General features: G+C 40.8%; 1 protein-coding gene and 1 pseudogene across 3 annotated transcripts; one reads left to right on the forward strand and one right to left on the reverse strand.

Moving 5' to 3' along the window:
• The first annotated feature begins 36,424 nt into the window (after positions 1 to 36,424).
• On the forward strand, positions 36,425 to 96,797 carry brinp3a.1 (bone morphogenetic protein/retinoic acid inducible neural-specific 3a, tandem duplicate 1). Of its 3 annotated transcripts, none has more exons than XM_047587762.1 (8): positions 36,425 to 37,094; positions 37,360 to 37,670; positions 58,948 to 59,138; positions 61,821 to 62,005; positions 80,708 to 80,813; positions 81,288 to 81,524; positions 86,757 to 86,979; positions 94,820 to 96,797. In XM_047587762.1, exons 2-8 carry the CDS (start codon positions 37,417 to 37,419, stop codon positions 95,934 to 95,936), a joined length of 2,313 nt encoding a protein of 770 aa, XP_047443718.1. In that variant the 5' UTR covers positions 36,425 to 37,094; positions 37,360 to 37,416; the 3' UTR covers positions 95,937 to 96,797. The 3 variants fall into 3 exon arrangements, with proteins under 3 accessions (XP_047443718.1, XP_047443719.1, XP_047443720.1); XM_047587763.1 differs by having other exon boundaries at positions 37,363 to 37,670; XM_047587764.1 differs by lacking the exons at positions 36,425 to 37,094; positions 37,360 to 37,670 and adding an exon at positions 58,283 to 58,511.
• Positions 60,893 to 60,995, reverse strand: LOC125010042 (annotated as a pseudogene).
• Positions 96,798 to 144,179: the final 47,382 nt, after the last annotated feature.

Raw genomic sequence — 144,179 nt, forward strand, 5'->3', positions numbered from 1 at the left:
AATAATTATCGTATTTGTACGATAACAACAGCCTCTTTGGCATCATTTCTGTACGTACCGTGTGTTGTTTTGTAGTTTGTTTAAAACTTTCCAAGCTGTTTCTGGAGGATGTAAAAAAAACTGTATGAGTAAAATGAATGAAGTGCAGACAGTGTAAACTGGGATAATATATTTACATTGTATGGCAGAGGTAAAATGGATAGTAAATAATAATACATAACGGTTGCAAAAAAAAGAGAGAGAGAGAGAGAAAAAGTGCTTATAAAGGTCCTACTCATTAGAGATATACGACAATTATTGAAGTCAGAAAAGAATAGACTGACTCTGACATGATAATTTTAATTTTAACAGGATGTGCCAACCTTTTATTACATACCTTGAACGGTTATGAGGTTTTACCCTACATGTCTCTTATATATTGTCATTTTTTTTTTTGCTGTAAACAATATGATTGATGCATATGATTCTATTAAATTTTAATTATTTATTCTATTTGCTTGCCCCCTGGGGTGAGAGGTGGGATAGGTAGAAAAAAAGTTGTTCTTGTATTTCTGTATATAAGCTGGTACATTTAGTGAAAACCAATAAATAAAATGGGGGAAAAAAGGTCCATCTCGAAGCTCAGCCACATAAAGTACATAGTCTTTCATAAGGCGTTGAACTTGTAGAGTTTTCCTATTTAAACCTCAACTTCCCACCAGTCTCTCAGAACTGAAGAAGCTACTCTACACTTCTACAAGTCCAGTTGCTTTTATCCAAAGCCTTTTGGATTATCATGACCTGGATGACTGGGAACCTGCACAGACATATTCTAGTACATTGCTACTTTTGCCTGGAGAACAAACTTGCATCCTGTTGTCTTTTGATAATGCAACTGGTCAATCACAGTCCTAAACAAGGCCTTCAGGATCGGTGCTTTTAGATGTACGACCTGTGGTTGATATTCTGTTGTTGTTGGTGTCTGTGTGGTCACCATCTGTTAACCTTAAAGTCCTTGAGAAATCAAATTGACTGTTAAAGTGTTTTTATATGATACGTCTAGCACTTTATGTCAAATATGCGTGACTCGCTGGCTGAGCAAGGACAAAAAAAAAAAAAATAGTTTTAAGTAAAGTCATTTTAGCGTTTGGCATTTCTTGGGAAACTATTTAAAATGTTTACGAGTCATCATGCACTCAGGACATTTCTACATAAACCATCTCATTTTGCATCCAGTGGAATGCTTCCTTGAGTTTTCTTAAACCTGTTTGGAAACCGCTGGAGCTGATCAGTCAGAGCAGACTGGGCTTTTCAGGGTTGTGTGCGGAAGAAAACAGAACTCTGCAGGGCATTCAGTGGAAATTTTAGAGATTAACCAAAGAGCTTTTTCTTTTTTTCTTTTTCTTTTTACCTACTTTAGAATTCACAAGGTGTTTACCGGCTGTTCTCAAGCAGTTTCTGCATGAACTTATAACTATAGTGCTTTCAGCTGGTAAAGCATCCTACAGAAGTGCTGCTCCAGCCCTGAGAGGATGAACAGCGACAGTGTCGACCTTCACAGTGCTTAATGTGCCCTATAAGGTGTGTGTGTGATATGGCATAAGTTAAGTCTGTTAATGTCAGTTGCATCCCACAACAAACCAGTGACTACACTTTCAGCTATGCAGGACTGAACGTTAAAGAGATGTTTTATTGCGCTCACATACTTCCGCCGCCTCGCATTCCATTTATGTTTTTTTACAGGACACCTAACAGATTCTGTATTTCTCAGTAGACCTCTGCAACACTTTTATTTTCCTTCCCGAAGCCTTTGAGAGATCATTCTTACTGAAAGGGGGTTGGTGTAACTAAAGGATGTTTTTTTCACAATAAGGCATGGCGCATTACCATAGGCGGCCTCGGTTTACAGCTCGCAGAATAAATATTTCCCTCAATAAAGTAGCAAGTGAATAAGGGACGCTGGGACAATTTAGAGTGTGGGAGGAACGTGGGGGAGTCCTGACTATTGCGGTGAGCGTTTTCACCCTTGCATTTGTCTCGTTAACTGTTCATTAATAACAAACAGGGCCTGGGAAGTAGTTTGTCAGCCCCTCTCTCCCCCCACACTTTTAGTTTTCTTGCACCATCATTCCGTAGTGCAGTGCCTGCCCTCCTCGATGACCCATAACTCCCGACTAAATCAACCTCACGTTGAAAGCGCGACCGGCACATGAATCACCGCGAGGCGTCGGCGGGATTTATCCTCCTCGCGAGGGGATATACAGCGAACAGACGCCACGGCAACATATTAATTCTGTGAATTATTAATTTTCAAGAACACGCGCCACAGCCGTACATATGAAAAACCGCAATATCTGTTATGGCTTTTCAGAGCTCTGATTTATAAAGCACAGGCCCTGCCAGGATTATTGCTTCAGTGTGTTCAGCACTGCAGGGACTTCTAAAAATAAATGAGGAAGCAGAGTGTTGGAAGTGTCGTTGGGTGGTTATTTAATCAGCATTCCTGTATTGTGATACCATAGGTTTCTGCGTATCCGTTATTGCCGTATAAACATGATTGACACCGTGATGTCCCTTCAGGTAAACGCAGGCTTTGTAGCTGCTGGCATTTATAACGTGATATTGCCTCATGTCTTTGTTAGTGCGGGGATGGAGACGAAAAAGCTGCTGATGACCGATTCGGTGCCAATATTTAATCTGATGCTTTTTTAATTTTTTTCATTAAATTTTATTATTGGCGAGCCAAATGAAGAAAAATGAAGCATTGTTTTTCTTCAACTGCTTTACCTGGCACAGCTAAGAAGACTGTGAGTAATTACAGGGAAACAGATTTCAACAAACATCATCAACAATAATAAAAAAAATTAAATGAAAAAAGAACAATTTAAAGAGGGGCAAGGACAACGTACAGGGCGAGGAGAACATGAAGGACTAGACAAAGCTGAGAAGGAGAAAGAAGCAGGCAAAATAAAACGGGAAGGACAGAGGAGGAAGAGGAGAAAAAGGGAAAAGAACACGGAACAATGGCAGAAGAAGAGGTGGAAGGCGAAGACGAAGCAGAAGGAGGATGAGGAGGGGAAGAGGATAAAGGGAGACAAAAGTGAAGAAGAAAAACTCAGAAGGACGAGCATTGGAAAGGACGACGAGGAAAAAAAAGGGTGAAATAGAAGATGCTGTAGAAGAAGGAGAAAAAGAAGAAGGCAAAGCCGGACAAGGAGAAGTAGGGGTCAGGATGAAGGATGGAAGACAAAGAAGTAAATGAGGAGAATGAAGGAACAAGTAGAAGGAGAAGATAAAAAACACAACATGAAGCAAAGAAAGAACAATCATTCAAAGGAAGGAGGAAGAAGTCGCATTCTGGGATTCAAATCCAATGTTGTGCACACTCTGTTTCACCTTTCAAATCCGACAAAAATCCATACACTGTAATTGCAAATATTTTTTTCTGCCTAACTGTATGCCTTGTATGCATGTGTATGCGTGTGTCAGTGCATACTATGGCATTAAATAGCCCTTTAGAAATCTCTTGTTCCAAATCCTTTCATCTCTAGTAATCCCTTTCTCTTTGGTGGTGCGGCTTACGTCCAGTGTACGGCGTCTTCATCCATATGGAAACATGATAAACTCTCACTCACACTTTCCCAATTTCCCAGCACCCCGACGTGTCCATCACGCATGTGCCTGCATAGGAGCGCATGTTTATCTTGTTCTGTCAGTGTGAGACAGACAGGGCCATTACATATGCTGCTGCCATCCCTGCCAGCAGCTCGCCAGCACAGCCGAGCGCCACTGATTTCCATGGAGGTAATCTGCAATGGCAGAGGCAGGCGAGATTATGGATAGCAGATGAGACTGAGGGGCTGGCCAGGGGCAACCCCCCGAGCTTTTGTCTGTCACGCCGTTGCGCCGAGGCACGGGGGCACCTCTTTGGGGGATGAAAGGATCTATCTGTCTGTAACTGAGCTTGCAGGGGGGATGAAATGGATTTGGCTAAGGAACGAGGCGAGGGCGGGGCCGGTGAAACATTTAAGCATCTTGACTAGACTCGTGTCGGAAAGCTGATGCACAGAGCACGGCTGTTAACAGGTGTCCAAAAGCAATCGATGGGGATCGAATGAAGGAAAGAGGCCCTGAGCTACTGATGCAGAAATCTTGGGAGTGGTGACAATGCAGCTTGCATACAGAAAAGTCAAAAAGATGAAGTAACGTTCATTTAAATTCTGTCGTTTGACCCTTAAGCGTGTTTGTAGCTCTGTGGGACATAGATGGTGTAACTACGCACACAGCTTACACCTACGGCCAATACAGAATCACCAGTTAACCCAATGAGCATTTATTTGGACAGTGGGAGGAAGTCGGAGTGGTGACATGCAGATCGGTACTGAAATATCTATATTTCTGATACCAGGTCTTTATGCTCTAAAATTGATTCTCATATCAAAATATCGATGCTTTTTATACTTCAGTCTTTCAAGGTAATGTAGGAACACAGTGGAAAGTAACTAAATTATTGAGTTGTGGCAACACAACAAACCTTGTGAAACACCTCAGGTTAAACCACAACACAGAATATGAAGCATTTATGATGAGGAGGACAGAAGAGGAGAGAACTGAGTCAGAATTCAGGTGCAAGTTATGATTTTATTGTAGTTAAACATTCATTTATGTTAATGGTGTTATATTTAACTTTTTTTATATTTTTAAGTGTTTGAAACAGAATTTTCACATATTTTGTATGATTGTGTCTCTGTTTGGTTTTTCTGTTGTTGTATTAGCTCGGCTACATAGTAAATGAGGCCACTACTTAAAATAAATTCAGTCTCCCCCTGGATAAGGGATGCGCTGATGAACCTTGAAAAAATTATGTGCACGCAACGTGGGTCTGAAAAGAAATTTTATAATGCATGGAAGCCCTTTATATTACTGGATCAGTGAGTATTCCAGGCAGGGCTATTGACATTCCGGGTGCTGACCATGGTGCTACTTCTTGGCTTCTTGACCACTTTACTATTTATGTTAATATAACCTGACGTCATTGCTGGACAATCATAACTGATACTACGGCCCCAGTTCTTTTGAAGGCCCCACTTGGCTGATGGATTCGACCTTCTTGCTGTGAGGGCATCAGTGCTAACCACAACATTATGCCGCCCTGATCAAAAAGTGTCAAGGTTCTATGTCTGTCTTTTATTTTGTGATATAGTTTTGACGTTTCCTGTTATGTTTTGTCATGTTTCCTAGTTTCCTGTCCATCGTGTTTCCTTGCGGTTTTGTCATGTCTGTCCATGTCATGTTGTGTTTCCTGTTTTATTTTGTTAAGTTGTGGATTTCCTGTCTTGTGCCTCCTTGTCTCTTGATTGTTTATTGGTCTCACCTGTGTTGATTGTCCTCATGTGTCTCACCTGTGTCAGTCCTCATGTGTATATATAGCCCTGCCTTTCCCTTTGTTCCTTGTCGCGTCATTCATGTTAGTTTAATGTCTCCATGCTATGTTCCATGTTTCCTCGTCCTTGTATCATATCTTGTTCCATGTTACCTTGCTGAGTTTGATGATTCCTTTGTATTTTTGTTTTTCCTGCTGTGCGCAGCGCTTTTAGTTAATTTTTAAATACCTTTTTGTTTTGGAGATCCTGCCTCATCAATAGTCCTGCATCTGGGTCCTCATCCACAACCTTCCCCTACCTGACAAAAAGAACCAATCGAAAATTTGTGGACACGGAGAAGCAGCCGGCAAAGCTAAAGCAGAAACACACTGCTACCAAATGGACCAATCACAGCTGTTACCTGCGTCAACGTGACGCAGTTACATTTACATTTCTGGGATGATGCACATCAGGCTGCATCAGAAGTATAAACTGTGCACAACTTCCTTCCACTTACAGATTTTTCTTGCAGCACACACTGCATATACCCCGCCAACTGACCTCGTATACGTTACATCCTGTGTCAAAGCTGCCTCTCCCCTTTTCACAGATTCTCTTCAGACCTACATGAGCATGAAATTCTCCATTCTTTGCATTCTGCGAAGCGTGTTATGAATTTTGACTTTATAGACTGCAGAGGGTTTTCTTTCCTTTAAATGCACTGAGTCATCGTCATTGAATTCATATACTTTTAAAACGTCAAACTACTAAACAAATGGAAACTGGGAAAAGACACTGTTTTGTTTTTTTTTTTCCATCAAGGCATAAATCCAATGGAGCTGCTCGTGAAAGCTGAGAATAAAAAAAGAAAATATGAGATGAATAAATGCAGCTGAGATACACTTTTATTTACTCTGGAAGACCAAAAGTTTACAAAGTAATGACTGCGGCAAAAGACATGACATTTTGATTTCATTTTTTCAAGTGAAGAGAAACGACAGCAAAGGGAAGCACTGGCCAAATAAAATGCATTGTTTGACAATGGGGAAAAATCCAATAAAAAAAGAAGGGGAGGAATGGGGGGAGGGAAACTCGCCAGTATATAATTTCATTGAATGTTCAGTAAAGAAGATTACTGTTTCATCAAGCTGCACTTCATGAGGTGTATATAATGGAAAAAACGGTGTCTGTATTTCATGAAGTGAGGGTCGAATGCAGCACCTGAAGACGGCGTGACTCGAGACGGAAGGCAATGTTTGCCGACCTATCTATTTCTGCAGTCTTATATAGGTCTAGTGCGGAAGATGTCAAACCACTGGAGGATAACGTGTCGGAGGTGCGGTGTGAACTTGACAGGATCTCGCCTGCGGGGTGGAGACGCACAAGGTCGGGAAAACACGTTTGTGTTGAAGCAAATAGTTTGGTGACGTGGTGGAGAGTTTTACAAATAAAGAGTTGTGCAATATCTTTGGACTCCGGTAGTTTAATCTACTTTTTGTGTTGTGTTTTATTGATGTCAAGTGTGGGCGGCAGCAGAAGCTCTTTGTGTCAACAGAGGAGGTTTCAGGTTAAAAAGCCCCTGAAGTCCCAATACTGCAAATCACTGCATACAGAGGGTATGCATGTGACTTCACAGCAAGCAAAGTCTCCACAGTTAGGGCCACTGAGTGGCAAAAAGTGACAGTTGGGCATGGAAAATAGCAGCATTACTTTGAATCATAGGCTTTAATCTAAAAAAAAAAAAAGACCAAGAGCTGTTGTGTGATTGACTGAACCAATGGATTTGAAAAGCAGTCAGGGATATATTTTTACAGATATCTGCCAAAGAACAGAAAAGTAAATGTATCGCTGCATTACAAAGAACCAACTGGAATCCAGGCACAGAAACCTGGTGTTGTGGTTCACATTTAGTGTCAAGTAATATTCATTTATGCTGTATTTTTTTTTGATGAAGTCAAACCTTAAGTTACTCCTTAACTTATGTTCTGGAGGGCTGTCAGAAAAGTTTGTGGATATTATCGTTTTGGAGTAGTTATAGTCGACTATCATCCTTTTAACGCTACGGTATTGGCTAACGTTACTAACATTACTTCTCAGTAAAACTCTTAGCATAAGCGTCTTTTATTTAGCTACATTTATCATAATGAACTAAAACTAACTTAAATTTAATGAAACTGAGGCTAATCTATTATGTCAACGACACTGACATAATAGATCTAATTAATTTTACCACTCTCAACAGCAAAATAAAAAATGGGGAAATAAAGATAAAACAATGGTACCTTCACTTGAAGACGTTTCACCCAAGTGGCGTCTACAGCTCCAAACAGACGTTTAACCAGAGAAGAAAAGATGGTCTGAGAAAGGAGCCATCCATGCAAAATTAGAAACCTCTCCTCCAATTGGTGGACTGAGCCACAATTTATCAGCCACCTCCAACACATTCTTAACATCTCTCCCCAAAAAGGTTTCACACCTCAAGTCGCAAGTGATTCCGGCTGTTAATGGGGTCGTTAGAGAGCCACTGATTGTGGAGGGGATACGGTCCAGGTTAAGCTGAACACCATTCTTTTAATTGCAGCTGAGAACTGGGTCATTTAAAGGTTGTAGTCGTGTGAGTTTCAGGTTCAGTTCTGTGTTAAAGAAAAACCTGAACTCCCCGCCAGTCAGAGCTGAGGGAGAATCTTGGCTGACTGGTGAAACATCTCCATGAAACCTCCAACCTGTTTTTAGGTACAAAGCTAAATGGTGAAATTAGAATCTTGACAGACAAATGTGCAAAACCCTGTTCTAACAGTGGATGAATTTGTTTCATTTTATTTGATCAATTTAAGAAAATGCGAAATGCAGGTTGTTACAATACTAAAATCCATCAGGATGACGCAATAAAGTCACATGATTTAAGTCCATTACAATCCATGAGGTTTAGGCTAGTAGGCAGGCAGGAATGAAAAGTATATGACATGTACGTGCTACTGATATTTCATGTTTTAAAATAATAAAAAAAAGAACATCAAAAGAATACATTAAACACACAATTTAATAAACCCAGACAAGACACATTCTGGTCTAAAAGAAGTTACTCAGCATCCATTTCTTTCAGGTTCACTTTAAAACCGAGCAGAGAAACAGCAGATTTAATTTCATTTGGGATTTTGTTCCACTTCTCTCCTCCAGTGTCAAGGAATATACTTTTAATATCGGGTTGTTTCAAGTTGAATACACTGGATCTTGTATTCGAGCCATGAGTCTCATGAAGAAATTAAAAATACCTCATAAAATAATTTGACCGTGGAAGAATTTTTAAAATCACAAGCAAAGAATTTAAAATTAGCTACAGCCACAACCAGCAAACGGTGACTACAGCTCATCCCCAGACCTGCAACTAATTTGCAAGCAAATTAATTTCACCAAGCTGCTTTCCAGGTTGACCACATCACGATGATGCATTTACACCATGTTGTTATGGTGTGAAATGGAAACAACCCTCCTTATATTCTAGGATGGAAATGTTACCATGAGTGTGTGAAGAGAACTAGATGGACGCCCATTTATTCCAATTAAAATCTGGAGTGAATGGGCAGTGTAGTATTTTTTTTTTCTCTTTTACTTTGTATGTTACTAAACTCTGCAACCATGTCTTTAAAGGAGCATACTGCCACCTACTGTATCGGAGTATGCAACCTGGACTTTACATCCTACTTTACATCTCCTAAATTCTATTACAGTGGGGGAAATAAGTATTTGATCCCCTGCTGAATTTGTAAGTTTGCCCACTTCCATAGAAATGATCAGACTCTGGTTTTTATGGTTGTTTACTGGTTATGGGTATAGACAGAATATCAATCGAAAATGCATAAAAAACACACAATCTAAAAGTTATAAATTGTTATGTATTTTATTAAGGGAAATAAGTATTTGATCCCCAACAATTCACTTAGAATTCAGGCTCCTACAGATTGGCTGGTGCGCATGTGGCACACAGCTGTGCTCAGTCAACTAATTACCAATACTCCTGATCTTAACTCGTCATGTATACAAAGCACACCTGCTCTAAGAATCAGTTTCTTACATTCCAACTTCTACAGCACCATGGGCAAGACCAAAGAGCTGTCAAAAGATGTCAGGGACAAGATTGTAGACCTGCACAAGGCTGGTGTAGGTTACAAAACCATCAGCAAAAGGCTTGGTGAGAAGGTGACAACTATTGGTGCCATTATTCGCAAGTGGAAGACCCATAAAAGGACCATCAACTGTCCTCGGTCTGGAGCTCCCCGCAAAATCTCGCCTCATGGAGTGAGGATGATGATGAGAAAGGTGAGGGAGCAGCCTAAAACAACACGGCAGGAGCTTGTTAATGATCTGGAAGCAGTTGGGACCTCCGTCACCAAGAAAACAGTTGGCAACACACTGCGCCGTTATGGATTGAACTCTTGCAGTGCCCGCAAGGTCCCCCTGCTCAAGAAGGCACATGTACAGGCCCGCCATAAGTTTGCAAGTGAACATCTAAATGACTCAGAGAAGGCTTGGGAGAAAGTGCTGTGGTCTGACGAAACCAAAGTTGAGCTATTTGGCATTAACTCAACCCGCCGTGTTTGGAGGATGAAAAAACGTGAGTATGACCCAAAGAACACCATACCCACGGTTAAGCATGGAGGTGGAAACATCATGTTTTGGGGCTGTTTTTCAGCAAAGGGTACAGGGCAACTTCACCGCATTATGGGGCCAATGAATGCAGCCATGTACTGTAACATCTTGGACAAAAACCTTCTTTCCTCAGCAAGAACACTGAAGATGCCTCGTGGGTGGGTTTTCCAACATGACAATGACCCAAAACATACTGCCAGGACAACAAAGGAGTGGCTCAAGAAGAAGCATATTAAGGTCATGGAGTGGCCTAGTCAGTCTCCAGACCTTAACCCGATCGAAAACCTGTGGAGGGAGCTGAAGCTCCGAGTTTCCAAGAGGCAGCCAAGAAACTTGAAGGATTTAGAGACTGTCTGTAAAGATGAATGGGCCAAAATCCCTCCTGCGCTGTGTGCAAACCTGGTGACCAACTACAAGAAACGTCTCATCGCTGAGCTTGCCAACAAAGGTTTCTCTACAAAGTACTGACTTGTGTTGTGCTTGGGGATCAAATACTTATTTCCCTTAATAAAATACATAACAATTTATAACTTTTAGATTGTGTGTTTTTTATGCATTTTCGATTGATATTCTGTCTATACCCATAACCAGTAAACAACCATAAAAACCAGAGTCTGATCATTTCTATGGAAGTGGGCAAACTTACAAATTCAGCAGGGGATCAAATACTTATTTCCCCCACTGTATATAATTCTGTATCTTTCAAATATCCTACAGTAGCTCTCTGTGCACCTTTTACCTCCTCTCCTACAGTTCCTAATATATTCACATGTGCCTCATTACTCCACTTGTATTTAGCCTCTTTGTTCCCTTCCTGTTTCTCCATGACAGAAATGCACCGGCCTATTTCATGTGTACTTAGTTATTTTGTTCTGCTTCTTGTGATTTCGTCTTTTGCCTGTTCTCCGAGCCATTCAATGCCTTGAGTTGTGAAAGTGAGCTCTCCTTACTTCCACTTTTTTGGGTTCGTGCAGCACATCCAGAGTCCTTCTGATCTTGTGCCACCTTCGCAAACCCACAAATTAAATGAAAGACTGTAAGGATAAGGGGATTATTGTAATCATTCTTTGTGTTCATGCTTTGTTGCAATATGATCGTCATCTTCCGCTTGGGTATTGCTGACTACATTAGATATTTTTATCTCTGTGCATCTATGTAGTAATTTGCAAACAAAAAGGTCCGTTGTGACAAAGATGACTTCAGACTGAGTGAAAAAATAAATCCATATGATAAGTTTCTTTATGTTTTCCCCCCTGTGGTCCTAATTTACCCGGTATTATTTTACCACTACGCCACCAGCATCAAGCGATAACGGCAAATAACAGAATAAATAATGAGCCAGCTTTATTTAGAAAAACCAACACGGCTCATTTTCCTGGGGGGATTTTGAAGCGTGCATTTGATAATATGTACAACTGAGGATTAAAAAAAAACAAAAGTAGAACCAGTTTCTCTCGCAGTGCTTTGTAAACTTTGAGGAAAATAATAATAGCGAAAACAAGGTGCATTTTTTTGCAGGAGTTGAAAATTGAGTAAGACAAAGGTCTCATTAAGCCGTGGCTGTTCCTCCGATGTCAAATCTAATGGTGAAAACACCTGGGCGAAACATATCGCGGTGACGGGGAACAGAAGGAACAAGAACCTATTTATTTATTGTCACAGGAAAGGTCTTGTTTCTCTTTATGCGTCTCTCTAAGGTACGTTCACTTTATAAACTTAACCATGTCGATGTGTTGCTATAACAGGAACTCGACTCTCTGAAGTCTCAAAGCATCAGTCACTCATTTGAAAACATGAAATGGCTTCTACGTAGATAATGCAATAGGAAAAACAAAACATACAGTATAAACTAATGACTAGCAGAAAAGAAAAGACTTAATAATCTTCATCCCATTACATACAAACACACATGCATGCATGCATGCCCCACCCCATCTTGCGTAAGATTGTGCACTGTGCTCCAGCCCTCACATCAGGAAGCTGTAATTGTCTGTGGCATATGCTGTGAAAATGACTGCAACATTATGCAGGGCTTTAACTCAGTCCACCATAACGAGAGGTGCACAGTTTCCTCCTCCTACCTTCGCTCTCCGAGAGCCTTGGGAGGCGACAGAAGTGTTGGCACGCCACCCGTCAGCCAGGCGGGGAGGATTCTTTTGATGGGAATGCTGATAGAAACCTTGTGGTGGTGTTGGCTGTTAGCCTGTTGTGCTCTGCTGGACAGTCATTTTCTCACCAATTTGACATGCGTGGCATTTTGTTATCTAGCGAGGGCGCCCTGTTCAGGCAGAGTAGATTATTCACCGAATGTCAAGGGGGGATATTGTCTCTTCTCCTTTCTTAAGGGATCCTGAAAGCTCAGTGACAACAAACCCTTCTCTCTCCCACGGATTTTTAGCAAAATAACACTTAAAGGTAATGGCATTACAGTCAAATGCAAATGTCTCCACACGGGTAAAGCTGGATTAGAAATGAATAAGAGGTGCAGACAGAGGATGATGAGAAGGACTTAGAGGAAATCTTCCCTCTCAAAATTGGAGAAATGATACATAAAACATGTGACAACATTAACTTATGTAAAACCAGCGAGAAGGGGGACGAAATATGACTAATGAAATCCGCGACGGAGCAAATTTCATTATTTCATGGTCAGATCAGATCCAGTATTTTAGCTCATGCCACAATAAACCTGTCAGAGCCACAGAACTTTTCAGGAAGGGAGAGCGACTTCATTACCCTATCATCACCTCAATTAGAAATAATGTCTGACAAAGCTAAATAAAAGTGTACTACCTGAGAGAAAAAAATCAGTCAAAAAGAGTCTGTAAAACACATAGTAAAAGATATATCATAAACTATGATAAAATATCACCAGCTCTGTACTTAGGGCCTGATCTACTAAAGCTTTGGTGTATAAAAATTCATTGCAGGCACAAAATAACATACAAACTGATTGCATCTTTCTAAAGTTGGCATCCTCAATAATTATGTAATATTAGGCATCTACACGCAATTTTGTGTGTTCTGGAAGTAGAAAATGCAAATACATTAATTTAGCACAAGCAAAGTGATTTATCAACCCTGAAAGCAATTTTGCTCATAGAAATTGCATCTATATTTAACCTCCTGAGACCTGAGCTTTTGTTTGCTATGCATTTTTAATTTCTCCAAGGTATTTGAAATCAGTAGGACCTAAGACGTATAAAAACTAAGCATCTTTCAAAAGGAAGTAGCAGTTCTTGAAAAAAAAAACAATATCCCCATATGTGGACACTGTGATTATTTCATTATTTATATTATAATAAAGGCAAGGAGTGTGTGACAACATGTAAAACTGTTTATATTAATACCTGAAACATGGTTGAGCAAAACCAGTATTGCAACCAGTGGAGTCCCAACATCCCCAAACAAGTATTTGCTAATTAGCAACGTTGTAGCTCTTTGCTATTGATAAAATTAGTTAAATTTCACGTTAATATCAAACTAGAAACGCTAATAAGAATAAATAAATAAGTTTTAACCGTAGAATTTGATGGGGTTTTGTTTCTTGTCCACTTTTGCCCTGTGATCGTCTGTAGAATGAACCCGATGAAATGCCCACTACCATGTTTTCACCGACTAGTATATTGACCCTTTGCTACCACTAGATGGCAGACTAAAGCGTCCACTAACGAGGACAACGGGTTGAAATAAGGAAAATAAGCTGCAATAAAACCTAAAACATAATGTCCCCATATGAGGACGCAGGGTCTCTGCTAACGGTTTGTCCTACGCATAATTAAACACATTCATTCTGTAAATATCAGATCAGATCAGATGTATCCAATAAATAATTTGCGTGTTTCATATGATTATTCCGTTGTGTGGGCCTCTTTTGGGCCATGTCTTATAATTATATTCAGATGTTTTTTGCTCTAACTCTGTAATGTATTTATTTGTGTCTTCAGGACACGCCTTCCATGTAATGGCACCAAATCTTCTCATCTTGCGCTTGCCGTCTCAACGTTGAACATCAACAGCCCAAAAGCCTCATTTACACACGGCTGTTTGCACATCGCTGTCATTTGCAGAATCAGTCTTAGTAAATCACCCGCAAAACCACAGTTCCACACAAAATTCTGATTTGCGTACAAAAGTTAATGCTCGCAAATTGGGATCTTAGTAGATCCAGTCCTTAGTGAGATATTTAGTCAAAGCTAATTTGTTTTATCATGTACTTGTCATTGCATGGGAAATACCTACAGTGTAACAAGGTGTTAGATTTTAATTAGAGTTTATGAAGTTTGTTCCTCATTCTTTGCAGCACTGAACATGCTAATGGTTATTTACCAGGCTTTAAAAAAAAAAAAAAACACAACTGTAAAATGTTGTTTCTGCTGGTGTAACTCCCTCATGCCATAATTAGAAGACTAGTTTTCTCTTTGACTTCAGTGCGCAAAATGACGTTCCTGAGCTAGAGTTAGAGTCGTGGGAGGACACATACAAGAAGAGAAGAGAGCAGCTAATATGGTGGTCAAACAAAACCATTGATGACTTCTTGGGCAGAACTGTGAACTGTAGTTTCTGGAGTCAGAGTCAGTCACCCCAACCTCCTCTCAGCATCGCCAGAATATACTGTAGCTGATGGTTTCCAGCATAAAAGCTGTTCAAAAACCACCAAATATCCCACAAAAGCACTCAAAATGTCCCATCCATATTTTGTTTTGACTCACTAGAGTAGCCAAACTATCAAAGAAAGATATGCAGTGAAAGCATATAAATCCTCCTGCAACAACTTGCAGCAGCCAGAAACAACAAATACTGACAAGTAGCTGCTACAAAGCCATTTGATTAATTCTTGTACTCCACTGATCGGCCAATGGAGCACTTCTCCACTCTTAAGAAAGTACCTGTACCGAACATTGCTTGTGACGTGACGATAGACAATGGACATCAGGTCCGGCCCCAGACATTTCAGTGCCCTAGGTAAAACAGCGTGGGACCCCCCTATCAGTAAGCCACTGCACAAAATATATTGATGAAATCTCAGTATATTATACATCATGTAGCATTGTTCTACAGCATAATACAACTTCATGCAACAAAATACCAAAAAATAAAAACAGTATTAACCATTTAACATCCTGCTGGGTCGTATGTGGAACAGCAGCAGCTTTTTGAACCAATCAGAGCCCTGCACACGAGTTGTGTTTGAGTAAATGGTGCATGATGTAATATGTAACTTTCTTCTGATTTCATTGATACAAGTCACTTTAACTGTGTGCCAACATTGATTCCTCAAGAACAATACCACTTAGAGAGATTCTGACTTTTAAGAAACTGCTCCCTCCTAAGTACAAGACAAATAGACTCAGGAACGTCTTTGTTCCTCAAGCCATCAGGCTCTACAACTCCTCACTCGGACAGAGGAGGAAGTAGGCCACAGAGGACAGAAAGGAAAGAGTAGCGGTAGTCAGACACCCACACACTGTGCAATATATATATTTTTTATACATATATTTTGATGCTTGATATCTGTTATTTTTAATCTAATCAATTAAGAGTCTACTGTATATTGTACATTGTCTACTTAATCGGTTAAGAGTTTATTGGATATTGTACAATCTCTATTCTATTTCTTATTTCTTTTGTACAAAGCTGCATGAAATATAATTTCCCGGAGGGAGACACCCCGAGGGGATCAACAAAGTCAAATCTAAGTCTAAGAAACTTCAGAGTCTTGGCTTTCAAAAGAGACCAAGATCATGCATGCACTCCAGAATATTCATGAACAACATTCAATTTACTTTGGAAGAAGGTTGAAATAATGAGAGGTTAAAAAAAAACAAGTGACACAGTTCAATTTCAATCCAGCTTCACTTTGTTTCACTTAGATATCAAACAATAAAACTAATATATAATGGACATCTTCCTCTATGTGTTAGTTGAGTACAAGCAGGCGAAGGTACCCTCCATAGACACACACACAGTCTTGGAAGGAGTCAACACTTTGGTTTTCTTTCAAATCAGTATTAAAAATTTATAAAACAACCCAAACCAGCCCAAATTTTGTTTTCCCATCCGACTCTGTTTTTACCTGCAAACTAATATTGAAAGCCGCAAGACATCCTTCTCTTCAGCATCACACTACAAACTTTATTACCCTGTGAAACAAAGAAAACATTTTACTTTTACAGGAACAAAAGTATACTTACGTAGATGGATAGATGGATGGATGGATATTTCAGGCTGATCAATAAAGCTGTCTATAAATGAAACCCCAAGCAGATGCAAACACAGGGTAAAAGGCAAAGAAAATAAATCTGTCAATCGTGCATGGCAGAATTTCCATGTGGGGGCGCACCTGCAGGTTGAGCCGTCACCCCTCCACTCCACCCCACCCCCCTTTTTCAGGCTTTTTGTATTTGGAGTGGCAACTTTGGAAGCAGAAATCTTTACAGGTACTGAGCTGTTGTGGGCTGAACAAATGATCGTGTACTGGCATCAGTCAGAGCTCAGAATGCAATGACATTTTAAAGACCTTCCGGAAAGTGAAGCAACAGCTTGAGCCAGGACGTACAACAGAAATAACCCTTCAGCCACGAGACAACCTAATAATATTAAAGAGATTTAAGGCTTTAGAGACTTTGACAATATACTCAGTTATAATGTCAGATCTGATGCAGCGTTATTTAGTACCAGGACCATAAATTGTGTACACTGTAATAAAAGTAAAAGAAATCAAAAGGCGCTCGATATGTCATACAAAATTGTAGATCGGGGTATTAATGGCGGAGCCGCTATTGATGCCAAACAAATCTACCTCATGATGACTGTGAGTGTCCACTTTAATCTAAATATGCTGTGGTTCTGGGGGTAACTTATTTTATCTGGAAATTAATCACTGAATAAACTTCATGGTGGGCTGCCAGACTTATTATAGAGGGTATGCACGTGACATCACAGTAAGCAAAGTCTCCGTGGTTACGGCCACTGAGTGGCAAAAAGTGACAGTTGAGCATGGAGATTAGCAGCATTAGTTTGAATAATATGCCTTCATAGTGTCTAATTTGTAAAATTCATTTAAAAAAGGTGAAGAGCTCTTGTGTGATTGGTTGAACCAACAGATTTGAAAACCAGTCAATATTTTGAGATATTTGCAAAAAAAAAGAGAAGTAAATGGATCCCTGCATTAGAAGAAACAACTGGAATCCAGACACAGAAACTGGGTGTTGTGGTTCACATTTAGCTACTTTTATTAAAAAACAACTTTAACTGAAACTGGGGTTAATCCACTTTTCCAAATCCACGCTAGTTCGTATGGATCACCGTTGAGTCCAATTGTCTATGTATATATATATATACAGTATATATACCCGATAACGAGAATCGAACCTGAGTGAACTGCTTGAGATGGAGCTATACTCACCATTTAACTGCTATAGTATGCTGGCAAATATTACACTTTGCTTTACCGTTTGTGTCATCACAAAAGTGCATCTGGATCCTGCTGTGATTTGTTTTTGTTTTGTTTTTTTTTAAAAGGTGCCCATCATCCAAAGAGCCGTTCAAAAGATTCGGTTCGTTCGCGAATGTCACATCTCTAATTATAGATTGTGTTGTTGCTTAAGAAGCAAATGTTGCAGATATTTTCACATTCCGATCGACATCTGAATCACAAAAAGACAGAGCTCCAGAAATCCAGCTTGAGGTGCAACAAGAGGGCAAATTAAAAATACTGACTGCATACAGTACATATACATACAGTCAACCTTAGGCAACTTGGTAAATACAAACTGGTAATGAAGAAAAATAAGTCATTCACAATAAACAATGTAAATTCTAGATAGAGTTTATTTAAATAAGAGTTTAACTCAGCAAGTGAAGTCAGTCATATTAATTTCCTAATGGGTGAACTGCTTTCGTTCCCATTTGTTTACACAACTCAAACTACTGGTGGTTTGAATTATTTCTGGCTGCACAATTGTTCAGCAGTTTCATCCACCATATAGCGAAGTCTCATGCACTGAACCAGAGTGTGTGTGTGTGTGTGTGCGTGTCTGTGTGTAACTGTGTAATCCACAAGATTTTCGTCTCCTGGCCAGTCACCTAGCCAACTAACTTTGCAGTCTGCTCACACCCGCACAGCTCTCTCCTTTGGACAAACACAGCAGTCTCCTCTGTGATGGATGTGAAGTCTAAGTGCCACCACTGTTTTTAGCCTTCTAAATATTTCTGCTCTTGCACAAACGCCTCCATGTGCTCGACACTGGCTTCTCTGTTCGGCCTCTTTGTGTGCAATATTTGCACCTGTTCCATCCGTCTCTGCGCTCAGCCCAGCGCTGCTGCTTTTTTTTTTCTCCTGTTTTGTTTCTTCTCTGAGTCTCAGGACAATCCACTGCAAAACTTCCTGTGGAAGCTATGCTAATTATCCTGGCAGAAGTGTGGGTGAGGAGGACATATTGCCGGTTATAGAGGAAAATATGTGCGTACGCGACACCACGCATTTGCTCATGTGTTGGAATGCGTTATATTTATGTAAATGTGTTCTGAATGCTAAGCCAAGATCAGCTACCATTGAGCTTATTAAGGCTCGCATGATGCTGCATTACTGGAGGACCACTGTGCCTGCGGTGCCAGACATTGTGCACTCAGCAGCCCCATTTTTTATTTTAGGTTTGTTGGAATAAAGACTGAAAGGGGGCAAAGGTGGCTCACAAGCTTGCAGACAGAAAGGGATAGAGGCTACTTTTAAAAAAGAAAATACCAAGGTTTTATGAGGCTGATGAGTCTGTCAACTATTATTATATTTAAGATCTTAAATTCTGTGCAACCAAATGTGCACGTTTTCTGCAAGAAACCAGTAATTCATAAAATCTAATGTTTTCAATACTGCAGTTCATAAAATAGTGGGGCTACTTTTGAGGTGCTTCAGTATTAGAATTGTATTAGTACTGACTCAAAAACACAGCTGTACCATTAATTCCAGTGAAACCGCCGTGTCTTGTCACATAGTTTTTACTTTTCAAGGACCAGATTTTTCAAGGAAAAGGCCTGGTACATGGCAACATAAAAAAAAGAAAAAAAAATAATAAACAATAATCACTCCAGGGTCAAAAACATCAAATTTAAAAAAAAAAAAAAAAAAAAGTGAAACAGAAACAAAATTAAGAATCAGTTTTATTCTATCATTCACCTTGAGACAGATTCGTGTGTGTCACTAGACCTTGCTCTGAACATGAAGGTGGACAAAGTTTGTGATGATGGTGCGAGCAGTGGTGTAGTGGATAGTGTTGCAGCAATTGCCCTAACCCTAACCGTTAACCCCAACAAAATTAAGAATCAGTTTTATTCTATTGTCACTAGACCTTGTTCTGAACACGAAGGACCCGTCCCTCTTCCAATGACATCCGGGTTAGGCTCCGAAAGATGGTTGTGGTTCTCATGGACTGCGTTAACATGGGTACTGATATTCTGAATAATAGAAGTTATAGTCTATAGGCATTTTTATTCTATCAAAACTCACTGCCCTGACTGGAGGAAATTATCAGTCGTGTTGTGAGTATTTAGAAAATCTGTTCAATAGGAAAATATTGGCATCAAATAATGATGTAAATGCTTGATTTGCTGGTTTCTCTCTGACTGGATTTAATATATTCCTTTTTGTGTGTGAAAAGAAGAATGAAGCCGGAATTGATGTGGGCAGCTCGGTGGAAAAACAAGGTTCATCTTGTTCTTCTCTGGAATGAATTCAGAGTTGTCAATAAAGTTAGGGGAAGAAAACTTTATCTTCTTCTAATGCTATATTTTCAGCAGATCCAGTGCTCCTCAGTGAACGGAATCATTTTGCGCATAGCAAAGAAAGATGTTCTAGCACGATTGATGTTTTTTGCCGTGTACAGATATCATATAATATATGCACATACATCAATCTGGTGCATCTCAATAAAACATGGCCTGCGTAGGCCGATACTGAAATATCAATACTTCCGATACCAGATTTTTATGCTCTAAAATTTATTCTCCAATCAAAATATCGATACTTTCGATACTTCAGTCATTCGAGGTAACGTAGTAACACAGTGGAAAGTAACTACAAGGCATTTATGTCAGAATTAAAATGCAAGTTTTTATTTTCTTTATTTTAATGGTTATTATTATTTTACCCATTTCTTTTTTAAATATTTGAAACAGCATTTTTGTGTATTTTGTATGATTGTTGTTGCTGTTTGGTTTTTCTGTTGTTGTATTAGCTAGGCTATATAGTAAATGAGGCAGCTACCGCAATATACTTCTGAGTAGGGATGTCCGATAATATCGACCAACCGTTAATATCGGCCAATATTATCCTATTTGTGTAATATCTGTTCATATCGTTATCAGTTTTACCACCGATAATGAAAACAGATAACATAATGCCTGGGTTGAGAGGTGCGCGAGTGTAGCTGGTGTGGTTATCAGGTTGCTTGCTACTTAAAATTAGTCTGGGTGAAAAAAAACAAGTGCCTGCATATATCGGTATACCATATCGGTTGATATTGGAATCAGAAATTAAGAATTTGGACAATATCGGCGATCGGCAAAAAGTCAATATCGGATATCCCTACTTCTAAGTTTAAAATAAATAAATTATTCAGATAGTTTCTATTCTTTATTATCTTTTCTTTATTGTTTTAGGTTTACCAGACACATTATAGTGTATTTACACAAAGTATCAGATCAGTAACGCCGATATCAGCCTGAATTTCGCTGAGTATCGGATCGGAAAGGACGTCGGTGGCATTGAACATCACAACATTAGGTCATATGTCATGTTGTTGTGCCTGATTGGTGTATATCCTATGAAGTCTTAAACAGTTAAGTTGGAATCTCTGATCAGAGTGCTTCCAGTCAGGTTGATGAGATAATGTTCTCATATATTCATTGTCTCACTTTGACATTTTTATGCATTTCTGTCGTGGTGGATTTGTAAATAAAACACTATTTTTGCATTACATCTCAATGTATGGATGATTGGTGGTGCAACTGGTGACTTAAAGTTTAGACGGGGTTGCAACAAATAAAACAGAATCAGCATTTACAAGCCATATAAAGCGTACAAGCCATGGGCAAGGCTCAAAGGCGTACTAAATCCTGGTAATAAATGTTTTTATAATGTTAAGGTGGGGCACTAAAGAGGCAAATCAAGCTGGGGCATGACAGATGCTCACGCATTTACAATCAAACAATGCTCTAAAAACTTGGTCAATTCCTTTAAGGGACCCCCCCCCCCCCACACACACACACCCCGAAACACCATTCAAAACAGGAGCTCACTGCAGCAGCCACAAACCGACCATGAAGGGAAGACATCAGCACTGAGCTGCTTGCTGCCTCTTTAGGGAGGAGAGAGTAACGCCGGGAGACAAGCTGAGAGTCAGAGATGCACTGAAGGGTGTCAATATAGTACAAAATTGAATTAAAGTGTAATTAGGGAAATCATTACCTGACACTTCTGCAGTGGGGGATTTGGTTAATTTACTGAACAATCCTCCAGCGAATGGACTGTGTCTTAGAAGATTTTTATGTCAAGGGTGACTAAGTGCCTGTGAGTGGTAGAGGATGAATTCATAATGCACTCCGTAATAATGAAGCGCAGATTCAATCAGGTCTTCTTTAAAAGTGTTTATGCAATGTAAAAAGTTGGCGAAGAGGTATCTCACCTCGGATCAAAGCATAAGCAGTAGCTGTGAGGGTTAATAATTCACTGTGTATACGATGTAGTTTAAGCCGCTTAATTGGAACATCTTGAGAACCTTTGATGCGATCGCTTGGAGTGGAACAAAACCGTATTGCACAGTATTTCAGATGTATAAACACGTATGAAATTACCAAGTGTTTTCTGAAGCAAACTTTTACAGAAGCTGTCATGTCTGTTATGTCTTACATGTCCATCTTAAACTTGTTTGCACTTGTTTGCTTGTCAGTGTCTATGTTTTTCTGAGTGTTGTGCAAGTGAGGATCAACCTTCCTTTGGTCTACAAGGAGTTAGTAATACACCTGACAGTCTTTGGTAACTGTCAAAATGCAGAAAAAAATCATTACTAATATTGATACTGATTAAGCTGCAGTGTCTCAGTCAACTGATACTCCAATTCTGTGTGTGTTCAGCACGATGTCAGGTCAAGGCAGAGGGCTAGAAGGATAGTGGGGGACGCATCACACCCTGCTCACTCCCTGTTTACATCACTCCCATCAGGTCGCAGGTTCAGGTTCATCAGGACAAAAAACCACCAGATACTACCCCCACCATTCCCTAAGGCACTCAAAACAGTAGCACACACCAATCCATTTCTGCATGTCTGTAATTATTACAATCATTGCATCTCATGTATATTTCCATTTTTTTTATATCTTTCTAAATTGTATATATTGTTTTTTCTTCTTTCTCGCTAAGTTAACTTTTATTTAATGTTGTGTTTCGCTGATACACCAGGTAAAAGTCCTGTGTACATTGTATATTTGGCCAATAAAGAGATTCTGATTCTGATTAAGATATCTCTATATCCTGGAAGCCTGCCCAAACCTTTTTGTGGGGGAAAGTTGTTCTGGGATCGCTCCACTGGGAACTGATTATGCACTGGCAAAGATCAGCCGGGAAAATCAATCAGTTTGAGTGGGTTTCATACAGTGATTGACAAAAGAGCGAGGGCAATCCCAGGGCCACCAAGAGGTGGTCTTTTGAGTGTTTTCTGTGAGCATGCTGAGACTTCCTTGGTGTTGTTGTTTCTTGATTGGCGGTGTACGCCACTTTCATTAGTTTCACTTATGTCTCATTAGCCACTCATTAGCCCAGGTGTGTTATATAATACAAAGGTTTCCAGTCCAAATCATTGTCTATGCTACCCTTGTTTTTTCCTCCTGTTCCCGTCTTAGTCCTCACCTGTTTTGTTTCTGTCTTCCTTGCAGTGCCTTAAGTTAAATTTTTTCTTAAAATGATTTTTCTTCCTGGTTCTGCCGCCTCTTGGTGTCCTTTATTCAGATCCTACCTCACCAGAAACTTGACGAAACCAAGTGTGAAGTAGTATTGTTTTATCTGTATTGGATGAAACACGCCCTATAATGAAATCCCAATGGTGCGTTACCGGACTTATATTGTGATAAGAGTTGAGTCTGGCTATGCAAGACTATCGTCAATAACAAATCAAATTGCCTCAAGCCGCTTCACAGAACTGAGAGCCTCGAACCCCAACAGCATGAAAGTGACGGTGGCAAGAAAAATCTTCCTGTTAACGGGAAGAAACCTTGAGTAAGACCCAGCGCATGTGAGGGCGGAAGAAACATGCTAATCAAATCCAATGTCTTCCTCCAACTGAATCCTGATTTAAAAAGTAGCAACTTTTCTCTAACAATGCTTGTTTTTTTTTCTTCATTTGTGTATTTATTTGGACGATCTTGGCTTCAGACTGGTTCCTGTGAGACCATATTTCCACAGTTCACTACTACTGTACGCCCACTGTGACACATAGTCTGTGAACACCAAACAAAGACATGAATGAACTGCATGTCTGGTTTATTGTCCTCACTGTCCAACTCAAGCCACTCTCCCACTGGTACAGATCAATGCTCTCTCATCTACACAGATCATTCAGTGGCTGCACTGATCAGGGAGCAGACAAATGCGACAGTCACTTGGTGTGACTAATATCTAATTGTGTGTGTGTGCAGGACTGAGATGGATCACTGGCTGAGGTGTCTATAGTTACACTATCAATTATTGTCTTGCAAATATAGAGGGTCAGTTAAAGAGGCATAAACATGGCCAGCTGAATGGCAGCAGCAACAACAACAACAACATCATTTGGACAGTTGATGTAGAGAGTTCAAGTTTAATTTGCTTGCACAAATGGGGCCACTTTATTCGTTCTTCAGTCCTAAATTGTTGGAAGAGCTGTCAAAAAGTTCAGATAACTTGTGATTGAGGACAGGAGGTAAAACGCAGAAAGACCAGCAGCAGATTGTATTGGTTCATGTGTACATTAGTAAAATCAAGAATGAGGCGAGAAACGGCGCCAAGGATCATTTGAGAGATCATTGAGCATTACCATATACACCCCGGTCCACACCGTTCGATGTACAGTACGATCAACGAGTAAGTAAGGCAGAAAGGATTCATGAGCTCAAAGAAAAAAAAACAGCAGGGATTAAATTTTCAGTTCAAAGAAAGGCAAAGAAAGCAGCTTTTGGAGACGCGAGTCCAAATTCGGCCTACATGGAAGATGGTGTGGAGGAAGCCAGGGGAAGAATTCCAACCAGACTGCAGCAAGACTGCATTATAGCATGGAGTCAGTGTCTGGGCACTGTGTTTCCTAGAGCAGATTAACCTCATTTCATAGATGGAATTATGAAATGTGAAGTCCATGTAGGAGCTGAACCGAAAGAAATAAGAAAGAAAAACTATTCTCAAGACAAAAGTGGGTCTTTCACATAGACTTTCCCTCCCAGAGCAGCTGAAAGCCTTATAACAAAACACTGGCTCTTATTAAAAAAAAAAAGAAAAAAAAACAACAACATTTGCTTTGTTTTTATATTATTATCTGGGAGAGATTGGATGCATTTATGCTTTCAAGATTTATTTTCAAACCACAAACAGCATGATCTCAGAAAAAAAGGGCAACTGAAAAGACCAGTGTTAACGAAGTAATGCACTCTGCTATGCTTGTATGAATAAGAAAAAATCCTCCAGCCTGGGGTGGTCCTCAAGTTTGCCTTGTCTCTTTTACGCCAAACCATGATCTCTTTTTAAACCTGACCAAGGCGTGAAAATAGAAGGAAAATAATGAAAAAGGGATTCAAGTCTGAGGACTTAACACAAGTGATTTTCTTTTACAACAAGGTGGCAGTAGTACAGGGAACTCAAAGCTTTCTCTATAGATTGGGAATAAGTAATAAATAATATAGTCATCGGCATAGAATTGGTACAATGCATTTCACAACCTTTGTGCAAAGATTATTAAAATAAATAGGGGAACAAAGAACAGTGGATGAGTTTCAGCCTAGAGGTACAAGATTACAGATTCTTCTTTTAAAAAAAATGCCTTGGCCATTAGGCTAACATAAATCAATGCATTCTGGTCTAAATATGGGAACTATGTCGATGACATTGTTGCACGCAATGCACTGATCATTTTCAGGCTAAACAACATAGCTACACACACGTTACATGACCGCAATTAGAAACAGCAGTTCCCTCCGGGACGGAGATTTACGAGCATGTGCGCCGTGTTTGTACGAGCGTGTTTGTGTTTGTGTGGGATATCGGGGAGAAAAAAAAAGTGCTGCGCCGGTGCAAAGTAGTGGGGGTTTGTGCCGTGCCGTTATTTTCACACAGGCGCTTCATTTGTTGCGCCTTCTTGAGTAATTAATTTATTCATGACGGTTAAAAATAAAAACCAGGAGAGGACCCTTGTGAGAACATAAAGGCGGCAGAGGGAGCTGGAAGGGTGTCAAAACATCTGCTGGTCCCACTGCAGAGCTTCATCCACAAACAAACTGAAAAAAAATAAAAAATAAAAAAAGAAATAATAAATTCATGGGCTCTTACTGATGGTGCTACATTTTATACTTTATATCTTTGTTTTTTATTGGTTTATTTGGCAGCATTATTCCCAAAAGATTTTTTTTCTCCTTGAAGGAAATAAATGAGAGCTGAGTCATGATGCTTGCCCAAATTGCTCTTTTTAGATTGTTGCTGTGGATGAAACCAGGACCTTCGGACATTTTTAGGGGCTGTTTCAGAGTTTAGAAGTAACACTTCTTACCCTTCCTGCAAGGCACACAGGACCTTAGTAAATAAAACCTATTGCAGGGAAGGTGAATGCGTTTAAAACGAACCTGTTCGAGGTGCATATTGTTATGCATATAACTAATGACCCAGTGCAAGGATATCTTGTTGGCAACAATGCAGCGTAAGTAAAAATATATGTGTAAAGTAAGAACTTCAATCTCTGAATAGCACAAGATAGGAACCAATAAAAGGTGTTACAGAAGTATTGCTTTTCCTATCTAAGTGTCCTTTGTGCACACACAGGCCACCATTTAAAATGATGAATGCTTTAAATCAGAGTCTTCAATGTTTTTCAAGACGAAGACCCCCAAATGGATGAGAGATTAAGTAGAGACCCTCTACTATATGTGTTCTATATTAAACTCTGCCTAAAGCTTTTTATAAATAAACAGTATTGGAATCATTTTGCATTGATATAAAGCTATTCAAATAATACACAGGTTCAAATTATAGGCTCTCTGTCTGACAGGGTCAGCGTGTAACATACAGCTTTGTGATTGGCTCAGCAGCAAAAGGGGCGGGGCTTAATGTGTGCAGGAGATTTATATTGTGGCGCTCTATGTGAAACGGTGCGCTGTTGAGACAGCTTCTGTATTGTTGAATGAGTGGAGTGCTGACCGAAAGATAACGTCTTCTGCCTCCATTTATTCCTTTACTAAAATATGTTGGATTCATGTCATTGAAATTGTGGGGGAAAGTAAAAAAATCTCAAAAATATATATAAAAAATGTCTAATCAACCAAAGATTAATTTTTAAATTAACTTCAAAAAATAGGTTCAATTTAATAAAATGACTTAAGGTGCAAATTCTTTGTATCAGAAAAATCTTCTGAGTCTGTGCTAGGCCATATTCTCTCTAACCCCTTCTCACTCACCTTTCCTTTCTTACGTCTCCATGACCCGGGTGGCAATAGCTCGGGTCCCTGCGGCCTCCACGGCGTCACTCATTCGCCAGCGACACCCTCAGATCACAACATTCCATTTATTCTGTAAGCGTTTGTGATCACATGTAATTTTCTTTTTCTTTTTTTTTTTCCTCCACTGTCCCAGTGTTGATGGCAGCTGATGAGGTCTTAGAGAGCCAAGCCTTTTATTCTCCCGAGATCGGGTCCCATAACAGCATCTGGCCATGCCTCGCAGCCAATCACACACACACACATACACACACACACACACACACACTGAATATACTATATTTAACCAGTTCAGTCCGTCTCGATGCTGCATTAGCCCTAACTGTTCGTCCATCTGCAGCCATTCCATTAAATCCCAATGCAGTCTGTTGTCTGCTGTTTAAAATCTCACTGCTGTGTGATTTCAGTATTGCAGGGACATATGGTCTCTAATAAAATGATATTATACTGTGCTATTTGAGAGGCAGAATCCAGATCAATTCATGAGTATTGATCCACGAGGATATGTCCTTCTGAACAGACACACAAAGCAAACACGCACTGTGAAAATGATTCTCATTGCATGAGAGGAGCTGGAGCAGGACGTAAGAGAAGATGTTTTTTTCATTACTAGCAGTCCTTGAGATCTTAAGACATTCCCACCATATTATCTTAAACGTAGCCTCCAGCAAACTACTGGGTAATACCCAAAATTTGTTAAGGTAATATAAAATTAGTATTTCATTTATCTACGGTGTCTGCAGTACAGGAAGGGAAAGGAAGAGAACATTCAAAGCTATTACATTATTAGTTCCAAAACTGAAAATCTTCTCAGTGGAAATGGTGCACATCATTATTATTATCATTATTATAGCGTAGCTGGTGCTGCTTCTCTCCCCTAAAACAATGGTGACCCTCAACAAGGTTATTTGAAATCTAATGTGTGCAAACAATGACCATAAAATTACTGCAAACATCTTGTGCAGCACAATCCAACTACTCAAAAGTCCAATATTTACCTCATTATATCTCTCGCGGTGCTCTCATGGCCCTTCAGCACATGGGAAACGGGCTCCTGCTGCTGCTGCTGCTGCTCTCTTTGTAGGCACATACTTCTAAACTTCAACCCTATAAACGCGAGATACTTATTAGTGAGAGATAATAAAACCCACAGACAAACTTAGCCCCTTTAGCATTTATTGTGACAGATTCCAACAGAGGCAAAGCGGCTTTGTGGGAAATAAGTGGGTTTTTTTAAATTTAATGATAGGATTCCAGCATTGAGGTGATGGTTGTTGTTTCATGAGTCAGCTGAGCAAAACAGAGATAATTATCTGAACTGTTGATCAGCATTCAAGGGTCCACAGCAAAGTTCGGGTTCACCACGTCTGTGTGGACACCCACACTTAGTTAAAACCAGTAAGATTAGATTAGCTGTATGCGCTGCAAATGTGCCAACTACGCTACAAAAGAAACGGAAAAGCTTTGACATGTTTTTTAAAATTTTTTGAGTCATTCACATGGTTGTATATTTATATCCGTAGCTGTATGTGTAAATGCTTTGCAATGCTAATCTTTATCAGTTGGAGCTAAACACAAGCTAAAGCTGGACAAATGGAATTGCTGACCTGTTGACAGGGAAGGAAGGAAAGACTTAGGATTACCAGATGGTTTGGGGAGCATGAACGCTTACAATATTTAGTTCACGCCAAAGAAATTGAGATCTTTTCTTTTGGTTACTAAGCTCTGACATGTTAACTGATGTCCAGTCAGTTTATTCTATATTTTAATAGATGTCGATTTTTAAGTCTGATATTTAGTACACGGGCAAGTAATATCAGCGTCCAAACTGGATACATGGAGGGAAGATTTAAATGCAGACATCTCAAACAATGATTGGATCACAACCTATAAGAAGGCACAGACATAAACAGCCAACACTAGCTTACAACTACTCCAATACAACTGGTTAATACAGACCTACGTAGCTCTGGTTAAACTTCATAGATACAACAATAATGGATACTGGATACATGTTTTAAATGCAACAAAGCGAAAGGAACATTTATACACTGTATTTGGGAATGTGGTGTTTGGGATGTGTTATCACACTAAACTTACCTCATATTTGCTGGTTCCTGGCCTTCATACAGGAGGCTTTATTGTTTTGTGCAATTTCTTTGTGGGTTTTTTGGCCGCTTACTGGAGAAAAACAAGTAATTTAATCACTTTTAGAAATCCTGGAAAATGATGATGAGTGTTTTCCCATTTTTTAAATGTTACGGACATTAGCATTTAGCTCTAAGCACCTCTCCGGTTCAGGTTCTCTTCTCAGAGCGGCTGGCTTTTTGTCTGACGGATGATTTGAAGATGAAAGTAAGTGTTAGCTGAGGCTGGGGTTTTATGGTTAAATCTGCATCTGACAGAAAGTCATTTTGGGCTTAGTGTTTCTTTGAAAAATTAATGGGAAAGATGTAGCCTGTGTCTCCGATTCGGTGTCATTTGTTACAAGATCACAAGTCAAATCAGAGTGGTGCCACTAAGCCGTTTGAACCGATTTGCATTCTCTGATGACAGTAACACTCACACTGGGTGAGAAATCAGGCTTGTGTACAATATGCGCGCCACATTTAGATGATCACAACACCAGCTCTCCGGTATTTCACCCGGACACTGCAGCCAGAGGACTGCAGGCCGAGGTCATTTATCAGCAGCCAGCCGCTACAAGAAAAGGCTGGGCACTGTCTAACCCTGACCTATGTTCTCCATAAACCGAGACAATGTCCTACTAACGCCGGCTTTTTATTCTGCAAAAAGTCTCTCTCTCACAGGTGAATTGTTTGTGTTTCTTTCTCCGGAGGGAATGAATCGTCCTTGCCCTCCACTCCTCTCCGGCAAATTCAGACCAGCATCAAAGAGGAAGTAAAAACGTGAAGGAGGAGGAAAACATACGGCTAAAGAGGTTTATACAATGGGTAGTGCCAACCAAGCAATCTGTTTGGTCAGATAAGCATTCTTAACATGTTTTATGAGACCCTTAACCATGTTTAGCCCAGCTGGACAAAACGGAAACTGGCTGCAAAGCTAAAAAAAAAAAAGGTGAAGTAGTGTGCTAGCTGGGGAGATAAGCAACTATTTGTACCCGTCTCTTTTGGTTATTTATATATACTCTATGCACACCACTTTAAGAGCTTCATTGACCCAAAACAAAACACACCAACAATCTTACGACGTTGTGAACCAGCATTTAATCTGCTGAACAGGAAATCGGTCGAGTCATCGTGGTTATCTGAGGATGGATTACTTTCTGTCGCCGGTTACTTAAGCCTCAGAATGATTTTTATGAATGCAAATAATTTGAACAACATTAATTCCATGATCGCTAAATCTCCACATCCATAACCCGACATTCAGACATCCATCATGAGGAAACGTTTTCAAAAGCGAGGCTGCGCCTGATGCTTTGAAAATCAATCGATTCCATAGAGGGGAATTAACAGCCAGCAGATTACATAAGGCCGATTTATGAGTCACCAAATAGAGCTGACTTGTTGCTAACTAACGCTGCAGGCAGTGGAATAATAGCACTTTTGAAAGGGAGGAATTTCTGCGTTCTACGTTCCTGCAAAGAATTAGTCATTCCATGCACCTCTCACCACTTGGTGAAGACTTTATATGTTATATATGCGGCAACACATCAGAAACCTTCTCCATGTACATTGTTTGTGGGTGATGTCAAATACGCCTATCAGAGAGAACATTATGACCACCTTTATAATATTATAATTATAGTCTCTTTTGCCTCAAACTCATCAGAGAACGGACATGGGCCTGTGTGTGTGTGTCTGTATCAGGCTGCATCCTGCTGGGAATGGCTGCTGCCATCAAGGAGTGTCATTGCTATGGGGTGGAGGATTCCGGTCTGGCCTAGTCTGGGTGGGTGCTACATGTCTAAGAAACATCCACATGAATCAATGCCAGGTCCAAAAGTTTCCCAGCAGAACACTGAATTGTCACAAGATGTTTGATGTCATTCACTTCACCTGTCAGTGGTTTTAATGTTGTGGCTGATCACTATAGGCCATAGATTACATGAGGCATGTTCAAATTACCTCGAACGTGCAGTTTAACTGTGTCAAACGAGGACCTTCAGAAACTGCAAGGCATGTTTGGAAGTCTTGGCTCAAACATATGACTGCACTGTTTCTTCTGTTTCTGTATTTTCTTTTTAGTTCATGAACAACGGTTCAAATGAAGTGAAAACCCCACAAAGGCTCATCAACAACTTGCAATAGCTCTCCCCTCACTTCTTCTTATGTCAGTGGTCATAATGTTGTGTCTGACTGACATCTATACGTCATAAAGTGAGATGGCAGGAACGTAGCGTAATTGCTTGGAGCACGTCTTTAAAGTTACACTGGAGCGTGCCATCTGCTTGTTAGGCCTGTGTTTTCCCACTCAATAAAAACGCAATAATGTTTAGTCTTTACTATGCAACACAGTATATATTTCAATCTCTGGAGTTAATGGTTTTCCAACTGAAGTGGCCACATTTGCAAATAACAATTTTGCTCCTGCAAATGAACTCAACTCCCTGATGAGGTGAAAAGTCTACCAGGCTTGACAGCAGGGAATGATTTCACACGGGCTCTTTATCATACACACACGAACGCACCGGCCGTCACCGCCGCGTTCACGACTGGATGTGTGCGTGTCAGAATCGTTCAGCGAGCGAGGCAGCGACGGGGAGAGGCCGAGCATCTGGGGAGCCCGTGGAAAGGGAGGTGGGAGCTTCTTCTCCTCCTCCTCCTCCTCCCGCGGACGAAACTGACATACTTTATTAATTCTCTCCATCTTTCCGTCTCCTTCCCTCTTTCTTTTCCAGCGACAAATACGCAATTTGCATGCGTGTCTGATATCATGGCGGATAAGAGATGACGGCATAAAGAAATGACAATGAAAAATACTTTACCGTGACAGAAGCGGGTTTGTACATGCGTGCAACTAAAATGCAACACTTGAGTACGTTACAATTTACATTACAAACACAGGGCATGTATTCATGTACTGCATGGCTGATAGTAGACATGTAGTCATATACTGAACTGATACTCTGCGACCCCTAGGGTGTCTGCAGAGGTACTGTCGGCTGGTCGCAAAATCTTTGGTTGATTAGACATTTTTTATATATAAATTTCTTTAATTTTCTTTATCTTTTAATTTCATATATATATATATATTACGTTTGAAATAAAAAAAAAATATTTGAACATATGTTTTATTTGAATAGCTTAATGCAAAATGATAATAATGTGTGTATATTTGTAAACAGCACTAGGCCACTAGGAGTTTAATAGATCACAGATAGTAGGTAGGGCATCCCTACCTCTCATCAGTTTGGGGGTCCTTATCTTAAAAAACGTTGAAGACCGTTACTTTGGACAATTGAACAATAAAGCCGTAACGAGAACGTTTGAATTGTTCTCAGGATTGTACATGTTATGCTAATCACTTAAACACCTCATACTGGAAAGAAATCCCAAGCAGAATGCGTGCACTATAGGTACATGGGAAAACAGGCTCATACAGAACAAATACTGTATCCTCAGCAACATTCACACACAAACGGTATACGCACTGTACAGCGGGGTCTGCAGGGGCTCATTAAATGGCCCTTTTCTCCCTGAGCTGGTGGCAGGTTCAGAACGGAGTCTGCAGACATCTGGTGCGCTTTCGCATATGCGGGAAGCAGAGATCCGTTCTTCACGGATAGGTCCTTCCGCACAGCTGCCACACCTGCCAGAATAACGAACTACGAAGAAAAGCGTGCACTAGTCAAACAGGAGATTGCGCTGAAATGTTTTTTGGAAAAAATGATTAATGGTTATTGTCAAATTCCCCAAAACACAGAACCATTTAACAGAAGAAAAGCCCATATGTCGATGCGCTGATGGAATGGTTGCTATCTGCAGGCATTATCTCGTATTGACTATCCCCCACTGTCCCGTGCACAATGACCAACAATGTGTCTGACAGTCGTATAATAACGCAGGACCTCACAGTGAACCCGGCACTTAATTAGAAACGGGTTATTTATTGCACTCAAACTAAAATAACTTGACTACTCGTACAGTACTGCTAGATGATGATGATACAGCCAAAAGACCCGACAAGGAGGAGGGGAGGGGCTCTTCACTTGATTAATGGTGAGTGTGGCGACCCAAATGAGCAATGAGTAATCCAGATTCTGATTAAAGCTTTGTCAGGCTATCGGCTTCTTTAATCAGCACATTACCGAGTCCCTCTGACCCCCGGTGAGTTATATTCTGTGGGCAACACTGAGTCCGGTTGCTTCTTCACAAGTCACTGGTTGCACTTTATAGGGACAGTTAACTGGACTCCTGAGTCATTCACTGCTACGAGCGAAAACAGATGCAGCTCCTTGTTCTTCAAATCTCGGATGAGGGGACTCTGTGCAGACGTGCTCATGCTCAAAAAGATAAATCCGCAGAGTGCGGCGAGATGTGCATTTCATGTAGGGAAACTTCACACTGGGAGCGTGAAGTTAAATAGGCTATTTTCCTCCCCTTCCTATAGCGCTCATGGGGAAAACACAGGTAGAGCAAACGGTGCCGTGACAAAGCTCTGACAAAGGCTGTCAGGTTTTCAGGCTAATTAAAACCTCAGCTTCCTCAGTTCCCTGATCACTTCTCACAGAGACCCTTGAGTGGCATCAATGAGCACGCTCAGGCTTAAGTGAATGTTTACCTCCCCTAATGACTATCTGTCTTGGTACTGAGTAAATGCGACTGCCTCGGTTCTTTCCGCAGTTCGTCTGTGCTACACGGGCTCATGCAGAGACGGGACCTCAGCCCGAGGTTCGCGTAGACCATTTGCAGGTGGACACAAGGGTGTTTTCTCGCCTGCTGCCCATGCACTGCAGAATAGAACAGAATGGAACAGAACAGAATATAGAAATACTTTATTCATCCCCTGGGGGAGTGTCCAGTAGCTCGTACACAAACATACACAGATATCAACGTAACAGGAAAATTCAGCATAGCAGCAGTAAGAGCAGTGCAAATGGAAGACTGGTAATATGTGTATAAGACAGTATTGACATGCATGTCTGTGCAAAAGAGCAGCAACAGTGCAAAATAAGGTGTATGCTTGTAGTAGGTGGTGAATTGGTGCAGTGCTCACAGTAAACTAAGCTGGAGAAGTCAGGTTTTACTGTGCACTGCATTTTATGTGAATGCATTTGTTTTGATTACACAGAAATGCACTAAATTCACATTATATTGTGCATGTTATGAAGATCACTGAAAACCTTTGCCTATTACTATGCATCACATTTTAGGTGCAGTTTAGCAAGCATAGTGTTGTACAGAAACAAATGAAAAGTAAAATTAGCTATGGATGTAGGTGGCAAATACCCAGAGAACAGTAAATATGCTGCATGTCTAGATGTTCAAGTACCTCATTATCATCAGTTAAAGTGTCAGGAAATCAGACATCCACACATTAGCGTGCTGGATGGCTTTTAACTCTGGTTTGGTTTCATGCCAATAAAGCTGTGGGCTGTAAAAGATGTAAAACAATGAAGGGAGAGGTGTTACAAGTTGTTTATGAGTCTTTGTCTTTGTGGGGGTTTTACTTCATTTGAACCTTTGTTCATGACCTCAACAGTGCAGCTATATGTTTGAAACTGCTCATCTAGACAGAATGCTGCTTTGAAACGCTTTAGAAATCATGAACAGCACAAAGTGTTGACCTCGCCTCCATACTGATCAACCATCTGTGGGATGATCCAAATTTTGGAGGCACAAGGGAGACCTGCATAATATATCAGTGTATGTTTGAATGCATTTAATCTGCATTACTCCTGGCTCAAAGATAATGTCTTTCAGGAGAAGTTGACCAACAGGAGAATGAAAGAAATAGGCACTTATGCATACAGAACAAAAGAGCAAAAGGAATATAGTATTTGTTCATTATTTTCCGTTTTTTAAAAGCTTATGCTGTAGAATGTTGAGCTGAGTGCAGTTCCCGGTTTTGCAAAGTTTTGGTTAGCGTGACCTCAAAGGATGACTCCTAGTTACAGGTCACCGCTCAGCCACTGTGACCTACACATCCCGCCCGGGCACCGCTCTGGAGCTTTAATGAGCGGCTTTGCTGTGACATTATCTTTGATTTCTTTTCCTTTAGTTTTCCTCTCATTGCGCTTGGTTTTCATCTGGTCCACGAAGCCAACCTCATGTTTCATCAATTGGCAATCAATTCTGCTGCCCTGCCCATCTCTCCTAAACAGAAAATAAACAAGGAGGCTTGTGTGCGGGCTACAGCAGCCTGCGCGCGTAAACATATCTACTCTACACACACGAAAAGCGCACTCAAACTGATGAATGATTTATTTGAAATTGTAAATATGAGCTGTAGGGGCTTGTTTCCACTCTGGGGGCTCTGAAACCTGAAAACAATCTTCTGAAAAAAACTACCTAAATGCTATGTGAAGCCACAGAATTAAGGAGCCATGACACGACCTCGTCTGAAATTTATATTTTACTCAGAACTTTAAAAGTTGGTCTGCAAACACAGGTTCAAATGGTCAGCCCGGATGGACACTTAGAAAAGCCCCTCTATCAAGTAACACCGGGCAATGGAGCAGCATGTTTCTGTTTTTGACTGTTCCTATTAGGTAGATGTCCTTCTCAAGTCGTCATGGCTGCAGGGCAGGGTCAGAAGAAAAGGCACCCAATCCCAAGACAGGATGATGAAACCATGACAAATCAACTCATTCTTTCGCTCCAGAATGTGCAAGTCGCTGTGCCACGGGATTTGGGCTTCTCTTTGAGTTCGGGAGCCGGCGAATCTAGCGACTCAATGGTGTTCATTTCTCTAATCCAATCCCTGTATAAAACCTCCCTTTGAACGTCTACAGAGGAGCTGAAAGGCGGCGCAGAGCCCTCCCTCCGTTCGCCTGCTCCGCTGCTTCTCTGATCCGCGCACAGTGTCCGACGCACAAGTGCGAGGATTGAGCGGGGCTGGAGCAGATCTAATTAAGTTTGCTGATGGTGAAAGTGATGATTATCCTACGGGGTAGGGGGGAGAGGGTGGGGGGAAGAGGGCAGTAAGATAAGGAGAATAACCGCGGGGTGGTGGGGATGGGGACGCTCATCTTATTCGCGATGATCGTCTTCATCGCCACCACAGTCATCATTAAAGTCATTACTGGAATAATTCGAAACTTTTTCGGGATTCATTTACACTCTGAGGATATCAGTTTTTTAACATTTAGAGGGCCGACTCTATATAGCCCCCAGAACAGAATATTAACTATAATTCTTTTTCTGGGTCATTTCTTTGCGAAACTTGCTCAAATATATTTAAAATCCAGGTTTAATTTTCTTAATAAAGAGGGATTACATTCCCCCTCTTTATTAGAGGATGGCTTTTATCATTTTTCAGCAGAATTACACGGGCAAAATAAGCCCTGGATTTATTAAAGTTGACATTTCGCCCTGTCTCGTCCTTTCTTTCCATCTTGCCTTTTTAATCCGTACTAATCTGAGCTCCAGGTGACTTTTGTCGGTCTTCTAAAAAATGAGGCATCCGACTCCAACGCACCAGAATCCTCTGACCATTCCCCTCGCATCGAGCCTGCCCCCGCTTTCTGGACACCTCCTCTTTCTCTCACTTCCTCCAGTTACGTCCCAGCCAACCGGGAGTGTGCTCGCTGCTGGAATAAATTAAATTGCGGCGGCATCGTACAGGAGGGGGAGAGAGAGAGAGAGTGAGAGATTGAGAGAAAGAGAGACCCGAATGCCATTCACACGTTCCGTGCGCGGGGAGTCCAGGGGCAGCCACAGTCAGCAGCTCTCCGTGCGCCCTCCATGCGCCCCGAGCGCGTCTCTCCAAATCAGGAGCAGAAATGAGTTAGGCGGACGACGGCAGCTGGCCACGCTTCTCGCATGCGGGTGGTCCGGGCGCGTTCGCCGCATCCAGACCGCACCAGTGCGTTAAAATAATCAACCCACCTGGAAGATTTGACCCTCCTGAAGCGCCGCGTCCGCTGCGGCTCATTCCGCTGGAGAGGACTTACATTATCTATTGCGCATCGTCGCTGGAAATACGCCGCTGTTGGAAACGAGGAGCACGCTCCGAGGAGATTGGATGTCATCCCCTGTTTCCCTCAAGTTGTGTCGCTGCCCGTGACTGTCCGTTCGTTTGCGTCTGTGGCATCCCATTACGAAAACAACAACACAAAAAGTCTTTTTTTCTTCTTCTTCCTTTTTCCAAATGCTGTCCCGTCTGTGTGCCCACCCGAACCCAACTTCACGGTTCTATCAGGGGATTTTACGGAGACTAATTCTAACCAGTCACGGACCACACTACTTACAGAATAAGGTAAAATGCGCATCTTGGCAATAAAACAAAAATATGTCAGCCGTATCAATTGGCCGTATTCTTTTCATATATATACTAACCAGACTGCAGACTGTCTCTAAAAATAGAATCAATTTGCTATGATTTCTGATCCAGCAATATTGGGTAAATGAAGCCTTCTCTGTTCACCTTTTATACCTCTCACGCCCAAACCAACAATAGAATCTACGTGTCTTGTGTCCCTGCCTCAATTCAAGCCCCCTCTTCCTCTGTCTCCTCATTCCAGCAGGATTCATCAGGAGTGCAGGGAGAATGAGGAGTCACCGGGGCCGGGGGAAGCAGCATGAGTGGCCCGTGCATCTCCATTAGACTGGCGGCCCTCATGTTTCTATGGAAGTGGTTAACACTAAGCCTGCTCCTGAGCTGGTTGTCTGTAGGGGCCAGCGCTGCCGACTCTGGAGGGGCCGGCTTCAGCGGCTCCACTGGGCCCCTGGGCTGGCTCCTGTCGGACAAGGGTCCCTTTCACAGCTCGCAGGAGTTTGTCGATTTCTCAGAGCGCTACCAGCAAGGATTCACCACCAAGTACAAGATATACAGGTGAGAGACGGTGGAAAGTGTCATGGATGACTGCGAACGCGAGATGCCAGATAGAAATGCTGTGAAATCCGAGTCCCGAAATCCACAGAGGGTGTGCTCTGATTCTCATGGCCTTGCATGAAAGGAAAACAGCCCCAAAAATCCATGCAAGAGATCACGCTTTACTTTTCTTTACGCTATAAAAGATGCAGATTTAGTAGGTGGCAAACTGTGGGATGCAGCGTTGAGAAGATTACTTAGCAGAGTTTTGCATATAAATGAAAGCCTCCCTCTGAATGCATTCTGTCTAGATGAAGCTTCGTTGGGCGCGACTGCCAGCTTCTCTTTTTGTGGGCAGCGCAGACATATGGTTCGAGTGCGATACAAACTCGCACAGCGCTGCATATCAGTGGAAACTCAAAGTGGAGATACCGCAGGAGGGCTCGGGCGAAGCGGTGGGATATAACAGATATCTGACTGAGCCAGTTGATGTGTGACGGTGGGTAGACAGGAAGGCTTCAGAAGTGTGTGGTGTGGAGTGTGGTGGGTGTGTGCCTGGGAGCAGCGGGGTATTGTTTGAAAGCTCGCTGTGATGTCTGATGTCGTTTTTCTTCAGTTTTTCTTGTGACAAGAGCGGTATCAATGAAAAGAAACAAAACACCGAACTTCAAGATGCAAGCCTCCATGTGTGCACAGGATATTAGTTGCATTTTGTTTGAATGCATTGTATAAAAGAGTGCACTGCATGCATGCACCGTATGCTGTCGTCTGTGTGGAAGTTTGCTCACAAATTGCACATTTCACATAAATTCTGCAAGATTTTAAATGTTGCATCTTAAGAGGAAGGAGGACAAGTTCGTTATATGACACATTCCACCAAATCATCATAAATGTGAACAATTAACTTAAAATATACAAGCAGCTGCCATAAAACTCAACTGTACCTAACAGGTTTCATGCGTTGGTAGTTAGTGTTGATACATGCATGGTTGGGTGTTTATCCAGGATAAATGTGCATGTGAAGCATTTAAACTCCAAACTGAAGCTGAGTCTGTTAATATACCATTAGGTAGTGGTTTAGTGTGACCTAGAGGGGAAAACCTTACGTGTGTTTGAAATTTGTAAACTAAGCATGTGCATACAGGACGATACGTGTATCACACAAACTTCATGATGTTGAGCTCCTGTAGAGACTGGGCATTTTTCCCAAGAGAAACCCTGAGCCTTGAAAAAGCTTTTTCTAATTTTATGAGACGTGGACGTACTGTACTGTTTCATAGAAAGCAAGAACAGCTATTCGCTATCTTTAGAGGGTACTGACTCGGCGCGACTCAGTGTGCAGACTTGAGTGCCCGTGTTTGTCGCTGTGTGTCCAGGTAAGTGTTTTGATACTCTGTGATGAGAGTGATGTCGGCGTGTCCACAGCCGCGCAGTGAAGCGGCTCTTGCCAGGCTGAACAGAGGGCTGACTGACAATGGCATTTAGCAGCTGACAGGGGTGACAATGCCAGGCAGCGATAGAGAATGTAGAGCTGTTGGCTTCCACACATCCATCATTTCGTCCCTGGCTGCCTATCTGCTGCCGTTTTCCCTCCGTTTCTCTGGATGTCTTCATACCTGCTCTTCCTTTCTGCTCCCTTGCTATTTCTGCACCGCACCCAAGGAGTGGAAATAGAGCATATATTTGCATACACGTGATTAACAGTCTTGCGTTTTCGCACTATTTTCATTCGCAAAACTGTAGCTCTAAGCCCTTTTTAGCATTCTGTAACCTATACCATGACTTTTATTGACCTCTATCGGCAAATATCTGGAAATTCACACTTGACAAGTCTATGTAATGTTCTTTTCCCACTGGGCAGCGGTGGCCTTTTCGGTTTTCTTTTGAAATATAAGAGTATGGTGGCTAATTAGAGCAAAAATCCGCCAGAAACTCAAGTGAAAAGGTGTAATATCATCACACTAAAAGGCGCCCAGATTGTCATTTGCTTTCCCTGCCTTGAAAAACAAGCATTTTCGGGCTTTAAATACCTCGCACTTCTGGAACTGTCACCCATCGCTGAGCAGTCGAGGATGCTGAGAGCTGAAGAGATCAGAAGTGGCTTCAAACTGAAATGGGCTGTGCAGCTGTTGTCGTGTTTTTTTCCTGTTTTTTTTTTTTTCTTTTTTTCTGGTCCACAATAGACTTGTGAATTTTAAAAGCTCAGAAAAAATTCAGTCGAAACACTCTTGGAGTCATCCGTATTGATCAACAACACTGCTCCGCTTCTCGCAGACGCTTTTGCGGCCCTTTATGGGTCAGTAAAAGACTCATTATTGCCTCTCAAATTGTCACCAATGTGCGCCGTGATTCAAGCCTCAAGTGGAGCAGAGGAGCAGCAGCCAAGATGTCCTTAATTTAGACAGTTTTCCTCAGCGCTCATGTGGACTCTGCTCCTCCTAAACAAAGGAGCGCAGCACTGCACGCAGTAAAAGCACGTCAGACACAAACAGCAGAGATTAGTCTTAATTATCCACCAGTTTATTAAAAGAAGGTTAAATGAAAGCATTGAATTCCAACCTTTGTCTGTGCCTTTATCTCCATGACTATCTCCCATTTTCTCTCGCTCCTTTCCCTCCCTCCCTCCCTCCCTCGTGGAATGATCTCAAACCAATTGCTCTCCCTCGCTCATAAATATTCTCCAGAGCTCAGTTGGCCTTTCCCGTCAGGGGCAGGGGAGAGGGAGTCGAGGACGAGGGGGAGTACCGGAGGAGTTGGAGTAGAGAAGGAGCAGCTCGAGAGGGACCACGGCTTTAACTCCCCCTGCTGGCTGCTCGCCTCCCTGGAACACAGTCATTTACAATCATAATACTTTTTTTTTAATTGAATTTTAACGGTGTATTATTCAAGAGTAGTAAAGCGTTTAATTTTTTTACACTAACAGTTGCTCGTCTCCTGTCTGATCCGTGAAGATTTAAAAGCTTAGAGGTTTACAGTTCCGTGCCGCAGCAGTTTAATGTGAGACACTTGTGAAAAAAGGTGATTTTCAGACGGCGAATCCTCGGAGCGGGAGAAGTTTTCGCTTTTCAAGGTTCGGTCTAATGCAGTAATGGAAGTGATAAATGAACGGATTCAGGGGAACAGACACAGATGCACTTTACAATATTACTTTCTCTGTGATTGCGGAGAAACGCACCTGTTATGTCGGGGAGTTTGAAAATACCTATTCTTTGAACCATTCCTTCTCCACATCTTGCATCATCTTATATCTTTTATGTTATACTGAAAGCGGCTTGTGTTAACTTGTCAAAGCACATGCTCCTCGGTGGTGGGGAGGAAAATCACAACTTAAGCAATTTTTTTATTTTTTTTTTGCTCCTTTTCTTTAGTTCAAGCTGGTAGCATGGCATTAAATTAGATCATTCTTATTTTTTTTCCGTGCAGCTCGTGCTCAGGCAAGGTTGAGATGATTGTAAAATGAACAAAAGCGTGTTTCATTTAATAATTCAGAAGCCTGCACGAATGTGAGAAGCTCGGGCTCCTTGATTTCTCGCGTGCCGTCGAGCCACATCCGACAGACAGCAGCATATTAGTCAAAATGTCACCTCCTCCCTTCTGATTTTTCTTCTTCATGGGCCATAACTTTTATATCACGCCTCATCTCCTGTCCCCCCCCACTCCCCCCAACGTCATCCCGTTGGCCACTACTGCCGACTCCATTTGATGAAGGAAGTCGTCTCTCATGATTATGGAGTTATTAGTGTTTCAATTACATGCAGACATGTTTGTGGAGAATACGGGCTGCAGAGGCGTCATGTTACAATACCTGTCAATACAAGACAATACCTTAGCTTAGCCCGCCGCGCCTCGTCTGTCTCGTATTTATGGCCCAGCTATTGTGCTCGGTAAGCTTTTGATGGAAAAACACATTTAAAAGAGATTACCAAATGGGATGGAATAAATGGGCACATGACTATTCTGGAAAAAAAGCAATGAATAGGAGAGAACAGAAGAAATGAGAGTTAAAAAAAAAGAAAAGAGGCGAGAACATTAGGTGTGTAGAACTTAATATCCTAATGTGCTGCAATACAACACAATTGGTTATGCAATACAATAGCTATGTGCACCCATGAAATCATTTGATGTATATCGACCTCCTCTACCATGGAACACATACCGTATTACTTATTTATCATGAACGTACGGCATTTTTTTTCATCAAATCAAAGGACACACGTGCAGTATGAAGGTTTGCATCATTTTCATTCATTTTTTGCAATGAATCAACTGCAGATGAGTGGTACTAGCATGCACAGCTTGTATGGAGTCATGACTGTGTGAGGGCAGTTTGCATAATCTTGCTGTTCACAAATTCAACTAATGAGCTCAGAGTTTCTACTACTTAAAAGAACAATACGAGTTTATTGGTGCCAGTGGCAGCTGCAGAAAACTGTCTGCGTGTGTGGTGGTGCTATCGTCAACCTCTCCCAGTAGCTGACACTGTACGATTTAATGCAAATATCAAACAAATGCAAATAAAAAGCAATATATTACTCATGAGTTTTTGTAATCTGCCAGTGAATGGAAAGGTTAACACATCATTATCACCCTGACAGACACATAAAAGACACGTTCAAAAAAAATACTAAATGAATATGTCATTTTGGTGATTATGAGGCTTTATATTTAAAAATGTAACCTTTATGTTACTTGAATAACCTCTCGTCATATGCAATTAAATATAATATTAATATAATAGCTACAGTGCAGAGAATATTGAGCAGAAGGTTTGACTGCTATATTAAAGGTTGAGTATTTGGTCTTTTTTTGCATCAAATGTCAGTTCATCGCTGCATGCAGTGTTAAATTAAAATGCAAAGTTTCCTTTTAATCATGACCAGGCTCTTAAGTTACAGTCCAACCTCGTGGGAGTTTGGGAGACTGACAGACAGAATTATATATGTGTCTCTTTGGACGCTTCGCTTATTTTGACCGAGTGAATTTTAATCCAAAACAGAAGCTTCTCCTAAACTTAACTAAGTGTTTCTGTTTGGTTTTTGCCTAAATCTAACTAAGGAGTGGCTGAATGAAAAGTGACACATGGGAAAACAGAACTAAAGCAAACACTGAATGAAAAGTAAGTAAAAAATAAAAAGTAAAGGTGCCACAGAGGACTAGAAGCCTGCCTCTGAGGGCCGTGTCGTGAAATAATAAGATACCAAACTGGTAAAACACTAAGGGTGCACTCACACGAGGGCCAGTTGTCTCGTACCGTACGGAACCAAGTGGGCCGCAGCATGGTTCTCTCCGACACATATGTCATCATCCAACAAAATACCATTGGTGTGTTTATATGCAATTACAGCAGCATGATGGAGAGTGAACCCGACAACAGCGTTTATCAGCGTTCTTCAAATTAGTCAGCCTTCTTCCTCTGACTAACGTGAACCCTTCATGCTTTGCCGCTGCCATTGTGGCTTTATACACCATGGTTAGGTTTCATGAAGAACAGCACAAGATGTTGACCTGATCTCCGAGGTCACTCACTAGATCCTAAACCGATCAAGTGTCTGTGGGATGACCCACAGAGGCCCACAGAGGCCCCTCCTCTCAACCCATAGGACCACTAACAAAATTGTGTTTCCAGACCCCACGGGACGCCCTCAGAAGGTCCATGTCTGTTCTCAAATGAGTCACAACTGTTTTAGAGGCACAAGGGGAGACCTACACAACATTAGGAAGGCGGTCATAATGTTACGCCTGATTAGTGTATGTGTCCACGAACACAAAATGAGGCTTTTAAAAGGCGGTCAAAACTCCTGCGACGCTAATAAATGGTGAAGCCATCATCATCGAGATGGCAAATTGGAAACCTGTCAAAGGAGACATTACGGTAACAGTGACCTCCAGCTAGAAGGGTTCCACGCTTCATCTCCCATGACCTATTTAGCCATTGTGATTGCAGAACCGCCCGGAATCGGCAAAAGTTTGCTTTCTTTTAAATGATCTGCCGAGCTGTTGGTAAGAAAAGTAACACGAACAAATACTATTTTATATATTTTGGTACCTGAGTTTTTGAGAGCGTAATGTCACAATTCCGCATTATTATCTGCACAGTGAGTGGCTCCTTGTCAGGAAATCACACAGAGGCTTTTTCTTTGACTTTTTTTTTTTTTTTTTTTGCCAATAAAAACAGATAATTGGATACAGTTGATTCATTTCACGCTTCATTTAGTGCTGTGCTGTGTTTCTTTAAATTCAGAGCTCATTCCAGCACTTCCCCTCTGCCGCTCCACTCTCCTGACATACAAATCTGACCTTGTGGCGCTCGCTGTGGAGTGCGTCTGCAGGCAGAGGCTGGTGATCCTCACTGCGACGGCCTCTGTTTGTTTTTATATCAGCGCATTTTATTGGCGTCTGCAGAAAAGCTGTAGCGCCACGATTTCCAGACGGTAGTGAATGTATCCACCGAGGTGCAGTTTTGTAAAGCTCCAATGAAATGTGCGGCGGTGACACCTCCGCCTGTCGTCCTCCAGTCGGAGGTTGAATGTGTCTCCAGGACAGAAGCAAAGCAGCCTCCTCTTCTTGATCGCCAGCGGCAATATCAGAGACATCGTTCAGCACAGAGCTTATGACTTCTGACAAGTGTGTGATGTGTAGGGGGGGTGGCAGGAGTTATCAGGGCCAGAGGTCCATGAAAGCAGCTTTTATGAGACTCCGCATGAGTGTGGGAGTTAATTTGGTATGGGTGGCCTGAGCTTTGATCGCTGGGCGTGTAAACCAGTTCCAGCAGAGTCATTGCCGGTATTTTGTTGGCTTGTTGACCTCTTCACAAAGACACCAAGGAGGAAATATTTTTTAGCATGTGTTGCCAACAAAGTCCTGTGACTATGTATGGTGCGTGTGAAGCTGCCCCTTGATGCCCCAAGCTGGAATGCAATGATTGACCAGCACTCTGTGTGTTATGATTGCGTTTTACTGAACGGCTCTTAGATCAGAAAGGTCATAAATCCGGTTTTGCTGAACCTGCCCGGAAAACAAATGCCGGAGATATTGCCTCAACCAGAAGGGCTACATTTTTCAAAGCGCCGTTTCAATTGGAAACGGCAGCTCGGCGTTTTTTCTTAAACGGCACGCGCATTTCAAACAGCTCAGATATTTTGATTCAAGTTCAAGTGGGTCGACGTACTGTAGAAACTGTAGCGTGGGGTTTTTACATATAAATGAATGTCTGCAACGTTCAAGCCCTCGCCAAACGAGTTCACAGACCCAGGGGAATCTCTTTGTGTTTCGCACTGTTCCTGCATTTCTGCACAGGTAGTGATGCATTGTCTGTCTGAAATTACCGTTTTCCAGGGCTGAGTACGACGGAGATAGAGTAGCATTTAGCAGCTATAGGAATATAATGGAGTCTATTGTGGGAAAACAACAATTAACAATTAAGATTCTATAAATTCAAGGTCTGTTGATTCTGGAAGAATAAAAAAGAATTTATGTAGTGACCTAGAAAACTTTATGATGCCCTTGGTAAAAGTAAAAGAAACTCAAGTGTTTCAGAAGAAGGACTACGCTCTAAAAAAGAAAGCGATCGATATCAAGGACAAGGACGTATTACCAGTGGTGTGGTTTCTCCTCGCTGAAGAGCTCGGTAGATTGTAGGATTGCGTCACGTGTGGAGAGTGTTTGCGTGATTACTCTCACTGCCCGAAGGGAAATTCGAAGTTTCAACTCTAGTGTTACTGAAGGGCACAAGAAGACTCTTTCATACTTTCATGGAAAGTAAAATTAAGGTCATTGAAGTTACCATTTATGGTTACTTGCCCTTAAGTGGTAAACAAATGCAAACATGTATTTAGACCATAAGAGCTGATTCAGGCACTTGCACATCATGACATCAGGCCACTTCTTCTTCTTGGTACATAATAAGTGGCTACGCTCAGCCTTCATGCAGAGGTGGACCTTGAAGACCACGTTTGACCCTGATATGACCATAGATTGTATAAATATGGAAAATGTATCGCCATTTTATTGCATTGGCCAGTCTTGCGACTTTGGAGCCAGAGTGGAGCCACACCGAGTCGTCATATTGATGACCTGAACAAACTTCCTCTGTATTCACTTGCGTTTTCATTTAATTAACATTCCACTCTGCTCCACCTCCACCATTTATGTTAGATTATACATTGTACTTATTGTCAGAATTCTCACGGTCTTCCGTGGCTGCTTTACTGAGCGGTAGGCATGGCAACTGGTAGTCGTCATTACGTTACATCCTGTTTCTGTAGCATCAAATAACTAAACTAAAACAAAACTCATCAGAAACTTGGACACTTGAACATCCATCAGCATTGTATTAACTACTTAAAATGACAGAAACCACCCTTGAACATGTGCACTAACATGGAGGGGGTGGAGCTTATGACCCATATAGGTCATAAGCCCCACCCCCTTCATGTCACCTGATATCACATCAAGCTGAAGTCTCCATGGTTACGGCCACCGAGTGGCAAAAAGTGACAGTTGAACATGGAGATTAGCAGCACTAGTTTGAATCATAGGCTTTAATAGCATCTAAATTGTAAAATTAATTAAAAATAAGGAGAGGAGCTGTTGTGTGATTGACTGAACCAACAGATTTGAAAAGCAGTCAGAGATATATTTTATATTTTTATAGATATCTGCCAAAGAAAAGAGAAGTAAATGGATCCAGACACAGAAACCTGGTGTTGTTTTGGTGTAGTTAAGGCCGACAGTAACTATTTCAGTTCCAACAGTAAATAGCTATAAAACAATAAACAGAATATTTGTGATCACTCCTCGTCATCCTTTTAACGCTACAGTATTGTATAGCTAACGTTACTTCTCAGTAAAGCTCTTAGCATTAGCATCTTTTATTTTGCTCCATACATACACTGAAGCTAATCCACTTTTCAAAATAAGGGGGTACTCTAGTACAAAGCCATTGGAGCTGTGTTGCGTAAAGTACCAGAAGCTCATACTTCAGTATTAGTATAGTATTTCCATGCATTTAAAATCAGGTCCATATAAATATTGGGATAAATGATTTCTGGCCAGATTGTCAATGTTCGTGGACCTTTTGTTATTTGGTAGTTCATATGGATCATTGTTGAGTCCAGTTGTCTTTAATTTGATCTGATAATCCATATTTTCCTCGGTCTCTCTGTATTTACTGATACATTTCACCATGTTCTTGCAACTCGGGGGGGCGTCAGTGACGTCAGTACATAACCTCTCTACTGCAACCAGTCAGCAGGGGGAGCTTTACTTGCTTTGGCTTCACCTTTGAGGAACTGTTCCGTGTCCATCTTTATATTGCCTATGGATTTAAAATGTTGCCTTGATCTTCACTGATTGGCTGGGTGAAAACATGCTGAGAAAACCCATGTCAAATACGATTCCTTCACCAATTACGGTGGGTTAAATGATTAAGAATTAGCTTCAGTTAGTGTCTGCTGATGTGTGGTTCTGTGTACAGAGCGACAGAAGATGATTTTTAAAGCCTATTAATGCATCTGGACACGGTGGCTTCTATGTGATCTGTTTCTTATTGCAGACTTCAAGGCTTTCAATACGCTGTAGCTGGATTTATTTTTTATTTTTTTAGACATAGATCAAATTGTCTCATCAGCTTGTATCACGGATTTTAGCTTCTGAGTGTGAAAGACGGCCATTTACTAAAACCCTCAGTTCTCTGTGAGACAACAAAGTCTGTGTCCACAGAGTATCCATGAGGATGTGTCCTTTTGCCCTGACTCTTTGTTATGTACACTTATGGGACGCTCTCGGGAGGGCAGCTATTTTCTGACAACGCTGCATCGCTGACCCTTCTCAGCAGCTCTGAACCAGGCTGCAGGAATGCTCTCACCGATTTCCTCCCATGCAGTGACTTCTTCCGATGTAAATGTCTGTAGAACCAAAGAGCTGTTTATTGATTTTAGATGTGACAGAGAGGCGGCCAAAGAGTTGTACTGCACATAACCTAAGCGTGGAAGCGGTCAGTTCACACAAACACGCAGGGGCTATTTTCAAACCTTTTTCAACTGCTAAGCGACGGGACAGCAGAGAATTCATGTGGGCATTTTAAACTCGTTTTTCTGTCACATCTGTCTGTTACTCTTTGCTGCTTTTATCAATCTTTTTTTTTTTTTGTATTATTGAGAGTCTCCTGCCTTCTCCTTTTATCTGCCGGTTTCACAGCCTCACAGTGGGACGAAACAGATTTTAACAATGTGATTCACGCTGTTTCTGAGATCACCAGCGTGAAACAAAGAGATGCGAATTATCTTTGTAAGCAACAAATCCATTTTCGGAAACAGCACGTATTTTGGTTTCCTTTGGACATGTCCTCAGAATTGAATTTCCTCGCTTGCCATCGGCGTGCTAGTACGTTTTTACGTGCTTGGAAACCTAACCACTGTCCTAAATAGTTCATTTGCAATCTCATTTTACTACTAAGTCCCCCCTGGGGTGCGTTTTTATCTGTCCTTTACATTGTTTAACTAGTTTATTAATATTTTATTCCACATTATTGTGTTTTGTGTGTAACAGGCTGCTACGAAACAAACTGCCGCTGTAATACGTCTGCGTGCATGGTGCGGTATTCAGGGTGGGTTTGCGGGGTAGATCCATGTAAGCACGGCGTGTATTAACGGTATGTACACGCCTCATTATGTAGACAATGTGATTCCAGGCATCCCTTGCTTTGTGTACGAGGAGCAGTCTCTTGTCAACAGTGTTGTGACAAATTGCAGCACAAACGGGATAAGGAGTCTTCATGTCAGCAAAGCCTGCTGCAAATCACCGCGCCGCTCTCTCCGAGTTGCCCTTGCTTTGTATTTATCAGAGGTGCAGTGATATTCATGGAAGTCACAAATCAATACTGCCATAGCGTTTTTTCAAACAAAACTTACCCCCCCCACACGTACCCCACCATTGAATATTATCCATTATATTTTATTCTTTTTCACATTGTGCAGCATTTCACAAGACTGGGTTTGTTCGAATTGCCTCAATAGGCTAAAATAAGGTAAAAAATAGAACTAAATAACACGTCTTCCTTTTCCTTCCAATAATCATATAAATTGTGAAGCTTTGCTTAAAAGAAACTGGACAAAGAAAACTGCATCTCTTGTATAGAAATGGCTCCTTTTAGATGATGTGTAGTGGCCGGACATGACTTTGTTGTTCAATGACAGCATGCTGTCATTCCATTTGGAGGCGTCTAAGAAACGGCGTCTGTTTTGTTTTTTATGGACGAAAAACGTTCTGCTTCTCCAAGAATCCCAGCAACAAGGATGATTTCAACGCACAAACCTTCTTACTTTATTTTTGTGCATGTGTTTATAAAGACATTCATTTCTCTGAGACTTCCTCTAACCATAAGCACTTCTTACCTCACCCCTCAGCCTTAACTTAACCACTGACCAACAGTCACTGGGGACGAGGCTTTTGCCCCCAACACTGCACTTGTAGAAATACTATTAAATAATTCTGGACACTTTAATTATAACCATATGAGTGAATACTAAAAAAAGGCAGGATTTTATTTTTTACATTGACTATAATGTCACACACCTCACATTACCATAACCTCTTGTCCTCTGGAGGGTTGTGCAGAGGTTGGAGTCTATCCCAGCTTCCAGTGGGCGAGAGGCGGTACGACCTGGACAGGTCTCCAGTCTATCTCAGGGCTAACACAGAGAGACAGACAGCACTCGCACCTACAACCAATTTAGAATCACCAGTGAACCTAACAAGCATGTTTTTGCATGGTGGGAGGCAGCCAGAGCACCCAGAGAGAACCCATGCATGCAGATGGAGAACATGCAGACTCTGCACAGAAAGGCTCTAGTTGGCCAGTGGATTGGAACCCACAACCTTCCTGCTCTGTGCTAACCACCACACACTGTGCCGACATACTGTCCCAATATAATTACTAGTTTCATTCCTTTGATGAGCTCTTAATTTATCTGGGTAGAAGAAGTAGTAGAGCTACTTGGGAGGAGATCAGGGTGGATGGATGGGAATACTCTGGATACTGCCTGGATTTTTTTTTTCTATAGTTTTTACAATCAACCCATTGAAAATGTGTCAATTTGATTCAGCAGCAAATGGTCAGTATAATTTAACAGGTTAAGCAGCATTTTCTAGCAGCACCTCTAAAACTTAATTAATGAATTACATTCTAATTCATTTCAACAGTGCAAAAAAAAAAGAGAAAGTTGTAAATTATAGGTCCAGGTTCCAGTTCAGCTCGGGCCTTTCTCCTTTTTCATGTTGTCCCTGTGTATGCGTGGGCTTTCTCTGGGTACTCCCTCCCACCCCCAAAGACATGCTCGTTAGGCTAATTGGTGACCCTAAATTGAACCTAGGTGTGAGTGTGAGTGTGAATGGTTGTTTGTGTTAGCCCTGCCATAGGCTGGAGACCTGTCCAGGGTGTACCCTGACTCTCGCTCTATTACAGCTGGGGTAGGCTCCAGCAACCCCCTCAAGCCTACTGAGGATAGAAGATGAGATTAGTTACATATAGTCCATGGTTTTTAAGGCCATTCACAGGTGAGAGAACCATGTCTCTTGAATTTTATTGTCAATTGAAGTCCACAAGGCAATCTTGACTGAGTAGACCAAGATTACTTGAGTATCCTTTCCTTTACCATTCCAGAATGGTACTGAGCATAGACATTAAATCAAACTAAAGAAGACACAGTTCCTGTCTTGTGTCATGTTTGGTTTCATTCCGACCCGTCTTTTGCCACTATACCTCTTTCCAAATGTCTTCTGACTTTCCTGACGGTTCCACCCAACTCCCCACACCCACTCGATTTCCTGTGTCACATTCCCTAATCATCCAGACGTGGCTCCTGCACCCACCTCACCCCACAGTTTCCCACTCTCCCTCTCAGCTCTTGTCGTGTGTACCTGCCGTCTTTCCTTTGCCGTTCGTCAGATTGCTGTGTCATTCTTCGTACTTATGTTTGGTAACTTGCTTGTTCCTGTTCTTTGCTCCTGTATTGGGCTGTCTACCTTTATTTTCAATCTAATGAAAGCACTGAACTGTTCCTGCCAGCCTGGTTTGTATCTGCTCTGGGGTCCTCCTTCCCTTTTTTTTCCTCCACTTACATTATTTTCATCGTGACAGAATCAGAATAACTTTGATAATCCCTGCAGGGACATTTCTTTGTAACGGTTGCGCAAATATGTTGACGATGTAAAAACTATACAAGGAATACAATACTAGAATAAAATAAAAAGCTCAGGGGGCGCAGAGTTTGGCGTCTCGCAGTAACAGAGTGGATGAGGTCACACTTGATTGCCGTCTGAAAGGCGCTGATGGCAACAATGGGATTCTTAATCATTCCTGTAGACATGTCTCTGAAATACACGAATCTACACTAACAGAAGTCTCCTCAATCCATCACTGGGTAGTTTAGAGAGTTCAGAGAGGCGACACGGCTTATAAGTTCTGTCCTCCATCTGTCCGACTTGTGATTTCTGCAGGGATATCTATTGTAGTTTTTGGGTCGGCATACCGTCTGTTGAGTGAAAGATGCAAGAACGTGCCAAAAAACAAACAAACAAACAAAGCAAAGCAGAAGTCTTTTAATTTGCATGTCCACAAGTGACATAGCTCCAATGTGTCACCAGCCATGTTCAAAAGAAGTGGGGAAAAAACAAAATTTCAATTAGTTGCACTTCCTGTATAAAGTTAGTTTAGACACTTTTTTTGTTCCAACTTTCTTTACTTTTATGTTCAAGATGAAAAATCAATAAACAGGTAGAGATACAGACACCATACACAATTACACATACATGTTTATATTTCAGTTACACTAACTAATATCTATATCGATTTTGAATGTCTTAATATCGATTATTTGGATTAATATTGTTTTTTGACACAATTTGTCCAATTAAGTATCACTGTCACTGATGTACACATATGCAATGTGTATTTTAAGCTACATTTGAAATTTCTCAGTGAAGTACGCAGAATATCGCAATGTATCGCAATATCAGAATATCGCCATAATGCATCGTATCGTGATAAGTATTGTATCGTGAAGTTCTCGGCAATACCCACCCCAACTAACTAAAGTATCTTAAAATACAAAAAAAAGACAGATGACGGGATAAAAAAAAAGCTTAAACAAATATAGGAATAAAATTAAATAAATAAAAAAATAAATAAAAGTTATTTTCTTCTATTGGGGTTTAAGTGCTCATCTAACACTTGCCATTGGACCATTTGGTGAGGTTAAAAACAGTTGCCAGATACTGTGGAACTTTCGTTCCAGGTTTTTCAGTAAAATTCTGATTTTCTCCAGCTCTAAATGTCTCATAACATCTGTCATAAGATTTGAATAAGTTGGTGCTGTCTTTTGTTTCCAACTGAGTAATATCAATCTTCGTGCAAGCAGGCTGACTGAAACCAAACCAGACCATGTTCCAAGTTGTTTTTTCGTCATACTCGAATCAATAATTCCTAGAACCGCCACCAATGGATCTACATTTATAGGTCTGAAAGATTTTAGTAAGAAAGTTGAAACATACAGTACCTCAACCTCCCACGACTGGTCTAAGTTGCTTTCCTTTGCATCATATTGCAATCCAATTCATTTCAATCCTCTGCAGTAGTCCATGACAGTGGCCACATTTTTGTTTTTCTGTTTTTTTTTTTTGGTGGCAGGGTTTGGAACACCTAGTCGCATTAAAAGCATGGAAACATCCAAACAAGCTGAAAACGGTGCTTCGCATTATCTTCAGGACCTCTCAGCAGGTTTAATAGGATTTCCACAAATTAATGGTCTGATGTTTGTTTGATGGTGGTGGATAAACTGTCTGTGGCAATTCTGTCGAGCCTTCCCCACCCCGGGCTTTCAACTACATCGCTACACTATCTTTCTCCGCCTTGATCTTGCTTCCGTTCCCAGTTTGCCTCTGTGGTGGGTCTGAAAAACAGAGAGAGTCTTATTCTCTCCCATTTTACTCTCACTTCAGTCTCTCGTTAAGTCGGGAACATCGTTAACTCAATCAACAAAGCTGATTTGCGCCACAACGAAGGTGCCTTTCAGGTCGAGGCCTCGTGGTGCAACTCTGCCGAACTATTTCCGCCGTCACTCCAAAGAAAAGCCTCTTTTCCCTGTAATTCTTAAGTTCTAAAATCATTTCCCCATTGTTGTTGCCACATGCATATTGAGAAGAATCAATGTCAAATCGGATTAAATGAGGAGGAAAAAGCAAACTGCAGCAAAGTTAAAAGAACAAAAAAAAATCAAACGTGTAGCAGGAAAAACTGCAGAGCCGTTGCAGGTTTGCGGTTCGCAAGGTCTTCTAAATAAATGCAATTTGGTTTATCTAACTGAATGAAGCATGAAGGACTCACTTTGCACTATTCTCTTTGGGGAGGTCCTTGAAATAACTTTGAGTCTACATCAACCAACTGTTTTACACGGCGGGTTATTTTGGTATCTGGGGTAACCCAGCTACACAACACAACAATGTGTTCTCACGTAGCCCCTATTGATGATAAGCCAATGTTTGTCTATCAGGAAAGGTAAATGCTCCTTGTTTGTGATTTGTTTGGCCCACAGAAGAGAAATCTAAACCAGTACCACTGATAAACACATTTTTAATTTAATGCAATCCTCGAAAGACCTAAAAATACATTTAAAACATGTTTAGGCCTTGGGGGCTAATGTTGCTGTTTTCTAGGTCAAAAGCATCTTATTTAATACTTGAATAAAACAGAAAATAAATCAGTCAGTCATTACATTAAAACCACTGACAGGAGAAGTAAATAACATTGACCATATTGTGACAATATGGTATTTACAATGACACTCCTTGATGGCTGCAGTCATCCCCAGTAAGATGCAGCCTGACACAGACACACACAAAAAGGTATTTTAGAAACAACTCCGAGACTCAAACTCAAACATTTGCCTCAGCCACTAAGTCTCATTATAATGTCTTTCATGGAGGCGTTTCAGTTCTCTTAGCACTAGACGAAGCTTAGGGTTAGTAAGACTGACCTGAAGAATGAAACCGGGCAAATAGGCTCTACCACTGAGGAAATAGTATTTCTGGCTTTACTTCACCTACTATCACAGTGCATGGAGGCGGGGGCAAAGAAACATTAAAAAAAAAAAAAACACACTGCAAACAAAGTACGAGCATAAAGCATTAAGTTGTAAAACAACCAATCCATGAAATATTTTCCAAGCCTTTTCAGAAGAGCTTTCACTGTTTAAACATAATCACAAAAACGTGAAACCTGGTGTTGAGTGGCGAACGCTTTGAACAGTTGCTTTGCTTGGAATATTTTTACCGATGAACCAGATCTAACCAGCAAACTAAAATAAATTCAACAAACGTCCATGCACATCAGCTTATCTCCGGGGAGAAAAAGTAGTTTTTAGAGCACTCAGTATGAACTCTTATGCATAATGCCTTGCAGATATGTAATTTAAATAAAAGGCTTAATACCACATGAAGTCAGAGGTTAAATTAGACTTTTCTGAGGCAATCAAACAAAAGAAGGCATTAATTAATGTCTTCCCCTTTATACTATTGACATGACTCCAAATGCACGTTAATTACTTTATATAATAGGAAGAAAAAAATCTTCCCCGATTGCAATCTACCATTTCCCCAGTGGGTAAATAGTGCATTTTTTTAACGCGTAGACCAGTGATGTGGACATACTTGCTGTAAAGTCATTATACACTATCTGACAACAACAGCCAGGGAGATGTGAGAAAACTCAGCTCGCTGCTGGAAACACTGCCTGAATGCAAATGTTCAGAACACCTGCGAAGTCAAATCGTTATTTTTTTTTATTATTTATTTATTTATTTTGCTTTCGTTCCTTCTTTTCTTTCTCTGTGACGTTCAGATGTTCTTTGAATTGGAATGAAAATGCACAGTGGCTCACGATTTGCATGAAAGAGATACGAGAAGAACCTGGGGGCTGTGACGGAGCCCTGATTCACGCCGGGCTAATTCAAAATAAATTAAATTATTATTGTTATTTATTTATTTTTTTTTAAAGAAGTAATATAGTTACCGTTTTGGAAAATGTGTGCACATTTAAAGGGAGGATAATTTGTTAAGAGCCAACAGATGACCACAGTTACATGAGGTTGTCACTGCGTGTCACATGTCTGACAAGTGAGATGTTGAGACTAAAGATCCAAACACATGCATATACATATGTAACAGATATCCCCTTTGAAGTCATTTCAAATTGAACATATGTGATAGGAGACGTAATGAAGCCGTCACAGTATATACTGCAGCGCGTGTGCCTTTCATTCTACAGGGATTTCAAACTTTTGCCCGAAGGTCTGACTTTATAGATGCTCCCGTAGGTATTAGTCACGGAGAATGACATTGAGGCTGATATTTAAACAATAGTCGGGCCAAAGCCGCTGGAACAGCTCGTGTTATTACACAATGTGCATAAAATTCATTTAAAACCTACAGAAATGCACGTAAAGAAAAAAAAAATGAAATGATGCTGCTGGAGACGATATTAGTTTAAAATGCAGACGTTAAACCTACATCAAAAAATGTTTGTAATTAAAAGCGCCTTTTTCCAGACTCCCGTTATAAACCGTTTGAAACACTCAGTTTTCAATAATTTCCACCTTAACAGGCCTTCAGAAGATCAGAAGGAGCCGGGCCCCTGAGCCGTCTCAGTCGGCGGCGTGCCGAACCGACTGAAGTCTGCATTGCTATGCTCGGTAGCACGTTTTAACTGCATCAGCGGGTTATTCACCGGGTTGGTTTCCTGATTTGTTAGGTTGGGCGCTGAGAAACGGCCTCCGGCAGCTTGTGATGGATCTGAGACACCTGCACCGTGATGGACGGGGTAGCAGGGAGCGGCTCCTCGGCTCTGATCGCGGGCCCCCGTGGCTGCGCCGGCTCTTCACCTGCTGGTGCCGCGGCGCTCTAGCTCGCTCAGACGGTGGGGGTGTTTGGGAGGGGGGGCACTGACAGGTAGATGTGTGAGGAGCTCCCCTGCTGCACGGAGCTGCGGGTGATATAAACCGCCAGTGTGTTTGCATGTGTGTGTATGTGAGTGGTAGACTATTCCACTCATTCAGTATCTCACTGAGAGGAGTTAGGGGTGAAATGGACTGGCAATCCTCCACGAAGTGTGAGAACTTGAATGCATACCGAATGCAGAAGGTTGACACGAAGCCTCGGACAACTGATCCATATGTGCTGTACTCTGCAGCTTACCATGTGGCAACATCCAGAGACGACACAAGGCAGTGTGTCCATCACGGTTAAGCTCTACCTCGGTCTGCCCTGTTCTTCAGCCGTCCCCAGCGGACGGGAAGAAACGCAGAGGAACGACGACGTGAAACGGGGCTCAAAGAGCTGTTTTCTGTTTCGTATTTTTCTCGGGAGGGGTTTGGGGTCATTGTTATCAGTGGGAAACTGATTGGCAGCAGGCCCGTACCCGTGGGGGCTGTGTGATATTCTGGGTGACGGCGAAGTTGTTGCAGGAAGGGCAGCTTTGTTTAGAGTGTGCAGCTGCAGGGGTGCATGAGTCTTTGCATGAGAGAGCGTCTGTAACTCGTAGGTAGGCAGTACGTCAGAAAGCAAAGGACGCCTCCTTTTTACAGATAATTCAAGCAGCGAAGCAGAGTTTAAGGAATTGTTCTCCTAAGTAACCATATAAGCTAGTGATGAGAATTATGGCTCTTTTTAGGGAACCGGTTCTTTTGGTTCGACTCACTAAAAATAAATGGCTCTTTCAGCTCCCAACTGGCTCCCCTGTTTTTTTTGTTGCCTAAATTATATGTATGCTGTAAAAGGAATTACTAATTATGTTACATTATGACTTAATAATGTTTTATAAAATACAAAAGCAAAGATAGAAAGTTCATGTGCAAGTTATCTGTGGAGCATTCTGGTTATGAAATTTTAACTTTACACAGTCTACGCTCTACCTTTGCACTATCACGCACATTAAAATACGTCCAGACTTTACTCTGGACGGTTCCTTTCACTCATGTTCCTTATCCTTTATAATGCAGGTAGTTTCTGTCTCCGTGCCTCCTGTCCATGTGCTACTGTGCTCTGTGTGAAACACGAAGGAAAAAAAATAAATAATTGGTTCCCACCGATGTGAACCGGCTCCGGTCGTTCACTTCAAAGAGCTGACGCTTCGCGACCGACGCATCACTAATATAAGCTCCACTTCCAGGCGTGCAGTTGTCAGGTTGTCAGCAGGCTGTTCTGCAGAAATTGTGCAGAGGCCACGCTGTCACTTTGTCATATCCTGTGCCCTAAGACGATATCTTATATAGGAGTGTGTGCCCAAATGAAAAACCTGAGGTGTAACAAGAAAAAAAAAAAGTTTGATAATCAACCCACAGAGAATTATTACCTAACCAAACTCAGCAGACATTTTTTTAGCATCTTTTAGCAAGTTATTTTATTTTTTTGGCACATTCACACCATTGTTCTGTCTCAGTTCCCTCATCAACCTTGCTAAGCAGCAGTGAACCACCTTTGATAAAAACAGACTAATTTAGCGTTCACAGTTTAAAAATGCCAGATATTTCACCTGCAGTTGGTGGAGACCAAATCAGAGACAAAAATATAAAGAATATTGGACATTAGCTTGTCAACTGCACAGAAACGTGATTCTTATGTAGATATTTCCCCATATCTGAGGGATTTAAAAGTATCGCTTCCCAACAGATTAGATTATTTGTCTTTGTAGGAGTTTGTCACGAGGGTCAGCATGAGCATCCACAAACACCGTCAGGGGTACGTCTTAGGGGGAATTTTGTGCCTTAATTATAGATTCAAAAGTAGACAGACGACAGTAAATGAGAGGGCAGAGATGGAGCGTTACATGCCGTAAAGCTCCTCTGCTTGAGGGGATTCAACCGTGGGCGTGACGGTCAGCACTTCAGCAGGTTTTTTTTTTTTATTTTATGCTATAAAGCAGAGTATAGCAGTGATGAGGATTTTTATATTCACTCCCCAGACAACTATAATCAAATCAAAACTAAGTAACGCATTTTGTTTTTCTGGTCACTGGAAGTGTCTCAAGTGCTGCGGGACTGTCTGAGCGATGCCTGCTGATTGTTTTTACATCCTAGATTTTTCATTTTTCTCTATGTTGTTTTGGCAGCTATGCAGGAATTCCAATAGGAGCCAACACAGATTCCCTATGGCTAAGTTTTAAAATGAAAATACTACTTTTTCTTTTTTTTTTATCAAAAACAAGGCCAAAAGCAGTAGGATTGTAGCTCATCCTCTTGTGAACTGCTTTAGTTGTGTTCGTCTTATTGTCAGGTTTGTAACTCTCATATCTGAAGCTAAACATCCTTTACAATGATTTCCCAACACAAGAAATGTATTTGGGGAGAAATTATGTCTTGCAGCCACTCCTTGATATAGTTCTTTGCAAAGCGAGAACACATTTATATAAACGCTTGTGAGATTCTGTTTCCTAAAACACAAGAGTCAACAACCAAAAATCCTCTGAAAGATCTTCGATTTCTCCCCTGCTAGGTGCAAGGAGCACCGTGTTTATTAGCAGTATTTGAATGGCGCTAATCTAAACATCAAGTGGCGGCACTCAGTCTGCTCTTGGTAGATAAAGGCAGCTGGCATGCTCCAAGGCCGGGATGAATATCAAACGACTACAGATGAGGCCTGTTCTCTGCAGAAGAGGCCCTGAAAGCAGCAAGACTCCCGTCCACGATTACAGCCCGTCCAACTGCGGTGCCTCAAAAAGTGACTGGAGATGAGAAAAGATTGTGCCATTATTTAAAATCGACGGCAAAACACAATGTTTTTCGCCACGGTGCAAAGCAATTCTCCGAGCCGGAGGTAGAAACAGCATGAGCGCATTCATCTTTTAAGAGTGGCACATGAGATTCACTTAGAGGTCATGCATACATCATATTTTCCGCCTGGCGTGGTAGGGTTTTGAATGTGGGGCCTCATCGTGAGGGGCAAGCTGTGTCCTTTCTGCTTTAAAATTTCAACAATGGGTCCCATTTTCCTTCCTTTCAAGAAGAAGAAAAATACAGATCAATGTGATGGATTTAGTATTTGCATTTTGTCTGTGACGGAAAATGTCTCGGTGGAGCTCCCGGATTCCTGTCATGTTTTGACAGCGATTGAAAGGCTCCACAAACGAAGACCTAATTGTGCAGTAGTCTGTGTAGCGTTCTCTTGAACCATCCTCATTTGTGCATGCACGCGGAATTCATGTGTTGTACGCCTTTGCTAACGCCGAGCATGTGTTTGTGTGACATTGCAGGGAGTTTGGCCGATGGAAGGTGAACAGCTTGGCCCTGGAGAGACAGGAGAACAATGGCTTTTCCTTGCCGTTGGACCCAGAGTTCCTCCAGACCATTAGGCAGCTGGGCAGGAGGCCCAGTCTTAGCGCCATCACTGACAACATTATCAGGAAATACGGAACCCACTTCCTGCTCTCTGCTACACTGGGAGGTAAATAAAGTCCACGGGCTGAGGCTCTCTTTGCTTTTATTGACCTACCTTAACGCGAGGGAAAAGGAAGGTGTTAGAAGTTTGAGGTTTGGGTAATCCAGCTGGCCTCGACTTAGGACAAATATACTGTGAAGCCCATTTCCCCAACAGAAGAGATTGTTAAGACCTCAGACGAGTTCCAGCTTGAAGAAGAAATTTAAACCTACAAATAATATACAAATTGTTCCTAACACTAGTAGATTTCTATTCTATCAGAGTAAAGAGCATTTTCTTTTCCACCTCTAAATTCCCTCTGTTCAAGCTCAATTTGAATATAACAGTCATGCAGCAGTAAATTGCAAATAGACTTTTTCTTAAAAAAAAAAAAAAAAACATAAGAAAAGACTAAAGGGATTTTTCTTTCCTGGTTTAATTTGCAGATTTGCTCTTTTTCGTTGTCCCGAGTTGAGAGCTTGTCATCACCGCCAAATGCTTGAGAAATTTAAGCTTATATTCCCAGACTCAACTTGTAAAATATGTCCTTATGGTTGTTTGACAAAAAAACAAATAAATAAATGTCAGGGTATCCTCCATTTCCTGTAACAATAGATCTAAGTTTGCCCGAGCACTGACATGTGCAGTAAAGCTCTCACGGCTATCTGCTGCACAATCTCCTCCCAGCTCCTCTGCTGGCACTTTTCATCTTTTGTCTCTTGTGCACAGACTCTCAGAGCCACGATGAATACTAACGCTGTTTAAATAGATAGCAAAGACAATCTTTGCACATTATCTATTCCGAAACAAAAGGAATCAAGTTCAGTGGCTGAAGTGTCCCTAACATTACCTATAGTACCTGGTGTACACCACGGCATCAGTGACTGAGACTCTTCACAGGTGTACATCTATATGACAATAGGATTCCAAAAATACTCTAAGAACACTATGAAATATTGGGTACAAAGGGTTGCATTAGGTTGCAACTGCAATATAATAATATTCCTGTCACTTAATAAGTATTGGAAACACATCTGCCAGATGTAATTTTATTCTGATTTGTAATCCAATTAAATGTTATTTATATAGCATCAATAACAAACAGACTCAAGATGCTTTATAAAATTCAGTCTGAATTTCAACCCCAGAGCTTGCTGCTAATGTTCTATGCTACTACACACAACAGTAGCACACAATCACTAGACTAGTAATAGATAAGAAATTAGAGGACAAGATCTTAGTGCATCATCCTCCAGGAGTTAACATACCACACAGTAATAGCACACAACTGCATGACAAGTAGTAGAGAAGAAATTTAGAGGACAAGAGCTCGGTGTTCAATGCATCGTCTCCCTGCAGCCTAGGACCATTGCAGCATAACTAAGTGATGGTTCAGTGCAGCCTAACCATAAGTTTAATGGAAAGATGGAAATACTTTTTTTATTTTTTGCATTGTGATCTAAAATAATGTATCTGTTAAACTTTACCCATACTCAACGGTAATTTAGTATTAGTCCTAGTATCTCCCCAAATTGAATCTACATCAGAATCAGAATCGGCTTTTTGGCCAAGCATGTGTGCACATTTGAGTCACAAGGAATTTGAGTCTGGTCACTTTGCTCAATGGTACAAGACAAAGCACTTAAATAAGCATAAAAAAAGGAAAAACTGTACAACGTAAATTAGACTTTCAGAATAAAACAATTTATAGAAAGAAATCAAGGGTATAAGCAGATATATACATGAACTTGAACTGTAAGTATATACAATTAATGAAGAGTGAGTTACTCTGTGACCACTCAAAAGAAAAACTCCTGTTTCCCTCTTCATGGAAATATTTTGTAAAAGGCGAAAGATTCATACAGTCTGAAGAGAAACAAGAATGCATTCCTTAACCGCCTGAGACCCAAGCTTTGCTATGCATTTATGTATTTTTAATTTCTCCACGGTATTTGGGATTAGTAGGACCTAAGACGTATAAAAACTAAGCATCATCTTTGAACAGGAAGTAGTTATTTTTGAAAAAAAGGAAACATGTCCTCCTATGTGGACGCTGGTATTATTTCATTATTTATATGATAAAGAAGTAACCAATGTTGTGACAAAATATGAAACTGTATATTTTAATACCTGCACATAGGAGAAAAGAAAGAACAATGAAGTCCCAACGTCCTCAAACGAGTACTTGCTAATTAGCGACATTGTAGCTTGTTGCTGTTGGCAAATTTTGTTAAATTTGTGAGTTGTATCAAACTAGAAACGTTAATAAATAAGTACGGATAATCAAAATAAGTTTTAATATTTGCTACCACTAGATGACAGACTAATGAGGACAATGGTTTAAATGAAGCAGAAAAAACTACAACAAAACCTCAAACTTCATGTCCCCATACGAGGACACAGTGTCTCAGTAGGTTAAAGGTAAAAAAAATAAATAAATCTAATCCCTTGAGAAAAGATTTTCCAGATGATGGTACACTCGTTCCTTAAACTGTCAAAGCATCTCCTCTGAAAGCTTTGCCTCTTTTTTATTGACTTGTTGGCGAGAAAGTTAGCTGAAGCTCTTGGGTTTCTCCACGCTGGCAGATGTTGTTGTTCATGGGTTAATGTTGACCACTACTACACTGAGAACGCCGTGTGTGCGTTCACAGGGGATGAGTCATTAACAATTACCTTTGTGCATGTGTCACTGTGTGCATGTACTCGTAGGGGAAGAGTCATTAATGATCTTCGTGGACAAGCGGAAGTTGAGTCGCACGTCTGAAGCGGGCGAGTCTAATGGCACGGCTGTGACGCTGGAGGCTCTGCACCAGCTGGCCGCCTCCTACTTCATCGACAGGGAGAGCACCCTGCACAAGCTGCACCACATCCAGATCGCCTCCACTGCCATCAAGGTAAAGAACAACAACAACAACAACCTGCCACTCTATAAGTTTCGGTCAAACGCGATAACAGAATCAGACTAATCCCCAAAGCTTTAAATTGCCCCCATGTGATTACAGCCATTTTCATCAGGTCATTGATACAATTAGTTTCATTGGATGGGTGCAATTATTGTATTTTTTCAAAACATAGCAAGTGGTCTTGATTAGCTACCGCACTGCAGGATTAATAAAATCACGTCCAGTGAGGGGGAATTTGAATAGAAACCCTACAATCAGCAAATTTATCTCATTTTAACAAGTGGCCGTCCAGACACAGCCCTGTCCTTTTATTTTTTTATTTTTTGTCTTGGAATATAATCTCCAAATTCAAGATATATAGTTGTTAGAGCTTGAGTCTTCAACAGGGGGTCCGTGACCTCTAGTGGGTCTGCAGAGGTACTGCAGGTGGGGAGCAAAATCTTTGGTTGATTGGATATTTTTTATATATTTTTTTAATTTTTCCATCCACAAATTTAAATTTATTTAACTACCCATTAACATGAATCCAACATATTTTAGTAAAGGGATAAATGGAGGCAGATTATCTTTGTCCATATAACCCTCCTGTACACAGTAGGCCCCGCCCCTATCGTTGCTGAGCCAATCACAAGCTGACTCTGTCAGATTCCCTGCAACTGATCAAGAGCCTATTAAGTCTCCAGGTGAAATCCAGAAGCACGCTGCAATATTAGCAGAAGAGAAGCTAACAGTGCTGCTGCTAACTGGGGTTTTATTAAATATATATATATATATATATTTTTTTTTTTTGGAGAATTTGAAAACCCCAAACCAGTTACTTCTGTTGCTCTGCCGATTTTTTTTTGCTCTCGGATGTGCTGACTATGAGTCACTGACTGGAACAGCTGTTTATGTGCTTATCTTCTTGAGATCTAAATTGCACTTGTTCTCCCTTCTGGGAATAGGTATTGGAACAAATTAAGGAAACCACGCGCTACAGTGGTCAGTACTTACCAGGTACTTACCGCCCGCTACCAATTACCATGTGCCGTCCCCGAATAGGCCCTCAACGGGAAATTTTGGCCCGCTCCACATGCAGAATGTGATTATTAAAACATATTTTAAAGTCCTTGGTTGAGAGGATTGGGACTATTAAAAGGCTAGAACCTCTGCTCGGACTAATGAAAGGACGGCTTCTTTTCTTACCATTTTTAATTAATGAACCATTATACACTCTAAGACCTCATCTTATGTTCTTACCTAACTCCAGTGGCAGCCATTTCAGTATTTTCAGAGCCGCTTTAAGTAATATTATCCAGAGAGAACTGCTTCATTACCTAATAGATTTACTTCACAAAATGGTTGGACAAAGTGCATACTACAGCAGATCTTTTTTTTTTTTTCATATTATTCCTCCCCCCACTCCCAAAAATGTGCTGAGATGAGGTTGATAAGTTCACGTACTCATACAGTAGTTACATCAGTCTAAATAATATGACTGGCTAATGTATTAAATGCATTTATTTCAATACAAGTTTTTTTTTTCTTAACATAAATATACATACAGTAATTATATTTTACTTTTTTTTCTAATGTTGCTTAATGATGGCTGTGTTTATATCGATCAGCCACAACATTATGACCACTGAGGAGGAAACGCGAGTAACACGGATCATCTTGTGACAATACAATGTTCTGCTTTTGGAAACTTTTGGACATGGCATTCACGACATGTGCCACCCACCTAGACCAGACCAGACACCCCCACCTCATATCGATGACAGTTCTTGATGATATTGATAGTAGCAGACACACACACACACAAACGCTTTAGGAACAACTCAAAAAAACATGAAGATCAGCACAAGTTGTTGATCTTGATCAGGTTTGGGATACCTGACCCCAAACCTTACCATCTAATAACATCCTGTTACCAGATACCACAGGACATCCTCAGAAAGAGGCACAAGGTAGACCCTACACAATATAAAGAAGGTGGTCATAATGTTATGCGCGATCAGTGTATACCTTGATAGACTTAAAGGTTAAAGCAGCATCTAAATCAAGTATATTGATTTTGTGCGAAACTTCCATTACAGTCTTCAAGTGATTGGTGTTAATGTAGCTGCTGTGAGACTCAAACTTTAAGTCAAATATATCGAATACATAATTCTAGTAAAAAAAAAAAAAATAAAACATCTAAGAATCTACACGTCTCCTTGCCAACGTGGTGCTGCATGTACTTCACGATGCTTTGATGCGACATTTGAGTAAACACGCACGCTCACTGAGCAAGACAGAGTTGGACCTAGAGCAGAGATGAAGCGTGCAGCGGCGTCTTACTTTCATCCTTGCCCTTTCCTGCACGTATTCACCGGCGCGTCTGTGGAACAGCACACTGTGCATATCAAGATATGCTTCTGGTGTAGACTAAATATCACCCCGCATCTCTTACAGCTTAATACCTTCAGGGTGTGTTCATTCATCACTCTGTCAGTTGTTATCAAGACGAATGAATTGAATAGGCTGAGGTTTCCCTTTGCATAAAATTTCTCGGATGCTTTCTGAAGGGAATCTGGTCCCTCGCAGGGCTTTAATGTGCTTACACCCGCTTCTGGAAAACAACAGATTAACGTCACACAATGGAGGCAATAACAGCAAAAAAAAAAAAAAAAAAAAAAAAAAAAAAAAAAAACACCAGACTCCGACGCCGTCGGCTTCTCCAGTCTGTTTGGCATGTGATTGCACCTGTTTCTGCAGACTGGGTACACCGCAAGCTAACACCTTTGGCCCCCGTACGAACTGTATTCACATATTTGATGGGATTCTGAGACGACATTTGGATTTTTCAGACATGCATTTTGTGAAACTACCGGAGATGTCTTAAAATGAGACAAGATGAGGAAGCATCCAGTGGAAAGCGAGTGCGGAGGGATGCTAAAGAGAGAACGGATGTGATAAAGAACTCGGCGAAAATAATCCTGATTTAAAACTTTCGACGGGATCATTTTAATCTACACAGTTAAACGTCGTCATCAGCGAAAGGAGCCGATCGAGTTCTCACCTCATCACATAAGAAGCTCCAATACTTCCAAACAGCTTAAGGGAACGCTCAGTAATGCCGTGTTCTATGGAATTTCAACCATAATAAGCTGATACAGGATATTGCAGTGATAGAATTACATTTTATGTGGATCCCAAACATTTTAACTATGTTAACTATGTGGGTCTGGCACTCGCTGACAACAATCAAAAGCCTTGCCGTGCATTTGTTCTTTCTGTAAAAAAGATTACTTATCTACTAAACTAGAATTGTTTTTCAACTAACATCTGCTCACCACAAAGATGTCCCTTGTGATGATGAAGCGAGTAAAGATGTTGGAAAGTGGGAAGAGACCTTGCAACTCTGTAAGATTCTACGGTCTTACATACATGTTTTGGCACATATGATATGTTTTGAAATGCTTGAAAAAGACATACAAAAAGAAGAATTGCCCATATCATACTCAGAAAGTCAGGTCCCCAGATTGTCTGTGAAGGTTCTACATGGATGCCAAAGCTGAAACAAAGGCAACTGGACTTGTTGGGTTTTCTTGAAGACCTTTTGCCACTCATCTCATCCACGTAGCATTTTCAATTTTAGTTTTGGTATTTATTAGGAATGTCTCTAGTTGCGTTTTTACGCTTTAGTATTTCCAGCTGCTTCTCCACCTCCACTATTTTTCAAAGATCGTGAACTGAGGAGGTTTGGGGGTCACAAACATTAGCATGACTCGTCTTTGAAGGTTTCAGTTGCAACGTTGAAAGTGAAGCACGAGGTAGAAACAAAAATTAACCCGACTGGCAAAAAAGACACAGCGCCACCTAGTGTTTGGGTGTAGTTTTTATCAGATGGCAACCTCCGGCAATGAGAGATGAAGCCCACACTGAAGTGTAAAACCCTGCAGTTCATCGAGTGGCCACTAGAGGCTCCAAAAGGGAGCGAATCCCGGTAGACTCCTATGTTAAATAGTCCAACTTTACAGCATTATTAAACATGTTTACAGCCTGGTACAAAAAAGTATTTTGGTCTCAATAACTCACTATTTATGACAACTGTATGGGGATGATTGTTTTCCAACGCAATTATTCATTAAGGTTTAAAATTCTGCATAATTAAGTGCACTCTCGCTTGGAGTGACGGGGTGGTAGCCTGAGCTAAGAGATAGCGGAGAGTTGGGTGGGTGGGTCACAATGTCCAGGCTGCCTTAGCTCCACCCCAGCACGATCCCCATGTCCATATTTGGAGTGTCCGAGTGTGGGCGGAGTAAAGTTCATCCAACATGGCGATGTCCGCCCACTTCAGGCTTCATTTTCAAGGTTCAGAATCCAGTGGGCGATGTCACAATGGGTTTGTCCATAATATAAACAGTCACTGGTTTTTACTGAGCAAGCCAGACTGACGAGCACACAGATATAAATGGTCCGCGCCAACATAGGCTAGATACGTAGGATACGGCGCCCCCCAGAGGTATAAACAGTGCTTTACCCTTTATAGGGCACTCATTAAAGTACTTGGAAATTCAAAATTCCAACCCCAGCATGTTATTGTAGGGCCTCACAAGACTGTTTTACTTTTGTGAAATTTTTCATTTTCATGATTAAAATCAAAATGAATGAATTCACCATTTATGGGTCTTTCCCCTTAAGTGGTAAATACATGTAAACATGCTTTTTAGCCCATTAGAACATGAGTGCTGATTCAGGCATTTGTTATCATTATCACATTAGACAACATTAGGACACTTCTTCTTCATGGCGCCTAATGAAGCAGTTATGCTCAGCGTTCATATAGAGGTGGACCTCGCCAACCACATTTGACATGATTTAGGTGCGTAATGACCAGATACAGATGAGATGGCCAGTCTTATTATTTTTCAACACAGTCTTTACATTCGTCCCCAGAGTGTGTCATCGTCTTTCAGCGCTTTGAGACTGGAGTCTCTGGCCGTTAATGGGTAGTTCCAGTGCCATTCACTGTGTAAAGAAAAGCAACAAATCCCTGCAGTTACAGGAGAGTGTCTGGTCCGTGACAGACCCCAGTCATGTGTGTTTCAGGTGGGTTACCATTCAGCGATGTTCCTAATATAACCAAGCCCCAACACTCCACTGGTCATTAAGAAAAGAAGAAGCAACTCGGATGAGTGCAGCTGACATTTGCAGATTTTCTGGTTCCCGTGTTGTATTTGGGGTTTTGCCAGCACACACAGTACACAAAGTACAATGCTCTGTAAAGCCTGCTCTAAATTTTGTATTTATTTGCTTGTCTGCCTTGTTTGCCACTTCCTGTGCCAGGTAGTAAACCAACCACAAGCAGTTGTCAGTGAGCAGCACGGAGCCAACAGGACCTCCAAGACAGACCAGTGTTCCAAAAGCAGAAATGTGACATGCCTTCATTCCGACCGCGAAGCTGCAGCTAAAAAAAATATAAATAAATAAATAAAAGCGAAATTGCTTTCCCTTATTCTTTTGAGATGCAGTCTGTTTTCCATTGACTTGTCCTTAGTGAGCCCCCTCCCCACCCTCCTTCCATGCAGTCCATCAGAGATAAAACCGTACATTCTCTAAAGTGAATTGGCAAGAGGATGTGGAGCTGATTTGGCAGCCGGTGCTGAACCAAAGTGCTGCTAAAAACCCCTCTGATTGAGATGAATAGAGAGAAAGCCCTCTGGGGTGCATTTGTTTGGGAGGCGTTTTCAGGTGACTGATGTAAAATATTCACGGCGTCAGCAGCCTCTAATACCGAACATGGCTTTTCTGCCTCACCCCAATGAAGACGGATGCCAAAAACAAAGCTGCCTTTCAGGAGAGCGCCCGGTCCCCTGGTTTTAAGAGATAACATATTTAAAATGGTAGAAATGCCTGGCCTGGAGGCCTGGAGGCCCGAGGACACGAGCAGCAGCAGCAGCAGGAACAGGAACAGCAGCAGCACTGGGAAGTAATCAAAGGCGGGCATCAAAAATGAGATAAGAGTACAGCAAAAAAAGAAAATGTCTCTGCTGTTACATGGTGTGAAGAATCAGCCCTTCCATTTCAGTAATTTCCTTTGAGAGCTTCTGTCATTTGTCAAACATTTTGTGATGCGAGTTAAGGTGTCATATGCTCCCGAAGAGAGGAGACGAGAAAGGCCTTATTTAGCGTGCGCAGCAGGTTAAAACACAGGAAAAGCTGCATCAATCACCAGCTTACTTTTTATTATTATTATTTGCGGCCCAGGCTCGAGCGTATCAAAGATTAATTAAAGAGAAGTTAGGAGGAGAATATTATTGACGTGGAGAGGAGAGGCCGCGAGGAATGCTCGAACGATTCGCTGCAGTCACGCAACAACGCTCTTCATTTGTCCGAGTGGAAGAAAACACGAGAAAGACTGAAGCGTCAGAAATCAGATAACAGCCGAGATCGCTGCTCCAAAAAGTTTAGGGGCAGTTCTCATGCCAGGATGAGCGCCAACTAAACCAAACACAAATAAACACAGCAACAAAGCGCTCTGTCCTCCATCATCAACAGCACGGGTGAATAATTCATCACGGATTTTTTATTTTTGCAACTTCATTATTCAGAAAGGAAGATAAATGTTGTACTTTTTTTTTTGGTCCTTTTACCATGTCTTCCACCCTTTTAACTTTTAACAAGATGCGTTTCCCTTGATGAAGGAGTCTGGATGTGGCAGCCGGATGATAGCTCTCGGCTTCAGTCTGGTATCTGATGTGGAGATTTTGAAGAATTTCCCCTTCTTCTGGCTATGTCTCTTTTAATCTGCAGCCGGTTAAAAGACGTAAAGCCTGGAGAGCAAAGACAAAACACACAGAATCAAATTTGGTCCCTCTTCAAGTTACTTCCTGTACAATACCATAGTGTACTATCCCTCAGCGAACATAACATCACATACGGTATTAAGCTGCACTTTCTTCTATCAAAGGTCCCCCTTCTGCTCTCCTGTGGCTTTCTTTCCCCGCGTCTTCCTCCCTCCCATCTCCGAAGGCGCTCAATAATCTCATTCCGGTGCTATTTTCCTCTCCTTCCTCTGTTTCCTTGCTTATAGTTTATGAGCTTATCCCTCTCTGCTTGACATTAGGGTGTAAGCCAGTGCAACAAAGTGGTCCCCGAAACATGCACCGAAAATCCTCAAAGACTGAATAAACAGGCAGAAAACGTATCTCAGATGCAAATGTGGATTTGCGCATCGACTGCGCCGCGGTGATTAAGCGGATGACAATTTCCGAAGGTGCGGCGAATGAGGCAATTTTGAGATGAGCAATGATTTTCATGAAACATTAATGCCGCCTTGTACTTTTTTCCTTTTTTTTTTTTTCCCTCCTCCAGCGAGCAGAAAGTGCAGCCATTTAAAGTCCATTGTTGCTCAAACATCTGACAACACGGGCCCACTAAGTGACATTTTATGCTGTTTTGTGGAATTATTCATACGAGGGATTCTCTGCAGTGATGAATCTTCATCAGTAAAATGCTCTTTCCTAACTGGTCTTATAATAATATTAAAGGCCTACGTTTTTAAATAATGGATGTGCCTTAGAGCCATCTGTATCGGTCGACCATGTTAAAAGGCTAAGTGGTAGCGTTGCCGTGCCAAGTCTCCACACAAATAACCCATAGGTTATCATTGATTTATATACGGAGCGGGACTTGACTTGATCTGATTTAGATACGAAGGGTATTTTAATAACGAACTTGTAGCATCATCTCCTTTTATCAAGTTCGTTTTATTAAATTGAATCCTTGTAAATATCCATTTGAAGTGATCGTTCCCGTTATGTCAGGTCTGAAGAAGGACAATACACCAATCAGCCATAACATAATGACCACAGACAGAAGACTTTTTGGATCTGGCATTTATGTGGATGTTAATTTCTAATTGGTGATTATTTAATTAATTCATTTTTATTCTTTTCTTTTGTCTTTCCACTTTCTTTAACTTTCCTGTGCGGAAAGTTAAAGATATATATATATATATATATATATATATATATATATATCAAAGTTTAAATGACTCTTCCTGGGCCTCAGCTCAATCTCAGAGGAGCTATGTCAACTTTTTTCCTGAGCTGATGTGCGCTACATTACTTGTTGTTTTTTTTTTAGTCGACACAGAGTACATTGAAGTGGAGATGCACGCCTTCAGGGCTCACTTGGGAATGTTTGTTTGTTGCTCGACTATACGGACAAATTAAAGGAAAAACATGAATCATGGAGGGGCGGCGGCTCCACGCGGGCCACAGGAGTTAATCGAATGCTGAAAATGATATGAATCATATATGCCGCGCCGCTTCTGGAGCTACCTGTGGAAGGTTTTGTTTGAACGGTAATCATTCCTGGAGAGTCTTGTGGTGCTAAAATATTTAACTCGTGTTACTGAAGATACTCTTACACTTTTCACGTGTGGCAAGTCTGTCGTGACCGTGAGTGCGAGAAGCTTTTTGTGACGGTCTGCGTGGGCACTGCATGTGCGTGAGTCCTCCGTTTGGCCTAGAGAGCAGTATCGTGAGAAGAATGGCACATACAATGCGCAGCTCTTTGTGTGTGTCCCTGGTAAAGAATATAGTTGAGGCCCACTACCAAGTTGTTCCCAGTTTTCACTTTACCACAGTTGATGGTCATTGTCTGTAGTTGGACTTCATTCTGAGTCATATTTTCTTTCCACTTGCCAGCTCCCGGATCCTGTGCCTTTTTAGTGGAGAACAGTACAGAACAGTGGGGAAATTACTTCAAAAGGTCAAGAAATTGCAACTTAATGGAATATCGGAGCGGGCAGAGAGACTTTAATATAAGTAGATTTGAAGAGAATAATTCGAGCATGGGGTTTGTGAAAATTGTTAAGTCTCTGTAGCACTAGGCTGCCATGGTCGCGCCACAGTCTGGAATCTAATAACAGCACACAAGTGACTCTCCAGCTCATATGTATGAGCGTAGATTCTGTATAGTGGTATTTAAAAGAACGAAGGGCCGCCTACCCCCTGCCTGAGCCCTAAGCATTTCACATGTCATTTTCCAAAGTGAAATGGCACGCTAAATGTGGCTGAAGGGCGTCCTACTGCGAATATTGCGCTGACAGTCCGGCTCTGAAAGTCTTGAAAGTGTCTCGCTCTTTGTGATTCACGCTGCTCTTAACGTAAGGCTTGATGAAATTCTTTTTCTTACAATGCATGTGTTGCATATTACGCTGTGATTTTCTATTCATTTTCTGGAACCGCTTATCATCACACAATTATAAAATGCGATGTCACCATCCCTAACGATCTGTTCTGACCATCATTGGACGAAGGGCGAGGTACGGGTCACCAAGCTATCGCAAGCTGCATTTCCATTCCAGTGTAGCAAAATTTCAGAAATACTGTATCACTTTTATTTAGTGAAAAAGTAAAATTGCGCTTTACACGTGTTTCCATTAAAAGGTGTTTTGCAAATGAGGTGTAACTCTCGTAAAGTCTCGTCCCGCGAAACTTCACTTTGAGGAAGATGGACTTCAAATGAAGTGGTCACTTGACTTCCGGTGATGCCAAAGACGGGGAAATGAGATGAAAAAAAATTTTCCATTGCACTTTTGCGATTAAACTTTTGTAATCAATACATCTGAAAAAACACCTCATGAGCAGCAAAGGTGACTCTTTTTTCGGGGAGTGACGTCACATATGCGACATGTCACGTTTTCAACTTGAGGACAACTCACGTGTAATACCACACAGAGACACAAACGTAAAAGTACTATGGAGGGAGGAGAAAAAAAAAAATAAAAAAAAAATACTTCAAGACTTGGAGCCAGTCAACTGGTTGATGTTGTACAAGAAACTATTACTGAAACTAAGAAAATAACTTGTAATCTAACTTTAAAATCAAGTAATCAGTAAAGTAACTGAACAGTTACTTTACTGATTACTTACTACACTAATCAGATTACTTCTTCAATGTAACTGTGGCAACACTGCTCCTGAGAGCGTGAAGTGTTTCAGCTTTAGATATTTGAGAGTTTTTTTTTTTTGTTTTTTTTTTAAATGTAGGCATCTCCATTACCAGTTTTTTTATTGCCATATTCGGGTTTTTGCGCATATCTTGGGGGAATGGAAACAGCAACTGGAAGGCTCCAGTCTGCTGGTGGATTAGAACCTAGAACCTTCTTGCTGTGAGGTATGAAATATTTTAAAACGATATTAATATTCACTATATTAGTCACAAGAGAGACAAATTCATGTTTCAGAAGTTTGCAAAAGGAACATTTTTTTTTCAGCTTAATAAATTCCAAAGGAGTATTTAGACAGTGAAAAGACATCAAACAGCACGCCTGAGGGCACAGCGAAATTCATTGTGATGGGATAAACAAGTCACGTCCGCAGCACGTATGAGCATCGCAAACTGCTTATTCTAGGAAAGCCTTTAAGTGCAATTAAGTGTTCCATTAAATGCAGCTGTTAGTTATTCCAACACAGTCAGCACAATTATCTTGTACTCAATTATGGCGCATTAATAATTCGCCCGCCAGCTGATCCATTTCATTTACATATCACGTCCTCTTTTTTAGAATAACTTGTGTGTTTTCTTGCTTTTAGCAAAATGATGAAGGAAGAAGAAGGGGGGGAAAAAAAAAGACTTGAAAGTAGTGAAATGTACAAAAAGGATTTCTCTCCCCCCTCGTTCTTTTTCTTTGTGGTTGCTTTCTAATAGAGAGGGGCTGACTGTGCACACATGCTCTGCTCCACTGGGTTCCTTCTGCAGATGGTCTCATTGCTATGCATAGAAAAGCCATCTTTAGATTTGCATTTGGTCAATCTTCCCCTTTAAGTTGGACATCTGTCTGTGTTGGAAATTAATCTGAGGGTCCCCACGGAGGCTGCTCAGATTTTAATTAATTGTGTTAATGCATCAATAAAAGGAAAAAAATAAAAATTAAAAGAAAAAGGATGAATGTCAGTTTTCCTCCTACACTTAATTAACAGTCGCTTAGTTAAAGATTTATTTTCGTGTGCTACTGAAAGAGATCTGGATGTGTTCTGTGGCTCTCGTTCCTTCTCTTACCTCTTCGCTCCTCATTGAGCTTGACTTCCTCATACTACGGTTGGATACCACACTCGCCGTCATTAATCTAGCAAAGAAATGTGGTTACTTTCGTTAGGCCTCTGAGAAAATATGAAAAGAAGGCACCGTCACAGTGTTTGGCAATAATTTGTGAGTGACAGCAAAGGAGATGGATTTCCCTTCGGGTTGGCAGTTTGTCTTTGCCCCTCGTCGAGGCTCGATGTACGCATGCTCTAAATCAAGCTTTTGTCAAAGATGATTGAGCTGAGATTGTTCACAATGCAACTATGAGCTTTAGAGGAGAGATTCTGCAGTGAGCTTTTTCTTTTCTTTTTTTAACGCATCTGTGCTTTTGTCAGCACAAATCTGGTGCTGTGTCTTTGAGGGTCTAGATGTAGCGTCTTTCAAGACCTGCGGCAAAAGTTGTATGATCTCTTTTTATATCCGTCTCGAAAAAGTTTCTGCGCAAGTTCCCATCCCCCCCTTCAGGGGAGTCATCCAGCACTTTACAAAATGTATTTGTTAAGAACATTTTCATTCCTCGAGTTCATTCAGCCTGTTCTCATCAACGTGTAATCTGTAAAAAAATTAGTCCGTCTGACCATTAACCTCAATTTTCTGCTTAATTAAGTTGATTTTCCATGTTTGGAGTAGTTATTGGGGTCTGTACCTGACCTGTTTTTGAGAAAAGATTTTTATGTTGTCAGTTTGCTTTGCCTTTTTACGTCATCTTCTGATGTTTTTGAAAAAGTAAAATCCATTACCGTTTAAATAGCTAAGACACAACACAGCGCTGGTCACCTCTAGGGCAGGCAGTCAGTTAGTATCTGAGAAACTAGTGTGTTTTTGCAGCGTGTCCTGCACCACTGGCAGATTAGAAACGGGGGTTGTGGAAGTAGGCAAAGAGGGAAGTCAAGGAGACTCTTTACTTTTAATTTTCTCAATGACAAAAAAACAACAACAAAAAGAACGGTCTGCATTAGAGTACCTTGTCTACTTGAAAGCATGTTGCAGGAGAGGTCAGCTCTGTACACTTTGCAACTCTTCCTACGTTCCCAGTTAGTTCTAGCTCTACCGGTTTGTCTTTTTGCATTAGGAATACAGACTACTGCCTTCTGATGCTATGAAGAATGATTTCCTCCCATGCAGAATGTAGTATATATGCTAACTCATCATTGGTTTGAGCCTATGCAGTTTGTTCAAATGCAACCTTTTTCTTTTTTTCAGCCTTTGTTTCCAGTATTTCTTTGAAGGTGGTTGTATCCGTTTGTGTCCTCTGGCCGTAATGAAACATTCTCACATGAAGACATTAGTTGGCGCGACACTCTGTTGGATCACGTGGTGTTTTTCAGACAGAAACGTGGTCATGACTCTTTTCCAACAAGCAACAGTTTTGAAAACTACATTATCATTCAATCAGTCACGTTGTATTCTCGCCTGCTGCAGCTAGACTCCGTTCTCAAAAGAATATAAGTCTCTTAAAATGCTATTTGGATTTGATTATGGGGGGTGTTTCAACCAATACAAATAAAAAAAAAAATACCTCGGCACGTAACTGGACCAACAACCAATCCAATTAAAGGGATTCGCTGCCCCTATGTGAAATTTAGTCACTCACCGTATTTCCCAGAGTTGGATAAGTTTTTTTTTTTTTTTTTTTTTTTTAATCGGCCCAGGCATCCAGTGCAGCTGTTAGCTTTAGCTTAGCATAGGCGTTGTAATGTAGTGTTGCCAATTAGCCAGTCGTTTTTCAAAACTCCAGAATATTCCTAATTACTTGTGGTGACCTGAAATGTCACTGTAATTAACACAAAGTAATTAGCACCTGAAAACCAGAAACCATTCATACCAGTGTGTTAATGGAAGTTGGAGGTTTTCAGGCGCTGCGTGGTGTCTTTGCGCTCGACAGCGATGTTTTGCCAGTGCTTTGCCAGAATCTAGTCCCAAGATTATATTTGCCCTCGGCAATCTGTTTGTGTTAATTACATCAACATTGTACTTCTTGTGAATGTACAGGTCACAAGAAATAATTAGGACAAATTCTTGAGATTATTTATTACTTTTGCAAATGACTGGCTAATTGGCAACACAGTAAAGCTAAGAGCTGCTACGCCAGATTAGGTCAATGCCTGGATTGATTTAAAAACGCTTTTTCTCATTTATCCAGCTCTGGTGAGTGACTGAATTTCACATAGGGGTGGCGTATCACAGTGCTCAGGTGAGATTTACAACTACAACACTCTCCTGTCCATCGCCACATGAAGCCCAACCTAACCATTTGATTATCCAGGCAGATGAGTCTGCAACGGAGCAGTACAATACAAAAAGAATAATTATTTGCGCGTGAGGTTTGCTTCCAGGCTAGAAATACTCTTCCTACTTATCCAGATTGACAAATAGTGACTCTCGTTCTTTTAAAGTCTACGCAGGCCAGCTTTGGCTAGATGGTCACCTTATTCAAGTACAAAAGAAAAATTAGTATAATCAGTGTGCTACACATGCTTGTAGTCCGCGTTTTAAAACCATTTGTCCGCAAATTACCTTAATGCATCAGTCTATGATTAATTTTGACAGCAGCGAATGGACTAATGGTATTAGAAAAATGAAGCAGTCTCCATAAAAATACTTGCCTTTTAGTCTCTTTGTGTTTTTACATTCAGTCACATCCACAAATGGAACTGCAGCACGTTCCTTTTGAATTAAATGTAAATATTCAAGGTTCTTTATTGTCAGATGCTGTAATGCAGCGGCGTTCCCCTGTAATGAGATTCTATGTGCATGGAACCTACTCAACTTCACAGATGCAAACATAGAATTTAAAGAAAAAATAAAAATATGTCAAGAGAGACACGGAGCATGAAAGCACATGGAAACAAACAAAGAATATGTTTGATAGTTAAGCCAACAGTCAGAAGTGAGTTATAATAAAATCATTCAACTACTCAACATTCAGCTTGAGTGGAGCAGTTATCGGCGTACACAATTTCAAGAGCTAAAATTTGTCTAAAGAATCATTTCTCCTTGTCACATAGGAAGGAATTGACAAACTTGGTTTGGAAATTTTTTTTTTTTTTTTTTTTTTTTTTTTTTTTAAGAACCAATTGTATGGAAAGCTTCAAGGCTTCACCTAAACATCACTAGGTCAATGCACCTCAATATCTAATAAGGCAGGTAACAGCAATCAGCGAAACCAGCAGTCACACATTAAATCAATCAAGCAATAAAGCAGGACAAGCAGTGAGAGTGGATCTCTGGCTGGGTCTCTTTTCATGTAGGCCTTGGGGCCGAACCAACCAATCAGCAGGAGCCACCAGAATTCCCAGGTGGAAACCAATTGGGTAATTAACACCTACAAAAAGACACAGGAGAAGGAGCGCGAGCCCTGCTGAACACTGCTGTTTAGATGCTGCTATCCAAACTGTTTGCAAGGGTATTGACAGCTTTTATGAAGACCAGATTTGTGATTACTTTGATTTTTCTTTCCACACTGTGTTTAAGAGTTGAACTGTTTGGGGCCTCTAGTGCAGATGAGCTGAAAAGCTCCAAGGACAAATCACAGTTGTTGCTTTTTCTCATGGATTTACTAAGCAAACTGCAAAGTGGTTTCTCTTGGCCCTCCAGCACAGACAAAAAGGGACACAGAGATGATTACTACACAGGCTGTGTATTCAAACAAACCGCGGCTTTTCTGACAATCCCCAGACCATCCCTGTGCACACACAGGCCTGTGGACAGTCAAGCAGCATGTTCAAATAAACACTTTCTTCCTAAATGTTGGAACCAGAACACAGCAGAGTTGTTTCCTTGATGGAACTATGTCCATGTTCATTTACCTCCTTCTTCTGGGAGGAGTCAATTAACCTGACTCGGTACAGGTGTCCAAACCCAAACGTCCTCACCACCTCCAGCTGGTGCCACTTAACACTTACCATAAGTGAGATGTTATATTTAGTCTCAGTAATGCCGGGAAAAATAATACGAGTCCTTGTGTATGTGGAGGCTTTTACCTCTTACATGTGACAGATTGTGAGGGATACAAAAATACCAAGATGACGCAAGGCGTGTGGATGAATAAGATGGCTGCATCCTCTATAGACTGGCTGGGAAGTGACCTGCTGTCGGTGCCAAACCAACCAGCTCTGCCAACTCATTTGGCGCCTCACTTCATGCCACTGAACCGTTTCCTTGATTTGCACAAGAGATCTCCTGGGACACGAGAAACTTGTACCAACCCAGTGTGTTTACTCCCTTCAAGCTGCAGTAATTTAATATCCTTAAACCATCAGTAGCCTCCTTTGGGTGTAATTTATTCTCTCGTGAAGACTTCACACCCACGCAGCCACGTGAAGTTTCTGCTGGGTAAAGTTATTTGTGGTAAAAATCGGCCTTACTCATCTCTCCCAGTCACTAAATTGTCAAACCGCCACTGAGCATACTGCATTCATTCCAAGAGGATGGTGAAGGGGGGGGGCTTTAATTTGTCAGAGCTGAAGCAATCACACCTACTGACGATATAATCCCATTGTACTTCTTCTGTTTTCAGCTCCTCCACAGGTGCAGCTGAAGCTGCCAAAAATCACTTGTTACACCATGTAAGCTCACATTATACACCTGTGACAGAGCTTTGTGTGGCTTTTCGCTGGTTTTAGGGGTGAGACGTTGATGCTGCCCCAGATCACGGTTCGGTAGTCTCCGCACCAACTTGTTAAAAAGTAATAATAATTGGCCCCTATTGAGTTGAAGTCTATGTGAGGAACAAAGCGGCACAAAATCTGCGAGGTAGTGCCAACGACAGGGACGGATATTTGTCCTGAAATGACACTGGTTATTCTACTGCTGAATGTACCAAGGGAAAAAAAAAAACTGTCGATATCTCAGAAACTCAATTACTAATGGTTGTATTGATTTAGGAAACAAACGACTAATAAGCTGTTTGCTTATCACTGTGTTGCTGTAGGCGACAGAATGAGAAGTTTAGTGATACAGAAAATGGACTTTATTTAATTTAACGAGATTGCTGCTAATGATTGTCTGGCTAAAAATGAATCTGGGCACGCAATAAATCTTTAAACTGAAACTCCTTATCCACAGTTTTTCATGGTCGTGGTAGTGTTTTGTTGTTTGGCCATATCACTTTAGGCGTGACAGTGGTCCCCTCACTACATCCTGACATCAAACTGAAACTTATCTCTTCTCCGCTGAGGATGAAGTGACAGGAAGTTTAGGATACGCCAACTCTTTAGAATAAACTAAACATCAAGATTTTTTTTCCCCTTCCATCTGCTACCAATCTTTTCATAAAGTATTGGCAGATCCTAGAAGCCTAGAAGTTCCTCCTCTGAAGATTCATAAAGGTTTTTCTTATCTTACTTTTATTCTTCTCCATCACAGTGCACTGTGCAACTATTAAGTCCAATAAATAGGGCTGTCAAAATTAATGTAGCACAGAGGAAGGAGAGGGTAACTTGTACCTTGGCTCCAAAATCTAGAGCAGACGGTGAAACCCTGTGTTCTCTACGACAGAAGAGTTCTGTTCATCCAACACCATAATCTCCATAACCGTCTTTGTAAGGTTTTTCTCCTTGATGCTGTGTACTTTCAGTGTTTGTTGTTTCTTGTCGTTTCGCTGCAGCCTTCGACTGAGTGTATTCGACATATTCTGACAAACATCCACACTGCACACTTTACAGTTTGCTGTACGACTGATATTTTCTAAAGTAAATTCCTTCCACACAGCAGACAGACATTATTGGAGGCAGGCCTTTATTTTTATTATTATTTTATTGAATTGGGACAATGCACATTAATCAACACTGATGCATTAGTCATCAGTGTAAATGCACTGGACTTAGCACAAATGCAAATTTTCAGAGAAGACTTTTAAACAACAATCATACATCAGACAATTACAGAACCAGACACAGACAAAACAAAGTAAAAAGGACACAGACAGACGGTATCGAAACAGACATGGACCAAGAACCAAAGAGTATGTATCAGATTAAGAAAACTATCTAGGCTATTGAGTACATGTCTGATTAATTTTTATCCAGTGTTTGAGATATTTATTATTATTATTTTAATTTCTAATTCCTTTTGTTTCATACCGGTACATACCAGTGTATTTGCTTTAGGTTTTCCTACCATCTATGTTTTGTTTTTGTTTTTTTCCTCTTTTTTGCCCATTTTAGCAGGGACACCATACACGCAACAACAGCCGGGCAGGATTAATAAAGGCTTAAGCACAGGTGGTCAGAACAGACGAATCAATAAATGACACCATTGTACCAGTCTGAACATTTATTGGGCAACTTCACAAAGTTTTAAAAAAAACCTGTACCTTACACACATTCTTTGTGGGTCAGTATTGAGGTGTTTCACAGCTCCCCCTACTGTATTTTGCTCTGCATATTTCAAAACCTTCTCCTTCCTTTCTTCTTTGTGCCACATTGCTAAAGCTCTGTTTGGACAGTGTTTCGTTGAAAATCTACTGCCATCTGTAGTAGCTATGTGTTACTACATAATTGGCTGACTACTAGCGCACCAGGCATATATTTGAGACCGGCCTTTATTTGTACCTGCAAACCACCGCAATTATGAACTATTATAATGCTATGTTGTATTATATATTATTATTACACATTATATCTTTTGTTATTTATAATCTATAAGGCTATTAATTGAATACTGGCGACTATTAGAGGAAATACGGTAGTTACGTGATTTTGTAACCCTTATTCACGTTTTGTCAGCTTTGACGCTTTTCCTCAAGTTGGTCTGCAACAACACTGGAGCTACACTTAACTTGAACATAATGGAGCGCTATGATTCTCTGCAAGTTTTTTTGAAGCCTGGACGTAGCCCACACAAACACAATAAACAGTCTTGGTCCGTCTCTTACAATATACAGCCTTCGCTCTGAAAAACTGTCTGCTTTTCAAATATCATACGCCTCTTGCATGGTGCATTCCCTTTCAACAGGAACATGGAAACACAAACAGAACGGCAACAGAACTGAAAATAAAACGTGAGCTCACCAAATGTCACCCTGTCTGAAACAGCAGTCCATATTAAATTTAAAAAGAAGTTATTTATATATTTGTCACGATCAAGGTCTTGTTTAGTTGAGCCACAGTTGAAGAACGGTTCAACAGTTTCCTCCCCTCATCACATTTGAGCCCTGAACTAAAACTGCACACCTCGAGTAAATGTTTTCCGCCGAGCAATACCGTGAATTCTCGGGTGCATTTATAATTGAAGATGACATGCTTACACTGGCATACAGTGGAGTTTAGCATGTTACGAGCCTCGGAGTGCACCGTAATGGGTAAACACAGTGTCGGGATAAATATGACAGATGACACCATGACATACTCATTACGCTTTACACCAGGGATCCTCATCACAACTCAATTTCCACCTCACTAGCTCAGAGAGTCATTAAGCCGAACATGATTTACACAATGGAGAAGTCTAAATAATATGTAATTTGTGTTGTGTTTTTCAGAAAGGGAAAAAGGTAAAGAGTAACGATGTCATGTGCTCCCTCTTTCCTCTAACTTTGTTTGCCTCTGTCTGTATATTTAATGACGTTAGTCGGTTTCTTCCTCAGTATGGATTATTGTTATGTGCCTCTGTCTTCACTCCCTTTAGGTGACCGAAACAAGGACGGGCCCTCTCGGATGCAGTAACTATGACAACCTCGACTCTGTCAGTTCCGTTTTGGTTCAGAGCCCTGAAAACAAGATTCATTTGCAAGGTTGGCCATCCATAATTGAACTCCCCCAATTTCTGATGGAATTGTCACAGTGTCTGTTCTTTGGCGAGCTTATAACTGCAGCACGAGAGTGTCAGAACGAATTTAGCTTCAATCACTCTTACGCTTTTTTCTTTCTTTCGTTCTTTCTTTCTTTTTTGCCATGCATGCTTGCGGAGTTCTGAAGTGAATCCCGCGCCGTAATGATTCAGAACAAAAGTAGCAGAAATGCGCGCAGGAAGAATAAAAGTTTAAGTGAATCTCAGCATATTGCATGTGACGCCAAGCATATGTCAAGCGTGGCGGACGAAAAAAAATGAAAAAACAATACAGTGGAAATGAGCGCCGGATTTCGGTGATTTACAGATCTAGCTTACAGCAGCCATCTAAATGCATTTTCTGCAAAAACTAAAGTACTTACTGCCTCCGCTTCATTCATCCGTGTGACATTTCCATGTTTTTTTGTCCTTGCCTCAGGACTCCAGGCCATACTGCCAGAGTATCTGAGGGCCAGGTTTGTCCAGGCAGCTCTCAGCTACATCGGCTGTAATGAGGAAGGCCAGTTTGTGTGCCGGGACAATGACTGCTGGTGCCAGTGTGCCGTCGACTATCCACAATGTAATTGCCCCGAGGTGGCTCTGAGGGCAATGGAAGCCAGTTTGCTGCAAATCCGAGATTCCTGGAACATGGCCAACCAAGACTTTGAAGAGTCAGGTCAGTATTTTCCTCCTCGCACTCATTCAACGTCAGGGACCCTCCCTCTGATGGCAAATTGCACCCTATTGTTAGAGGAGCTGATGACAACAAAACAAAGGCAGACAGGCGCAGACTGGATGGGCAATTACTTCCAATCCATGTAATGGGAATTCATCACTGCACGGAGGAGCAAATTTTAGAGCAATTTATTGCAAAATCACAGACTTAAAGCGAAGACAACTGAGCCACATTAACTGAGCCCAATTCATCTTAGAAATGATAAAAACAAAAAGTTAGTCCCATAAAACTACTTAATCTAATTTGGTTAAAGCTAACATCATGATGTTGTGACTATGACTGTCAATGTCATGTTCAAAGACTATATACAAATATGGAGAATGCATCTCAACGTCCTTGCATTAGCCAAACTGATGCTATTTCGAGCCAGAGTCTGGAGAGTACGGTCCAAACGTGGAGCGGCGATATCGATGACCCACCCACACTTCTTTAGACTCACTCATGTCTTTGTTTCATTAATACTAATACGCTCCGTTCCAGGGGACATGTATCTTGCATCTTACAATGCAAACCGGAAAAATATCAAAATCAATACCCTCATAACAAAAACACGAAAGCTGAAGTACACAGAGAAAACTCATGCAACATGCAAGGTCCGCCCACAAAGGCCAAAGTCAGATTCAAACATGGACCATACGAAACTTTCGCCAGGAGGCATCAGTGCTAACTCCCATACAATTGTTCCAATCTGATGACAAAAACATCAATAGCATCATCATATACAAAGTCACCACACACAATATACCACACCCAGACAGCCATTTCAGCTCGACACACAGGTGAACAGTTACCCAACTTATCTCCAACTTCTGCTCAAGTGGTAAAGTCCTAAATCTCACATGGGCCAGGTAGTCAACTCAATTCATCATGTAGTGTATGAATGAAATGTGAATTAGCTACCAGTATGTTGCTACCTTAGCCGACCTAGCGAGGCCTCTGCAGTCTCCACCCCTGGCTTCAAATCAGCCAATGAGAAGCTCTCTGGGTCCTTGAACCTCCGGCCATTTCATTGGGAACAAAGTTGAATTTATTATTGCTGATAATCCTCCCCTGAACAGCGCCCTTGAACATGCATCCACATTATATTTAATCCTTGAAAGAATAATTATTTGACTTGTATTTTAGCGTTTTAGTTTGGCCCAAGTCCCACCCACTAATATGGAGGAGGTGGAACTTATGACCTATACTGCTTCCAGTCACCAGGGGGAGCTCTACTCGCTTTAGCTTCACCATCTCTATACTTTCTATGGTCGTGTTGCACAGCGCCTCAGAATTCATCCATTATGCCATTTTATTTGTGATGATGTTAATGTAAGTTCAGATCTGCAAATGTTTGCGGGAGAAACATTTCATGTTTTAGCTGTCATCTTTAATGTGACGCTTGACGCTTGATGAAGCTACTTCATCACACTGATGCAGAGCCCCTGTAAATGCAATACTGCCATAAAGCAGTGCTGCCTATTGATTGGCACCATCTCCCTCCGTGGCCTAGCACAGGCAGCGATATGAAAGGGATAGCTGACTCGATAGAAACCACGAAGCGAAAGCTCCGAGACTTGAAAAATCGGACACCCCACAGTGAAGACTGTCTAAACAGCAATCCCTCTTCCTCCTCCCGGCGTTCAAACGAATACCATTTTTCTCCCATTTGAGCCTGACTGTGTGTGTGTTTGTGTCTGTGTGCGCGTGTGTGTGTGAAGAGAAATTGCCTGGTTCAAATTTCAATGTCCAGAAAATGAAAGGGAAGCATTCACAGCAATGCGAGTGGGTCAACAGTGATTCAGTGAAATGAAAGCTCAGCTAGGAGGAGCGGCCGTGCCCCAGAAACAAACTACAGTTGCTGTAATCCGCTCACAGCGTGAGACGCGACCTCTGGTAAAACACTTCACAGCTCGGCCGCTGACATTTTATCAGCTAGCTGATTAAAAAATAATGCCACTAATAAGCACACAATAATAATAATAAGCTCTTTAAAACGAGCTCCTGGTGTTGTATAATTTTGCGTTCTGTGTTCCCACATGATTGGTGAAACTGCGCCGCACCCGCAGGCTCCTGGGGCATCTAGCTGTTTCAGTCATTTCCAGCTCTCGCCTTAAGCTGTTTTCCGTGCACCTCGCCGGCTGAGAGCGTTATTACTGGCTACATGCTTCTGTACTAAGGGCAACTTGATTAGCACGCAGTAGGCAATAACTTAAGCAGCAAGGCGCCCCGAGAGCCCGAGTTGCAGCGCTGTAATAAATGAAGAAAAATAAGTTCCCATGAAACCTCTGGAGACCAACTTGTGTAGTTGAGCTGATAAAGAACAACTTCCATCAGTCGCAGAGAGATTAATAATAATTAGAACTCTGATTGTGAAATGAGGTTTCTACCGTCGGTGGATGGCAAACATGGTTTGCTTTGGCCTCCCGCTAAGTGTAAAATGGCTTTAAATAGCATATCCTATATTCCACAGTTGGATCAATATCTCCATTCACGATGAATAATAGCTGCAGTTTATTGGAATAATGTAGCGGGGAAAAAAATCCAGCAAGGTCCCCGAATCTGGTTCAATACATGTCCAAGAGATTATCAGAAAGGCTCGTTCAGAATATGCTTTCAGTAAGAATATTAGAAATATGACTATTTCAAGCATTTAAATAGTCAAGTTGCTTGAATTATTACAAACCGCCAGCCCCCATCATTTGTTAAGTGTGACCTCGTAATATGGCGACTGCACACCACGCAATCCTCTCGATACACATCATTAGCCTCCTCAGGTTATTTTATTTTTTTAATAATGGCTACACTGTGCCACCGCTTGTGCTCCACCAAATCCAACAGTTTCCTTCTATTTGTAAAGTCATTCAAGAGGGAAGCGCTGGCGAGATAATAACGTGGTTAGAGAGCACTGTTTTCAGGGACGTATTGTTGTCTTGGTGATAAAATAGTGGTCAGGAGCCCCAGCATAAACAACACCAAGATTTTAACATTTTTTTTTTTGCTGAGACCCTGCGTACTCATATGGGGAAATAACATTTTCAGTTTGTGGCAGTTTATTCTGCTTCATTTAGGCCTGTTGTCCTCATAAGTGGACAATTTAGTCCGCCATCTAGTGGTAGCAAAGGTTCAACACACTAGTCGATGGAAGAACATGATTTCAGCAGATCTTTTCTGCAGCGGATAACGAGACAAAAGTGAACAAAGTACCTCATCAAAGTTTACAGTTGTAACTTGTTTGTTTATGCTTACTGACTTCTCTAATTTGATGTGACAGAAGATTTAACAAAGTCTATCAGTAATAACAAGCTACAATGTCACTAATTTGCAAATACTCGTTTGAGGACATTGTTTTTTGAACAGGTATTTTGTTCAGGTATTGAATAGTTTTATAGTTTTGTTACACATTGGCAACTTTAGTGTAGAATACAGTGAAATACTCCCTGTGTCCACATATGAGGACTATATGTTTTTCAAAAACTTCTTCCTGTTCAAATGCTTAGTTTTCATACTTCTTAGGTCCAACTAATTCCAGATGTCTTGGAGAAATTAAAAATGCGCTGCAAACAAAAGCTCAGGTCTCAGCAGGTTAATATTCAAAATGAATCATGAAGGAACCGCACATACAGTATATTCTGTTCTATATTTGGGGTCAGGCCAATAATGTAGAGTATAAAATAATCAACAGTAATTAAGCTCAAGCTCTAACCTCACTTATAGCTGCACATAAACTATGTGTTTTATAGCTAACTTAGATGATTTTTATGGTATATGAGCTATTTAATGCACTATTATTAACGTTTAATCACTTTAAAAAAAGAGTAAATATAAATAACTGCACGTAACCTGTATTCCTGTTAAAACAGCTGCAGCCCTTTCTTTTTTTAAAGCATTTTTTTTCATGAACCCCGCATTTTTTGACATGTTCTCCAGAGATACCCTGCTCACATTTCTTGTTGTTATTTCCATGTTTCTGCTTCTTTTTAACAGCCAGTTTCACTCCTGTCTGTTTGTCCCTGTTTGTCAGATTTGCATGCTTCCACTGTGCCTTTTTATCGCGTGTCACCAGGAATGATGTTTCAATAACTCAAACGAATAAAGATAATGAAAGCTGCATGTGTATCCAGGTCGTGAAATATGTTATGTACCGATGTGATTTAACATCGTTGTTGAAAATGCATCAGTCACCAAAAAATAAATAAAGAAAGAAAAATAAAAAAAAATAAAAAACAGGGAAAAGTTTTTGGTTCAAAAGTGTTCAAAACTTTTCAACACTCAACAAGTCCTTTTTTGGATATTTGTGCTTTTTTTCCCCACGGGATATTAACAATGAATGAACTCATCATTTTAACTAATTTCATAGTATGAGGCGAATATGTCTAAAGGAAGTAATCTACTGAGCATGTGTAATTAAACGAAGAAGAAAAAAATCAAATCCAGTAGCTGCCGCATGTCATTTTTCTTCTCCTCTCCTACACTTTAATAATGTAGGACATGGAAAGCACACACGCACACACACAGATATCCTTTAAAATGTTTAATTACAAACTGTTTAATCAACTTATTAATTTTACAGGAACATGTAATACAAATTGCATAATCACAAGGGAAGCCATTGACACTTAATTGGTTTTCTAATCAGATATTTCATTATCAAGATAACGTTAACATATTACAAACAGCACGACGGTCATTTTCTAATCAGTCTTGCACACGCTTCGATTTTCCCTGCAACCAATCATGATTACGGTGACGATATTGTTATTGAATGCCCTGGGAATGTAATCTGTTTATTGTGCATTGTGCATGCGGCGAACAGTAGCTGTGAATAGCTGACAGATATTATCCTCCGTGCTTCATGTCCATCCTATTTTCTCCCAAACAGACTGGAAGAATAAGCTCTGGAAAAAAATAAATAAAAAAAAGCTGTTGGCTGTTCATTAATGAAAGAGGAAAAAATTTGTACCCCATCCCTGTATTTAGCTCTGCCTTTTTCTATTAGCATATGTGTCAAACAATATCGCTCCCACTTTGCCCCGCGGCTCGTGAGCCGACAAGGCCTCTGCAAGGAGAGTCTCTCATTTGCTCTGACTGAATTAGCCAAATATAGTCGGCGGGGAGTGAGAGGGTTGGTTTGTCGGGGTGAAGAATCAGGCCGTTCCTCTCTCATGCTCCTTGTCTCCCTGCTCTTTCCAGATGAGTTTCAGAACTTCGTCCGCAGGCTTCCCACCCTCTACGCCCTGAACGCGTCCGCCATCCAGTACTTCTGGAAGATGGAGCCGGCGGTTCACCAGCGCTACAAGCAGCTGGAGCTCGGCGCACAGCAGCTCCTGAGCAAAGCACGACGCATCGTCAGCAAGCTCTTCACCCTCAGCAAGAGGTGTCAAACACAGCCCAAAATTATTATGCTGAGAGAGAGGTGAGAGGCTGTTAAGTATTCCTGCTGACCTTTCTGTTGACACGGATGTGATACTTTGTTGTGCGAGTGCCTGTATGAAAATGAGTAAAAAAAAAAAAAAAAAAAAATCCGACGGCCCACAGCCACATCACGAGTCCTTTCAAGCAAGCCGTGAAAGGCGATGCTCATTTACTTTCTTCAGCCCACTCCGTGTGCAGCACTTTGTTCCCCTGAACTAGGCATTATGCTAATGATACATGCAATACATTAGTGCTTTGATATTCAACCGCGGTACCACTGAAGGGAGCTGTGGTGTCACACCTGATGACTTCGCTGCACATCCAGCTTAGGTGTCCTTTAGATTCAGAAAATCAAAGCTATCCGCCTGTGAAATTAAAGTTTGCCGTGTTTTAAAGACACATGCAAAGTTTGGGAGATGTTCCTGCTGGTTAACTGGGCTGTGATTAAATCATACACACAAAAAAATAATCATCTCTATGCATCTTCGCCGGATCATTCCTTCTATTTTTATGCAGGTTTTCTGTCTCAAAAAAAAAAAAAAAAATCTGTCATATAGTCTGCAAGACGAGCTTATGAAAAAGAAATGTGATTATGTCAGTGCAGCTGACGCAGTCAGGTTTATTTTAGGAGTCATTTCAGGTGGGAAACCATCTATTCATCCCCTGCAATATGATTTTTAGCTGGAGCCGGTGTACAATCGCCCCCGTGTTCACTTTCCTGATAAATAAGGGAATATAATCCGTGTGCGTTCTCCAAATCTCATCACACCACACATACATGCGTACATTTGCAACGCGTGGCCTTAACCTTGGGAGCTGCTTCAAGTTCAGACTCAGAAGTTTCAGCGTTGGACTGGACGGCCGGTGTCCTGCAGCGCTGGCGTCCGCTCTTTACCAAAGCGTGCAAAGGTCTCGTCGTAATGGATGAAACGGGCGCAGTCGATTTGTAAAATACGGTTGGAGGGAACAAAAATACGAATGCATGCATCAACCTGAGCTCTCAGTGCAACATCTAACATGGGACAAAAGAGCATTAATGCAACAAAAACCTGTCATTTTTCACCTTTTTTTTTGTCCCTTTCCCAAAGGTCCTTTCGTATTTATTCGTCCTGATTTATAATGGCTCACAGCACAGCACAGCGGCCCCAGTTTGTCGCAAAATAATTAATCTAATATTACATCACAGGCATATTACAGTGTAGTGTCAAATTTTAATTAGAGCCACAAATATAGTGCAGCTACGCACATTTGGAGCTATAGTAAATATGTTCTGTAGCTATGTTATTAAAAAAAAAAGGAAAAAAATCCTCAATGAAATATTGCATCAAGCTCAGTAAATGCTCCCCACTGGGTAGAAAAGCTCACAAGCTACAGTGATGATATAATAAGTGACTTTCAGGGTGTGTGGAGAGGAGTCCGTTAACGAGGCGCATCCGAACGTGTAGCCCTGTGTGCACTGACTCTGATATGCTGAATCTAATTTTTTCCTCAACACTTAAGCCGGACACGAACTGGGGCAAACTTCAGTAGAGGAGTAAACGCAGACAGAGCGGGAGCGATGAAAGCCAATCCTGAAAGTGGATATTTTGGATCCCGCCGTTATGTAACCTGGTGCAGTCGGAGCAAAGCGTCTCCGCGGCTCGTGTTTACTGGCGTCGAGTCTATTTAAATATTTCATTATCCAACACGTTGGAATCCTTCAATTCCTTTCAGTTTCACTCGTGAAAACTGCACAAATGCAGCAGACGTTAGGGCAGCGCAAATTTTGACTTGGGCAAGTTTAGTGAAAAAAACACAATTTTCTCGTTAACCATGTAAACACATCACATTTTCCGCGCCGTCTTTTCATTTTGCCTCATGTGTAATGACCTAGTTCAAGAAGGGGTTTTTTTTTTTTTCTACTTTTTATAAAGGGAATATTCATACGTCTCTGTAGCCATTATTCATGTACTGAAGCATCTTGGTCTTTGTCGGATGGAGACAAAGCAAACAGAAAAATACTGTAGCCTTTGTGCGCTGCAAATCCATTTTGGAGTATCTTTTGTAACTTTGTAGCCCGGCCTTTGGAGATAAATACCATATTTTGTTTTGTTTTTTCAATTCTGAGAATACAAGAGGTGTCAGTACTGCAGTGATGGAGCAGCTGCACAAAACAACTGATGTGCCTTTTTTTTTGTGGTGTACCCCGTAGATAAATATGTGTTTTAATGGGAAAAAAAAAGAAATGTATCTTCAGTGGAGATGCAGAGGGGGAAAAAAAGTTTTGTCAGGTAGTGAAAATTGAATCTGCAGCGGGAGGAGAAAGTTGGTCTGTGGCGTTGATCCGTGTGAAATGAGCTGACAGACAATGAACAGATTGCAGAGTGCGCACGCTGCTTCTCTTCGGCCCCACGCCGCACGCTGCGCCTCCGCCACAGTTTACATGTCCTGCTGACACAATGCGCTTTATGATGGCGAGATGGCTTCCTCCCCTCTCGCTGTGTGCAGCCTCCACTCCGGAGGTGATACACGCACAGCTGACTCTGATGAGAAACCGGCTACCGTTAAGACGCCACGTTAACACGTTACATCAACTGTCTTTTCGACAAAAAAAAAATTAAATTAAAAAAATGATTCGGATTGTAGAATGTCTCCGGCTCCTTTCTGCCTTCTCCCCTCCACGTCATCTCTGTGCCGGCTGCGCTCGCTGTGATGTTGGAAACTAGGGAGGCTTTCTGGTTCAAAGCACTCGTGAAAAAAAGTCATTTGAAATTGTCAAACTCCACAGCTGAAGCATTCTATAGACCGTGGCTCGCCATGATAATTGTTTTTTTTTTTTTTTTTTTTTTTCATGCTTTAGATATGCATTCTCTGTTACTGACAGAGGGACGTGGACCGGAATGAAGGCAATATAAATAAATAAACACCATCTGTCACAGTTCCATATTTTTTTTCTTCATGTGTGAATGTGTTATGTATATGTTTACTTGAATGCTGTATGTTTTGAAAAAAAGAAGAAAAATTGTCCCTGGTTCTTAATCAAAGCAGCAGAAATTCTAATATTAATCAGTGTTCCTTAATAATGTATCTGTGAACATAACGGCGTTAAATGAAGTGACGCAGCCTCTAGAATAGTCACAGTTTGTGAATTTATGTGAGTGCAAAGTTTATCTCAACTTTATTGTGACATTCCATAACATTATCACAGCGGCGTCACTGTTTATGTGTATTTCTTAGCCTAACTAGAATCTAAACATGTTAAAAAAAACTGAAACTCGCAGTTCTCCAGTATGTACACCAATCAGGCATAACATTATGACCACCTTCCTAATATTGTGTAGGTCTCTAATGTGTAGGTTCGATGCCACTGACATCGAACACTGATTTAGAGGCCAGGTCTCATGTTTTAGTTTAGTTGTTCCTAAGATGTTTGTGTGTCTGTGTTGGGCTGCATCCTGCTGGGGACGACTGCTGCTATCAAGGAGCGTCAGGGCTCTGCATATTGATCGAAATATCAATAATATCGAGACTGTGGCTAGTATTGGTATCGGATCGATACTAGCGTGTGATGAGATTGATACTTTTTGTCACAGTTTCTCTTCTACATGTCCAGTAAATTCCTCCTCACACAGTTCATGCAGCTTCTCTCCAAGTCTGAGGAGCGTCTCCATCCCCACCTGTAGTGAAAGGTGGATGTGGACAGAGTTTGACACTCGAATCTTAGCATCACAGCAGCATCACACAGCTGGAACTGATGCTGTTATTAAAATGCGTCAGTACTTGGAGAAGACAATTACACGGGATGTAAACCCACTTCTGTGGTGGGAAAGGAATGAGCCAACATTTCCCTCTCTGAGCAAACTTATTTACATTGTTATATTTTTTTGTTACATTGTTCCTTTTTTACTTATTTTGCACTAATTGCACTTTTGTCCTAAAACAATTGTGTGCAGTAAAAGGGGAATTCTTTCATTTTTATACTGTTAAATCAGTTTGCATTGTAATTAGTTAGTAGAAATGGTAGAACTAAAGGGAAAATTATGAAGTTATTCATAACATTTCAAGAAAAAGTATCGGTATCGGCGATACTAGCCCTGTATTTACTTGATATCAGATCGATACCAAAGTTCCCAGTATCACCCACCCAAGTGTCATTGCTATGGGGTGGGGGGGTCTGGTCTGGTCTAGGTTGGTGCTACATGTCTGTAACATCCACATGAATGAATCCCAGGTCCAAAAGTTTCCCAGCATGTTTTGTCTGATCTTTGTATCTAGTCATTCAAACACGCCTCCACTATCTGCTCTAAACGTGTACATTTTTCTGACTTTTAAACATTTCCGTGTAGCTTTGCTTTATTAAAGTCAACATTCCCGGCGCTTCACACCAACACGGCTCGTCCCGGCTATTCTTTAGTCAAACAACTGTTCAGGCAAATGCATTCTTTTTTTCCTTTCAATAAAATGTGTTTTGAAACCTAAATTACTTATACATGCAGCATTGTTTACCCCCAATTAATTAGCAGCTGCACACAACAGCAATAACAGAAGCGCTAATTCTGCTGACGGCCGACTGGGAAATGTGACAGATGTGGAACAAAGCGAGCGAAGGACTGATTGAGGACGTTATATTCTTGTCATGAGTCCATCTGCTTCTTTATTCAGTGACAATATCAGAAATTTATTTTTTTTTGCGCTGGCGTTTGTTGGAGAATAAATAAAACATTTTGCAGTCAGTCTGTCCCAAAGATGAGTTTTATATCAGATACGTATTTAACTTAAAATACATCTGAATGAAATCAAAGCAGTTTGTAACTATTTTGCATGAAGATTATTTTTTTTCTCACTTCTTTTGAAGCAGATGCAACTAAATTACAATATGTCTAACATTTCTTGTTAAAGTTATTCTTCTGTTGGCTCACATTGAGACCATAAGCCAAACATCTTCATTTTTAATGCTGTGTGTTACTTTATTTATAAGAAAGGATTTATTTTTTCTATTCAACGTTCAGTGAAACGGCCGCTGAAGCCTTTTTAGCTTCTGCAAGCGAGCGCTTTTCTTGAACCATGCACACGGACTAGATATCGTTTCTTGGTGGACTTTGGATCAAATGTTCAGGGATTCCAATGGATAGCTTAAACGTGGGCCGTGCTTCCCGGGCACGAGTCCGTGGGGAGTGTGAGGCGATGCAGAGCTGTGGAGGAGGACTGTTGACCTTCACGCTGACTCGCCTCCCCCACAACAGGAAGAAGATGAACAAGATATCTGGAGTCAGCCACATTATTTATTTCTTTTTATTTTATCAACATTAAACCATGCATTCACAGCCCATGATATCATTCTGCACGATGACCCCTGTTTTATACAATGGGTGGGTTTGGTTGGTCTCACCGAACCATGTTTCATTTGAGGGATTTACGCATGCGCTGTGATGTGCAGTATCATCAGAAGCGTGATTGTGTTTTACAGCAGCAGAAGATATTAATACCGCAGAGGATGTTTCATATATAGTAAAGGGCATCATGGCAGCCTAATGATTATCGCACATGCAGAAGTGCAATGTCGGTGTGACTAGACCTTGGCTGCATTTAAAGCCAACTTCTCTAATCATCAACTGCATCTATCATGCAAAACAAGCACATTTCGTGGATACACGCTACAGGCCAAAAGTTTGAAAGTTTCTGTTCACAGTCTCTTTCTTAAAAACCAGCTCTGTGTATTTTGGAAAGTATTTACTGCATGATCAGATTTGTTGATTTGAGCCATTTTCCTCAATTTACCTTTAGGCGTCGATTGATGCTACCAGAACACTGGTGAATAAATGTCAGCAAAAGAAAAGAAGGGCTTTAGTTTTAGGGTCGAGGAGATTTGCAATAGTTGTGAATTGTTTCATTTTTTTTTTTTTTACTTTTGCACTCAGTTTCCATTATTCACTTTAAGTATTTGGCAAATATCCCTTGTGGAACGAATGCCTCGTATATGCCGCGCTGTTGTTAAAGCCAAAGGAGGTCACTGAGAAGAAAGGAAAAACTCAAAGACCTGATAGTTATAGGAGAAATGTCTTCTGATGACTTACTCTTTGCAACAAAATGAACATGATTATGAATAAAACTGTGATCTTTTATGTAGAAATTTGATCTTGCTGCCAAACTTTCGGCCTGTAGAGTAGGTATACATATACGGATCAGCCACAACATTAAAACCACTGGCAGGACAAGTAAATAACATTGATCACCTTGTGACATTTCACTGTTCTGCTGGGAAACATTTGAACCTGGCATTCGTTCATATGGATGTTATTTAGAGATGTAGCCCCCACCTACACCAGACCAGGCACCCCCACCCCCATAGCAATGACACTCCTTGATGGCAGCAGCCTAACACAGTTTAGGAACAACTCAAAAAAAATAAAACATGAAGAACAGCACAAGGTGTTGACCTGGCCTTCAAATCCACTAGATCCCAAACTGACCAAATATCTGTGGGACGATCCACAGAGTCTCCTCAACCCACAAGACTCTCCCCCCAATATCCCCCCACTAACAGCATTCTGTTTCCAGACACTATAGGACACCCTCAGGATGATTCGACTCTGAGCTTGATTTTATTCCACATATTAGAAACACCACAAAAATAGGGTTTTATCATCTTAAGAATACAGCGAGTTCTCGTTTCTCTCTCTGGCCGGCACAGAGGCGCTAATGCACGCTTTCATCTCCGGTCGTATAGATTATTGTAATGCCCTGCTCTCTGGTCTCACAGCTTCAAGTATTTCACAGCATCAACTACTCCAGAACTGGAGAAAGACCAGAAAGCGGGCTCAGTTTTCGAATCGCTGCGTAGGCTCCCTGTGCGCTCCAGGATTGATTTTAAGGTTCTTTTATTCGTTTTTAAGTGTCTTAACGGCCTTGGGCCTTCTTATCTGCCTGACCTGCTCTTATCGTAGGTCCTCCGGTACCGGCCTTTTAACTGTTCCTAATGTTAAAACCAAAACCTACAGCGAAGCCTCACTTTATTATTACGGCCCGCGCCTGTGGAACAGCCTGATGGAGGAGGAACCTCAGGGCCACTGAGAATGTTGATGTTTTTAAGGGCAGGCGCAAGACCCACCTTTTAATTTAGCTTTCAGCTGAGTCCTCTTTTACTGGTTTTATTATTACTTATTTATGCTGGTTCTGTTGTTTCATTATTTTTTTAATTGCTCTTGATGGACTTCTTTTTAGTAACATTTATTTATGTATGCTGACTTTACTGTTTCACTGTTTTTAATTGCTCTTAAAAGTTTTCTTCTGTTTTCATTTATCCGTTTTTATTTTGTTCATATTTTATTCTGTTGGCTCTTAGCTTTTACCCCCAGTGTTTTCCTCATAGGGGCGGTAGCTGTGTCTGGGTGCCGCCCTGGGATTTTTCCTGGCCTGGATGGTCGGGGGTCCTGCTGCAGGCCTTTATGGCCGTGGCGTGGGCCCCTGTCTGTCTGTGTCGGGGTGGTCTCTGTAGCCGGTGGACTAGTGTCTCTTCACATGGTCCCTAAATGTTCAGCCATATTCTATTTTATCTAAGGGGTGGGTTAGGGTATGCTTGGGGAGTATGCATGTTCAGTATGCTGTGTGTCGTGTGTGTGTGTGTGAATAAATGTCTGAGGAATGGGGGGTTTAAGGGCATTTTTAATGTAAAACACTTTGTGTTGCATCTTTGATGTATGAAAAGTGCTATATAGATAAAGTCTGCTTCCCCTGAAGGCAAATATTCATGGAACAGACTTTTATTTCAATGCAAAATGTGAAGTTTTATTTATAATCTGATGTAATAATTGTGTAATTTAAGCTTGCAGTGAATCTAACGTGGAGCTCTGTCTTTGCCGCAGGCCTTTAAGCTACTGGTCGAACTACATCCTCTCCATCATGTACTGCAGCGAAAACAACCACATCGGCTCCTACCTGGAGGAGACGCGGAGCTGCTCCTGCCCCTACGAGCACCCCCCCTGCCAGGGCGTGATCCCCTGCACCGTGGGGGAGGGCACCTCCTGCGCGTCCTGCTCCTACGAGAACCGCTCCCGCTGCGCCACCTGCAACCAGGGCTACATGCTGAGTCAGGGCGCGTGCCGCAACGAAGTGCCGGACTCCACCGACCACTACATCGGCTTCGAGACAGACCTGCAGGACATGGAGCTGCGCTACCTGCTGCAGAAACGCGACAACCGCATCAGCATCCACGGGATCTTCGTCAGCAACGACGTCAGGCTGAATAACTGGTTCGACCCGTCGTGGAGGAAGAGGATGCTGCTGACGCTGAAAAGTAATAAATACAAGTCAAACCATGTCCACATGCTCCTGGGGATGTCTCTACAGATCTGCCTTACCAAGAACAGCACCCTGGACCCCATGCTGTCTGTCTATATCAATCCGTTCGGGGGGAGTCACTCAGAGAGTTGGATCATGCCCATTGACCAGAACAACTACCCCGACTGGGAGAGGACTAAATTAGACCTTCCCTATGACTGCTATAACTGGACTTTGACTTTAGGCAACAAGTGGAAAACCTTTTTTGAGACAGTCCACTTTTACCTTCGGAGCCGGATCCGAGGCCCCTCGAGTAACGGAAACGGAACTGTATACTACGAACCCCTGGAGTACCTGGAACCGGGAAGAAATCTCGGCTACATGAAGATCAACAGCATCCAGGTGTACGGCTACAGTATGCACTTCGACCCGGAGGCGATCCAGGACTTGATTTTACAGCTGGACTACCCATACACTCAGGGATCGCAGGACTCGGCCCTGCTGCAGCTGCTGGAGATCCGGGATCGGGTCAACAGGCTCTCCCCGCCCGGAGCCCAGCCCCTGGACCTGTTCTCCTGTCTGCTGCGGCACCGGCTCAAACTGTCCACCACAGACGTTGCCAGGATCCAGGCAGCGCTGCAGACTTTCAGTGCCAAGCAGCCCAACTCGATGGAATACGAAACAACCAAATTATGTAGCTAGGAAGTGGCGGGCGGCCAGGCGCACAGATGGACCGACAGTTATCGCACATGCCTGATGACAGTTAAGAGCAATTCTGGAGCCGTGCAAAGGGACATTTGGGGGACATTTTCATTGTCGTCATGAATCTCATGTCAGTTTTTCCTATAAATTTGTACAACATCATAGAATTAAGGAGGATTCTCACCATACTTGCCTCATAACCTAATTAAAAATGATAACTTTGACAGTGGATAATATAAATTCAGAACTCTGCCATCACTGATATGTTGCCCGCGTGCTGACGTTTTGTAGATTGCACAAATTTGAACCACTCACATACGTAAACGAAGGCTTTTGCTCAAGATCAAGTATTACTCAAGCAATGTAATCATCTCACAGTTACATTTCAACACCAGCATGTTTTGGGGTTTTATTTGTTCGTATTTCTTCATCAGTTTTTATTTTTTTTTTGGTATTGTTGTTTTTTTGTTGTTTTTTTCCAGGTCCAAAAGTTAACATCAGAACTTGTTTTGATATCACAGCCCTGCCTTTCAGCCCGGGACACGACTGGGGGGTGGGGGGCACCTCCATTCTTTTTAGCCGTCCTTGTGATAAAAACACTCTTTTTTTAAGGCTCTACTACACCTTTTTTATTAAGAAACGAATAAATGAAATAAAGTGAATAAATAGATGCTGTATTACTCCAGATTTGCAGAGGAAGGACAAAAAAAAAAGTACCATGATCACAATATATGTTACATGTGCTTTTATTTTTATAATGCTGTCGTTTGTGAATTAAAAGTTACAAAAACACTGTCTATAAAATGTAAAATACGATTTGTTAATACACTAAATAAAATACATTTTTATGTGTGGTCTATAGACGATGTACTTGTCGTGGTGCCTGGTGTGTCTGGTTTCTCAGGTGTAACGGATACATGAATTTAAAAGGATTTGTAGACGGTTATTAATGACATGTCAAATGCCGTGCCGTGAAACCATTCTGGACCGTGCTCTTGAATTTGTGAATGGTTGAGGATTTTACACACGCTGGGATTCCTCATAACCACCTTAACATTGAGCAGACGCCAACATTACACATGTAGACACTCATTAATTGTAATCCATAACCGTGATATTTAAGGTTTAAGTAAGATTTTTTTTATTATTATTATTCAGTCATAAACCACATGTTTTCACCTAAACTCTTTTCTGATTTATCACATTTTCACAAAACACAATCCACAGTCAGACACATGCTTGTATGTGTCTAAAAAGACACAAAAACACAAAGACTTCTGATTATTACAAGTGCTGCCAAAATGCATCATATTTATCTACTTCAGTTGCTAATGATGGGAATATATCTTTTTCATTGTCGTTGCTGGGCCACTTCAATAGAACAGAGGAGTCATTGATGTTACCGCCAGCTGCTGTTAACATTCGACACCTGAAATTTATGAACTATGTTTGCACCCAGCGTTGCCAGATGCAGCTGACGGTTTCCAGCCCTGAAGCTGTTGAAAAACCACTAATATCCTCATAACAAGATAATAGTCCACAAAAGTGGACAAGGTACAAAACCTCATCAAATTTTACAGTTGAAACCGTTCTAGTTTAATATGACACTTAATTTCTAACAATAGTAACAAGTTATAACTTCGCTAATTGGCAAGTACTCGATTGAGGACATGGGACTTGATTATTTGAAATTTTGCACAACAATGTTCCGACATGAAAATTAAAATTTTTAGATTGTTACATATTGCTGACTTCAATATTAAAATAATCTTATCACAATTTTAAAGGTTTTAGATGAACACAGACGAGTGCATAACTAATGCTTTGTCAAAGCTTGAATTTCTTATTTCAAGCATCTTCCCATTTTCATCTATTAACATATTAATAACAGACAATGCCTAAATACAATCCACTGTTTTATTATCAGTCTTAAAATATAACACTAGACACCAATCTACTTGCTTTTAGAAAACACTAGTTTTGAGATATCAATATTTATTTGTTTTAAAAAAGTCAAGTCAAGTCAGATTTTCCTTTTCTACTGGCACAGTTTTTTTAAAGCAGAATTTTTGCAGTGTAGGGAGCACTTCTCAGCTCGAAGGACGGTACCAAACACTGTTAGACAAGTGAGGAGAGACCTGTATAAAGACTGTATAAAGGTGAAGCCAAAGCAAGTAGAGCTCCCCCTGGTGTCTGGTGGCAATACAGGGCATAAGCTCCACCCCCTCCATGTTAGTGGATGAGACTTGTGCTGAAAATTCAAGGAGTCATTCAATCAGTATAATTCAATATCAATATAATGTTGATGCATGATCAATTTTTTGGACAAGTTTTGTTTTAGTTAGTTATTTGACACAATAGAAGCACGATGTAACATAATGGCGACCACCAGTTGCCATGCCAACCACTCCGTTAGAGTTGTAAAAACTATTTTTAAAAATAAGTACAGCATATAATCCAACATTTTCTTTCCCGTATCCCCTAGAAAATAGTTTCAGTTTGGCCAGTGCACGGAAGTGTGGTCGCAGTGCCCGTATTTATATACAGTCTATGGGAGACTAATGACACAAGTCTTTGCACAAGGAGAGCATCTTTTGTGGCGTTATGCAGAATTTGTAAGATCTCTGAATGGAGTGAATGCACATTGGTTTTGTTGTTTTGTCTGCCTAACTTTACTTTTACCAGACTAAACACATAAATATTAAAAATCGCCCAGTTGGGTGTGAAACTGCTGGATTTGGCAACACTGTTTGCATCATTTCACTAAAAAAAAAACAAGAATATTTCAAATAGAGACTAGTGTAATGTGTAGCTATACTGTTAAATATTACAGACTACTCACTTTGGTTGAGATTTTTCAAATACCAAGTACATTCATGAAACAAATTTCACAAAGTGCCTTTTAGCTGCAGCCATCGTCCGCACCAACCACCTCCTTACGTTTCATACTCCATTTATGCCACTCATAAACCCAGGTTTTGCTTGAAGCCAGACAATGTTGTAATGTAATTCAAGCAAAGGCAGTGCAACTCTTCAGAATACAAATAATAAAATTACAACCTATGTAGGACACAGGGTTGCTGAAGGGACATCTGATTCACCAAACCAGCCTGGGAGTATTGCATCATAACAAAACCTGCTGTTACACAAAAATACACAAACCTTACAAAAAAAAAAAAAAAAAAAAAAGTCCTGGCAAAGCATCAAAGCAGAAAGGGAAGTGTCAAATTGGAGAGATTAGATGCAAATGCAACAATGCGGAAAGCTGCAATCAAACTCATTTCATCTAAAGGAAGAAGAAAAAAATACGCCGACTCGAAAAGTGTCATTAGGAGCTATTAAAGTCAACACATTTCTAACACCGTGTCCCTGAATGACACTTTTCTACCATACTTTTCTGAAGGCACATAATACCCCAAACTATTTTCATCAGTGGAACTTTAGCAGATTTGCTTCGGTGACTTATTCTGAGTTTAAGTAGCTCAGCCACAACTGGAATTACCTCCTCACGGTCGCATGCTTCGACCACGTAGTCAAGTTACATCCGTGGCTGCAGGCACTCGTGTAGTGAGTCCATGGAGTGAAGACTCTGAGGGATTGTGTTTGCGTTACGCTATACTGTCACAGTGAAGTTCTGGATGTAAGACGTCAAGAAGCACATGGTGTGTTGAGTTAGCCAGTGGACATTTTTAGCTCAATTTGAAGAGATTGACTTAACCCGAACTAGTGATCTGCAGATAGAAGTATCGATACTTTACGGTACCAGGTCTTTATCACGAATGACTGAAGTGATAGAAGTATCGATATTTTGATTTGAGGATTGATTTCAGGGCTTAATGTAGGAACACAATGAAACTGTGGAAGTAACTAAACCATAGGTCTTCACGGGGGTTCGCGGAGGTATTGTAGGGGGGTTGCAAAATCTTTGGTTGACTAGACATTTTATTTATTTATTTATATATTTTTTTTTATTTCTCCCCACAAATTTAAATTCCTTTGGGTTTGGGGTCCTTGGCCTTAAAAAAAATGTTGGAGACCTCTGAACTAAACTATTGAGTTGTGGCAACACAACAAACCTTGTGAAACACAATCTCAGGAGGACAGAAGAGGAGAGCACAGGGTCACAATTACGATGTTTTCATTTTATAGTCGTTCTTAATAGTTAAACATTAATTTACCTTATTTGTCATATTTTGTATGATTGTGTCTTTGTTTGGTTTTTCTGTTGTTGTATTAGCTCAGCTATATAATAAATGATGCCGCTACCATAATATACTTAAATAAATTACTCTGATGTCTTCTATTTTTATGAGGCTATGATTTTAAATACACTGTTTGTTTTAGACATTAGGCGCATTGACACAAAGTATCGGTATAAGATTGATATCACTGATACCAGCCTGAATTTTACCCAATATCGTATTGAAAAGGAGATCGGTGATATAGAACAGCACTAACCTGAACATAATGCCTGCAGCCTGTAGGGTTCACTGAAAATAATATTCCTTTGGCTGCCAATCCAAGAAATATCATCTATATTACATGTTATTATACTCACATTTTCACATGTCCAGCACTTTCTATCTGCTTTTTGTCTGTTTTACGTACTGCACTTCACTTGACGCTGGCCTGATGCGTAGATATGTAACAATTAATCCAATGCCCTGTAGAGGAACAGTCTTCCTGGGTTTCTCATCTCCTCTGAGGTTTAGATTTGCGCTGATGGATGGCTTGGGGAAAAGGCACGGCATCAAAGGCCGCTTTCTCAGGTGCTTCTCCCACCGGTTTGTAGTCTGTTGTAATTTGCGGGGGTTTATGTCTTACTCCAAAGCATGAAATAAAAGCATCAAACCCCGAGTCCCTCCGAGGCGCTCTGAGCTACGTGTTGTACTCGGCCCCGACTTCACCACACGCAGCCATTCTCTCACACCTCTCTGATGTTAAACCATTTCATATGATGAAAGCAGTCAATGTGAAAGAGCGGGTTCAGAGACTTAAATCGCCCCGGAGTATTCCCCATCACACGCTTAGAGGCCGCGGCTCCTTTCATTGTGGAGAAATGTCAGGAAAATGAAAATTCCGGGCAGAAACACGTCATGTGGAAATTAGCAGATAGAGAAATATTCCTGAACCGCAAGTTTTGCAAGACTGTCCTAAGTGACATTACATGTGCATAAAAAGAAACCTGCTAAACCACGGCTTGGAATGCGTTGATATTTCCTGTTGTGCAAAAATATGACAAATTATTGGATATTAGTTTATTTTTGTAACCTAGTACACGCTAAGATACTCCATCCATCGATCCATTATCTACGCTCTCTTGTTTGAACGCAGTACTGAGGCTTTTTTCATCTTGCACACATACTGTTGCACTAGAAATTGCATGGAACATACATATTTTCCAGCTAAATCTAATCTCCCGAGCACCAATATATTTAATTTATTCCTTTTCTCATATCTGAACCCTGTAACATGCTAAAACTGTAATTACAACCACGCTGGGAGGAAATTTCCGCCTCCCAACATCACGCACCAGAGTGGCTGGTGTTTTTGGTTTTTCCATTATTTCTCCACGCAGTGAGTTCGTTTGAAATTATCTATGCAATACAGCAATCACAAGTAACATCTGCGTGGTGTGTTTCTGTTCTATTAATCCTCACAAGTCCAACACTTCAGTCATCGAAATGTATTTTCAGTTGAGTGCAGGTCCAATCTCTTCGTGCTCACGTAACCGTTGTAACCCGTGCACCAAAACAAGGAAGAAAGACAAAATCAAAGCGCAACGGGCACTGCGACGTGTTTCAAAAATGGAACATCTGGTTATTTAAGTGCTGATGAGAGCATTGAGCTCAGCTCAGGTGGTACAAGCTAAAGCAGGGTGTCTGCAGAGGTGTTTCAAACTAAGGCAGTGGTGTTTTTGTGCTACAAAGAACTTGGAAATCTTGATATTTTCTTTGACTTTTTGCTGTTTTACTGATAAGGGCTGCGTCTGAACTTCCCGTATTGATCATCAGACGTGCAGGATGGAGGATGGATACTGATAGCAGTCCCACAATACTGTTTCAGTAAACTGATGATGTTTCCGTCTGTGCAGAGAAGAATCAGATCATAGAGTGTAAAATGCACTACAGACCAGCTGAGGTCAGTTCTACAAATGATGATTAACTGAGTCAAATCAAACTTTATTTAAATAGCACTTTTCATTCAAAACAAATGAAACACAAAGTGCTTCACACAAATAAAAACACAAAACACACGCTGCACACGCACACTCACACCCATACACACTAAAAGTTGCTAAAGAGACATGGCAGGACGCTGAGGCTTGAGGCAAGGAGAACACTACCTTTGGGGGGGCCCATCCATGCTGAGGGGTCCCAGCCCCTTTACCATAGAGGCCCCCCCATGAAGACCACCCCAACCCAGGCACAGAGGCGAACCGCACACCTAAGTGCGGAGCATCCAACCACCCGAACAGAACAGCAGAACAAAAAGACTAAAACATTAAGATGTGGTAAGAAATGGAAAATAACTAAAAAAAAAAAAAAAAAAAGGAAAAAAGTAATTGTGAAAACATGTTTTCTAGACTTAGTAGTAGTTTTCTTGCTTGATTGTGAGTTACTATACTTGCAGCACTACTGCTAAAAATCTGCGAATCTAAAATATACGAACCTAACCGATACCGGGTCTCTATGCTCTAAAATCGATTCTCAAATCAAAATATCGATATTTTTGATTTGGAAAGTAACTAACTAGTGAATATTGTGTATTAGCTCAGCTATATAGTAAATCAGGTCACTAGCTCAGTATATGTGAGAGTTTAAAATAAATAAATAAACGACTTTGATGTCTTATATTCTTTATGAAGCTATGATTTGAAATACGCTTCTTTTTTTAGGTTTATCAGACACATCAGAGTGTATTCACACAAAGTATTGGATGCCGATACCAGCCTGAAAGATAATATCAAACATCACAGCTACAGGGAGCAGGGCTGGTTGGGCTACGTGGAGCTGTTTCATCACCATGGAGGGGGGGATGGCACTGCTTTGCTTCCATCCTCCAATCACCCATCACCTCCACACACGCTCAAGAGCTCATTCTGATTTACAAAACAGTTTGGTCTGCTTATTTCTATCTTCCTGGAAAATCATTACACGGACAAAAAAAAAAATACTTGGACTGATTTTGTGAAGAGACGTGTCAATAGAGAGCTGAGGATCGGCACTAGACCATCCGCCTCTTCAAGTTTTACAAATGTTCATCAGAGACGAGTGGGATATGCTGAAGGACAATCGGCTGTTGATGTTGAATGGACCCCCCCCCCCCCCCAAAAAAAAACAACAACTTCCCGCTGTGGCCTTCAACACTAATATTTATTACTCCCTTTCATTGACTAGTACTTCAGGCAGCACTGTGTTCCAAGGGTTTGTTCTTCAGAATCAATCAAACTACATTTTAGAAATCCTCAAAGAAAAACTAAAAACTTTTAATTAAAAAAAAAAAAAAAAAGAAGAAAAACTCCCTTGAATGAAATACAAAGAGCACAGTGAGACGAATTCAAGATACTTCTGAGTTGTTACGTAGTTTGGCTGAATGTTTGTATTCGGAAAAATGAGCAGACTTTCATTTGTAAGGAAATATTTTTCTTCTTTTAGTTTTCTATGTATTTATTGATTGCCACAGTTACATGAAACGGGTCCTGTGGATTCCACCAGTAAATTCATTAGATGTTTGTTTGAGTGTTTGTGAGAAACACTGACTTATATCCATGAAACAAGCATGTAGTATATATACACTTCCAATTTAACTAAGCTATTATAATAATAATCACTGCAAGGCCAATTATCTTTCAGCTGGCAACAAGTTATTTAACCCCAACTGATGCAATGAGCGGCTCCTCATTTCCTAAACAACGATGAAAGACACATCTCGTGGTCATGGAAACGGTGTTAGTCTGTTTGAGAACGGTCAAATCATTGGCATGCATCAAGCAGAGAAAACATCTAAGGAGACTGAGGCAGAAAGTTCTAAAACTGGGTTAAGAACTGTCCAACGCTGCATTATTAAAAACTGGAAGGATATTTGGGAACCATCGTGATGGGTGCATCAGAGTAAGACGAGAGGCAGATGGAGTGATGCACGCCATCATGCCTACTGCCTAATGTGCAAGCCTGTGGGGGCAGTGCTATGATCTGAGTTGCTGTATATTTTTACACTACCAGTCAAAAGTTTTATACCAGCACCAGTATCCTCTGGTATAGTCAGAGCTTCATCCTACAGCAAGATAATGACCCAAAACTTTAGTCCAAGCTTCACCAGAACTACCTCAGGATAAAAGCTTGAGAACATGGAGTGGACCATGGCCCAGTCTCTAGACTTTAACCCTGTGGAGCTGGTTTGTGATGAACTGGACAGAAGAGTGAAAGCAAAGCTCCCTACAAGTGACACACATTTCTGGGAACTTCTGCAACAAAATTGGGAAGAAAAATATTTGATTTCGATTTTTAGAAAGAAAGAATGTCACAAATTGATGTTTTTTTTTGGTCTATGCTTTCATTTCAGAGTAAAATGAGACATTGTGTTCTAAAACTTTTAACCGATGGCATATATAAAATTCTGCATTGTTTGCCTTGTTTCTTCTTGTAAATGGGGAGCAGCTTGTGAAAACTTTGCCTCATTAGTGCTCAAAGACTTACTTTCATGTGTCATGTCATTATGTTCAGTTTGGGAAGGTTACACTTAACATCATCTGTTTTACAACATTTATCAGCCATGATAAGAAACATGGCTAATAAATATTATAAAACCAATGATTTCTTATCTGGCTGTGGTGCATAAGGTCACGGGACGTTGGTAGTTATGTCCATAAAAATAGCATGCTGCTACTTCATGCACAAGCTTCTTTCTTTGAACAGCCTGGGAGAAAAATCATAAAATAATACTACTAAAGGACTGCATAAAATCCTCATGTGGCACAAATTATATTATATTTCTTACAGTTTAGTTATTTAAAAAGCATTAACTGTCCTGTTATGTCTGTTTGTCAGTTTGACCCAATCCATGTTTAATTATCCAAAAGATGTCAGAAACCCAGACAAAAACAAAAAAAATCCTAATAAGTGTTGTTGACCTTTCATTACTAACTCGATTGCTAACTATTCTGACAATATTTAGCGCAACTGTGTTCTTTATTAACAGGTAATTCATTTTTTTTAATGTTTTACCACTTGACCAACCTATAAACATAATAGTTGTACATAATTTGAAACACAACATTTAAATTTTGTTTTACTTGCACGAACCGGTACAAGAAAAGAACAAATAAGGAACGATATGAACAAGGTGTGTGCGTTATTACACTAATTAAGTCAAGCAGTCAATTTGACCGAGAACATAACAGGAGGGTTAACACTAATGAAGCACCCTGCATAGTTAAAACATAGTATATACACTAGTGTGTATCAGGGGTTGTACTGACTAGTCGACTTTGCTGCTGTGCCGTCACGCTTCAAGCAGGAAGTCTTAACGTGACAATAATAACAAAGGACAACTCCTAGAAGACAGGTGAGGAGGCCAGTGGGTCATAGCAGCGGTTCATCAAGCGTGTGGAGATACTTCACTAAAGATGAAGCTCATACTACCGTGACATGTCAATCCTGAAACACAACAACAGTACTACTGCATTGCACTCTAATCTGAAAAGCTAACGCTAACGCTAGCAGAGGAACGGTCCAAGACCTCACAACGGCAGTCAGTTAGTAACTTAACCAAACATCCTGGTAACAGAAAGAATGAGGCTATAAACCAGCAATGTTCTGGTGATCCAAAAGACATTTAAAGAAAGAGAACTGGAACTGTAGAATTTCTTGAAGACATTTGATCTGAGTAGCTTCTCCAGTTCTGAGAGACTGGTGGGAAGTTGAAAAACTCTGTGGGTAAGACCCACAAGTCTAGTTTTCCTTCACTGACTGGTGAATTTCATTCTCTGAAGTTATAAGACTTTTAGTTGCTATACATGAAAAAGGATATACTGCATTATTTTATTTATTTTTATCCTGGCTACATTATCTTCTTTTACATTACATTGTGAAGGACAACTAAATGCTTACAAGAGTGTACTTTTTGTGTGTTTTTTTTTCTTTCTTTTTTTGACAAGTGAAAGACGCACATTAGAAGTGTCAGCCATCGTCGGCATCGACGGTGCTTATGGCGTTGACATGGACCCCTAGAAAAGCAACTTCCTTTGTGTGAGACGCTACAATATGTATCCAGGAACATAGATTTCATTGTTGCAAAGCATTACTTTCTACTGTGGTTTTATGTGTGATGTCATCAACTAGTTCAGCCTTTATTATATGATCCAGCAGTCCTGCACTAAATCTTAAACCCAGATCTTTAGTCCATCTTCCCCAGTCCACATTTTGTTTGCCACCATTGTTGTCAGATATCCAATAATTAACGTATTTATATGATAGTTTCAGGGCCTATGTGAATAAAAAAAAAGGCAAATACACGATAGTTTGCCATTTGACAAGTAATAAAACAGTTGTTTCATTCAAATGACTTGTGTTGCTGAGGTCATTGCATATGATAGTTTGGCTCTAAAATACGACACATTTACAGCCACAGTACAACAACAACATCTCACGGTTGTTTTCCTAAAGTTTGGTGCATAGCAACTTTGTCATGTTAGAAAACATTTATGGCTGTAACTTGGTGCAGCTTTACAACTTCTAAGTAGCAGCATTTACCTCCTTGAGAGACAGATTTTCTGCGGTTTGAGAGTCGAAATATTTCCGCAATCAGTTTATTATTCAGGGTCGCACTGTTTTGTTGTCGTTTCCTCCTCGGCTTGGTTCTAACAGCAGAACAAATGCACATCGTAGTTCGTGGATCACAAATCCCAAAGTGAACCCAGCGAGGAAAACCTTCCTGTTGTCTTGATAGTGGCACTGAAACATAATGTTAAAGGATGGAAGGAAAAGAGCACCATCTGCACAGAACGTGGTGGGTGAAGGTGACAATATTATCATTAGCTCAATGCCAGATCCTGAGAAAAAACACATTCCCTTCAGAAACTTCAAGTAGGCGGTGAGACATAATGTCCTAGTGTGGCAGAGAGCGACTTTTTGAAGAGCTCCGAATGAAGAAAAACAAGAGAGTAATTCAGTTCTAATCGTAATAAAAGTCAGAAACATTCGATTTTTTTGAAGGTTATTGACATTAATGTGGATTATCCACACTGTATTTGAGATTTAATATATAATTTTTTTTTTTTAGAACAAATCTTTGGTGGTATAAGTTATTTTTATGCACATTATGCTCCCCTGCCAGAGGGAGTAAGTGAATCTAATTTAGCGGCGATAAAACTAAATTAATGGACTACAAGCGTCGGAGCACATAAAGAACTAATTCCATCTGAAAGTAACATTAACACAGAGAATATGTAATTGCGAGAGAGGTCTATAAAAATAGTGATTTGGTCGGCCAAATGCAAATGTCTCCCTCAATCAGCGCTGCCAAGTTCTGTTCAAGCGTGACATGCAAACTGGATCTGAGGCGGGTTTTTTTTTTTTTTTCCCCAAATCATCAGATTTGAGAGTAGCCCAGAAGTGAAAAGAATATGCAGGATAATGGAGTAGAAAAAAAAAATCTGCACTTTCGTTTGTTCTTTCCCCTTTAAAGTTGTATCTGTGTGAAGGGTTTTTGCAGCTAAGGATCCAGGGAACACTGTCAATCAACTTTAAGTATTATTCAAATTTTTTGTCATTTTAGTTATTTTTTTTATGTCTCAAAAACTCTGATCTCAGCAACTGGAGTTTTCACCACTAGCAGTTTTTAATCCAAAAGGTGCCAGACAGCAGCAGATGGTAAGAAAGTTAGTGGATGGAAAACAAGACATGGCACAGCTGTACTGGTTGTACTGGAGTATTTTTGTTGGCTCATCCTAAACTTAAAGGCCTGCATAATCCATTCCAGCTTTGATCATATGGATTGACTTGATAACTCCTCCCACATGTACCTGTACTCATTATAAAAGGTAGCCTGGTGCTGTCAATTACATGCACATGAAAAAAAAAAAAAAATTATTGCCTTAATCCAACTTTAACTGGACAATGCATGTTTCACAACCACTGCACTGGTGTATGACCCCGGAACAAAAAGCTGGTCGCAGAAGAAGATGATGAACATAGCTGGTAGAAGAACCTACAGAGCTACCTTCTTTTTGTTACACAAAAGACCCAAGGAGTGCAAACACAATGGGATTTATTAAAAAGTGAACCATAACTTGTAACAGAGCTACGATTTTTTTTAAATAAAGACATTAAACACCAATGACTGTATTTAATATTATTTATATTATGATATATTTAGGTGGGACAAGTAACCCCCATGTTAGCCTGCTGTTAGCGACTCGGATTGCGATTAGCCTAGCTCGGTAGCCTGAGCTAACAGTGTAGCGGAGAGTTGGGCGGGCTGGTCTCAATGTCCAGGCTGCTTTACCTATGCCCCAACAGGACCTCATGCTCATATTTGGAGTAACCAAGCGTGAGTTTTTTGCCCGTTTTGTGGACAACATATGATATGTGTATACATGTCATATAGTGGCATATATGTGATCAATGTGATCAGTGACAATAACAACTTGTATTGGCTGAACATGTTATCACTTTGGGTCCAACCCCAGAATCCTTTCTGGATGATGATGAAGTTTGTAAAAAGTGTTTCACCACTTGTAAATGTGTTGTGGTAATATAAAAATGTTTTCTAAAAGGTAAATTTATCTGAAGATTTTCACAGTATTTCACAGTTAATGTAATGTTGGTTTGCACCTCTCAGCCACCGTTAAAACCACCTGAGGGATGGCGCCACCTTATCTGCACCATAAGTAGCGCACACATTACGTACATGATCAAAAATCTGAACTATTATTCATCTGGTTGTTGTTTGAAATGTCGGCTGACACATGAACGACTCTTGTTTATTACATGACATAATAGGTCAGTCAGAAAGGGGGCCATATTAACCTGCTGTAAAGACACATATCGCCATCTAGTGTAGAGGAGGAGGAGATGTTCCCATGAGTTATTCGATTTTCTCCATTGCATGTAAACTGGGACAAGGACCACATTCAGAATGTCGAATATCGAGAATAGCTCCATTAAGCTCTGCATGTAAACACACTGAATGAGTCTGGTAATGCGTTATTGGGATTTGGGTATCTTTTGCCGGAGCCTACTCTGTTCCCATTTGAGCGATTTTAGACCAACATTCAGCCCCAGGGAAGTAAATATCAGAGTATCATCATCACAAACGTGTCAAGTGTGAAAGAAACTTTTTGTTGAGCAAAACTTTCTTTTGTGAAAGGCATCAGAGTTGGCAGATGGAGGTTGGGGTGGATGACAGACACACAAAGCTGTTGACTCTCACGTCCGTTATGTTGACACATTTAGTGTTTTTGTTCATAAGATGATGATGATGATGATGATCTTACCCTGAAGTGCTGTGTGTGCCTAAACAAAGCCGTAAAAGCTTTGATAAAACTGCAAGTGGATTTTTGTCGTGAAAGACAATTTTGGTAAAGAAAAGAGAAAATACAGGGTCGGTGAATATAATACTGATCCATCACAAAAATAAACCAAAACAAATGTGTTGATCAGTGGTTTCTCATTACAATACTGTGTAATCCAGTGGAAATTACATTTCCATCTAAATGTTTTGCTGGTCTAATTTAGCTGTGCAGAACCATGATTTTAGGTACATATTTTCTTTTTTTTTTTCTGTTCCCAAACCTTTAAAGATGCTATTTTGTATTTCTATTACTGCCTCATTTTTAGCAGTGACAGTGTGTTGTGTGTGAATGCCTGGCTCTCCAGAGACTCTATGATGGATAAAACACACTCTTTTCTGAGGGATTAAATCAGATCTCTGAGGTATTTCACGAAATCCCACCTGAAATCATTCAGTCAAACATTCTCGCTTCAAAATTTGTCATATTGCACCACCTGCACCTCCATTCCGCTCTGTGTTTAAAAATATGCAACTAAAAAAAAAAACTATGCGGTCCCTCGTGCTATTACAGCCACTTTGAATTAAAAGAAAGCTGACGACATACATGTCTCGAGTAACGTTTATACAACTTTTAAAAGCGGTTTGGAACTTCTGATGTGAAAACCGAGCTATTTCTGCTCTGGGCTTTCAAAGCTCTGTTGGTTGCAGCAAAATGCACCACGCAGCCCTTATAGTTCATATTAATACTCAAAGCCCATTTCTCTTTATCTTCTTTTCATTCTTTAAAGGACAGAAACGAGAAAAGAGAGGCTTAAAAGAAAAAATACAGACGCAGAAATATGCTAATCTCATTTCTTTTGAAAATAAAACACATGTCTCTTTTTGTTTCTGCACTCTCATCCACCACTCTGAACATCACAGCTTGCCCTCTTACTCAACCTACTTATGCATGCCAGGAAAAAAAAGTATTTTGTGTCCATTTCTATTCCAATTGCTTATGATAGCAGGAGCGCCGTGCTTTTCCTCTGGGGCCAGAGAAATGCTCATTTGAAAAATCGCCCAGACGTGCACGGAGGTTGCCAACCTCAATTTTTGATGCAGTGGCTCATTTTGTGTGTCTTCCTCAGGAGTCACAGCCCAGCCCCACCGGAGGCCCGGCCACGCTAGCCAGCCAATTATCAGGGCCTTTTTCTGCACCTGCCCACTGCTGCCCTGTGTGTGGGTCTGCAGCTCCCACTCCAGGCCAAGGAGCAATCAGGGGTTGCTGCCCCACTACGACTACTCAGAGAAGCTCAAAATGCTAAGAGAGAAAAAAAAAGAAATTATTTATGCCATGTTGTTTGGAAGAATGGGAAAAGAAAATGTGAAGGAGGAAAAAAACATGTTTAGTAGATTGCTCAAAACATTCTTAGCTTGCCCGCAGTGAGTCGTTTTAGCTGCAGCCGCTTACGTGCAGAGTTTACTCTCCAAATCCCAAACTAAAAACAAAGAAATGATCAATCTGTGTTTATTGGAATGCAAAAGGCTGTGATGTATTTTCTTTCACGCCGCCTGGCCAGATTACTGCATGGGTGATTATCTTTCAGTTGGCAAAAAAGTTATTTGACCTCAACTGATGCAATAAGTAGCTTCTCATTTCTTCAACAACCATGTGGAAAGACGTTTCCACATCTAAGGAGACTACTGCAGAAACTACTCGTTATTAAATGAATTATTAAAAACTGGAAGGATTGTGTGAAACCACTGTCTTCCAGAAAGAAATGTGGTGGGTTTAAATAAATCCTGATTGATGGTGATCATTTAAACGTTTGAGGAAATCAAATGGAAGACAAACGACAGTAGAACTCTATGTTTAATAGTGTAAATAAGAGCATTTTCAGACGTAAGTGCAAAGGGAACTAAAGGGATTGGGACTGAACAGTTGTGTAGCCTTAAGAAAACCACTAATCAGTGAGGCTAACCGGGAATAAAAAGGCTTCAGTTTGCTAGGGAGCGAATGCGTACTGTAATCAAAGCTAAAGACGGTCCAGTGGAATATTATGGTGCGTTCCATTTGAGCTTTCTACTCCTCACAACCAAGATGGCCGCCCGGTGTGTGTACAGTAATTAGAAGCTCCTGTAATATTCTGTTTATTAGCACTTCTGATTAGTTTTTGTTGCATTAAATCGTCGTACAGAAAGTATTAACCAAACCCCGTGTTGAAATGCTGTTAATTTAAGTTTTTCATGTGTTACATGGGAACTACAAGCCTATGCTGTGCTAACAACGGCTAAAAACAATAGCCTGGTAAAACCAATCCTGACAAACTGTGATTAATAAAGTATTTTTTTCTACATTTAAATTAAACAATTAAAACTTTTGAATATTTTCTGCCTCGTGTGGTCTTGTAGATTTAATCACTGTAAATGATTCTAGTGAGTTGGTTCAAGTTATCTGTTCCCTTTACAGCATTATAGCAAAAATTATGAGTTAATATCAACATTTAAAAAAACAGTTGCACTCGAAAAATGTAAATATTGAACACACTAAGTTATTTTCGGACAAGGCTAGCACTTTCATGGACGCGGCCATTTTGTTTTCTGACTTCTGTAACTGGAACACATCATTAGTGTTTGTGACCTTTTATTGTTTTGGTGGTGACCTTATCTTTGACCAGACAGTGTATTATTAATTACTACTATTAGCAATGGTCCACTTAAACAAATAAATGCTTCATGCTCTTTAAGTGTAAAGCGGTCGTCGGTTAACACGTCTATATACAGTCTATGATTTGGTGTTTTGTCATTTTATAAAGCCTACATGAAAATTTGCCAATCTTACCGTTTCAGGATTTGCACTCTCCATCTGCACAAAACAGAACATGAAAATGTAGCGGAAGCAATTTCTTTTCCCCACTACACTCCATCAGTAATTACCCGTCTCGCGAAGCCCTTATTTCCTGTTTCCTTCTTGCTTCTCCGCCTCCGCGCTTTCTTTTTTTTTCCCTCCCTCCCCCGTCTCCATCATTTGTTGCCGCACGCTTTGCTAAACGCACTACAAAACACAATGGAGCAATCTCGGTGTAACAGAGAGGGAGACGGGGAAGGTGTGGGGGGGTGGCAGGGTGAGAGACAGTGTGACTTTCCAAAAATGTTTCTCATCGCTCCAGGTAAAAATCACCCAACAAGAGCTCCCTCTTCACACACACACACACAATCACAGTGTCAAGGCAATGAAGTTGTACCAGGAAGCCTGATATTTCTGAAGCAAAGAAAAAATAAATAAAGAAATAAGGTTTTTTCTCTTTGCGTGATGTTTCACTTTTACTTGAAGCCACTTTGAGAAAATAATTTCTCCTGCAGCTTGCTGATGAAAACAAGCTAACTGATAAGCGCTGTCCAGCATGGAAATTGGTAAAAAATAAAAAAATAAAAAAATGTGTTAGTCTATTCTCCAGCCACACGGGAGATTGAGCGTTGAGGGGATGAGAGAACAAGCTGTTAGCGTGAGGAGCGGCTGAGAGATAAACTGATTGGGGTCTAAACTGGGTGTAAAAGTGGTCTGCATAAGTAGCCCACGTTGTTTATCATCAGTGTGACTGAAGGAACAGAAATCGAAAAATCCTTTGTTCTTGTGTTCTTTGCATGTAATGTGGCCGTTTTCCTCTTTCATTTCACCAACTCTCCTGCACGTGTCGTCTTTAAGATGATGGCCTTCTCAGGGGATTAAGATATCGCCGCCGTAAATCCTGCTAAACTCACTTAAAATAAATAATAAACTTCTGTCTGTAATTTTTTTTACGTTGTTCTAATTGTCAGATGGCTTCACAGAGAACAGGGAGTCTGAAGCTGGCAGCAATTTCCGACACAATATCACGGATGAGTCACTGATTTCAATGAAGCCAGGATAAATCACATACACACACACACACACACACAATTTAAAGGATAACGTAGGTGTAAAAAGACAAAATTAATATTTCTATCAACTGTGTCCAAAGCCTGATTTTCTGTATTCCTCTGTTCCCTTGTGGTCTGTAAACCATTAAAAACACATTACTGAGCTCCACAATTAGGTAGGTAGGTGATATCTTTTTTTCATGAAACAAAAATAATGGAAAAAGTAGCTCCTGTGTGTTCTTTCAGAAGCCGTACTTGGCTCCACTCATTTCCTTCTCTTCATTGCAGAACAGTGTAATGTAGTTTACTCTGCTCTCCAGATCTGACATGTGAAAGTTAATGTGGCGCGGTTAAATCTGCAGCACGAGGTGGACTCGTGATAAATCTTCGAGTCATGCGTGGACCCTGGCCGCTGGGCTTTCATATTCATAAAAAGATGAGCGTCGCTGACACATCGTCTCGACGCCGGACAACGTCGTTAGCGAGCTGCCCCGAAACTGAAAACAATATTCAGTCAGTACCTACGTGGTGATGCTTCGACAGGCATTCATACGGATATAATCTCTTGATGGATGGATGTGTAATAAGAGCTGGTCTGGGCGGAGGTAAATATTCATGATGCAAAGTCGTTAAATTCCTCTGTGTTGGACTGAACTGGAGGCCCGGATTCTGTAAGGACTCTCCAAAAAAGCAGATTTACACTCAGAAAAAAAAAAAAAAAAAAAAAACGTGAAAAGATGTGCTTTTTAGTGCAAGAAGCTGATGTTGACTTGTAGACATATGATTCCTTGGACGAAATGTTCCACGTCTGCCCGTGCAAAAATTACAAAGACAACGCACACAATAAAAAAAAAAAAAAAAAAACACATGGCAATAAACATTGATGTTCACCTTCTTAATACATTAATATTCACGGCTTATCTGGGAGCCCACGGGTTTTCTACGAGAAAACATGCCACGTTCAAGACAAGAAGACGACTGATGTCGGCTGGTTTTAATTCAGCTAAATCCGGTGTACTTCAGGTTTGCCCGGGGCTCAAATGTGGTTGGTGCTCAGGATTTGTCTCAGTTTTTGGAAGCAGCACAATAACATTTTCTCTAAAGGTTATGTTATGAAGATTCAGCACATTTGGCGTCCTGTGTCCTTGTAATACCCCACTGGATGTCAGCGCGTTAGCAGTCACATTGAAATCTGCAATAATAGAGAAATGTTTACAACCCAGGAGACAATAGTAATATGGTTTGCTCTGAAGAAATAGCCTGTAGGTTTTTTGTTCAGATAGGTCTCAGGAATTTTTCTTATTAACATCTTTCCGTTGGGGCTGGGTGGTATGACTTATAATGTATATCACGGTATTTTCAAAACTCTGACGGTATCACTGTATTGAGGTCATTTTCTGTATTTTTTCATGCATAATCACGTGTTGACAACATTTTCTACTGGTTGAGAGAGGAATTAATGCAGTAGAGGGAATAAGGATGGACTATTTTACTGTGATGGTGAGTAAATATTGTAGAATAATCCCACACTAATAATAAAACACACATTTTTCATGGCCCCGTGTTTGTGCTGCCTGCTGATGTGGAAGATAAAATGGAGATAAAAAAAAGAAGAAGAATTAAATGTTATCAAGTTAAGATGAAGAAACATATTTAAACTGCTATGTCTGTAATGTCAATAGCAGCGTCACCGGCTACCGTAATAATTGTAGTCTGCGCGCAACATTTTTTTCTCATTCATAAAACTGGGGACACTTTAGGGGACAGGTCATCCAAAATGGGGCCTGTCCCCAGAAATCGGGGACGTCTGGTCACCCTAAGAAAAACTCAAAGAAGCGACACACCACCTTGTTTTGGCACAAGTTTTCTCGTTCTGCCGCTTCATTTATTGGACCTTTCCATCTTCACCATGTATGTTGGGAAGTGTTACACTGGAAATGGTCTCACGGCGCCGGGTTCCAAACAATGTGTAATCAAGTACACCGGTGTGCTGGTACATTAAAAATTCATATTCCAGTATGCTGTATGAACCCGTATACCACCCAGACCTACTTATTATATTTTAGATCCATCTGCATTGGGTTGACATGAGGTTCGAGATGCTACAATGTATCTGTGTCCTGGTTTGAGGCTGGAATCTTCTGAAAAGTTTCTACACATGCAGCACAACTCATAAATTTATTGCCAGAAAAAGTCCTGGAACAACTCACTCCGCCGTATTAGCGATGTAGCACACGCGCAGCGCTCACCTTATTATACCAGAACATGCTCAAAGTGCTCTTTTTGCATTATATAAACACTCTTTACAGACACTTTCTCTGCATGAACGCTGTTAAAATGGTGCATTTTGTTCGGCTACACGTCTCATGATTATGTTTCCGGCGCTGGAGGAAGAGGCTGTCACCGTCTCCAAACAATATGAATGCATGCTGTTTGTCATCCAAGCCGGGGCCATTTCTCGGGGGTATTTCCCCATTTATGACAGGATTTATTCCCTTTCTCTCCATCTCCCTCTCGCACTTCCTACTTCTTTAATATATGTCCTGACTTGCGGGCACTTCCTCATTATTCCTATCTTGATATCTGCCACTGTTAATGAGTGGAGGGACTCTGGCTGCGGAGTTTGAGCATTTGGATTAATGTGGGTGCTGCAGCGGGGATGTTTGGGAATAGTGTGGGCTCTCACAGTTCATTACTGTGGATATATGACATTTTAAGGCTGGGAGACGCCGGGCTAATGATGCTCCCCGGTAAACACTGGAGACTGCCAGCCACTGCACCTGAGAATGTTCCTCTAATAGCAGGGATGTCAACATGGTGACAGGTTCACTTCCTTTGCAACCACTGTACCTGCTCTCTTTTCCTTTTCCTTTTTTTTTTTTTTTAATAATACAGTGAGTCTTCCATTGTTAATTGATAATAGACAAGTTTTAGACGTTCAAGCACAGTAACCAGAACACCAGAGCAACATAACAGGTATAAAGTATTTTTCAATAATAGTCAGTTACAGCGAGGCAATACTTTTTATGTACCCTTGAAGCTGTGGAACGTAGGCCCACTGGAATGATGCCACATTGAAATTCAATTGGCCTGCCAAGATATTCTCGCGTCAGTAGCTTTAAAGATGCCATCATTAGGTTACCAGTCTGACAACGCGTGGAAGGGGACCATAACAGGACATCATGCTCCAAGATGACACCCCATTCTTTCCCCGTTCTTGACACCGGATCTGTATTCTTAAAAAAAAAAAAAAAAAAGGTGGGGTGGGGGGGAGCTTGTTTTTCTGTTCATGGAGCATGAAAATTAGAATCATTGTCTGCCTCAGCAAGAAGATTCAGCACTCACTTTTGCAAACAAATAACACCCTGACATGGCTGCTTATGGCTCATTCTTATTTTTCCTGGACTTAATCTATCTCCGTAAATATCTGCATGCCTAATAATGACTCGAACAAACGAAATATAATGCATTCAGTGTTGTGTAGAATACTTTTTGTAGCAACTGTATGGGGTTCTGCTGAAGGTTTCTTCCTCTCCCCGGTTCAGGCTGTTTGCTCTGTAAAGCATCTTTAGACAATCTGTGCTGTTATTGAGGCTTTATAAAAAAAAATTGGAATGAAAAATGTAATTAATCTTGCTTTGGGGGCTTTTATCGTTGTACTGTACTGCATTATATTGTTTGTCTGCACAGTCTGTACTGTTCCTACTGTTTGTGTGCATAAGCTTTACACTTTCACTTTATGCTCAGTCCCTTTTATTGCACTTAGTCTTCATGTAGCTCCATGGTCCTGGAGGAACGTCATCTCATCTATATATGGTCCAAATCACAATAAAAAACCCTTAACTTTTAGCCACAAAACCAAAAATTACTGCATTACGATGTTGTATAATAGTACTGCAAGCAAGGACCTTTTTATTTCAATCATCTTTTTTTCACAGCAACTGCAAGATCCACATAGAGATATGACATTCTAGTATAGACCGTATGTATAATATTGGCACAGCCATGGTGATTTCACCTACAGCTTTGAAGCCTTGGGTTTGGGATGTTAAGTATGAATTAAGTGGAGATAAGTGAGGTGTGGAGCTCAAGACAGTTTTAGATTACCGCAGGACCTAGATGCCACATTAGTTACGGTGTAGGTACCAGATCTACTTGGGGAGCATCCAGCGCTTCTAGGCGACGTCAACTATACGTTCGTCTCCATTTGGCTCAGGCTGCGAGATCAGCTCGTGGTAAAATAATAGAACAACAAAATTATTTGAGCTCAATCCATTCATTCGTATAGTAGGCGTGAAAAGATTTAAGAAGTTTTATTCTTAAAAAGATTAAATAATAATTTTTGTTTCCACTTCCTGCTTCACTTTCTACAATGGCAACTGAAACTTTCGCTGAAATTTCGTCGAACACGAGTCATACAAATGTTTATATCTCGGAGCCTCCTCAGTGCACCTTTCCTCAATGTGTTCCATCTGTTTTGATCAAAAGATAATTTGATAATAGTGGAGATGGAGAAGCAGCTGCGGAAATACGCAACAACCAAGTGGACCAATCACAGCTCTAGTTGTCTCCAAAATCTCTGCGCCAACCTAACACTGAAGCCTAAGGCCACATTTACACAAATCTTCAATGGTTCTGGTGGCCGTCCATGATGGATCCGGATCTTCCTGTGACTGGAACCGCACTGAATCCAAATCCCAGGGTGAAAAAGATAAATACGGAGCCTGTGTGGTTCCTTTTTTTCATTTGTGTAAACATCTGATACAAACAGGATGATGTCATGACTCTGCTCTTGACCCTCCTGCCCCCTGATCTCTAACAACAACATCACTGGTGGGCTGCAGGCTTGTAACACTGCACATATTGACCCTTGTTGAGTGGCTAGGCTAATATATACTGTTGCTTTTCCACTATGATGAGGTAAAAGGATCACGGACTGTAATTCAGACTGTTTGTATACGGCAGGGAGGGTTGATGTGCATGCTCTTCTTCTTTTTTGTCCGAGTTCTCTAGCAGAAACAGCACCACATATAGGCCTGGGAAATGTACTACAGCCTTTGCAATTTACTGAGAACTGCCTATAACCAAGAATCTGAGGACACCAAACACGGCCCTTACAGTGACAGTCACTTGGTCTTAATTTTAAATCTTGATGTATAAGTTATTTCAGGTGTTCTGGATGTTGGATGTATAAAAAGTAAAACCAGAAGTTGACCTGCGGTCCACGTTTTATTGCATAAAAAGAGTTGTCACTCACCTTTCAGTCTCATTACGCCGGTTAGGTATGAATTTTTTATTTGGTATTGATTGGTCCATGCAAACACAAAATGGGCAGTGAGGGATTGGCTAAAAGGCATTGATCACCTCAGATCCCTGACACCGACCTTTTTTTTATTATTATTATTATTTGAAGTCATGTCATTGTGAAAATGGAGGTCATACTTCAACTTTATCGAGTCCCGCCCCGTCGGTGTGGCAGCAACATGGAGTCAGCACAAAAAAAAAAAAAAAAACGCCTTCGGGAAGCAAAGCCAACCTCTCTTTTGGGGATAAAATATGCCATCCGGACACAGGAAGTATTTATCAAGCTTCAAATTGATAATGTCAACAGCCAACCTCAGCGTAGCCTGCAGCATGGCCCAAGTACTTCACATCTGTAGATAACCAAATATAACCTGCTTCACTGAAAAAAAAAAAAAAAAAGCCTTTGCTTGAGCAAGAGACAAATTATCTTTTGATTTGAAATGGACCATTTCCTTAAATACCTGTATTCCTAATGAGTCCAACACACCCCCTCTCTCTGCTCTTGCTCTCTGCTTGTCTTGCTATTAGTGTCCAGGGAGCTAGCAGCGTGCTGCCCGACTGCCTGGCTGCCTGAGTGATTAACTAAGGCTCGGGGCTGACAGGCTAGCTACCCCTGATGGAAGCGGGAGGGGGATAATGTGGGACTCTGTTTAGCAAGGCAGAGAGGACAGGAGAAAATAGTGGATGGGTTAGAAAGGGAGCAGGAAGGAGGAGGAGGAGGAGGGAGGGAAACAGGAGAGGCAGTGATGATAGAGCGGGGGAACAAATGGACAATGTGAATGCAGTACGCAGAGGATGAGAAAGAAAGTCGAGTGAGCGCAAGAGTGGGAAGTTGTGAAAGAGAGGAAAATGGAAAAATAGTAAAAAAAAAAAAAGGACACGGGAGTTTTTCAACAGGGCAGTATGGAAACTAATAGAGCGCCATAAGACTAAGGGAAAGGTGATGAGGAGGCACACAGAGGGAGAAGCGATGCACAGGACTGCAGGTGGGACTCCCCTGCGAGATAACAGTTAAGTCTATGTAGTGATAGGGGCTCAAGCAAAACTAATGATCTCGTCCAATTGAGAATAGGCCATCTGAGACTAGTTTGTGTCTAATGGATGGTGCAGCAGCCTGTGCAGGTGTTTCAGGTACCCTTTAGCGAAGTTCTCCCCGAAGCCCTCCCTATGTATAGATAGAACGTCAGGCTGGATCAACACGATGACGGGCAGCGCCTTGTTTTTTTTTTTTTTTTTTTTACCTGCGACTGCTGTGCATCAAAGTGACAGTTACAGGTTGAAGTTTGTGAATTGCTGATGAGAGGGTGCATTTTTAGAAAGTGTCTCCTGTGGATGTTGAGCCGCGAGTGAGAACAGGTTCATTAGCACAATGGAGACGAGAAAAAACAAAGACAGAGAGAGAAAACTTCTATGCATTGGCCCTCGTGCATCAGTTTCACGTTTCAAAACCACCGAATCCCTCCGGGAATCTTAATTGACATCAGCTGTAGCAATGCAGCAATTAAAAAAATCCATTTATAACTTTGGCCGCGAAGAACCACACTTTAAAAACTGCCTTTGTTATATGTTTGTATGTTTAAATCCGCCATATAAATGCCAACTTTCACTTATAATGACTGCATTTCCACACACTATTGATTTGCTGTGCAGATGCAGACCGGGATTTTTTTCCGTCCTAATTCTCCATCTCTTTTCTGAAATAAACCATTGGTCAAGAAAGGATGAATATTACCCGTGCCAGCATTTTTTCCCAATCATGAGGCATTAGCTGCAAATAGAAAGCCCATCACACCGGCTTTTTATCCCCCCCTCCCTCTTACTAAACAGCCTGCGGAAATCCAACAATTTTTTTTTTTTTTTTGGCCGCAATGACTATTGAAAAATTCCGAGGGGACAGATAAGATTCAGGATTGGAGTAACTCGCCACATTCATTTTCTTTTCCATATGAAATCACGGCGGCGGCGTTTTTTTTTCCCCCCCTAGAAAATGCTTGGCTCCGTATTTTGTCACCTTATTAGTGTCTTCCTGTCCTGCCGCTGCTGTGGGTACTTTCCATATACGACAATGTGACAAGCTGGAGAAAGCCATCGGGCACTTTTAGGTGAGGAAGTGTCACTGAGGAGCAATGGAACTATGTCGGAAAATAATAAATTCTGCTTTCAGTGAAGCCTTTGGGGCCATATCTTCATTTATACTTCAATACCCCTGGTTATTGTAATTTGTATTATTAATGTGTAGTTGGATATTAAAACCAGTATCCACTGACAGTTTGCCAGAATAACAGAGGAGCCTCATTTAATTCATATTTCAAATTGATGTAATAAGAAAAGAAAAGTTGCATTTTTGACGACTGCTGTGCTACGTGAACCATTTATCTTTTGTCTCTTTAAAAAGCCGGAAGCTTAAGCAGAAGGTCCACACTCACTCACACACACACGTACACACACCGCGCTTCTGTTCTGCTTTGCATAAGAAATGTTATCAGCGATTCTTCTTCTTTTTCTTAGCCCCCCTCCCCAAAAGTGAGAACCACTACGGAGGCGTGAAAACAACTTCAGAGGAAATGAGCAAGAAAACTGCGGGCTTTTTTTTTTCTTTTCTTTTTTTTTTACTCTAGCTGGGATCAAAATACTGCAACCTGTCATTTTCCATCTCAGCTGCTCTTCTGGCACCGTCCTTTGATGTCCTCTCAAAGGCATTCAATCACGCTTAATTAGCATAATAGAAATGTTAATGGCGGCGGTGCAAATCACAACAGCGAGCAGCCATTAGCAGTCACACACGCGTAAACAAAGGCCGAGCATGGATTACAAGGAAAAGTTGCCGAGATGCAGCTGGAAAAGTGGCCCTTTGATTGTGAATTTTCATTAAGGGATACTTATTGGACATGCATCCAAACAGAACCGGCGCTGAGAGGTGCACGGCTCATCGGCGCCATCGCATCCGCACCGAGGAAGACTGACGTGTACGCCTTTGCACAGTGCAGCCAATTATTTCCCTATCCAAATGAGTACTGCTGTGCTGACTCTCAAAAACTGACACATTCAGCAAGAGTGTTTGAAGAATACCGCCGCCCCCCTTCACCTTCACACTTGAAGACAAGGAAAACAAAGCATCTTCAAGAGTGAGACCTTCGAATGAAGTTATACCAATCAGACCAACAGCGAGCTGTCGAGAGGTACTATTACAAACTGCCACAACGTTTAAACCACTGACAGGAGACGTGAATGACATTCAGCATCTTGTGACAATTCACTGTTCTTTTGGGAAACTTTTGGACTTGGCATTGGCATTCAGTCATGTGGACGTTACTTAGACATGCAGCACCACCTAGACCAGACCAGGCACCCCCCACTCCACAGCAATGACACTCGTTGATGGCAGCAGGATGCAGCCTGACCCATGTATGCATCCGACATTTTCGATGGTGAAAATGTGAGAAGAAGACAGGGGCTCATGGACAGTTCACCAGTGGCTGGGTGCAGGATCTGTTCTCATTTTGACCGGAGGTAAAAACACGCAGAACCACTGACGAAGACACCAAAGTGCAGGGGAAAGAAAAATATAACAAGACTGTTATGCCTGCGTCATAAACCAGAGAGCAAGGGGCAAAAGTTGATGATGATCATCATCATATAATGATGCTGTAATGATCACGGCACCATTTTCTTGGTTTTTCTTCGTTTATACTGCTGTTTTACACAGTTTGTTGTTCTCTAAGTCTTCCTTTACTTTGATTTATATCCACTGTGGGCTTGTCAGCGTGTTGAAGAACAGCAGTCAGTAACACCAGAGTTAAGGAAAATGTCACATACACACTTTATTGTTAAAACAGGTTCAAAACCGAACAATCCACTTGACATAATTATTTACTCTTCTGCATGTTTTGAAGTTTTAAACTTGATTCAGCAGGCATATCTTTAAACTAGAACTGGGCACTGGTTTGTGAGCTATTTTTCTAGTGTCCTCCATGTCTCTAGCAGCTAGCTAACACCATGATCAGCTTGTTCACTGTTTGAATTACTATTACATCCTTTCATGCAACCGCGCTTCACCCTGTTGTTCACCCACAAAAATGGCGCTAATGACCCAAAATGAGTGTGACATCAGCTGACAAAGACCCACTGATGCAGAGATGCACCTCCCCACAATGGGCCGTGACGCAGAGCGCAAGAGCTGCGACTGGTCCACTTTAGTGTTTCCGGCTGCTTCACAATCTCCGCGATTTTCAAACTGATTGTTACTGATTGTTGAGTCGAGTGTTCGAGTTGGAATTGGTGGAATTCGACCGAAATTTTGGCAAAACTTTCAGTCTCCTTGGCTGCAAGTGAAGCAGGAAGTGGAAACAAAAATGAACCCGACTGGCAAAAAAAAAAAGACACAACACTGACTTAGTGTTTGGGTGTCGAGCCAGACAGACGAGCACATCAGTATAAATGACTTGCACTGCTGGAGCGTCCGTGCATAGGTCAGCGGGGTACTACAAATTAGGCTTGACACAAGCACAAACACAAAAACTGTTTAGAAACACCAACAAACACCCTCACCTCAACCCGTAGGTCCCAAAGGAAACCCACTAACAACACTGTGTTACTACAAGGACATCCTGGGACGGCCCATGTCCACTCTCTGATGAGTCACAACTGTTTTGGAGGCACAAGAGACATGAGACATAAGACAGCGTTTATTTATCCCACATATGGGAAATCAACTTGTCACAGTAGCGCAGAATAAGGTACAAAAATATATAAAAGAAACAATAATAGACAGTATCAAATTTGAAAGAATGTACAAAATAAACAAGAATATACGACAGCCAGTATATACAGGCAGGAAATTACAAAAATGGAATATAAATTGCTAGGATCAGTGAACGTGGACATTGAGGAACTTAGTGCAAGATATGAAGTGCAAAAAAGCAGATTATTGTGTAAAATAGTCTGTAAAAATCACAAATCAGGTCACAAAGTCCCAGGTCCCAGTTGTAAGTTATTGTTAACTCATTCTGGTGTTGCACAGCCTGATGGCGGTTAGGTTGCAGCGTGGATGCAGCAGCCTGCTACTGAATAGCTCCTTCACAGACCTACACAATATTAGGTCATATTTATCCCCTCACCCATCAGTGTTGTAAGTAAAAAAAAAAAAAAAAGGAGTTCAGGGGATCAGAGATGAAGACACGACAAAAACAGTTGCAACCCCAGCGCCCAATCCCTGCTTCCTCCTCTGCTCCTGCATCACATGAGGGTTCGAGATAAACCTCATGAAAGGGTGAATTCATAGCAACGCAAACGCCTTCAAATCAGCCTCTGGCGGTTTTGCTTTGTTCTGTTTTTTTTTATTTATTTTTTTTTCATTGTAAACAATTTAAAGGCACTGCCTGGTGGGGAAAAGGCAAGCTGGCATCCATCACTGCAGAGCCTCTCACACACATTCAAAGAGCTGCTAAATCTGCCTGATTAATCATCAGAAAAGATGACAGTTTCTTAAAAAGCTGTGATCATACGCTGGCTCTGCATGGGTAGCCGTTTATTCTGTTTTGCCTGAGGGGGGCCCAGGAAGATCTGACGCCTCCCAGCTCCATATACTCCTCCACCTTTTAAAAGGCTTCTTGTTAGTTGTTAATAATGATGATAAAAAAAAAAAAACCCCGCTCACAAACCACACAGACACATATAAACAGCATGAGGATGCGTGTCACGTCTTCAGAACACACACGTCTCACCACCGTCTATACTTTCAATGTCTGGCTGCTGAGTTGAGAACTAAATGTCTGCTTTTAGTGGAAAAAAAAAACATGTTTCCATGCAGCTCCTAACATCATGTTACCTCATAATCACTTATTTCTTTTTCTCATTAAGAGACTTTGAGGAGCTTCTTGCCGACATCAATTGATTTATGGAGCTACAGTCACGGCTCTGCTTTACTTCTTTGAAAAACAAAAGAGAGGCTGAGCAAGAGATGCCTCTTCCACACATCAGTTAGGAAACCACAATTAGGGAGGAAAAAAAAAACAAAACAAAAAAGAAAAAAAACGACAAGCTGTCGCTGTGCCGCCTTCTCCCCCGCCCACCTACCCCCTACCACAATGCACAGCGTGATCCACTGGCTGGCTGCTTTCGTCTGACTAAATGCTGAATTTATGAGTCTTTAAATGAATACTTTAGGGAAGTGGGATTTACATCCTGCTGTGGTGACTTAAAGTGTTTTTGTTTAGCATTTGTTCAGACAAGATGACACTGAATATTTATGATTTCTCTTAATTTCGCAAGGAGCCGTGAAAACTTTGTGGGGCGAGCACCGTGAAAGCTCCACGAGAGACGTCGGTGTGAGTTTGTGTGATTGTCCAAACACTTGTCTCTCTTTTCTAAATGTTGAAAACATCTTGTGGGGAGAATTGTTGTAGCGCTGCATGCGAGGATGTTACTAAAACAGCTTTTAGACAATTCTAGGTCGTTCAGATTCAGATCAAGACCTAAGAAAAACTCATGCTAAGGTCAGACTGCATAAAATGTAGCCCAATATTCTTAATAATTACATCTATATTAGAGGAAATTTGCTATTTATCTATTCAGTTTAATTAAATTTTATTTATATATTGTCAATAAGAATACAAATTGTCTCAAGACACTTTACAAAACCTGGTCTGAAACCCCAGAACAAGCATGAAGTGGCAGGAAATAACTGACTTTTAACAGGATGACATTTTGAGCAGAACCAGGCTCATGTGGAGGGACATATCTACCTAGTAGGTGGTTTAGACTTGGTATGAGGAAGGGGCAGACACCTATGCAGACCCCAGCTCTGTAGCTGACGTGCACCTCCCCAGAAATGTAACTAGTAGTAGGGGTGGGCGATACTGGAATTTTGGTATCGATCCCATACCAAGTAAATACAGGGCTAGTATCGCCTAGTATGTCGTCGTGCCATGCGTATCTACGTGACGTGAATGTATGTGTAGGAGGCCCCTGTGCATCGGGCTAGCATTGGACAGGCGGATAACATTGTCATTGGCGGATTGCATTGTCTACGTAGGAAGAACTGTGCTCTTTATGTTGTCTGGTAGAAAACACGTGAAGGCAGCAGTTGTGGATGAGACACAAAAGTTTTTTCTCCAAATTTCCAAATTAACATTTACCTAATTGGTGACTCCAAGTATGATCTTTGTCTACCCCCAACCTGTAAAGTTTTTTTTCTACGCTTGTTGGCTGATTTCACATTGTTATAATTGTTTTGTTTGTTCTTGTTTTTTCTTCTTGCTGTTTTTTTTTTCCACAAATTTCACTCAATTTTCTCTTTGCCCTGTTCTGGCCTCTGCCGACTCCTACGGGAAATTTCTGTCTTTTTAGCTGCTAAATGCTTCACTTTGTTCACCAGCTAGTCGCTAACCTTGTTTGGTTGGCTTTTGATGTTGGCCAGGTGGTGTACAGTGGGTTTATTAGAGCACAGCTGCTTTCTGCCGCTGGAATCGACGTCGAACAGAGTGGTGATAACTCGCTGTGCAATCATGTTTTTCACGCAGACGTAACATTTGATGCGCTGTTAAAACAAAAGTGTTAATTAAGAATGCTGCAGCATCTGTAATTTGAATAGATTTTAAAAATTTTGCACTTAAAGTTGGAGCTGTATTGTCTGGTAATGGAGTTGAGGAGGCTTTCGCACAGGAAGAGACTGGCAGTGATGTGGCTGCAAGAGACCGTGAACTTTAAGACAGCCAGAAGTAATCAACTGACTGACATACACCGATCAGCCACAACATTAAAACCACTGATAGGAGAAGTGAATAGCATATACTATGTTGTGACAATTCAGTGTTCTTCTGAGAAATTCTTTGACCTGGTATCCATTGGTGTGGATTATTTCATGTTATCATTATTTCATGTCATGTTCATGTTATCCCATACATTGGACCATCACAAGTTAACAACCTCCATCCCCAACTTGGGGCTGTTAGGCCACAGGGGCTGAAAAACACCCTTTTTGGAAAAAGCTTCTGAGCGAAATGATGTAATTGCATATATTAGCTGACTATTTATGCAGCTGCAGTACCCTAAGTCTGAAAATTTGCTAGGTGTATTCTAACCCATAGGGGAATCTATCAGAATAATATTCTGGGGCTTACTGCCTTCCTACTTTCAAATACCACCCTTAGTACACCCCACAAGGCATCATTTTCAATCATTTTATTATACATACCTCTGCCTCACATGGATATAAAAAACTTCCCACATTTAGGAGCATCAGCTGAAAACCAAGATGACATTTCTGTCGAGAAATTACACCTGCTATGACCAAAGTTCTCCAGTGGATCTGGCATTCATTCATGTAGATGTTACTTAGACATGTAGCACCAGTCTAGACCAGACCAGACACCCCCACCGCATAGCAATGACACTCCTTGATGTCAGCAGCCATCCCCAGCAGGATGTAGCCCAAAAAAAACCCTTTAGGAACAACTCAAACAAACATGAAGAACAGCACGAGGTGTCGACCTGGTCTCCAAATTCACTGGATCCTAAACTGATCAAATATCAGCGGGATGATCCTGTTTCCAGGCACCACAGGGCACCCTCAGAAGGCCCATGTCCATTCTCTGATGAGCCAAAATTGCTTTGAAGGCACAAGGGAGACCTACACAATATTAGTAAGGTAGTCATAATGTTATGCCTGATCAGTGTGTGATGCAAACACAGAGCATCCTAAACCGTTACTGCAAGGAAATCGACTTTGGTTGGTGTCTTTTTCACAGTATTGTCTCTTCAAATAGAGAGCGGTCATTGCAAAGAATAGGTAGGTAATGTTTATCCACAGTGTCAGTTTACATTCTGTTTGTTTCACTCACTAAGGATTTAGAAGCCGGTAACCTAGGCAACGGAACCTGGAACATGCAACCATCAAGATACAAATCGATGGAAGACAAATAAATGGTTTTGTATCAGAATGGGGCCGTAGTTTCTTATGATCAGTACGACAAAACTGGTAATAAAAGGTACCTTAAGAGCTTAATCTCCCCTAATATGTCATGTTATATAGGATTGTTGTTGTCGGACAACTCTCTTAGCTAATCTCAGTCTGTGGTTAAGCACTGCAGCATCAGTAGCCTTTGATTTCCTTTGAATTCATGGCATGCCATTTATGATGTTGTTTAAACCCTGCGTATGAAATGTGCTCTGCAAGTAAAGCTTCCCTTCCATTCCTGGGAGTATTCCATTGTCATCCGAGTTCGACGGTTTAATTGACCTTCAGGACTCATAATTTCATATCATGTGCCCCCGCAGTCCTCCAGCACAGGAGACTACAACTGAAAAGGAGCACACAATCAAAAGAAGTGCTTTCATTATCTAACCTTTAAGGGTCAAAATCAGCTTGCATTATACATTCAAGGTTTCAAGTGTTGTACGCGGCGGCGCACCTCAACCGGCCGCTGCACAAACAAGGACGGCGCGCGCAACAAGGTTAATAGAGTTCAGGTGGCTCTCATTTGGTGGTTATCAAACCTGTGAACTTGAAGATGAGACCTCTGGCCTTGCAGGACACTGAAACCTCCCAAAGTTTTCACCAGAACAAATATCTCAACAGAGCGCCAGCAGCTACAGAAAAACATGTAGGTGTTCAATTAACCAGCCATCAAAAGTTTGCATTCTTAGGCCGTGTTCAGACCATGCATTAAAGCTGCGTATCATTTACCCTGGAGTTTAGAAGTCGGGACTGAGAATGACGGCACACCTGAGATATTAGAAGTCAGAAAACAAGATGGCCGCTTGCCTTGTAACTTGGTGGAAACTTGATGCGTTCAATATTTACATTTTTTTTTAAATCTTGATAGTAACGAATATTGTTGCTATAATGTAAGGCCAAATTTAGGCTATTTAAGTTACACAAATTGTAAATCGGACAGATAAGTTAAACCAAAAGTTACGCACTGTTTTGAGGCTATTGTTTTTAGCCGTTTTTAATGCGACATGGGCTTGTAGTTTCCATTTAACACAGGTAAAACTTCAATTACACTGTAACAGCATTTCAACATATGTGGACGTACTGTTGGTATGGCCGATTTAATGCGACAAAAACTAATCAGAAGTGCTAATAACTGGAATATTACAGGAGCTTCTAATTACTGTTCACACACGGTGCGGCCATCTTGGTAACTCAACTCGGTTAGTGAGGATTCTACGACTTTCTGAGTAGAAAATCTGACTTGGGGGACGTTCCAGTTAAAAATTCCAAAGAGTACAAATGGAATGCACCATAAAAGCTGTGGGCTATGTATGTTGTAAGTGACGAGCTTTAGGTTCGTGTGTTCAGACCTTAAGACCTGGCATTAACATGCGTCTCCAGATCCGATCTCAGGTTTTCACTCTGTATGCAAATAAACTCCACCATCAACTGGGGCGCAGTGGAACATTTTAACAGCTACTGCCTTTAATGGATCTCCACCACTGCTCTGAAAACTGAGAACAGCGCAGTTTTAATCTGTGTGAGCATCATGATTTTGGCTTCACACGTTAAGTTATCATTTACTAATCTCCGCACAACAGACCTGCACAACACCAGATTACCACTCACTCATATTCAATACTTTCATTTGTAAATTCTTAGATTTATTTAGTTTTTAGTTAGCTTGGACTACAGCTTTATTTAAATTTAAGAGTAATAGGCACTTAAATGCATTTTTCTTATGCACTCAATGAAGTTTAGTGCAATATTGTTCCCTCTAAGTGACCTACAGAGCTTCATAGGGCTCATCCTGCCGCTACAGTGCGGGTGCCGGCTCTCTGGCCTATTCACACTAGGTCTTATTAGAGCACAGTTGTCTTGTAAGACAATCACTCACGGCTCTGCTGCAGTGACCCATTCCTCCTGCAAGGAGAAACGACTTGAAAAGCAGCACAGATTATTTCATGAGACTGCACCGTCCACCCACCTTTAACTAATGACTTGGAAGTAATGGCCTCCAACAATTTCAGATTTTTCTTTGACAGTTCACATTACAGCCAGCAGCATTATGGAGAAAGGAGACGATGATAAAGGAAGAGACAAAGCGACAAAGGGAAGGAAATATATATATATATATTTATACACACACACAATACCATCAAAAGTTTGGACACACCTTCTTATTCAATGTTGTAATTTTAGCATTTTACGAAAACATGTTCAAGATACAGTTACATACTCAGTGTGAGCTTACAGTGCAGACTCTCGGCTGTGATTTGAGGGTATTTACATTCAAAGACTCTTTAAGACTCTTTAATATGTAGCCATCTGTTTTTCAAGGGCCCAAAAGTAATTGGACAGTTGACTCATCAAAAGCGATTTCATGGACTGCGCGGGCTATTCCCCTAATCCTTCAAACAGGTGAAAAGTCTGTAGTTGATTCTAGGTGTGGCATCTGCATTTGGACTCAGTTAAGGGAGATCTCAATGGAAGTCAAACAGACCAAATCGTTCAGAGAGATAGTGGGAATGTAAGGATTGGTCAAATCATCAGTTTGGTATATTTGGAGAAAAAGAGCTCGGGAGCTCAAAATGGCCGAAATGGAAAACAACAGTGGTGGATGATCACAGGATCTTTGTGTTGTTGAAGAAAAACCCCTTCACAACATCCAGCACTAAACCAACCTGAACCTGTGACAGAAGCATCCAGATGAATTCTGAAGTGTATAGGCGTATGCTTCATGCTCAAACTCAGCCAAATCCGGCAAAGTTTAATTGAAGGAACTTCACAATACAGGTTGTCAACGACCGTAAACATACTGCAAAAACAACTGAGGAGTTTTTTTTTAAGGCAAAGAAGTGAAATATTCTCCAATGGCCGAGTCCATCACCAGATCTCAAGCCAATTGAGCATCCAGTTCATTTTGCTTTGAAGGCAGAAAGACTCACAAATGAGCAACAACTCAAGAGAGTTGCTGTAAACGCCTGGCAAAGCATCACAAACGAGGAAACATTGCTTTTGGTGATGCCCATGGGTTCCATTACCTCTAGAAATGGGCAAAATCCAAATATCCTATTAAAAACCACATTTCCCCGTCACTGGAGATGACTCAGGGGGTCATGTGACCAGTTCATTTTAAGTCCATCTTCCTGAAAGTGAAGTCTTGGACGACAAGAATTTAAGGGAATTATGGGATATCATGAGACGGGACTTTACGAGAGTTACAGCTCATTCACATAATACCTTTCAGTTGAAACAGGTGGAAAGTTTGAGAAATATTACTTTTATTTTGCGAAAAACTCAAATGGAAACCCAGTCTATCGTCTGCAAAGGATCCTCAACAATCTGAATTAAAAAATAAATATTTTATTCATGCTAATGTCAATTCATCCAATTACTTCTGAGCCCCTGAAAGGAGGAGGCCAAAAAATGGCATCTATTTATGAACATTTCATAGGATATTTTTGTTTATCCCCTTGAATTAAGCCTGAAAGTCTGCTTTTCCATTGCATCACAGTCGTTTCATTTAAAATTCAGTGTGGAAGCTTACTGGAGGGGCAGAGAAGCAACAGTGGGAGGCTTCTCTTAGGTTCAGGAGATCCTTTGTCCCCATAGGCATCAGATGAACATTTTTACAATTTTAACAAGGGAACATTTAAATAGTTGAGTTGTACAGTCTAATTGTACAAAGTTTAGAACCACCACTACTCTCAAATTGTTGCTGCTATTTTGCCTAAAATTGCGGGTTAGATGCTTGCTCAGGGCACCACAGCCATGGACAGGGTTGGTGAATAGTGGTATTCATACATTCATAAGTATTTTTCTGTTCTATTCTGTTGTATTCCATTCTATTCTGTGGTGTCATGTAGAGCCACATAATCATGAAAATTATGTCACTGTCTAAACATTTCTGAGCCTATAAAAGAAGAACAGGTTGTGACATTGCCTGCTTTTATCTTTGTTACAGGAATCTTATTTTAAAAAAAAAAGATAACTTTCTTCAACATATGAGAAAAGATACTGCCCTCAACAGAAGTAATGGTGGCTCAAATCACGAGGACTGAAAAATGACTGGCAAATTAAAGGTTTGTCCACACAAATTACACTCCTGTCTGCAACATGATTGCTTGTCTGAAAGGTTAATAGGGGCGTGAGCTCCTGTTTCTTCGTCTTTGCAGTATGAGGGCATGTTGAGGCAAAATAATAATGTTTACCTGCTATTTACAGTATGTGTCAGGTGCACTACACAAACTCAAATTTTCTAGTTTTAGTAGTTCTTATAGCGCTCACCACTCACCACTCACCCTGACTTCCTCCCTATGAATGTAGTAGGGGAATGTCATGCCTCCTGAACTGGAAAACACACTGAGCACAATGTAGGTTGACATTACACTTCTTGTCAAATATTTAAAACAAATATTAGTAGTTGTTGGTAGTTTGGTGTCTGGTGATATTTCTGGAGTGATGACCAGAAGTTTAAAGATGAATCCCCCCAAAAAATCCTCAGAAATGAACATGTAGAGTCAAAACAGATGTTGCTGCAGTATTTTAACATTACTGGCATCATTCTCATCAGGCTCGAGGGTATGAAGTTATTTTGTCTACGGTGTGTACTTCCTCCTCCACGTTGAGGAAATGTGGCGTGCGATATGAATAAAACATCCGCAGCTATTTCTAAAACACATTCATGCAGAGCCACAGTTGAGCATGGTCCATCTGCCACAGGAATACAAACACACTCTTTGAGTGCCCCCCCTCTTTAAATGGATTTTACAGATAATATGCTCAGATCCTTGTTCTCATTTGGTCTCGCTGTGTACCAAGTTGTTTGCAGACACTTACAAGAATTCCATTTTCCATGCGGCTAATATGCTGTGATTTTGTTTACGCTGTGTTTACGTGTCGGCTGTTAAGGAGGAGGAGGGCAGATATGACCCAGATATAAACCGAGAAGGCAAAGCATTACGACCTAATGTTGACCTGATATCGTGTGGGTCTCACTCCAAAAACAGTTGTGACATCAGAGAATGGACATTGGCCTTCTGGGGGGTTTTGGGTCCTATGGGTCGAGGGGAGGGGCCTCTGTGGATCATCCCACAGATACTTGATCAGTTTGGGATCTTCAATGTTTTTCAGGCCAAGGAACTGATGGAGAGATTAAGTTGGGATCTCCTACCTCATATTTGTGCTCTATATCAAACTCGGCCTAATGCTGTTTATGAATATACATTAATACTTTGCATTCAATATTAAGCTATTCAAATAATGCACAGATTCAAATATTTTTTTAATCAACCAAAGATTTTGCAACACACCTGCAGCACCTCCAGGGACCCCCCAGGGGTCGCAAACCCACTCTTGAAGATCTATGATCTAGTGAATTTGAAGGCCAGGTCAACACCTTGTGCTGTTCTTCATATTTTTTGAGTTGTTCCTAAAACGTTTTGTGTTTTGCATCCTGCTGAGGATGGTTGCTGCCATTTAAGAGTGTCATTGCTGTGGGGTGGGGGTGCCTGGTCTGGTCTGGTCTGGTCTAGGTGGGTGCTACATCTAAGTAACGTCCTCAAGAATGGATGTCAGTTCCACAAGTTTCTGAGCAGAACACTGAATTGTCACAAGATGTGAATGTTATTGACTTCTCCTGTCAGTGGTCCTAATGTTGTGGCTGATCTCATTACTTCCCCATACAAGTCTTTTTGAAGAGCTTTTTTCGAAGGTCAGTTTTCACTCTTTTACTCACAGATATAATGTTACGCTTGCCCAGAGAGTGGGCAGGGCCAGTAAAACTGGGCCCAGACTTCAAGAGTTCTGCTCTGCTCTTACCTCATATTCACCGCTTCTGAGAATCCTGAAAGAAATCCGACCCAGATCTTGCTCGGTACCAAAGTTTCACATCGATTACCTGGTAACAGGTTGGACTGTTCAGGAGGTTTAGGAACGTGCATGTAAAGATCACATGAGTCATTGAAGGTGCATTGCCTCCTCCTGCTCTGGGAGCGTAGATTGGTAGAGACATTCAGTGCTCCCTGATCTGTCACAATGAACTTAATCATGTGTGTTGTGCTATTATTTTGTAGCAGGTGCAAGTTTGAGATTATAGAGAGGGAAAAACTGAAGTTTCTCCATAAGTGCATGATGCAAGATGATTTCAAATGCAAATGGGGGCAGCGGGCCGTGCTACAGACCAGTAAAGTAGCACAGGAAGCTGGAAAACAGTTTATGCAATAACACGGGTCAGTAGAGACCAAACCAGAGATAAAAGTCTTCAGCTAAATGTGTTACATATTACTTAAAACTACTAAAATTGAAATGTATGCAGCATTTTGTCCCTTTACTTGGTAAAAGGTAATTAGAAGTATGTAATATATACATTTGGGGATACATTATTTATGAGCTGTTGTTTTGTATGCAGCCTCCTATTACAGAAATTACTTTAGCTTCCAGTGAAATGTACTGTAGAGAACTGAAACAAAGTAAAAGCTGTAAACTCGCTTTCTATCACCGCTTTCCGACCAAACTGTTCCCTTCTCAAAGTGGTAAACTAAGACAGAAAAACAAAAGTGTAAATGCATATTTAATTGCTCTTACAGGTACCGTACATGAGAAGATTAAGAAGCCCTCCCAGTAACCTCCTAATTGTTCCTTTGGGGTGTAATTATGTTGCAGGATGCAGCCTTTTGAAATATAGGCTACCATTTACTGGAAACCTCTTTCGCATTATTTCTAATTTGCAGTTTGGATCCTTGTATTATTTACAGAATCTATAAGGATCCCCAGCTGATTATTACTTTTATTTATGAGGTGGAGTAATACATCTGTTATGTTTAACTGGTGCAGGGGAGCTCACTTCCAATGCCACGGAGGTTTGCCTTCTGCTTTAAAGCAGCTGTTTTATGTGTGGAGTAGAAAATAGGGGAGTAAACTTTTAGAGAAAAAAAACAAAAATGAAAGATAGTTCACTTGTCTGTTATCCATTATCAAGTCCAAGCCTTCTAAGTTTCATTTCAGGGCTGTCACTACGGACGTTTATGGAGACATTTATAGAGTGTTTGGTGTTTAAATGAACAATGAATTGGCAAGGTGCTACGGCCACCATACATTACGAGACATTAGCTTGACTCGGCATTACAAGGAGAATCAATAAGCGTCACGCATTTACACCGAAAAGGCAAAAGGCAGCGTCTTCCGTCCGCATCATTGTCAGCGACTGCGGATCACGAGTATGGATTCTGGCTGGAAGCCACGTGATGCATTTTCAGCCACATGTTCCCCCGCTCACATTTATAACACTCAGCTGCAGTTTACAACACTGTAAAGATACACAATTATACAGTATGTAAAAGTTCTACGCTTTAAATTTTTACTATACTACCTCAACAATGTGTCAGGTGACTGTGTAAAAGTTCTTCCTTGTAATAATGATTGAATAGAGAATTAAAACCGTAGCTCTGGTATTCCCTTGAGCTCACTTCCACAACATTTCTCGTTTTTTGTGCATTCACATCAGATAATTAATTCCAGGTAAAACATATGACTGATTACTTGAAGGATTTTCTATCACCAGATGAGTTTCCCTATCATATTTTTATGTGTTTATTTACGTATTGCGTTGAGAAAGCTTTGTAAAAACAGTAATGTTCAATAAAACCTAGAGTCTTTTGCTTGAGGTGTTGCTTAACGGGTGGTGGAAACACATTTTGATATGATGACACATTTAAGATAACATTTAAGATAAGATAAGCCTTAATTCATGCCACAATGAGGAAACTGTCATTGTATCACACAGACAGTGCACACAATGCTCATATGGACTAAACAATAACGATAAGAGCATAAAAAATATAAAGAATGGGAAGGATATATTACAAACAAACACGGCAGCATTCAAGTAAGTAAATATAGAAAAATGAGTATACGTAATAAAAGAGGTCTCTCCTGTGTATCTGGTATGTTCTATTGTCATAAGATTGCACACATTAGCATCATTGTTTTTTATATCTTCATTATACAGACAGCGTGAAACCAGCTGACATGAAAGGATAATATATGAAAAAATACGGTAATCCCAAAGCCCTCATTTCATGGTTCTGTTTCTTCTTTTTCAACAGTCTTGTTTTATTTCAGAACCTTCTACTTCTGTTTATTACATCCATGTTGTGCATTGGCATTACAATATGACTCAACTCTCTGAGATGAGACAAGTCGACAGGAATGTCCCCAATTCAAATTTGAGTTTTTATTTATTCCTATTTGACTTTCCAAATGTCTTCTTCAAATGTACTTGACAACTACAGCCGCGGACACGCTTCTGTCAAAGAATGAAAAAGCTCATTGAAATAACTTGAAACGGACTAAAGTAATAATAAATAAAAGTTAACTGAAATTTACCAAATGGAAATCAGACATTGATTTTGAATTGTGGTTCAACAGAATCATTTTAAAAATCAAACTAATGAAACAATAATGGTGGCACCCCAAACTTAATGTTTTGTTGCACAGTCTTTTGAGGCAGTCCCTGCAATCAAGCAGCTTCTGTAGCTCTCAGTGACACCTTTGGACCTGGTGACAGGTATATTGGTCCACTCCTTATGAGCAAACTACTCCAGCTGTCTCAGGTCTGAAGGGTGCCTTCTCCAGCCTGCATGTTCCAGCTCAATCCAGAGATGTTCAATAGGATTTAAATCAGGACTCATGGATGGCCACTTTAAAATAGTCCAATGCTCCTATTTTCTTTCGCTTTTATTTTTATGCTTATTTAAGGTGCTTTTCTGTACCACTGAGCAAAGTGACTGGAGTCCAATTCCTTGTATGTGCGCACATACTTGGCCAATAAAGCTAATTTTGATTCTAAAAAGACAAAAGATGGCTAAGGTACTCTGGGGTAGACTAAGTATAAAAAGTCTTTATTTAACCTCCTGAGACCCTGCGTCCTCATATGGGGACATTAAGTTTTAGGTTTTATTGCAGCTTATTCTGCTTCATTTAAACCCATTGTCCTGATTAGTGGACACTATACTCTGCCATCTAGTGGTATCAACCTTATTTATTTATGATTATTAACACTTCTAGTTTGATATGATTCACAAAATTAAGACATTTTATCAAAAGCAACGAGCTACAACATTGCTAATTAGCAAGTACTCATTTGAGGACGTTGGGACTTCATTGTTCACAATTCTGTCTTTGTATAGCCATGTTCAGTTGTTAAAATAAACAGTTTTACATTTTGTCACACATTGGATGATTTTATTATCATATAAATGATTAAATAATCCCATAGTCCACACATGGGTAAATCGTTTTTTTTTTGTTTGTTTGTTTGTTTTGTTTTTTCGACAACTACCTGTTCAAAGATGATGCTTAGCTTTTATACTTAGGTCCTACAGATCCCAAATACATTGGAGAAATTAAAACTTCAGACCAATAAAAGCTTAGGTCTTAGGAAGGTAAACATTGCGAAACTGGTTAAAAGGTGGCCATATTGGCAGGCTACAATGAGCACCAGCAAGTGCTTAGTGGGTGGAGCCTTCTCATATTGTCATGCACCATGTGACTAACAGCTTGTAGGTTACCAGAACACAATAAATTAAAAACATACTGACAAAAGGACATATAATTAACGAGAAAGAAAAGCGAGAAGCGCCAAAAAGGTTGTTTTTTTTAAAAGGAAGACACACAGTTAAATGTCTGTACTTTATAGAAAAGGGGAAAAATCACATTCACAGAAGTCACCTTGAGCTTTCGAATCCAAAAGGTTTCTTTTTGGGGAAGGGTCCTTAGATGGTCTCAGGAAGGAAGCTGACAATGGACGGCCCTGGGATAGGCAAGTTTCCAATGTTCTGTCAGTTTCTTTTTCTTTCTTTTTTTTTTTTTAATCGTTCTGTTGAACCACAGATCAGAATAAATGTCTCATTTTCACTGTCGGCGTCAGTTTCAAGTTATTCCAGTGACAACTGTGGGGTTTTTCTTTCTTTAAGGGCACCAGCAACAGTGGTCCTTGTGTTCTGATCGTGGCCCTGTGCAGCCCAGTCCAATCCTAGTGGCGTCTTAAGATTTGCTTTTAATTATAGAGTAGTTAACCGTGAGCGACACTCTTAAGTCATGAGTGAGGGGAGCTCCACCGCTAAAAGCTATGGATTCGCTCAGTGACAACGGTGATTCAGTGCACTTCAAGTTCACTTTAAAAAATTGATTTGTTTGTTCATATACTGAGCACTAATTAGTTTGAGAGCACGGTGGAGGTTTTAGCTTCCGACAAGATGGATATTTCTCTCAGGAGAGGAGATGGTGGAAACCAGAGAGTGGCTATTGGACTTAGATTTATCAAGTGACCAATAGAACAACTCCAAAAGAATGCTAATGCTTCTCTGTGTCTGCTAACACAATTACCCTGTCTTGTCATATTTCCTTTTTAAATTATATATTAGGCAAATTGGCACGGAATGACGTAAATGCTCAAGTTTAGAAGTAGAAGTAAATCCAACTTAGAAACAGAACTCGAGCGAATGTGCTGAGTTGCTTCGTAGCACTGCCAACACCACCTGGATCAAAACTGCAACAGTCCACTTACACAACACTCTGTCAAAGCCCAGCCCGCAGCCAAATTTAAACCGACTCTGACACATAATGCCGGGCTTCGCTGTCAGTGTGGTATTCCGCTTTATTTTCTCATATCACAAGTAATGGGCTAAAGTAACTACGGCACGCGAAGACACACTTGTCAGGCCCCGGCGAGCAACGTAAATTCAACAGCGTCCTCGTCTAAATGACCAAAAAAGCCATTAATTGCTGCGTCTCCTCCTGAGCTCCCTGCAGGGGATCGGATATGACAAGAAAATGAAAGCTGTGACAGCATGTCTGCGCGCATTTGCTGTGCTGTTGTGCATCTGAAAAAAAAAAAAAAAAAAAAATCCCGAACATCCGAATTGAAGGAAAGTAATTCATTCTGTTTTTCTAGTTGATGGAACATATACTTCATCAAGGTCAGTCACTTAATGGCTGATGAAATTGATATGAAGGCAATAATATTTTAGCTTCGCACAAAACAAGTCACTCGATATTAGCTCATACAGTATGCAAACGACAAAACGTTGCTCCGTTGAGGAGCAACACAGGGTGATGTTCATATCTGCACAGTTTGTGACCCGCCAATCAGGACTTCTCTCTTCACCACTAGTGAATTCACTGCACTTATGCTAAGGAAACATCCTGACGTCGCAGGTGGGTCGCTTTGCATAATCATGCCAGCAGAGTGGAAGTTGTAAAAGATCAAGCAGAATAAAAGAGCGATGGCGTGTGCATCTGTGTAACGTCCACCTCAGACTGCACGTCTTCCGCTCGCAGTCGATTAGTCAGGATGCCTTCACGGGTCACTCGTCGACCGCTTCCCTGGGAAATTACAAAATTAGGAAATCAAAGAAGAAGAAGTTTTGGTCATTTTAAAAAACACTTCTTGGAGCTTTAAACATGGTAATCCATTGAAGCCAAATAGAAAGTGAGGAACAGTTTATTTTTATTGCTAATTAGGATAAAGAGGAGGCTCATATAGTCTCTCTCTCTCTTTTATTGGGGAAACTGTAAAATGCTCGCTGTGAGGTAACCAATTACTATAACTGGCATTCTCACTTCAATGCAGCCATTCATGCCTGTAGCTATTATGCTAGTTAACCGGCATCGTTACCTTGACAGTCACAGGATTCAGTACACCAGTGTACACCGAGGGTCTGCCTGTTACCCTTCCGTCGCTCTGCAGGCGAGACGCCAACACTGAAAAACTATTAAAAAAGAATCAGCAGCGTTGCATCTTTACAGAATGGGATTTGTCTTGGGCTCGATAAAACCAAAACTGCACTTAATTGCTTATTTATTTTTCAGTTTCATGATTTGTTGTTGTTGTTTATTTTCAGCAATTTAACATCGTTTGACCTTTGCACGGTGGTGTAGAATCATGTTGCAAGGGTGACGGCTGAAATGACAGGGCTGGAGCTGCAAAAAAAAAAAGGGGGGGAGCATGCATGGGCTGCACTTGGTTTCAAAACACAGTGAAGTTCATGAGCAGACTTGAAATCACATCAGGTTTGGAAAGCCCATCGATACATGAATGCAGTAATGTCTGCCTCTGCTCATCACACTGATACATCCAGCTCTGCTGCATCTAGTCAAGGTTAACTCTTTCTTTTACTTTGAATATAACTAAACTCAGTCATTCCATGTGTCTTCACTTCCCCCTTTGCGGTTGGTGTCCCTGACTGTTTGCCCCGCCCTTCTCTCTTTACCTTTAGTCCATCACCGTCTGGTTTGGATTAGCCACCAGACAGGACAGGGACAGACTGCAGAGGACAATCAGGTCTACAGAGAAGATTATTGGCACTGACCTTCCCTCCATCCAGGACCTGTACCGGTCCAGGGTCAGGAAGCGGGCCGGTAAAATTTCCACTGACCCTTCACACCCCGGACACTATCTATTCAGACTCCTCCCCTCAGGCCGGCGTTACAGAGCACTGGGCTCCAAAACCACCCGGCACAAAAATAGTTTCTTTCCCCGGGCTGTCGCTCTGATGAACTGTTCATATTCACTGGAGATACTAGACTATATAGAGATGCATAGATGTATATGTACTATTTTTTATTCTGAAAGTCTATTTATGTTGTACAGTATTTCTATTTTGCATACATTTTAATTGTTATGCTTATTCAAGTGTTGTTTTTTATTTTGTTGTACCACTGAGCAAAGTGACCAGAGTCAAATTCCTTGTATGTGTTCACATACGCGGCCAGTAAAGCTGATTCTGATTCTGATTATTCAGGGAGGGCCAATTGAGGGCAAGCCCTCTTTTCCAATGACGCCCTGATTGCAAACAATCCATCAGTACAATATACAATATATAAATTATAACCACAAACAAATCATAGATCAGGAGGCGTTTAAAAAGTACATTTACACTCAGACTGCATGGAGTTCTGACAAAAGATTATTCCATTTGATTGGTGCAAAATACTCAAACACAACCTTTTCTACCTCCGTCCTAACATTTGGGATATCAAGAGTCAATGGTATAACTTAAAAGTAAGTAAGTTTGTTAGATAAACAGGTAGTTTGTGAAGAAATGCCTTATAAAAGAACAGTAAACAATGTTGTTCTTCTTCTCAGAGTCAATAAAGTCCACCCGACATTTTGGTACAGTTGTCAGTGACGGGTCATGAACCCATCACCAGTAATAAATCTAACTGCTGCTTGATAAACTGTGTCTGTGTGTTGTGGTGGTTTTAGTGTAGCAGGAGAAGCATGCATCTCCGTTGTCCAATACTGATACAAATGTAGCTTGTACAATTATACCCTGAATGCTAATAAAGGCTTCAATTTGTTTAAAAGTTCTGCTGCATGTTGCTTAAAAGACAACTTGCCCTCAATCCAGATGTCCGGATATTTATATTAGGAAACAAAAGAATTTATGTCACTCTTGTTTAAATCAACAGAAAGTTTTTTTTTGGTGAAAATCATATATTTTAATTTCAGTTTAACACCAATTTAACACGAGTACACTGGATCACACGAAAATTAAAACAATCATTAAGCTGTTTTTAACAGTAAAATCATTAATATATATATTAAAAAAAACAAAACAAAAAAAAACAGTGGTCCTAAAATATACTCTTGCGGCACACCCTTACAGACATTAAAAAAAGTAGCCATCAGCCAATTCTACCAGATAAATAATTCTCAATCCATTTACAGGACACGTTATCAAACCCAATGTCATACAGACGTTCTAGAAGTATAACATGTTCAACTGTATTAAAGGCTTTTGACAAGTCCATAAAAAGTGCAACACAATCACGCTTGTTATCCAAAGCATGTGCAATATCATTAACGACCTCTGACAACCTGCTGACACAGTACTATGCCCAGGTCTAAAGCCAGCCTGGGAAGTGTTTAAGATGCTCTGATAAGAAAGAACAAATTTGAATACAGACGTTCTTATAGTTTTGCCAAACAAGGTGGTTTTGAAATTGGGCAATAATTATTTAATTCATCTGAAGGACCACCTTTACGTAGAGGAGTTACATAAGCTGTTTTCCATAAATTAGGAACACTTAGTATGTGTCTCACCTGTTGTTCCACTTGTATGTCGCCCCTGTGCTCTCGTCCTTCTTTGCTTAGATATTCTGATCTGCGCCTTGTGATTTTTGGATTCTGTAAAGACTTTCTAACCACAATCTGTGCCTTTAAGTCCTCCTCCTCTACCAGTTCCTTGTTGCATTGGTAGCTCTCACCTCTTAAGGCAGTACATTCCTCAGCCATTTGGTGTGTTACCACATATGTAAAAGTAGTAAAAGCATGTTTGAGATGTTTTCTTTTCTTTGTTAATGCATTGTATCACAGCTTAATTCATATGCTTGTGCTCATATCTTTGCTCCCACTGAAGTTTGAATATTCCATTAATTTTTAATTACATTTCTGATCAAATTTGCACTTGTATTCATGTATTATTGACAAAACTACATAAGCAGTGTTTCAAGTGCACAGGGTAGCACACCACGATAGATCTGCATATTTATAGCATCATTGTTTGTTGATTCTCTTTCGCTGTGGGAAACCTGTCACAGGTGAGACGTCTTGATTGGTTTTAGACTGTTAACGAGCAGGTTTTCCAAGAGCTGATTGGCCGAAGCACAGGTGTTCTCTGCTAGTGTCATTTAAAATGTCATAAACTAGCACCTTTCAGTCAAGGGATGCTGTCGTCATGGTTCCAGATTTGCGCAAAAAGAAGTGTGTTTGAAACAAGAAACAGATTGAACAACAGAACCCAATCAGTATCATATTGTTAATGCTGTCCCCATTACTACTCGTTCCAAATAAGAAGCTGCAAACGGAATTATTTGCATTTTTTGACCGGGAGCTCCTGATACATCTTTTAGGGATGAAGAGGTTTTAAAAATATTTTTATTATGAAAATACACAACAACACATCCAATCACAGAAATACAACTTTCCTTTTTCTTTCTTTCTTTTTTTTTCTTTTTTTGCATATGCACAAACACATACAGAAAAAAACCCTGAAAATAACACAAAAATAACAAAAGAGACAAAAAAACGCTAATAACAGAGTAGAGGAAAAACAACAATAACAGGCACACAATGAATTGGGTAGTACCGCTAAATTAGCGAAATAAGAGATAAAGGGTTGCATCTGTGAAAAAGAATTGACTGCACATCCCCTCCTTTTTTTAAACAACAAACATGTCTTGAGCCACTGAGACATCGAAGGATAATTAGCAACAATAAGAAATGTCTTGCTAGTAAAGATGTGAAAGCTATAATGTGTTTTGTGTAGGGTCAAGTGCAACTGAGGAATCCCAAATATTGCAAATATAACAGTATTAATCAAGTCAAGCTGTCTGGTCATGTAAGAACAGACCTTTCACAGTCTTTTATAGATTCTGAAGGCTCAGGATACACACCAACAGACTGACTTCAGATGTTCGATACCACCGATTTCCTTTCCGATCTGATACCAAGTAAAATTCAGGTTGGTATCGCTGATACCAATCATACACAATCACACACAATCACAATCCTGCAAAATATGTGAAAACGCTGTTTCAAACACGTCATAAAGAAATGAGTAAAAAAACAAAATAAACAAAAAAAAAAAAAAAAACGGCCAATTAAATTATTGTTTAACTATTAAGAACTACTATAAAATGAAAACTTGCATCTTAATTGTGACCCTGTTTTCTCCTCTTCTGTCCTCTTCATCCAAAATGCCTCATATTCTGTGTTGTGAGGTGTTTCTCAAGGTTTGTTGTGTTGCCACAACTTTCCACTGTGTTCCTACATTTCCTCCAATCACTGAAGTATTGAAAGAATCGATATTTTGATTTGAGAATCGGTTTTAGAGCATAAAGACCTGGTACACTCTTAAAAATAAAGGTTCAAATTGCAAGCAAAAGTGGTTCTTCGCATTGATGCCATAGGGGAACTTTTTAACGTTCTGCAAGGAACCCTTTGCCTCTTGGTTCTTTAAAGAACTGTATGTTATTCTGTTTTTCAGAGAACATTATTCAGTTCTTAATGGAACCTTTTTGAAATTCAGTTCCCCAAAGAATCTTATACAACAAGAAAGGGTTCAAAGACATGAAAAGGGTCTCCAGAGCACTTGTGAAGAACTTATTTTTCTTAGAGTGTATCAGAAGTATCGATATTTCAATCGATAACACACTCCATGATCTGTCAAAGCAACTGAATGCATCAAACTCTCATGCAGTATGCACTGCAAGCAACATGACACAGACACTCTAGTTTTTGGCCACAGCTCAAATAACCTCCTCCATCTCTGTGGTCTGGGTTTTGCTTTGTTGTCGCTCTCCTGCTCTCATATTCCTGCTACATCCAGCCATTTGTTTGACGCTATTTTCCGTGTCCCACCTTCTCCTTTTCATTTGCTGTTGTTTGCAGTAATCAGTCGCAGTCAGACAAACATGTTTGGAGCCGAATCTGGACGCAGTCGTGTAGTGTGAACAGAGGTCAGGCCTGTTTCCTCTCTCACGCTGACGGATTTTATGTGCAAGCTGTCCCCATCTGGAGTGGACTGGTTCAGACTGTGTCC

Source organism: Mugil cephalus, chromosome 6 (assembly GCF_022458985.1).
Source record: "Mugil cephalus isolate CIBA_MC_2020 chromosome 6, CIBA_Mcephalus_1.1, whole genome shotgun sequence".
NCBI classification, from domain to species: Eukaryota; Metazoa; Chordata; class Actinopteri; order Mugiliformes; family Mugilidae; genus Mugil; species Mugil cephalus.

Coding starts and splice junctions, on each gene's coding strand:
- brinp3a.1 (XM_047587762.1), top strand. CDS start 37,417: ATGAGTGGCCCGTGCATCTCCATTAGACTGGCGGCCCTCATGTTTCTA. Junction 62,006..80,707: donor TCGCCTCCACTGCCATCAAG/GTAAAGAACAAC, acceptor CACTCCCTTTAG/GTGACCGAAACAAGGACGGG. Junction 81,525..86,756: donor CCAAGACTTTGAAGAGTCAG/GTCAGTATTTTC, acceptor TGCTCTTTCCAG/ATGAGTTTCAGAACTTCGTC.